Genomic DNA, 144,179 nt, shown 5'->3' on the forward strand with positions numbered 1-144,179 from the left:
GCATTCGTCCAAATAAGGAATTATTTGTGACAACAAGAGTTGTGCCTCAGTTACAATATATGCGGTGATTAGAAAATTATGGCTCAGTAGAATATTCATGGCTGGAGAAGTCTATCTTTAGGTGGTAGTCGTTCAGACACACTTAAATAGGTTAGAAAAGAAACCTGTCCCTATATCAAGAGGCAACACTTTCAAGCATGGCAGCAGGAGAATACTCGTGATTAGAAAATCGATAATATTGTTGCTCTCAATTGAGGGGATTGTTCATATTCAAAAACTCATCAAAAGATCGAGTCTCATAGAAGACTAACTTAGATAGGTTAGCCTAACGTTGAAATACTCAGCTTACTCCGCAAGCACCGATTTATAATGCAACCCGCGATGCACGCATTACTTGGGGATAATCTCATAATCGTCGCAAATATTAAAGCGTATCACTTGACTTCCCAGCTTGTCGGTGGTCTTTGTCTCTTTAAATTTGATTTAGTTTAGTCGCCTATTGATAACTAACGTTTTCATTTTCTTCGGAATCACTGCTCTAATGCATAGTATGGCCGCGAAAAAAGTAAACGTTACTTTAGGTGTAGGGACAGGCGGTTCTGTATTTCTTTTAATTGTTCTCAAATGTACTTGACTGTATAGTCAGGAAGCTATACTAGTAAAACAAACAGTGCCTATTAAGATAGTTTTCTGTAGGTTTTGGGCAGTAGGCACAAATGTATTGAAATTGTGCAGGATGTGTGTTCAAGCAGGAAATATTTAGTTATATGTTTTCACATCTTACATGCTTCAGGCTCTGCGCTTTCCAATCAACAGCAAGGGTGAGTAATTATATTTATTCCTTACGCAACTGGGACTCGAATAAAGTATTGTCGATATGCCTGTCTCAGTAAAACCATGTTTCTTGTTTAGAGTGCGGTCTTTCCGAACCTCTCGGTAGAGTAATCAACGGGAAGATTACATGGAGGGCTCAAGTACCATGGCTGGTAAGGAGGACGAAGACTAGCTTCCTGATAATTTTAAAGTCATTTCAATTATAATTGTGCACTGAAAGGAAGTAAAGCGACTCCTTCGCATTCGTAAACTTGTCGGTTAATGATAAAAAGTGATACAATAAGTAGCAATTGACATGTGTTAGTGATTCATAGAAAATTGGCTTTCGAAGATAAGCATTTCCGTATACGCGGAAATCAGTGAAAAAGGATGGCACACAATGTTTTTGCAGCAGTAACCGAAGTACCATATTGTATTCATGAACAGTTTTCTTTACACCAAGTAGCTCTTGTTCATGAACGTAAGAAATATGTTCGCGCGTTCTTATGTTGCAGTCAGCACACATTTTTATTAAATGCGTGTAGAAACATTATATTCGTGAGTTATATGTTTAGGTTTATAGCCGAAAGTAGTTGCAATGTATGAAATGATACTGTTATCATCATTAAATTGTTATTGATCCTTACTCAAAGATAAATTATTCACACTATTATTTAGTACTAACTGTTTCACTAGACTTTAGAATAAAGACCTTAACACGCACGCTTTCTAGGAAGATATTAAGGTGGTGGTCCCACTCCGGCGGCACGAGCCCCCCGTTTTCAGTACTTTTGGACTAAGCGTGGATGCTCTTCTACTTAGGATATAAAGTTGTGGTATATACCATAAAAGCTAATTCTTGTAGATTCCAACTATATATAATATAAGGAAATTGATTAATGTGATTTAGAAATAAATGTTCAAGAACAAGCATGAGATACATGGTTTGTGCGAACGGTGTCTCAGTTGTGACCTTATTTAGATTAAACTACCGCACTTACTGCATTGCGGCTTGCTCTGTAGCTTTAGGACATATTTATCTAGTTCCTAGACGTAGCAAAAAAATTTTGAATTTTAACTTTTCGGGTAATTTGCTTTTGAAAATTGCCAAATATCGCAATCTTCTGTTGTAAACAGCCCGGCAACTGCATGCTCAAGGAAGCAAAATTTTGGATAAAGTAGAGTTCAAGGAATTTCCATTTACGACACAAAATTTCATTCATGTACCTTTATTAGTTTTAAACCGCAGCTTCGTAGCTCTAGTACCTTCCCGCAAAAATGGGCAAAATAAAACCAGATTTCCAAATATTGCTTAATTTCGACCGCATTATTACCAAACTAATAAAGTTTCATGAATGAAATTTTGCGTCCTAATATAATTTTCCTAAACTCTACTTTATCCAAAATTTAGCTTCCTTGAGAATGTAGTTGTTGTGCTGTTTACAACAGAAGATTGCGATATTTGGCAATTTTCAAAAGAAAAATGTCCAAAAAGTAAAAATTCAAAATAATTTTGCTACGTCTAGGAACTAGATACATATGTCCTAAAGCTACAGAGAAAGCCGCAATGCAGTAGGTGCGGTAGTTTCTTCTAAATATGGTCACAACTAAGACACAGTTTGCAAAAACCATGTATCTCATGCTTGTTCTTGAACATTTATTGCTAAGTCACATCAATAAATTTCCTTATATTATATATAGTTGGAATTTACAATAATTTAGTTTTTTATGGTTTATACGACAACTTCATATCCTAAGCAGAAGAGCCGCCACGGTTGCTCCAAAAGTACTGAAAACGAGGGGCTCGTGCCGCCGGAGTGGGACCGCCACCTTAAGCATGTTTCGCACTCTAGCTCATAGTATACATCTTTTAGGAAACAATAGGTTATTGAATAAGGCTAAGATGTAGCGACAAGTCAGAAGATATAGTTTAACTACTATGGAGTGACGGTAACCTGATATTTCGTGTGATGTCTAGTTGAGTGAAAATAGATGTACTGTACGACAAATTTTAATAAGGAAGATATTACTTGTACCCACAGAGAGCATAGTTTTCCTGAAGTGTACCACAATCCACTACCTTTTAAAATTAATTACATAGTTCGCTGGGTTTAAAAATGAGGAGGTAGTGGTCGCAATTTCTGAACTTTGTATAGATATATTCTATACATTAGAAATATTCTAAAACAGAGTGCATTAAGCGTCCGCATATGACATAAAACTAACCTTTATGTATTCTTCATATGAAGTGTTACCTTTGGAGAATGCTAGATCGTGTACCTTTCCTGAAACACGTTTTTTATGCGAAAGTAATATTACGAGCAGCAACCTAATGAAACAGAACCCTGAGAACAACGATCTCAAATGTTCAGCTTGCATGTTTGGAGTGCAGTATTTTCACAAAATTCCCACGGCGCCTAAGCCGGTAGCACAGATACCCTGTACTCCGTAGAGATTATAGGTGACTCCTTATTTATGTAGTTCTATCGCTTCATAAAGGGCACATCAAGCAATCATTTAATCAATCAGTTAATCGTAAATTTGATTGTTCCCTGTAGATAATGCGTTGTTACTGCGAAAATAGAGTGCCACAGAAAAAAAGCTATATGTACGCAGCTTGACTAAGCTCTAGCAAGCCGTACAGCAGCATCGACACCACGATTTGTTATATGGTTTAGTTATACAAACATATCAGCAAAATTAGAAAGAATCATACAATACCACAACATATGCGCAGTTGCAGAAGCAATTGCACAGTGTGCATATTTTGATGTACAATTACACACGTGATCATTTCAAATACAGTTACACAAAAAGGTCAAATAAGCTTTTTGTTACTAATGTCAACATCTGTCCTGCCTATCTCATTTCAACCTGAAGACGAAATGCAAGAATCTTTCCTGCACCGTCATTCTACTAGCAAAGGCGTAGTCTAGCGCTGTGCGCATTGTACATGAAAATAAAAATATGTGGATTGCATGCACATATGAGCCATGTGGTGCGATTCTCGGCTTCGGCGGTACAATTTTATCTTAGGGTGAAACACAAAAGTGCTCCCGTATTTACATTTGTGTATGCACCAAAAAAACACACATGGTGAATATACATCCTGTGCTTTCCACTACAGCGTTTGTTCTAGGTGTGATGTTGCTTGGGACATTAACTAACAAGATGTGCAATGAGAATGGTGCTATCGGCAACGTTGAATTTATGTAAATAATGTGGGCTCTGCAGCATTTTGTGGCTCCCCTTGAAATATCTGGAATAACTAAAGCTTTGTAGTATATAGTTATTTAGCTCTACGAATTAAAAGTATCTTTATTGCCACAGTTCCACAACTATATTTTACCTGTCTGTATTGAGCGCACGTCAACATCATTATCATAGAGAGGACCGGCCCATAAACGAAAGATAGCTAAATATGACGGGATGTGGGTAACTTAACTGCATGAAATCATACGCAGTCGAGCACTCGTATTTCTATTTGAAGGGAATATGTATAGATATAATCATTTGTGGTGTGCATTTAAATACAGAGCTGCCGGTAACTAAACTCATTGCCATTTCTTTAGGTGCACATCTTCAGTGCGTTAGAAAGGGGAAAAGGAATCCCATGCGGTGGAAGCATCATAACTCAGAACGTGATTATGACAGCTGCTCACTGCATGTATGAGTATGTATAAAGTATTCGCCTTTTTTATGTTTGATAAAAAAGCATTCCTGAATGAATCTCCCTTTTTAGCACACACACACACACACACACACACACACCACACATATATATATATATATATATATGCTGATTATCTTCAAAAGGAATTTGTCATAACTGGGTATTTTTCGGACACATAAATGGCAACTGAGAAATTGCTTCCGGGGGAGCGAATAATACGTTTCTGTAGCATATCAAGCGAATGAAGGCAATATCGTTTAGCTAGCTTTTCTCATGGCGGCACTCCCTATGCCAACCAAAATGTATCCTACTGAAACTTGTTATAAACGCAACAGATGTGACACTCGATTTCCCATACAAGATGCAACCGCGCATGCCAGATAATTACTCAGAAAATGGGACAAACTAAATTATATATATATATATATATATATATATATATATATATGAAAAAAAGGGAAATTCATCTGCACTTCTTTTAAATGTGTTCAAGTTGTGAAGTGTACATTGTAGTGACCTAATGGAGAAGCACGCGTCAATGCACTTTCTGAACCCAATAGGCAGCATGAACCCTCCAGCTAATCGTCTCATCGTGGAATCAGAGCCAGAACTTACCAAAAATAGTGTTCTCTCCGAAACAAGGTTGAAATGCTTTCTACCTAAAATAAAGAATACCAGAGAACTTGGCGAACGCTGTACGACTATAAATAACACAGAGGTGTAAATGAGATACAGAGTAAAATTGACTCTAACCTGTACATTTTTCATCATTTCCAAAAATCATCTGGCTTTAAGTTTTCTTCTTGCACTCTTTCTAATAGCCGATGACACTTTGTTTCAACTGTGGATAATAAACATGGTATTTTATTCCAGTTTCTCCATTCCCTTTTAAGTAGAATATAGTCACGAAATAAGAACTCGAACCAAGAGAGAAAACGCTAAAATTTTCCTGACTTTGACAGCCTTGATAGAACCGACACGGCACGCTGTCATGCTGTGTTCTTTTCCAAATAGTTTTTTTACATTTGTTACTGATATATGCAGAAAATCTAAAGCGGGAAGAGTCGTCGTCTACTACAACACGACTAGTCTCCACGATGACCAATTCATCGACGTGGAGCAGGCAATGATCCACCCGAAGTACAGGAACTTGGACTCGGGATATAACATCGCGTTATTAAAAGTACGTTCGAATGTCCAACTCTTTCCGGATGTCGTACGTTTTATACAGCGGCCACACCATTGCACGAAGACTAAGGCAGTTGCTCCTACTGGAACTTTCTCTAGGCAGTGGAAGTATTTTATATGTTTTATTAGGATAATTATGAAAAATACACGAAAATAATTTCATGTAGATTTTGAAAGTGTGGTACGGAAATTACATGCAAAATATACAGTCATTTCATTCGCATATGGAACGTTTCAGAATCGTGTACAGAATAATTATTTGTTGAAAAGCCACGAAGACTATAATAAAAGTATATTTGGTGCGTTTATTATTATATTGCGCATGCCCAAGAGTATTGAAATGGGGCGACTTGGAGATGGAATTATAAATTAGCGGTAACACTTTAAAAAAGTCAGGGTGTTGTATTAACCCGGAACTGTAGGCGGAGAATTTCATGGCGGGCTAGATAAGTATGTAAATAATGCTTGCAATGTGAAAATCAAAGCGCTGAAATGGCCTTTTTTGTACAACAAAACAAATTGCCCCATATATCGTAACATAACCATATACGCAACTATAATAACCGTATTGCACTCTCATTATACACAGCGTGTACACAGCCACGTGGTCAGGAGTGGTGTGCGAATTTAATATTCAATATATATCAGGGGGAAATATTGTGCCTAATTACCACATAGCATTACAGCTATAATGAATGTGAGAAAACTTCTGAATGTTTCATCGATAAAACATTGTTCCGATGTGCCACGTGGTAGAGAATTCATATCCGTTATTACAACGTAAATGTTAATGTGTAATTGCTGATTACCATGAGCAGCCGATAAAATATTTGACAACTACCACGAGCAAATACTATGACATAATCATGAATGTTTCATAAAAAGACGCAGATAAATTATGTAGGTCGAACATTGAAGTGGATAAAGTAAAGCAAGCACTTAAGACTTGAGAGTCACATTTAAAAGTATGATACGTCCGTAGTGTTGTACATGAGCGTCGAAGCTCAGATATTGTGAATAATGAAATCACAGCACTTCCTTACTACCTCGCTCACGCTTTGAGGTGCTTGCTAATTATTATACTATTTGCTAAAAGCCCTCCCCAAAAAGATCACTGGCGTAATTCGGCACTTTTTTAAGATGCCACCATTTCTTAAGATCGCAAATATGCCGTCTTTTCCAGCTGTCCAGTCCTATCAAGCAATTTGACAGGTTTGTAAGGCCTGTTTGTCTCCCTAAACAAGGTGAACCTACCAAAGCGGGACAAATGATCATAGCAGGATTTGGTGACATCGATATGAGTAAGTTCGAACTGAACTCTATGATATGATGCGTATATAGGAGCTTCTGACATACACTGAAATTTTGCAGACAAACCCAGGACTCTTCTTCGTGTAACAATAATTGGCCTTCCCAGCCCAGCTCCTCGTTAGGACATGCAAATCTCTAAGCAGTTCACTTTGGCTTCTGATGGGCAACAATGAAAAGAAGATACACAGTGAAGATGCTGCAAGCGTTGCATTGATTTTAATATAATAATAAATTAATCATTTAGGCAATGAAAAGTTAATCAGTCCATTATGAACTTCAGGTATTCACAAACCTGGCAACGGTACATTTATGTAGGCAGGCGTCAGGAAAACTTTCACTGTTTTCGCGATTCTCTCGCTACGGTCGGCACAGCTTATGAAATACTACTTCCCACTCGTGGCAATATGGCGATTTCGAGGCCTGTGGAAACCGCCGTGGTGGCTTAGCGGCTATTGATTTGGGTTGCTAACAACGAGGTACCGTGATCAAATCCTTGCCGACGCGGTGGTTCTCCCATGGGGGCGACATGTAAAACCGAGCATGTACCGTGCATTGTGTGTACGGTACCCATCCTCAGGCTATCAAAATTATTGCGGAGTTTCACACTATGACGTGCTACTAATAATATTGTATGTTGGCTCGTAAGGCCTCAAAATTTAGTTTTCACTGTATGTATAACTACCACTTCGCAAAAATGTCACCCGTTAGCAAAAAGAAGGTTAACTACTATTGAAGTGTTTGCGGAACTTTCACTGTTTGAAAATAATTTTAAAGTCCTTCGGTCTACTCTACAATACCTGCAAATTACATCTCCCTAGCTCTGGGTTTTTGATCAAGTGTGCGCGGGACGCACTCTCCGAAGCACTTTTTGAGCTTTTCGAAAGTTCGTGCTTTTATTTAGTGTAATTAACTTAAGCATACACCAACGACATTTCATACCAGCAGGCATACTGAACTTTGTAAGCTTTACCCTTAAAACGGTAGGTTTGAAGAGAATTGTTTATTCCAAATTTGTTGACCTTCTGACAGTTATAAAAAGCCGGCATATCCCACGCCCTGTCGGAATCGATGTTATGCGAAGCAGCCTTGCGGATAGCCTACCAAGGTAACCAAACGACCATGACAGCACCAAGACGTAAGACTCCTCACAAATATCAGGAAGAGAGCGTAACGACTGCTGATAGCCTTCCTGCGAGTCACGGGGATCATCGACACCTGGTGATGCCCCTGACCTCAACTCAAAGGAGGATCAGGCGGAACAGTTGCCCGCGATGCATGTCAGGCTAACCCCGTCTACTTCAAAATAATCACCACCACCACCAAGATGTAGGTGGCTGTTTCATGACACGCATATCATGACATTCATGACATGAGCTTTCAGGAGTCCCTTTAGCTATGCTTTAGCTTAATGGGTTCTGTAGCAGCTATAGCGTTGGAGCGTCTTGGCTTAGACTGCTGTTATGATGGAGGTAGGAAAAAGTTAGGAGAGACATTACGTCACGCAGCCAGCCTTCGCAGGCAAACGCTCCGTGAAGCCAGCCCTTTGCTCAGTGGTGGCCCAGCACGGGACCTCTTGCGTCGAGATCACGGATCAGGAATCGAGATCTGCTGATACGTTTGGTTCCCAGTAGCTATGCTAGTAGTAGTTTTTACAGCGTAAGCTGTTACGGGCTCATTCCAATAGCCGTTTCGGGTCACGATGATGCCGCCACCGGCGGCCAAGTAACCGCTATCGCCGGAACGCGAAAAAAGTACCCGATTCCTCCCGGGATTAAACTAGCGCCCGCTGCGTATGAGCGGGATACTCTACCCCTGAGCCACGCAAGCGCTTGCTATTGGGGCGCGGAAAATACCCATGTATAAGGCAAGCACGCAGGGGGAGACGACTCGAGCCTCCGCCAGTATGGTGGCGCGCCTTCTAGGTAAGATGTGCTGCAAACGAATCGTCCGCAGGCGCAGACGACGATATGCGATTCAGACGATGCGCGCAGTCAACGCGCTTCGAGCTGCCGAGCCTCCGCCAGTATAGTGGCGCCATCTAGTCAAGGTGCCTGCCAAGGCGGTGCTCCCAACATGTAAGTTGCCGTTCTTAGGCTTGATCGGGGTCAGCAGAGTGCTGTGTAGAGACCATTACAAGCTGCAGCTCGCCGTCGACGCCGGGCGGACAATTCAGATCGTTCTCGTCAAAATGAGGCGAACGGACTGCCGCGAAGACCCTGTTGTGCGGGGTGCCTAAATTGGAGCTACTCTTGAGCCGCTCCACCAGCTTACGCTGGACTCTGCGGCGTGTGCCGCGCAGGCCTGTGACTTTTATTCGGTACGCGCTTGTTCGGTTGCTATGTCCTGGCTCTGCTTGCAGAGCGGGTACACTATAACCAACCGCGCACTTTTACGTGGGATCACGTGTTTGGCCGACAGGTTTGGTGTCAATCGCGTTCCGCGATGCTCCCTCCTAACGTTTTTCTTCCTCCATGGTTGTCATTGACGTTGGGCGCGCACACAGTGGCGTTCCTGCTGAGCAGCTGTAAGCATGCCGCAGCGAAATGAGCATAAAGCTAAATTTATCTAATCCTGTTTGGCGCTATAGGGGTGTGCGCCAGCGGCACGCTCTTCGTCACGCCGGCCTTTTGAAAGGCCTTCAGCGCAAGGCTAATCTTTGCTATCGCTTTCAAAGCCTGTCCGTCGTACGGAACTTGCGATTTTTTTTTGTAACGAGCGCGTAAATTTCGCTCACAGATTGGAAATTTATTGGGAAACGAGTAGTTTTGTATGTACTGTGAATGCTTTTCTTCAGCTATAAAAAAAGGTTGCATTAGAAAAAGTTGAAAAGGTTGTAAGGTACAGATAAGACATCTCTTTATGGTATTTTGTTACGATAGCAATTAATGGACACTCTAGGTGAATTAATGCCTTTGGCGTGGCCGTCATGGTCGTCGTCACCGTCAGGTTCCGATAAAGTCCACGGGCGATAAAATTGGCGCCGCGCGCCGTACGCTTATGTGCGAGTGAAAGCGTACGACGGTGAGCCAGCAATCGCGGCTCGCGCAGACAAGGGCGGGAAGCGGAAGGAAGAGCGCATTCTTCCAGTCACGCACAACGCTCCGGAGGGAGCGTAGAGAGGTGGAGGGGCGCGCTTCAATGCGGCCGCGCGCTCCCTCCGGACCGGAAGTCACCGGGGCGGGACAGGTGCAGAGGCCACGCTTTACTGCGGCCGCGCGGTCCCGCCAGTATGGAAGGCTCCGGGGGAAGGGGGGAGGCGGGCGCGTTCTGCGCTGCGAGCGCCCACCCGCGCGGCTGTATTTTGAAAGGCATCTGCGGTGGGGGCGGAGTCCGCCCTCCCTGTATTTTCGGGGCTCAGATCGCATTGCTGCGAGTGCCGGCACGAAGCTCAATTCGCTCGCTGCTGCGCTGACTCACTCCAACGTTTTCACAACGAGTTTCCGCGGTCACCGAGTGAGACTTGTTGATGTTTGCTTGTGCGCGCGTGACAACATGTATGTTAATTTAGTTAGTTAACTACGTTAACAATTATACACAAACGAAAAAAAACGCGATCCTTACTTTCTATAGCTGTCCGCTAATTTGCTATCGCAATCTATGCTTCGCCTTTCGGGCGAAACTGCGACTTTTTTTTTCAGACTGCATACCACAATCGACGAGAGTGTTTATTTCTAGGTCACGTTTCCTGTTTTATTTTCAGAAAAGAAACCAGCGGATCGAATATTCTACTATAGGGCGCATGTTTTATCCGACTCTAGTTGCGCCCATGCAATTTCATTGCAGTGGAAGCGTATTTCGTCAAGGGCTCGAAAGTTATTCATGTGCAGCAAGAACAGCCACGAAACGGCGTATGCGGTGGGTATGCAGACATATGCTGTTTGCAATATCTTTTACAGCGATAATGGTAAAGCTTCCCAACTTTTCTTAAGCTGTTTTTCTTAACATGAAGAGCGATCAACGCTTTTGCAGTCATTGTTAATATAACTGCACGTCAACTGCTTGTGTGCATACTAACGCGGATGGCCTTCTACAGATTTGTGAATTTCAGTAGGCAACAGCCGAATTGTCTTGAACCAACAAAACAAGCCACGAACTGCCCCGTAGATGGCGTGTCAATGCATGGTTACACCGTATACGCTTGGAACGAAAATGTCTTCTTCCTGCAACACCAGGAGTAACCCAATGCATCAGCCAACGCCAACCTGGTTGATCTCTCGATAAGACTCAAGGGGACATGCGTCCTTTGTAGCAAGTAGTACGATTTTTGGCTTAGCGGAATTCACTTTGCATAGGAGTGTGCATTATTGAAGAGCAAAATTATGACTGCTGGAAACCTGAAAGATGAAAGATGTAGAACATTGATGTGAAAAAAAGACCGAATGTTTCAAAAAAGAACACAGCTACATGAGCAGTTAACGGTTCTGTTAGGCTGATTAAGCTATGTGCAGAAGTGCTGCATTTTCAGTCAATTTATTAAGCGAAAGCATTATATGCCCCATTACGCGAAAATCTATCGGTGTGACCGAAAGATGTTATCAAAAATGGCCGACCGCAAAAAGAGTAAAAATGTCACAAAATGCTCGGATTGCCATCGAATTTTTCAGGGAGGTTCCTTTAAAGAAAGTAAATTAATCTTTTCGAAAAGAAAGTTGGGGAAATTTTGGTCTGGGTGGGAATCGAACCAGAGCCTGCGACGAGCTCTGCAAAACAGAGAGAGAGAAAAACAATTTATTTAAATAAAGATAGTGCTTGGTTACTGTGGGTGGAGCCCCTCTTCCAGGGCCCCACTGGCTATTGCGGCGCGCCGGGCCTGGTCGAGGGTCGCCAATTGGCTTCCCAAGTCCAGTTCGGAGAGTCGCGCCTCCCAAGACCAATTGCTAGAGCTTGTCGTATTCAGTGCCACGCAAGCGGCATCGATCGTACTTACTAAGCATGCAGTTCGCTTTTAACGCACATGGTGATCCTGATTGTTAATGAACTATATTTGTAGAGATAACGTTTAGTAAGGAATTCCGACTAGCTACATGTTATTATAACTTTAGCTGTTAGTAGTAGGTAGTAGCGAAGGTGTGAGATGTTGCCATGGTAAATCAAAAAAGAGAGCAGCTGGAGTCGAAGCCCAAGACACCATAAATGTTTATTAATTCACTCCATTAAAAAGAAGGCGAATGATACCAAGCCTAGAAAACTGCGTAAACCACAGTTTCTTCAACAACGTATCTTCTCGAGTGGTATTTTTTTTTTTGTTGTTGCGATTGGCCATCTCGGAAGTCCTAATATAACATGACGGTGGCTCAGTGATATTCACTTAAAGTGCCATTCTTGCTGGTAGTTCTACCTTCAAGGACGCCTTGAAGATTGAATATGTGACCGGCTGCTTTCGCAGCAGTAAAATTTATTTGAAATTGTGTTGGTGCTTACAGTATTATAGTTATTATAATACTGCATAAAATTTCAATTTATGTGGCGGAGTTTTACTGAGAGAACAAAATGCACATCCTCCGTAAAAGTCTTGGCATTCGAACGTTGGTGAGATCAGGATAACTTGAATATATTAAGTAGAACATACGATTTTTAATACAAGTTTCTACGCAACTTGCTGTTGGTGTCACAAGATAATGTAAATAGTAAAATAGGTTACATTTATTTTGAACATCAAGACGCGATAACTATTAACGTTACCAATTGTGAGGACGAAACGAAAGCATAATTTTTCAGCACCTTCATCTTTTCTTGTTGGGGGTCGCCAAATAAAGCCAATATAAGCGGGTTATCCCAAACACTATCATAATTCACGGTAAAATGTTCAGGCATAAAACAGTGTAATAGGAATATAACAAATGGCATGCGCCAAGGCGAAGAGAGCCAACTGCAAACGGTCCTTTTGCAAGACATGCTATAGTATTCAAATGGCACCAGATACAATTCTAAATACAGCACACTATCATTACAGGGGGAACTGGCGTCTTCCAAATGTCGTTTCACCCAGTAAGACAGAGTACTGCACATTTTGCTTACCCAAACGCATGAAAATGTTCACTTTTCGCTGTCATTGAGGAGGCCCTCTTGTTACTTAAAATACAGCTTTATTGGTTCTAATTAGCAGCTTATCAAATGTAAAAATGGTAATGAAGGTTTCCACTGCATTTTGTTTTGTTTTCGGAGACACTTACTTGCGCCAGCAACGCATTACCAGCCTAATATTCTGTGCGGTTGGTGTGTGAAGTGGTTGTATATAAATTGACAAGGCATTTTATGTATTTTTATGACATCCGCAACACCAAGCCATTAGGAGCAGTTGTTGGGGGTGGGTTTAAGTAGATTGAAGCTCCGCCATTATAGTAAACTTTTTTATTCCCTGTTGCCCACAATGTTTCTTCGCCACTTCAAAGAAGCGACACTAATTAAGAAATTGTAATCCGTTATGTGCCTTGAACACTATTATTGTACTCGTTGAGAGCTGCGTGCTCCACTGCATCGCATCTCCATGTTCCAACTGAAGGCCGACAGACTGCCCTGCTGTAATATGACGAAACCTCACCTAGTGTGATTACAAAATGGGCGTTGTGTAATGAATGCTCAACAGCCATTAATACAGTAAAAACTCGGCACCACCAATGTGACCATCATGGAAAGGTTTCTATTGTACCATCTTGTTCAAGTTCATTTCCGTGCTGTATACACTCTCAGTGCATATTATTATGCATTCACCTACTCTCAAACTGTTTTCCCCTTTTTAATTTTTATATATGAAGTACTAATTGGTGATAAATGATCTTTGTTTATGTAGGGTGACTCTGGGGACCCTGTGACGGCCTACGTTGGGACCAAGTCTGTTCAATATGGAATCGTGACATTCGGACACAAGCAAAATCGCGGCCCGGCGCCTGTAGTACACACGCGGGTTTCTATGTTTATTAAATGGATCTGTGAGATACTCCGGAGTATAGACGAATAGAAAAAGTCAAACTAAGCGTCACAATCATGGGACATCTCAATTTCTTTTTCAATCAGACACATGAATAAAGATGCAGAACTGAATAAGTTGCGTTTTTTGTATCGAGTAAGTAATGAAGTACCGTGAAAGAATTGATTGTTTGCGTCTCACTGATTCATTTTGAGTTACCTCATTTTTAGTGTACTAAAATGTAATGTTCAGGGTAATAGCTGTTAAATGTTTTCCAAAAGAAATAGGATGCGACAAATGTGGACTTTTCTGTGTGCATATTTGGCAGAATAACAGAATGTTTGGAAGTCCTGGCTCCCTGAACATTGCCTGTCCATCTCGTGCTCGAAAGAAAGAAGAGTTAATGCAAATTTATTGGCTGCAGCATACTATAAATAAATGAACCAAGTAACAATCACCTGTACTTCGCAAAGCCTACTTCAAAACAAGACATTTATAGTTGAGGATCAACAACTGCATTATAATTATTGGCATTGGCATCGCACTAAGCAACGCTTGATTTGTATTACACTTCCTGATAATGTGTGCTGTCTTCGTCAGCGTTGTGGTAGTCGGCGTCATCGTCAGTTGTCTGACTGAGTAGAAGCTATCGCTGTCCGGAATTCAACTGTTTTCCCAAGGATCTGCGTTACTCGGCTCCTTACGAATAGGCGTATACTGTTGACAGCATTGCCGGCACAGTGCCGAGTCTACTACTATTGCACTGCGCCAGGTGTGCTTTCGGCCATATTTCACGCATTTGATGTCGAGTAAGATGCAATTTCGCGAAGGTGATAGTATCATTGAATTTGATCGCTACAAAATATAGATACACAAATAGAAGCCTTGGTCTGCTCGGCAAGGTACGCCATCCTGGCCGGTGGCCTTTATGGAAAGTGGTCGTCATCGACATGGGAGGCGTATTTTAAGGTTTTAAGGCGAAAGCCATTTATGGCTCATACTCGCGGCGTCCGACCGTTCGTCTGGAAAGGTCGAACGCCGTTCCAGACAGACGGACACCGTTCCAGGGTGCCAGTGCAGCTGTGGCCTCTCCCCCTCACACTCTCTCAGTAATCACGTGATATCACAACGGCGCATAACAACAGTTGCGCCGCCACAGCTGTGGTCTCTCGCCCTTAAACTCTCTCAGCAATCAGGTGATGGCACAGTGGCACGCGCGGCAACGCTCCTTCGTCAGACGTTTCGTTGCAGCAGTCTAGTTGGTCGGATGGCTCCCAAGCGGCCCGGTGATGATTCCAGGGCAAGCGGTTCGGAGAAGCGCCCCAAGAATGTGGATTCCCCTGATACCGAACGCCAGAAGAAGAAAGAGCGAACGCGCATGCGCCGGTAGTCAGTCGAATGGGCACAGGCTTTCGCCGAGCACACTTTGGAATTTACAAAGTGTCCTTTTTATAATCGTGATGCGTATATTTTTTGCCAGGTCATTAAAACTTCGCTTACTTAGGATTTCACAGTGCATGGAGTGTGCGTATCTTAAAAATCGTAAGCCTAATATATCTAATGCGAGAATAACTTCTTCAGCAGTCGTCACCAATTATTAGTCTTTTTTTCTCGATCTTTATGCGAGGGATTTCACAAACCGTACCATAAAGAACACCCGAGACAACAAAATTATGCTACAAACAAAATGGTTTCGCTATCACGGCTACCTCTGTTAGTTTTTATTGCATATCCCGACACTAGACAGCAATCATCACTTAATGGGAATCCCAAACTCTAGTCCACATATTATCGACCCCGGGGGATGGTAACAGAGTTAAAAAAAGTGCTGAAATTCATTTTCAAACCATTTCAATTGTGCAAACAACAGCTACAGCACGGTTGTGTGCTAATTACCATGTTTATCTACATAACAGCGAACCACCGCAAGCAATCACAGGCGCCGGATACTCATCATGGACGCTATCTTGCTTTTTTAGATTGCCAGTTTCCAATGGGCACGGCCACATCGCGATGAACCTGACATGTGACGACGATTTGCGTACTATGAACAATGCGTGCGTTCCCTGTCAACGGTGGGCTTTGAAGTTAACATGCTGTGCGCAGTTAAAACAAAAGTACACGTTCAACCGACATGGACCTTCTTTATAGCACGTTAGGTGGTGGCCCCCGCATGAGCTACCATGCCTACGGCCATTATTAAGTAATGGGGCCGTATTGTGTCGCCAAACGTGATTGACCCAGGATACGGCCCCTGGATAAAACACGCTCGATCTAGTACGGACCACCAGGAATCGTGTAATATTCGGCGTCGCGAGAGAGACATTTCCCGAAAGACGCACGTATATTCAGTTGATCGGTTTCCCCACCCCGTTGCAGTGTAGCCAAACGCAAACTCGCACCTGATTGACCTCCCTGCCTTTGCTGCTCATATCCCTATATCTTCGGGAATACGATTGCCTTCACAAAAATTCGCGTTACTCGGCACCGGACGAGTTGGTGTCTATGGTTTTGCGCAGGCGGCCAACAGAGTTCTTGGGGCTAAAACAGAGTGCGTAGGAATGCAGGAACAGTTTCACTCGTAGGCTCTGATGTGCCTGGTCCTGAGTCACGTGAAACTCGTCAAGAATACCGCTTTATGTGAGTTTCGCCGTATATGACCGACCTATGGTGCGCACGTTTGCTGTCCGCAACGCAATTCTGAGAAGCCTCGAGCAAGTAGCTAAAGTAAGCTAACCGTATTTTCAGAATAAACTTTCATTTTCCCGAAAATTTGTTGTCTTTACTCTCCAATTTCGCAACAACGAAATTTTTCCGCAACCAATTTCTTTTTCGGTATTGGAGGTTTTCGCTGTGGAATTATCCCTTACTTTATTCATTTGTCACATCCCATTTTGTTTCCCAGCCCTCACTCCGTTATTTTATTTTACCATGGGTTACATACTTCCAGCACCCACATCCCAACTTCGCTTAACTTCCTTGCCACGCTGTTATCCCAAATTATCAGAGAAAATGAGCAAATTTTTTCAAACACCGCAGTTGCAAATACGTTTCACCTTCTCACGAAGAGTACATTCCCTTCTTTTTACGGCTGTCCCGTTGATTGTATTCTGCCATTCACCAAAAATACGACTATTAGCACAGATAAACTAGGCTTGCGAAGGACATTGCTAAAAAATGCGAAGCACCGCCGACGAGCTAAACTTATCCTTTGGCTGCTTCTGCTAGAAAGCGTAGGCGAATCAAGCTCCTCCAAGGACAGAAGGCGCCCATCTTAATAAAATGTTGGCCCAGCACCTGTGCGATCCAATTTCTAATGCTGTTGTGATGATGTAGCGGGAGGTTTGAGCGCACGAATTGCTGGCGCTATGGGCACCTTCAGCCATGCATGCTTGCCGCGCGCCTACCAGAGAAGAGCATCCCGGCTTCATTCGAGGAACTTGGTGCTGCATTGGCGACCTGTAGGTTTGCGTCGTGTACTGAACCAGAGGGCCTCGCGCGTACATCGCAAGTCGTGTGCTCTGCGTCGTGTGCTAAACAGCTTTGCTGATCAGCCACACTTGATTGGCTCATGATTCTTAAAATATGTTTAGGGGACATTTACAACTGCAAGTTTATGTGAGTTCGTTTTTCCTGGGAGGCAAATAAAATCCCAGAAATACAGGCTGAGAGGATTACAAATGAACGAAGAGCATTGGAGTAAACGTTTTCTTGATGTCTGCGTTAAAAGCACTATTTCTGCGTCTCCCAGGCATGCAATTAACGATACACTAAACAGAAAGTTAAATGGCGCTGTAGCAGTGAATAGATTTTCTAGAATGCCATAAAATCACAGACTACCGTGAGGAGAGGCGTTCTAAGCATAAAAAATGGAAGAAAAGATGGCTGGCGACGCTGCTTCAAGTTTGATTGCTTTTTGTTGGTCCCAGGTAAATTTTCACAGTTGGTATTGGACAACGTTGCATTATAAAGGATGAAAAGACTCATCTTAGCAAGTTAAGAGAAATTTTCTTGCCCTATGTCGGCCAAAATAAGAGAAAAAATAACATCTTTGACATCTTACTGACATGCCAGATATGACGTCCTGGTGCGACATTCCGAAATCAGACTTTTGACACCTATATACCATCCAGTAATCAACCGCTTATAGCAATAATATATATATATATATATATATATTTATATATATATATATACTGCATTTTATTCATCTTACGTAATTTAACATTTTCCTTCAGCGTCGCTTCAACCTTACTTGATGTACACACATTTTTAACCATGAAGTGATTCTCACACGTCGTCGACGGAAGACATCGCAGCGGAAGGCGACGAAGGGACTCCTTCGGTTTTTAAAAGAAACGGGCTTGGACAAGCGGCTGTGACAGTGATGTCGCGTACCACGCAAGAGTGACGGACTGTGACTGACGATGAGTGTGCTGTGCTGTGTACTCTCTCTCTCTCTCCTCCCCATCTTTCATTCCCCCTCATCCCGCTCCCATGTGTAGGGTAGCAAACCGGTTGTGCTGAACTGGTTAACCTCCCTGCCTTTCCTTCTCCACTCTTTCCTTCCTTCCTTCCTTCCTTTAACCATGAATAGGATGTGAACAACCTGGGCCGGTATTTTGTAGCGATGCCTTTCCTATGCTAATGCCTTCTCGCGGTTATCGCGCTTGGTGAGTCATCTGAGCGACGCTCCGCACACGCTATGAACGGGATCAGCCGACCGTGAGCGGTGGATGATAAGACTAATATAGAACACAGCATAACGCATCGCTACAAAATACCGGCGCTGTTGCCACCGCTCTAACTACACTACTTTCTCCTAAACGACCCACTATATGACATAATTTGCGATGTATCATCATGTGATACATCGTTCCGCGGGAAGTATTCAAATAAATGAACCCTACAGGGTTAATTTGGATGCTTTCCCACCTAAGTTCAATGTATACCGGATAAGGATTCCAAACAATACTAGCGTACTAGATAACTGACCGCAATAGTGTTTTATAGGCTATTAGCTTGAGAAGAGGAAGTGCCTCAACCAACGTGTTTCGATAAAATGTGAGCGTTCTGAATTCTTTTGGTGCATATATTATTAGTGTGGACTTTCTTCTTGAGCGTACGTGTAATGGTTCTCACTAAATATGTCACGGCGTCTGGTACTTTTGTATCGAATCCCACGAATTCTTAATCAAATGCAATCCCAAACTTATGGGTCATGCTGATGTTAATTTCCATACGTGACGGATTGCACCAGCTAGCGATTTTATTTAGTGATGAGTTAGTTGCTGCTGGTCATTTGTACCGCGCAAACATGTGCACATCACGAGATTGTCGGCGAATAATCGAACTTTCCATAATCCCGACCGCCAGTAGGAAGGTCAATACATATATATAGGAGAAACAATAGCGGCCCGAGCAACAATCCCTGCGCTACACCTCTGTACACGTCGAGCCAATTGATTTATTATTATGAATTGTGACAAATTGCGTACGATTTGACAGATCCAACTGTGGATCCGAGCCAACTGTGTCACATCAGAATCAACTGTGGACGAAGACGACGAGGGACGTGCGAGCTGCGGTTGGACTGGAGCCTGCTGGCGTGGGCTGCGGTATCGAGCCGTTACCCACAAGATATGAAGCTAAGTTGTGTATACTAATGTATAAAGCCCAACTCCTGCTATAGCAGGAGTTGGAATATTAGGCTGCAATATAGGTAAATAAATAAATAGAAAAGTTTCTCAATTAGTTCGGAATGTACGACGCGAATATGTACCTTCGGGAAATGAATAAACGCATCAGTCAGGAGTCAAGAATTATTAACTTACCGGAAATTCTTTGTTATATCTAAAAACTTATTAGCTGTTGATATTGATTTTCTAAAGCCGTGTTGTATTGAATATAATATTTTATTTTGCTGCAGATACACCATGAGTACTATGCGAATGATGAGTTCCCTTAATCTGAAACAATAACTTGTTAGTGTTTAGAGTCGTTATTTTTGTACTAGCATGTTCTTTTCTTTTTTACCTATGAATGGGGGTGAGTTTTGTGTATAATCAATGGGAAGCAAGTGTAGCTGTTCTGAGAAATATTGTGCAAAAAAGGAAACCAACTTTTGTGCATATCGTTTTATAAACGTATTAGGCATCTTATCCCTGCACCTTTTTGGTATTGATTTCTAGGTCAGTTCAACACAATTCTCTCCTATAACAACTTCTAGAATAACGACACCCGCGTCATCCAAAGGAACATATTTATAGGGGTGCTGACGGTGTGGGCTCTTGTTGAAAATAAGTGTTGAACATATTCGCTTAAGGCGTTATATTGTGACTACTCCGAGGCTTTGTAAATCTCGAATTTGCTAATTCTCCCTTGTGGCTCTGATAATTATTGATAAAACTTCTTCGGTGGAGTCTTCAAGACGCTCCTGAATTGGAAATATTCATTTGCAACGTAATTCTGTCTTCAGATATATCTTCGGTATTATTATCCTGCTGCCTTTATTTTCAGTTCTCATTTAGGGTGAATTATATGGTTCGTCATCCATGGGGAGCGTCGCCTAGTCCCCCTAAACTTGATGGTACAAAACAAAAGAAAGTTATAATAAACAATTTTTATTATGGCCAACAGTTTGCTTCGTCGGCTTTCTGATATGAAATACTGTAAGCTCTCTCTATTAGAACAACAATGTTTTTCCTTATAGTAGAAGGGAAACACTACATTACAATAATATATTCATACGAATACAATTTTACAATACTGAGAGCAAGTGTGGATTTCGCACGAAAAAAACTAATTTATAAAAAATGTACCGGCTTGAATGCGCTTGGGCCTTTATGTGCATGCATGAGCCATTAGGCTGCACTTAGGCTATTATTAGGCTGCATTAGGCTATTATTGGGTGTTGCTTTTTGTAACAATAATGCACGGCACTACAGAGTAAAACACTTTTTTATATCTTTAAGTGAAATTATGTATCAGTTATTCCATAAATTTAATTATTTCTCCATTACTGCTGCTTTATGAAAACCATATCTTGTCTCTTCGATTCTGTACTGCATTAAGGTTTCTCATTGAATTACCATGTTTTTTTGTGAAAAATGTGTGTTCGCTCTGCAGTGGAAGCGATCCGGCTTATATGGTAGTTTGTGTTTAACCGCCTACATATATACATTTTCTGTTCCATTTCTGTTCCATCAAATTCAATGACGTATTAAGCATGTAATGCGCCCGTTGCGTTAGCGCCTAAAAAAGCAGGTAAGTTACAACTTAGCAATACCGATTTCACTGACTCAATATTGCTACTTCTGAAACTTTACATAAATTATAAAAGAAATCCTATGATTTATCTACAGGCGCTGTCAATAAGACAACTCTGAATGATAAAGTGGCACATAGGTATGTTGGTGTTAGCCATCTCTCCCAGGTCGTCTAAATAAAAGTCTCAGCAAAGGCATAAACATAAGCAGTTGGTTTTGTGAATGGTTGTCATCACTCGGCTGAAAACCAATGACATCGCAAATGAAGCGAGCGTGCTCTACAAACTCCTTTTCTTTGACTTCCTATTCAGCAAACTTCTCCACGGTATCGATTAAAAGAGCTACAGAGGAACTTCACCAAGACACGTCAAAAGTACGATGTCAACTCGTCTTACTCACCGTTTTCAGCTCAACACATTTTCAAGCAAGATAGCTCATTGGTACTTGATAGATTATTTTTCTGTGCTCATCGCGAGTAGGGCTATAGACGTCAGAAAGACTGCTTTCATTTATGTCGAAGCACACGGGGGAGTTGTTTGATTGCTTGGAGAAATTTTCATTCTTTCTAAACCTTAGTCATTGCTTCTTAAAGGTGTTGGCGGTAAGAGCACGCAGAGAGCCTGCAAATAGGTCACAGTGCGCGCTGACAAATACGAACCTTCTCGCTACTAACGATATATGTACGTCGTGTTTTCTACGCTGGGACTACACAAGATGGAGTTACAGAGAAGTAGCTGATTGCCTGGTGCGGCGACAGCAAACATGTGTGTTCATAATAAAAGGGCAATACAAACTTCGGCATTACCCTTTTGCCAAGGGAGCAGCCGTATTACATCAACGGCACTTAGAATAAACGTAATGGCTTGGTATCCAAAGGCGCAAGTTGGAATTATCTTGCTGCTTTTCTCTCTTGCCTCGATATGGTCCGAAGCTCAGGTGAGAAGTTTAAAAAAACAGCATATTGCTCCTACTGAATTACCTGGCACAAAATTTCTCACTTTGCTTGTTTTAACATTTTTGCTGAGTATATTGAGATGCATGCGAATGTTAGGCTAGGCATCTGTTAATCTGCGCCGTGATATACCGCTGGAGAAATTGACTTTACAAGCTCCGTAGTACATATTACTGATACTAAGGTATTTCACAATGTTTCTCTTATTCAGCAAAATAATTTCTGTTCCTCATTATAGAATGTTGGCCCATTAGCTGAAAAGGGCCAGAAAGGTGAACTTTCGTATTACCTTTTGAGCAAGTCAAACCAACGTCATATTGAGTTCAATAATCTTTATAATTATTTTGCACATTCGTTGAACAAGATCTTAACGCAAAAAATGGATAGTCTGTATTTCACATACATCGTTGTGGCATAATAGGTATGGTGTCGTGCTACTGCGTCTAAGGACACGATTCTCATTTCCGGCCATGGCAACTGCATATGTCGATAGACGCAAAACCAAAAAAAAGTATGCGTGTGTATTGTCAGTAGGATGACTCCATTGTTTAACCTACCCGGAGTTCTGCATTACAGTGTTCCCTCATGACCCTCTGTGCAGTTTCGTGAGGTCAAAGGCTACACTTGTATTTTTTAGGCTTAAGTGGTCAGTGCTTCACCGCTGCTTGAAAATGGCAATGCTGCTGAAGACGGTGGCATTCACAAGACAATTTGTTTCGTGTAACAAATACATCTGTATAGATGAAATGTGTGTTTTCGATAATATGCAGCAGTGGTGAAATGGGGATAATATATAAAAATAGCAATGATCAGACTGAATTTCCGTTGTCATCACAGGCTAGGACAGCAATCAGTCATCTATATCCCAGAGCCCCACATATTTCTTGTTGTTCATAATACGTGTAATATAAACGTACACGTAATATGTTCATAATACATGTATGGGGCAGCTTCGAGATCTACAGTTCTACATTGAAATTCTCATTTTCGCCAGGCTAAATCAAGACGCTTTTCCAGTCGTTTTTGTTTTAAAAGAAGGTTAATCCGATTTAATTACGCCAAACTACAACCTCCAGCTTCTTCATGTGCCCAGTTTTGCCGAAAGCTTATTTTACTGAGGGACAGTGATAATGTACGAACATAAAACATAATGTCTAAGAGATGCGGATTCTTTACGGATACGAGCTTATTATTTCAACTTTGTATATACAGGTGGAAAATGACACGGTAGAGTTATCCTTATTTTCTGTTCTTTAGGTGCGGAAATTATTTAGTGCTATTTTTGGTTTGTGCACATAAAAAACAATTGCAGAGGAGAGAAAGAGCTAGCTGGCAACTTCCACCACACACAACTGGCATCACGGCCGCCGGCTCTTCAAGAGAAAATGTAACAGAAAGAGAATCGCTATATAATTATAAGGCACACAGTAGTGGGCCACTCAGCATGCACCTAAATGTAGGCAAACTAGCCTTTTTTTATTGCTCACACATCGAAGTGTGTTGGCCACCGGAGAAAATCGAATCCACGACGTCGTGCTTAGCAGCACAAGGCCATAGCCATTACGACAGTGCTGCTTGAGTTATAAACAAAGAGCTCGTCAAAAACAATACGTGCATAAATGCGTGCAAAAAATGCACTTTACATACTTGAAACGTAATGCCGATTGCTCATCCAATGCACTACGGCATTACATCTCGCTATTGGTACCACTGTATTCAATTTTAGTGATTGTAGCACTGGCGTCAACAATTTGTAGGAAACATTTGTAATACTTTTCTGCGGCTACACAAGGAAATGACTTATTACGTTTCGGTGTGTGTGTGTACGAATGGCACTGCTAAATTAGATGACCTACTATTTCGCGAAAATACATGAACACGATGTTTGACCAACGCTACACATTTGAACAATCACACTGGTAAGAACAAGCAAGAACGGTGAGTAGGCTTTGTCAATGATGTCTCCTGCACAGTGGTATCTCCCTTCGTACACAGCAGGTTTCTTTTCACTATTTTCCTCTTTCTATTCCCCCTTTCCTTTACCCCTTGTGTTGGGTAGCAAATCGGACGCTCGTCTGGTTGTCCTCCCTGACTTTCCTCTCCTCGCGCTCTCTCTCTATCCGTTCTTTTCACTATGCTTTACGTTCACATTAGACAATACTTAAGTAAGACATCGTACAACATAGAGCTTGAGGATAGAGCGTCCATCATTTGTTTAGCGTTTCGCGTTACGCTATCTAGCAAATGAACGTATATCTTGATGTATTTTCACAGCTCTGCCAAGATAAAGCTTTCGACATAAACGCGGACAGACATACAAGCACCATTGAAAACAGACTTTATTTCCTGATGCTGTGTTACACACAAGTTTATGAAGTGGGTAATATAGCCAAACATGGGTGACAACAACGCAGATAGAAATTACAGAAGAAAGACAATGTAGTGAACAAAGACCACGCCTGGAGGTAGCACATCAACATATGCCTCTCAGTCATCTAGTCCACACATAGTCACTATGAGCCAAGTGAAACTCTATTCAAGTCCACTTTCGTGCAGCTTAGGGCCACCGAAGTTGCGCTGGCGCCTTGGATTTCTTGGCAAGAAGTGGTAAACACATGCCTGGAATAATTCGCCCTTGGTATGTCCAAGTTTCGGATGAGGACAAAGGTAAAAATACATCACTTGGGTTCCTACAAGGCCATATTCAGCCCATGCTGAATGTGCTACACACGTTATTAGATTGGGTAGTAAGGCTTACTCCTGCTCAACTCATGAAAGTGGGCAAATATCATTCCCAACCCGCATCCTTCCAATTTGTGCATGATATACTACAACCAATCGATGATTCAGATCTTAGTTACAGCAACGAAACTCCTGCAAGCGTTTCTGCAGACAAAAAGTCACTGAAAGGCGAAAACATAAGGTGTTACATGCACTGAGGTGAGCTGCTGGACAACTATCACAACGTTTTCACAGCCTTCGTGTATACTCTGCTGTTTCAGTGATCCTTGAAAATTGCATGGTAATTAGACTACATCCATTGCTGTGTTATTATGAAAACTAAGTTTTCTTTTATATAACTAATACAATGAAGAGAGGCAGAGTCTATTATTATGGAAAGGAGTACAACAAACGAACAAATGGACGATACAATGTGCGTACTTATCTCGTTTTCTTAACTCACTTGGAATTCGGTACAGGCGAGAAAATTCCGGAACTACAAGCGTGAGTAGTTTTTCAAGTTATATCAGACTCGCTGGAAGAAGCAACAAGGCTAGTCCATTATCTCACCAAACTCGCTTGAAATATTTCAGATTGCGGCCTATCGGAACCAATTCCAAAGATTATCAACGGGACCTTCGTAGCAAGGCCGCAAGTTCCATGGCTGGTAAGATATATTTTTGAAAATAGAATTTAGTTAAATTACCTGCTGTCTCTCTGTACGAAAATGCCTCTGCCAAATATAAAAAATGATTCTTTCTAGACAAATCGCTACTAATTATACAGTCTTTTCACAAAATTAATATGGTTTTGCATGAAAGCTTCTACCCTCATTTTGCAAGTAACTTGAATTTACCAAGAACATATGCGAACTTGCGAAGAGCAATTTCATTACCATGTCATGAAAAAGCTTACTTTCATATCTTGTGGACAGTCAGGTATATTTTCTGGTGTATAGGACTACTTTCAATCTCCTGATTCCTGCATTGGCTGACCAAGTGATTCTATAAAACATGTTCGAGTGATTATGACGCCCTTGGTACCGAGTGGGTATCGCTATACTTCGAAACTATGGGGCCTACTTCAGTATCGAATTTTTGTATAACAAGTTATTTTCAAATTAGGCTCTCCTTCAGAACGCGAGGATTATCTTGTGAATATCCTCTAGTTTTTGGTTGGGAACGATAAATCGTGCATTCCTATAAAATTATAGGGAGCTGAAAATTTTGCAGCCGTCTGTTTTTAATATTATGGGCACCGGGTGTACGGTGTACACGCTTTCCATATTGACAGCAGCGCCAGGTCACAAAACCTAGTGAGGGGGCGGGTCACATTCTATAGGAAGTGTTGCGGATTCACGATGTCCTCTAGCCCGCCGCATTTATCTCGATGCAATCGTGTCCTCGTTGCATATATATATATATATATATATATATATATATATATATTGTAAAGAAGGACAGCTTGGCCTCGGGCGCTGAGAAGGTGGGCGCTAGGAGGAAAGACGACGAGGCAGAGCACAGACCAGCCGGTGCTGGAACAGGTGCTGTCTCTGTGTCTCCCTGATTTCATTACAATGGCGCAGTCAACAATGAACCTGCTTTAAGGCGTTCCAGCCTTAAGCGTTCCTCGCGCGGTTCTTCGGCGTGCGGGGTCCCTCCTGCCCAGGAACGCGGTACACGCTTCCTCAGGTATGGAACCCACCACCCTACCACCGTCACAAGTACCCACTGCACCGTCCGGGGACTGCATCCAAGCCTCCTCGGTGGCTATAGGGCAGGAATCTACTTGTGATCTCGTCCAAACCATCACCAAGCTGACACAACAGCTCGAGGTTAAGACGAACGCCTTCGCATCCGTCAGCGGTTGCGCTGTTCCACCTCACACTGGGACAGCGCTTCGGCCCTTCCATCTCGGGTCCGTCCTGCCTGGGAACGTCGTCCACGTTTCCCTTGGCGAAAATATCATACCCAACACTTCTTCGACTCCTCAGCTACCAAGGTATGCCGTCGATCTTCCTGGGTGGTAGAACCGGCTGCGGCGACAACCACAACGACCGCACTGTCCTTGGAAACCAGCCCTGGTTCCTCGGGCAGCTGGACAGGCCGCCTGGCGGAGATGAGGCGCTGCGACTTCCCGCAGCCGGCTTGCGTAAAAATACCGCCATTTCGCGGCTTTCAAGATGACGCCATGTTTGGGTTCGCACTATCAATGCCTGGGGTGATTGTCATGCTTGGCCAGACCAAAAAAGATGGCTGGTTGCAGCACAACGAATGTTCGGTGCCGCCAAGGCATGGGACAACTACGAAGACATCAAGCAGAGGTCCTGGTCTGAATAAAGTGCAGCTCTGATAGCTGCTTTTGGCCGGCTTCCTTATGCCTGCGATGCGTCCGAACAGCGCGATCCTTCACACTGCGCTCCGGAGTGCTACAGCTTTGATGCTGTGGCAGGTATGCCCTGCAGCCTTCTGACACGAGAGGTCCACCACAGACCCCCTGCGAAGCCTGTAGTTACCGCTACATGTCTCGTTGTGTCAGTAACTGGCATCACACATTGTTTACCAGAGGCCAAGACCACTTGCCATCCACAGCAGTCGGTGACGCGGCCTCCAAGGTCGCCATCGGGTGTGCACATGAAGGCGCCGTCTCTCCGGGTGACGCCGTCGGCTCCATCCGAATTAGTGGGAAACGCCGGGCGCACCAGCGCTGCCGCTAGTATCCCGCTTCCGCTAGATCCACCTATTATTCTGGTCTCGAACTTGGACAGCTCAACTGCACGCAACGTGGCATCGAGCACCGATGAGGAAGAGCTAGCACTTCAGGATGATGCCGGTATCTCCACGGATCCTAGGAACGGCACACGTCTGGACCAGTCCGACCCACACCTCCGGACTTCACAGCAGTCATTGGCCGAATGCGGAGACGTTCATGCCTCGCCTAGCAACTTCTCACTGGAAGGAGCCAGGCAGACCAATACGGCTGCGATCACCATTACTGAAGACCGGAAAGGGTCCGAGGTAATCATCATTGATGACCTTCCTATGCGGCCCAGATCTTCCTATACTATGCATTCCGCAATGCAAGTCGAGGGCCAGTTATCTCCTGCAGATGGCATGAACAATGATCAGGAAGGCAGGGTAGCACCCAACGTTTTAGGGGCGAAGCTCCTTATAGCGGCACCCGTTCGTCCCCGTCGTAGTAGGTAACCACTACGCCACGAAGCACACATAGACACACGCACCACAATGGCAATAAATACCCAACATTAACGAAAGGCCGCGTTTCTAGCGCGTTTCTAACGCGTTTGTGCTAGCGCGTTACGGCCCGTGTAAGAAGCTGGTGTAAGACGCTGTGGCCTCTCCGCCTTACCTTCAACGCGTTTCGAACGCGCTGCCCAAGGCGGTGGCAAGTCAAGTTCAAGTCGAGGAGCGCTTATGAATACAGGGGGTATACTTTCTCAGCAGTCATGTGATGGCGTCGGCAAACGCGGTGCACGTTCCGGCATGTGTAAATGGCTGCGTAAGACGCTGTGGACGCTCCCCCTTACTAGAGAGTACTGCACGTTTCTAACGCGTTTGTGCTAGCGTCCCCTTAAGCGGGAGATCCGATGATTCCCTCCGGAGCTTCGCCCACTCATCATCATTCACCCCGTGGATATGCTGTGATTTTTTTACAAAATCTCCAGGTTCGAGCACCTTGAGAAGCCTTGTTCCGGCAGTGCCAACTGAAAAAGCGCAAGTTGCGTCCCATACGAGCACGGATGCTCAACTCCTCATTGAAGAAGCCACGTCGTAGAGCACACCGATGCATTGCGACCGAACGCGATCAATGGGACTAACCACGTTCAGTGCTACAAACGGTGGTTTGGTGTCAAGAATTTCCTGCCGTATTTTTGTCAAGAGCTACGAGATGATCGTCGGCGGGACCTGTGACCACAGCGCAACAGTCAGTGCCGACCTCCAGAGAAGCTTGTTGCGCGCTGGACGGCTCCCAAATGACGACTTGAATACCTGGAAAAGTTGCGTGGACAAGCGGGTGGAGAAGTAGCTTGGACAAGCGTGCCGGAAACTTGCAGCGTGGCCGAGTGTCTAGAAGTGAGCTTGGCCTCGGGCGCTCGGAAAGCGGGCGCTAGGAGGAAAGACGACGAGGCAGAGAATAGAACAGCCGGCCCAGGAACGGGTGCTGTCTCTGTGTCACCTGATTCCATTACTATATATATTGTGAGCGCTAACTGTGCAGTTCATCATCGTCTTCATGTGTATATACACATCCTCATGATCATCATCATTTTGTCGGGTTGGTGTTCGTGGGCTGTCTCGCGCTGTGTGACAATATAAGAGCTCTGCCTTCGTCCCGGGCGTCGTCTCACAAGTAGTGGAGCGTGCGTTGATCTCCCCTTCCTCTTGCTCTACCGGTCACCCCTGGAGCTCCGCTCTGGTCGACGGTTGTGCTCGCCAACACCAGTCATGGCACAAACCACCGCATCCACTGCTGCTACTACGTCAGCTCCGCCAGCTGGGCCTATTTGTTCCGTCACCGCACCGCAACGCGACCCTCAGGTTTTTTCTGGCCTTCGCGGCGAAGACGTGGAAGACTGGCTTGACCAGTACGACAGGCTGAGCGGTTGAAACCATTGGGACGAGTTAAACAAGCTCCGCAACGTTGCCTTCTACCTGAGGCAGGTCGCCCAAACTTGGTTTTTCAACCATGAGCGCGACTTCCCTGATTGGCCAGCATTTACTGCGCAGCTGCGACAGATATTTGGCACATCTGCTGGGCGCTCCGAAGTAGCGAAACAGAAGCTCGCTACCCGCATCCAGGGAGCCGAGGAATCCTAAACCTGTTACATTGAAGACGTTCTGGCTCTCTGCCGTCGCGCTCAGAGTGACATGCCCGAAGGGGAACGTATCCGCCATATCCTGAAGCGCAACAACTCCATTGCCTTTAACGCTCTTGTAGTCCAGAGCCCCACTTCAGTTACTGTCATCATCACGACATGCCAACGCCTTGCCACGATCGTCTTCAGGCTTTCGTCTTCGACGCGCCTCCTGCGACGCTCACCTTACCGACAACGACGAGTTGCGAGCGCTCATCCGCATCATTGTGTGAGAGGAGCTTCACGGCCATGGTCCACCCAACACCGCCATTGCGTCTCTGCGAACTCCTCCTCCCAATTTGCGCGAGATCATCAAAGAAGAACTGGCATCCATGCCAAGTGTCACACATGCCCGGTCCCCTGCGCCTGTTTGTACTCCTTCGTACGCCGAGATTGCTTCGCGGCCTGCGGTGCCAGTTCCATCTGCACCTGCCACCGTTGTCTGTGACCACCTGGCCTCGATGGCAGCGAAGGCCCCCGTGCAACCATACGACTCTACCTGGCGCCTTTCCCGCCCAGTATGTTTCTACTGTGGCATACGTGGTCATATCTCTCGTTTCTGCCGCCCGCGCCAGCATGATGAACGACGTGGCTATTCCGCCTATGAGAGAGACGATGTGCCCAGATCGGACGCTTACGTTCCAGGACCATATATATCCTCGTCACGTCGCTCGCCCTCACCTCCGTTGCCGCAACACATGTCCCGGTCTTCTCGCTCAACCCGTCGTCGTTCCCCGTCTCTGTTCCACCGTGCTTCATCGCCCCTGCGTCCTGCCTCCACTTCTTTCGACAACAATCCGGAAAACTAGACGCTGCAGTTTTTGGAGGAGAAACTGCTTGTTTGCGAACTGTCCGAATTCCTCCTGCTCGCCCGACTAATTTACTCGCTGTTTCTGTGGAAGGTGTTTCTGTCGACGCTCTTATTGACACTAGCACCGCCATTTCTGTTATTCATCGCGCACTATGCTTCCGTCTAAGAAAAGTGCAAACTCCGTATGTTGGTCCGGTCTTATGTAGCGCCAATGACATTCCGATTTACCCTACATGACAGTGTACTGCTCGTGTCCTCATCGACGGCATTTGCTATACAGTTTACTCTGCTTCCGTAGTGCGCTCATCCGATCATCTTAGGCTAGGATTTCTTGTCAGCTGCATCTGCTGTCATTTCGTGCGGACAGCCACTTATACATATTACGGACACCGAGCTCTGTGACGCTGCCGATTCCTCGCCGCCCCACCTTGTCATAGCGGCAGATTTTGTTCTTCCACCCGGCCAAGTCCGCATTCTCACCATTAGATCTGGCGAAATTATCGACGGCGACGCAGTGGTTTCCCCTTCTCAGCGCTCCATTTTTCGGGGAATCGCTATCGCTTCTTGTCTAGTGCGTTTCTCACGCGGCTGCGCCAGTCTGACCGCCTACAACACGACGTCAGAGCCACTTCTGTTGCCGGAGGGGTCCACTGTTGCCATGCTTATCGACGCAGCACCAGTATGTGTCGCCACTGCTTCGCCTGTTTCCTACTTCGCCGAGTGTACGCCCACGGACGGTTCACCCAGTGCTCTCAGGGCCATTGTGAGTTCAGATCTGAGCCCAACTCAGACTGATGCCTTGCTGACCATCTTAAGGAAACACCAGCCTTGTTTTGACGTGTGTTCGGATGGCTTGGGTAAAACAACCGTGGCCGCTCATGACATCGAAACCGACGGATCCCGCGTCGTTCGTCGCCGCCCTTACCGTGTATCGTCTGCTGAACGGAAAGTTATAGAAGACCAAGTCAACGACATGCTCGCACGGAACGTTATAAGGCCTTCAGCAAGCCCTTGGTCGTCTCCTGTTGTCCTAGTTAAAAAAAGGATGGTTTGGTACGCTTTTGCGTCGATTAGAGGGCACAACAAAATTACCCGTAAGGACGTATATCCTATGCGCCGTATTGACGATGCTTTGGATACCTTACAAGCTGCCGAATACTTTTCGAGCCGCGACTTGCGTTATGAATATTGTAAGATCGCAATGCATGAGCCCGACAAACAGAAGACAGCGTTTGCAACACCCGATGGCCTTTTTGAATTCAACGTAAGGCCTTTTGGTCTGTGCAATGCGCCAGCTACATTTGAACGAATGATCGACACCGTACTACGCGGCCTCAAATGGAAAACCTGCCTATGTTACCTGGACGACATTGTCATCTTTTCGTCCAGCTTCTCCCAGCACCTAGAACGTTTAGACGACGTTCTCACGTGTCTAGCCAAGGCCGGTCTCCAGCTCAATATTAAAAAGTGTCGATTTGCGAGCCGCATCATCAAAGTATAAGGTCACGTGGTCAGCAAGCACGGCATTGAGCCAGATCCCGACAAGGTCGCTGCTGTACAGCATTTCCCAACACCAACCACATCTAAAGACCTTCTTAGCTTTCTCGGATTAGCGTCGTACTTCCGCCGCTTTGTCCATGGCTTCGCGACTATCGCAGCTCCTCTTCATAAACTCCTGACCACGACCATACCCTTTACCTGGACGGATGAATGTTAAGCCGCCTTGCAGACCGTCAAGCGATGCCTCACATCAGGACCAGTGCTTCGTCACTTTGATCCCACAGCCTCTACTATTCTTCACACTGGAATAGGCGATGTCCTGCTGCAGCGGAACCACGCGTCTGAAGACCAAGTCGTGGCCTACGCGAGTCGTACTCTTTCTCCTGCGGAGCGAAACTATACTATCACCGAACAAGAATGCCTCGCCATCGTATGGTCCATACAAAAGTTTCGCCCCTATTTATATGGCCACCAATTCACAATTGCGACTAACCACCATGCTCTGTGTTGGTTGTCCTCCCTGAAGAATCTGTCCGGACGCCTCAGCCGTTGGGTTCTGCGTTTGCAGGAGTACGACTACACTGTCACATATAGGTCTGGCAGGGAACATCAAGATGCTGACGCTTTATCTCGTTGCCCGCTGTCGCCAAATGCCCCTGTCTCACCTTCCCTCCGTTCGGCACCGCCCAGCCAACCGACCACCACCATGGCCCCGGTACGGTTCGTGACCTCGGTCGACATTCTGTCCTCAGAAGACCTCGCCTCCCTCCAACGTGCAGATACGTACTGCCGCACAATTATCGACCGGCTCACTGGCTTATCCCGTCCTCCCAACAGCCGCTTAAGACGACAACTGGCACGGTTTAAACTTCATGATGGCTCATTATTGCGGCAAGTTTACCACCCTACCGGTCACCGATGGGTCCCAGTCGTCCCTCGCTGACTTCGACTGCAAATTTTAGAAGCTTTGCACGACGACGCAACGGCTGGCCACTTAGGATTTCATGAAACCTATGACCGCATTAAGACTCGCTGTTTCTGGCCTGGCCCGTCTACTAGTGTTGCCAAGTACGTCAGTTCGTGTGCGTCATGCCAACATCGAAAATTTCGACCTGTCCCCCCGCCGGCCCTTTACAACAATTGCCGTGCCCGTCCGTTCCCTTTGAATTCGTGGGCATCGACTTATACGGACCCCTTCCGCTTACACCCGCGGGTCACCGCTGGATATATATATATATTCATTCATTTCATTCATTCAATATACTCATTCAATGAATGAATAAGTATATATATATATATATATATATATATATATATATATATAGTACAGCTTTGGCACGCCTTAGCATGACCAGACTGGGAAGGCGTGCGCTCCAGCTAAGCCGTGGTCGTATGTGTTCGAACGCTTGCGTGAATTGGCCAATGCTTTGCTTATTAGGTGCGAGCAAGCGCAAAAATCAAGACAGTCATTACACAAGCGCGCGTCTATTGCTGTTCAGAAAATCATAACATTTCCGTTCTTGCCCTAGCGCCCGGCGTCAGCAGATCTCGTAGGAAGCTCAAACAGCGACAACGCCATCTGGCCAGGACCCGGTAACCCGACCTCAAAAATTCAGGATTCACGTACAAGTATCAGTACCTGCGCACATACCACCGTCAGTAATTATTTCTCTAGTGGTCGCATACCAGCGAATGACATTGCCTAGTTACAATCAACGTAATATTCCAAAAGTTACAGACTATTGTACACCTTGTTAGAAGCATAGTGACACGTATACATGTTTATCTTTCACCGGTGGCCGCTTTCCACCGGCTAACAAACGTTAAACGTTATCGCTCGGCGCAGGACGCGCCTGTATCGGAAGTTTCTAGAACGTTATCGATGCTTCTTTCCGTTGCCTGTTTTCACCGACGCTTATGTTATCTGATTGTATGACCGACGCGAATTGTCTAGAACTTTCTGGAAGACACGCGGGCATCAGGGATTAATCTGGAACCTTCGATGACTCAGGTATAAAAGCCGACGCGTTTCGCCGCTGATCAGATTTTCGACGACCGCTGACTGCGTTCGCCGCTTTCGTTGTGCTTTGAGTGTAGCTTGCTTTTGTGGGCGCAGGTTCGCCCATTAAAGAATCAGTTTCGTCATACACAGTTTTACGACTGTTTACTTCAGCGTCACTACTACGTGACAATAGTATCTCGTTATCCAAACGTGTATCAAGCATATATCGCAGAAAACAAAGAAATGATAAAAATATAAACATTACGTAATGCGCCTCATATTTCTTATTCAGAAAAAAAGTTATGTTTAATGTATTAGGTTAGGCATACGTCGGTAAATGATGCGACCTTCGTAAACACAATTTCCTTGTGCATGAAAGGAGCTTCATGATTAATTCATTCATGTATGATTCGATAGGCCGCCTCAAAAGCAGCAGTCAGGTCTTAACAACATTTTTTTTTACTTTTGCTGCAGTGCAAGTTTACTCGCATAGGTATAGTAATAGTGCATTTCGTAATTTATTATATACAGCAAGCATTCTTGTCCTGTCATTCTCAAAAACGCAGAATGTCGCCTGATTTCACACTTACAAACAGTACTGATCTACGGTATAATCCAAGGTGCTTGTGTGGCACAATAATTTTCCTCGCCGAAGAAACAGTGTGAAGGCTGGAAAACTGCTTACATGTACAGATATTTTGCTTTCAGCGTATTTTCGGAGGTGATATCTTTAATCGTAGACCATTGCATATGCTGTGGTGGCCGCTAAAAAAACTATCCATTTGCACTAAATCCTGTCTTCAAAAGAGGTGACTGCAACGAGCTGCACATGGCAGGGGCTATACCTTAAGATGTCTTGCGACCCTGTTGTTACATATTTCCAATTAATTGAATAACTATTCATTTGATGTTACTTGTGACCGATATTCAAGGATATCGTTATTACCATTGTCGTTTATAATATTTCGCGTGGCTTTGTTGATCCTTCTTTCTCGCGGACTGCTTAACACCGACTGCATACACTTTATGATGCTCTAGAAAAATCACCTCCTAAGATAAACTTGTTTATGAAACGTTAGTTTGAATCTTCGCATTGGAGAGGAAATATATAGTCTTAGTTGATAGCTTGCCTTTGCACAAGGGAAGTCAATATTATTATCCATTAGCATTTCTATATCACAGGCTATTATAGTTACGCACAAAGTTATATGTGTTGGTTAACTTCAAAATGCTCTAGGTGCATTTTATTCACCATTTTAAGGCGACAAACGCATATTATTGGGCCCATTAGGCCAGAATCCTGATTGCGCTTGTGTCCTTTTCGGCGTCGCTTAGCATGAGTATTGCCGCTGAAGATCATGAGCCACACGCTTCTATAGCTAATAATCTAATGGTACGGATGCTGTACTCATTGGTACGTAGACGGAACCCACGCAGAACGGCCAGTGTCAAATTTTTAAACAGTGCCTGTATTGTAGCGATAGCTACATTACGCCAGATTTTCGCCTCTTCGCCGTCGCCGCACTTTGAGCCGTGACCGCACTGTGACGTCAAAGCACGGCCGTCGATTCTCCAGCAACTCGGCTCTTCGCGGTCGCCGCGCGGCCACCGCTCGTGCTGTTGGGCGCTCGCCGCGCCCTTTGTGTGACGTCGCACCACGGTCCTCGATTCTCCGCGACTCGACTCGTCGCGGCCGCCGCGCGGCCACCGCTCCTATAGGCGCCCGTCCGAATTAGCCTGGCAACCGCCACAGCTGGCGCGCTTACCGCGCCCTTTGTGTGACGTCAAACCACGGGCCTCGATTCTCCGGCAACTCGCCTCGTTGCGGTCGCCGCGCGGCCACCGCTCCTGCCGTTGGGCGCTCGCCATTGACGATGTCGCCACAAAAGCCCATTACTTTACGGATCATAGAAGCGTATTCATTGGTGTGAAAAATCCAGTTTTACCCGCTGGTTGACCACAACGTCTCTCCTTTCTTAGTGTAGTGGGAAACCACTAAGTTTAATAACATGTCTAACTACAAGCGAAGCCTTAGAGCAGCCGGGGGTCTGTAACTATCGCTACTTGACTAGGTTTAACCAGAGCTAAGCCACAGCCAATTTTTATTATTTCCCATCTGCTTAGGTGTTCGAGGTAGATCTTACAGTGCCGAAGGCAGCGTTCGAGATTTTGTCATGTACACACCCAATAAATAGTGTATATATGCATCTAAAGCGATAATGATCCTTAAAGCTCGGCGCGACACCTACTGAAACTGGCTTTATTGATGTTGACTGCCCAGGTTGACGGTCTGAACTCAAAGTTTTTGTTGTTCTCCAAGGGTATATCAATGCATACAAAAGAAAACAATGTTGGACACAATCGAGACCACCTAGAGCACCCTTAAGAATTATGGACGCAAACACAAAATCTAGTTAGCTCTTTTAACACAAAGCAGCATTTTTTCCCAGGTTGATAGATATTCAGGCATAAAGCAGAATGATGTACTGGAAAAAGTTTCCAGCTTTAGAAACGTATATTTTCCGATTGAGTTGGTAGAATGTAAGGGCAATGATTTTTTTCTGTATAAAACTTAAATAAAAATGTATAACTACAGCGCGAGAATCGTGACTCCCTAAAGAAAAGCTGTTCATAAAAATACGGGATCCAATGTCTACGGAAGCGATGCTACTGCATCTTTGTGAAAACAAATACCTGACATTCCCTCCAAATTAGTTGTCGCTCGTGTATTTCCCGTTGCAACAATGGTTTTCCCCCCAAGCAAAAATATATGATGCTTTTAGCAATGCTTAGAAGTATTTCAAGAGCTGAATAACGTTGTTTTAGTAGTTATGCGCCTCTTCGTCACTCTGAACAAGAAAATAATGTAACAGGTGTTCATTTCTGTTGTAGGTTCACCTCAAGATGATACCTAGGAAAGGAAAAGCAAAAAGCTGTGGTGGAAGCCTGATTGCAAGGGACGTGGTTCTGACTGCTGCAAACTGCGTAAAAGACGGGTAATGCAAATGAACCAAGTACTGCATGAAGCACTGATAATCATTGCAAGGTGGCATTTATTACAGACATTCTAATTGTAAATGTTGCACATTATTGGAAAATTTAGCAATTGGCTAATGCGACCAAACACATCGCTCATTTTCTTTTATTCTAAACTTTATGTGGCTTGTCTCTCGTGTTTTTTTTTATCGACAACTCCTTGACCTGGGCAGTTCACTTGTGTTGTTCACGCGGGACAAATACGAAAACGAACACATAAGACTGCAGCGTCAGTCCAGTAGTGCTTTCCTTTCCATTTCGATAGAACACGAACAGATCAAATATTAGCGCCCATCTTGTCATATGTTCTGCTTAGTGTCTCTGATTTGCGGCTTTAGAAGGTTGTTTCCAGTGTTCTCATATTTAAGAGTCCAATGTCAGGTTTGGGAAAACGCGTGCAGGTAAATGAAGTTTCACAGCAATAGCACTTGTTGACGCATATGTTCATTTGAAAAAAAATTATTCATGCCTTTGTGCTAGGTGTTAGTGAATGCTTTAGGAAGACCAGCTCTGTTTACCATCTTGGGTGAAGGTAAGATTATCCCCATATGTATATATTGTACAGGGCTACAGGCTGTCATATGTCCCGGATAAGTTTATAACAAAATGCGTGAGAATACAAAGTGACACGATAGTATGGCGGTGTTATCAAAGTGAAGGAGCTGCACGTTCAGGATCTTGATTGCTCTTTCGCTTAGTGTCTCTGTTCTTATACCTTAACCCATACCATACCTTATCATTTATGTGTGTGTGTGAGTGTAAGATGTCTTCTGGATTGCACATTTTAGTGTGCATAACATCATTTTCATGTGCTGTAATTTTTGTGCAACTTCGTTACACAAATGTTACAGGAGCATGTGGTAAGTCCTCAGAGAAAATGACAATGTTGCTTTCGTTGACGCCATGTGAGAGGCAAAGCGGAAGGAAAATGGCCGAGCTGCAAGCGTAAAGATGCGGTAGTGTTGTCTGGGTCATTTAAGCCCATACCTTATTTTCACATTTTAGCACCACACCCAGAGACACGAGTTTCTCTGTCAAACTAGCATGTTGCTCTTTTCTTCATGTACGCGCCAGTTAAATCCGGCTTCGCGCATAAGAGCGTAACAATACACCCTACAAAAGCCCTCATACCACACGTTAAACTCTCTTTTGAAACAGCGAAGTCTTATGGTCCATAAAATGTAAAAATTTTGCAGATATTCTTTTATAATATTTTCGATATGCGTTCAATAGTTTTCGTCCTAAGTAGCGTTCTCTCCATATACGGATAACATTCTTTTTCACATGTACGTTCTTCCAGGCACAGATTATACCGCAAGATCATGGCATACTACAACAGCACCGCGCCATTCAGTGGTCGTTCTATTAAGGTTACTAAAGGTATAGTTCATGAAAAGTACAGACATCCTTCTAAGGGTTACGACATCGCTTTGCTAAAGGTGAGTGAACTCTTCAACTCAATGTGAGACGCTCTATATGCCTATTATTTCACATATATGAGAAGAAATGGAACCGTTAGGCCGATTTTTATTAATCATATAATTGTTTGCTTGTTATGATATAATTACGATAAGTTTACATGTTGTTTCTAACAACACGTTTCAAAAGCTTATTTTGGATGGCTCGGCGGCAACGACGCTTATCTCGTGGCAACAAAGTGCCTCTCATATGACTTCATTTTCGTATCCTCAGAAGATGCTTCAACATTATACAGCCATCGCGTATACAGTCCCAAAGAATAATGGCGGAAGCCATTAACAGAATGGCTGACTACGGTAATGCGATTAGCGTTCAAACAATGTAGTGACACACTGTATTGCTGAAGTTACGTTAATCTAAAACCTCTAGTTGTCTCTCTGATACTTTCCTTGCTTTTGTTACGTCGCTAATGCACTGTTCCGGCATCGTCCCACTTTTCTGCGGGACACGCTTGCCAATGTCACCCTTAAGTATGACGGCATGAAGACGGCTGTAGAATGGTGCTGTGAGGACGATGGGCTGACGATGAATGAATGACGTTGATGGATCGTCAAAATCGGCATCACAGCGACGGCGTGATGACATTGAGATTACGCCTCTGAAGTGATCGCGGTGGTGAAACGATAACGAAGATGACAACCACATGATGACAATGGTATGCGCAATTTGCGATGGCATGGTGATGATGATGATGACATGGGACGAGTGGGATGACGAAGTCAGAACGATGATATTGGAATGACCATAATGGCATGGCAAGAGTTTGAGGACAATAGGATGATGGCGATGGCGCGACGAAGACTGTATAACGAAGTCTGTATGACGGCATGGTGAAAGTCAAATGACCAAGCTGAAGTGATGACAATAAATGACTAGGACGGCCTCACGACGAGGGTATGGCAGCTCATGCCAGTGACGACAACGATATTAAGTTTAGGAGTAGAAGCCAGCGATAAAACGATACCATGACGACGATGGCATGGCGGCAATGATATCATGACAATTGTGTGATGACGATAGGGTTAGGATGACGGCATGACTAGAGGCAAATGACGAAACTGGAGCGATTACGATGAACGACCTTGATGACCCATTTTTCACTTTGTATATTAACGCGTTTTCCAACAAACATAAAGAGTTCGTAATTTGTACTTCGTCCGCCTGCGTCCTTGTTCCTTTATTTGAGATATGTTTTCGCCAATGTAAAACTCACGCAACGTAATCATGAACAGTATAACAGCGAATGCATAATAATGACGTTTATTGTTTCATTCATGAGGACAAAATGAGCCACAGTTACTCATTCTCCATGTACCACTTTCTGGGGCTCATCTTGCATCGTCCTAAGGATTGTGGCGGCACGCACTTGGAGGCATCTTGGCGCGCAGCATTTTCATGGATGTTGCGCAAATCAATAGAACTGGTGCCGACGGTTTCTCTTTGCAGTTTAAGATAATACACTTTCTAGAATTTTGCTCAGATTGAAGCAACCGAAAGCAAATATAGGTTATGAACCCGAATAACGAGTGTTTCCTTCACACCGCTATTTCCATATTCATTTGTAAATGTTTGGCGCAGCTTTCACAACCAGTACCGGAAACTGATAGGTTCGTGAGGCCTGTATGCCTTCCGAAACCTGAAGCGAGAACGAGGCCAGGAAGGATGCTTCTTGCTGGATTCGGCGTTGCCATTTTTCGTAAGTACGCACCAATGGTACTCACCAGGATAAATAAGAATGAGTGTTGCACACAATTATTTTAACCACACCTAGACATCTGTCAAGGTGGCACTGAGAAAAGCTCACATAATAACGCAACCCCCCCCCCCCCCCCCGTTTCGGCACTGTGCAATGTACCACAGGCCGCACTTGCTGTGGGCAATGTGACATCTACAGCGCTATCTACGTTCACATCTGAATTCTTCTAAATATGGTCACAACTGAGACACAGTTCGCACAAACCATGTATCCCATGCTTGTTCTTGAACATTTATTTCTAAATCACAATAATTTTTTTATATTGTATAAAGTTGGAATATACAAGAATTAAGTTTTTTATGGTATATACAACTTTATATCCTAAGTAGAAGAGCCACCGCGGTTGCTCCAAAAGTGCTGAAAACGGGGGGCTCGTGCCGCCGGAGTGGGACCGCCACCTTAAGTACGCGATGATGAACATAAGAAGCAAACGAATCAAATAAAATTATGGGGAGTATGTTATGGTTATTTATACAGTATTAACGGCACTCCTTTACAAAATCAAACATGTTCTTGCAATAGCAATTCCACACGAGAAAATGTTATTTAAATTTAGGCAAAGTTTTTCCATATATATCGCCAGCTTCTACTGAAACGCAGAATGTGAGGTGAAAATTGATGCAAATGCCGTTTTGTTTTATCTAATGCTAACAAGAAACAATAAAAATGTCCCGGCTATCTATTCCTTCTCTGTAAGAATATGCATTATAATAATTTAGTCCATATTTCTGATCTTTGTGCAACCGCCAACCCAAGCGTAAATCTGGGCAATCACAAAATCAAGGTCTAGGGATACTACGCGAACGACGAAGGAAATTATAATTGCATATTGAATACGCAATTTTTGCTATAGGCGCTGCCTTATTCCCTTGATTAAGCTGCCTTAACAACTATAAAGACAAAGTCAGTGCAATGATGCAAAACGTAGGCTTCATAATTTTTGGTCTTCTCTAGAATTTGTTATCGCAGGTAAGAAATGATCATTGATAGGACCAATAAATTTCCAAGGGCAATGAATGTTAGAGCTCTGTGAATATTTTGTAGGAGTGATGAGGACCCAAAACAGATAATTAAGAAAAGGAAGTGTCTGTACTTGGCCCACCACTTTAAAATAAATTGTGAAGATTTACGTGCCGAAACCATTATGAGAGTATGGAGCACACCATTGGGGGGGGGGGGGGGGGGCTCCGTAAAAAAATTTGACCACCCGGCATTCTTTGACGCTCACCCAATGCATGGTACACGGGCTTTCTTACATTTCGCCCCCATAGAACGGCGGCTGCCGCAGCTGGGATTCGATCCCGCAACCTTGGGCATAGCAGCGCAAAGTCAAAGCCACTATGCCACAACGGCGGGTGGCAAACCACTCTCGTAAAAGTCGGTACAGTGCTAGTTGTGGCGATGTGCTCCACTTTTTCTATGAGTGTAGAACTTTCTTTACGCAAAAATAATTATGGCTGGAACCAGCATATAAAGATAAAAGAATGCTATAAACGTGTCAGTTAATCAAGCTAGGTACTGCATGTGCAGTCTTCTATCACACTACATATAAACAGAAGTTAGGATGAATAATTGGGAGTGTTGGTTAAGCATGATCTGAAGTGAAGGCGCGAAAACGACGACGGACGAAGAGAGAACACACACACACAGGGCGCCAGTCCTAACAATGTTTAATCAGAAAAAAACGCCACTATTTTATACTGGGAGTGCAATCACAGCTTCTCAGTGCTCATTCGCCTTCAGGTAAAGCAATTCTTTGCGTGATAGTGATATTGATGCTACACTTACCCACTTATCACCTGCCTCAATGACGTGTTTGGCCTCAATTATTAATCGAACCCATTTGTCACGGCTTCTAGCAACCTTCTAGTGTGTGTGTTCTATCTTCGTCCGTCTTAGTTTTCGCGCCTTCACTTCAGATCATTTAAACAGCGTTCTGCTTACCCCCACATGACGTTGTCCGTGTCGGATTCGCATAAGCACGCGAAACATGTTACTTCTTGCCTTCTGGCTGCATACATTCGTGGGTTCCCAGTTTGTACTTTTCCCTAATGGTTAATCACTGCTGATGTCATAAGTGTTGGGTCGTTCGACTCGGTCAGAACCACTTTGCTCTGGTTATTACACATAATGAAACGGACATTGAGACGAGCTGTACACGTGTCAGAGGGGATGGTCTTAGCTATGTAGACAATTTTTTTTTTACCTAACCTAGAATAGTTGTATTACCAGAGGCATGTGCGAAGGCAGTAGTCTTCTAGCACTCACCCTGAACAAATAGGAGGTCAAGGCGAAAAAGTAAACGGGCAAGTAAAGATGTTTGCTACGTTACTCCATTGTCTAGTGTTGTTATATTCCTGCAAGCCGGCGTCGAGATGCGTACGGGGATTCTTCTAGTTATATTCCTGCAAGCCGGCGTCGAGATGCGTACGGGGATTCTTCTAATTAGCCTTTTTGCCTGATGGACACAGGACACACTCATAAAGTGAAGGCATAAATGAAATAAAGTAGTTTATACTTCATGTCTGGCATTTGTTTTGTGAATTGCATTAGAACTGCCTAAAAATAGGTATTAAAAGAATTAATTCATCAGGATGTCGGAATAAAAATAACCAATATATTGCATTTATTCTTCTCCGGAACATGTAAAATGACACATTTGACTTTGGTTTGCTGATGCGTTGTTGTTTTTTATTACAATTATGGATTCGCTTTTTTGCATGAAGATGGGAAGAAAGCTGATCGAGTCCTTTATTACCTGACGAGGGCCTTATCAGACGAAGATTGTCGCGTGGCACTGACTCAGCAATGGCACCGTTGTGTTCACGTGAAAAAGGAACTGCTCATGTGCTCCAAACATCGCACTCAGCGGATGTATAAGGTGCGTAAATTTAGTTTGTCATGATTCTCGAATGTACTCCATTTTCAGTGATGTATTCCACATTGTCGCTCACAAGGCTGCTCGAATAATATATGGCACAGACATATTCATGTCTAAGTGCAAAGGTAGCATCTGAAAATGCCTGACCTAATCATAAACTACCAACCAGTTGTCCATAAAATAAAGTGTAATTTTGAACGCACTTTTCCTAAACGTCAACTTGCAGAGGGCATTCGCGCGGGTTTCAAAAAGAAAATGACTGGCAGATGAAAATTCCAGGCCTCAGTTGTGGGGTGCGTTTTATATGTAAACTCGCAAACTGTCTTTGAAATGAATGCACAACTGAACCCACAGAAGCTTACCCATGAACTGGACGGAGTTGTAGTTACGTTTATGTTGGAGTAGTGCCTACCGTGAACTAAAATTTACCCATTTTAAAACACAAGAGTGTTAACGACGTAGGGAGAAGAAAGGCACTAGTTGCGTCTTCAAGTTTTCTTTTTGGTGACATCCTTAGCGTCAGTTTGTTTTGAGAGTAATATACATATAAGCTCGAGTCTAGCACGCAATAAAACATGTGATTATCTCGATCCCCCTATCTTATATCTGCGCCACCAAGAAGGCCATTTACTAATCTTGAATTACTTTTCCGTTGCGTCATCCAATTTCATCCTATGCCCGCATATTTCTCAAATGTTTTCAAGCTAATACATTTCCTGCTTTTCTTGTTTGCAATACCTTCTAGCATAGCTGGTTGTGGCTTACTTTTTCTGCGCATTATATTATTTACTCAAGTACGTTTTATTTTATTTTCTGCAGTAGAAATACAGTGACACCTTTGATACAAAAGTTTTTGTAGTTTTCATGTGTTATTGTTAGAACTATTATGTCGAGATCAATCACACGTTGATAAGTTATTAGTTACTTTCAATATTCATTCCTATCCTGCAACTTTTAACAAAATATGTAAGAGGTTTTAGAATACACTGCTCTATACATTATTTCATCAATGGACTTCCTTTGTCTTGCCTTGGTTCCTCGGGTGTACATGGTCGTTATAAACGTAGCTGGGTACATCCGTAAGAGTCTCAGAGAACATTATAAATACTTCCCACACCAGGCTTCTGAACTTTGCCGCAGCGTTTTGTCTAATATCCTTCAAGAGCATCGTGATGCACTGGCACTCGCAGCCGTCAATATTTGTTGAAAGTTCTTCATTTTTATGGCCCTAAATCTACATATGGTCGTCTGTGTGCATTCGCAACGACTCAACAGAACGGATTTTGGAGCATTCACTAATGTCCGGAGAGCTGGCGACATCAGTGGTTACCACGATCCACTAGATTTAGTAATGATCGCCTTACCACAAAGCATTTCCGACAATGTTAGACTTTTCTTAAAATGGAGGCTCTAGTTAGCTGCCAGATGATGATCGGAACTTCTACGTCAGCATAACATAGTGTAACTATAATGAGCCAGCGACATTGCCTATGAACATCTAGCCTGGCAAAAATTGGTGTTTGTGGCATAACAAACTTTTGCGTCTAACCTGAAAGCGTTGCAGGGTCATTGTGCATTTACTTATATTTCGTGATTATATTTTTCACTTCTGCATTCTGCACCACTTCGCGATTGGTCTTCTCAGATATAGTGTCCCAAGCTTTCTATTGGGCGAGACAGCGACCGAAATACGTGTACGAGCCCAGTGGCCCATTTTCACTGCTCGGCAATACAAGAGACAGCACATATCTAGTGCCCGAAACTACTAGGCAACTTGGAACACTGCACACAGTGCTGTAATCAGGTTACATAGCCAGAAACATAGATGCACAAAATTTTGCCGAAGTAGGTTAAGAATGGGAACCTCATTAAAATAAAGGGCGCGTGCATACATATTCCTATAAGTTTCCATATCAATCTGTAAAAATGTGATTAGAAAAGACATGAAATTGCGCGTAAGTAAACTGTATCGTAAGAAGAAAACTACAATAATTAAGACATAATATTAAAGGTAAAAATAACAAATTGCTAAGATGTATAAAATTCAGCATAGATTTCTGTAGTATAAAAAAGTTACGTATGCAAAAAGACTCACTGGAAAAAATAACATTTGTGGGTCAAATATTTTACGTTATCGGATACATTTTCTATCAATTATAAAAATAAAGGTAATTTGTGGTATTCTTAATAAAGGAATGGAGGTTTTTTCCCAGTAATGCGTCAATAAAAGGAAACAAGAGTACTTATAATTTATATATATTAGTATGAAAAGAGAGCGATTAAATGTTACAGAACACATATGCCTGGTGGATCACGTCTGTGCTGTAGATATGTATTTCGGTTTAGCTATTTAATATGTGTATTTTTGCTATACGTGTAAATTTCGCAACATTGACAGATGCATGCATGTTTGGGGAATGTTCTTAACCGGACGTATTTTCTACGCAGGAAGATACTGGCAGCCCGGTTACGGCGTACACTCGTAAAGGGAGAAAGATAAAATCATTCCAGTATGGGATTGTGTCCTTCTTCGACAAGACCAACCGCGGACCAGCGCCCACTATACAAACAAGAGTCTCGAAGTACATGAATTGGATCATCTATTCCATCGACAATATTAGCAGATGGAAAAATATTGTTAAATCGAGGTGACATGACTGATGTCAAGGATTCAAATATGTGGCACAGACCTGTGAGAAACACATAGTAAGAAATAATAAACTCACATTAGACATTGTCGCTATGGCATTTTTTATGTATTTTAGTTCTCCTATTTTCTCTTGTCATAAAAGCCGTTTTGGGTATTGCTACGTTTGAGATATTTTATATTTAAAGAGCAAATTTTAAAACAAGCGTGCTAGAGTGCGGGAATTCTATGAATTGAAAGCACGTGAGAAGTAATTACTCAATTGGCGACCTGCATCTGTTTATAGTAAATGATCAATGATTAAAGAGAGAGAGGAAACCATCGCATAATCGTTCACGGACCAGATAATAAGATCAGACACTTAATTCAGTTATATGAGTTTCTGACCTCACACCAAAAATGAAAATTATTTATGCCGATGTATGGAATGTGTAACAATCGCTATTTTGAACCTGTGCCGGTCACACGCGCTACTCCAAATAAATGTAAAAAGGAGTGTCCAGAATAATCATTTTGCCACAGGTAAGTAATAATTGATATTAACGCCCAAGATCACCCCATGGTCTGTGAGAGAGAACATAACGTGGGATAATGTAGACTTTATTTCGCTCACCTGGTAATACTTATTATGTGCCAAATGAATAGCGCGCATGCGTTTAAACATTTTATCTTCAATAGAAGGCGGCCGCTGACACTGATAATCCAACCAGTGATCTTGTACTCTCCCCTGTATGTCACATTATGCAGGCAATACTTCGGCTCGGATTGCTGAAGTTCTAGCGCGGCCATGTCACATAGATGGCGAGTGTAGTGGAGTTCATTTCAAAGATAAATGCAGAAAAATTCAGATGGTCTCTTAAGCTATCCCTAAGATGACTTGAAACCGAAAGCCCAAGTGCCGATGGAATAATTAGCCAGTTTAATTAGCCACTTTAATTCGCCGAATCATCCCTCCTATTGCTCTGAGTCATCCAGTTCAATCGCTGAGTAATCCACTTTATTCACTGAGCTATCCACCTAAGATCGCCGAGTCATCCCTCTTAATTTGCTCTGATTCCTCTTCATTACCTTCAGATTCTTCTTAATTCGCTTTGATTCCTCTTATTTGTTTCGTCCCCCTTTTTAATTCACTTTGATTCCTCTTAACTCGCTTTGATATCACTTACATCGCATTGATTCATCTTAATTCAGTTTGATTCCTCTTAAATCGCTTTGTCCTCCTTCCTAATTCGCTTTGATTAGAGCACTGCCCGGGCTCGGGCTTACCCGAAAGCCCGGGCCGGGCCGGGTAGGGCAGTTTTTTCACGGGCTCGGGCCGGGCTCGGGCACGGCGTGTGCTTTCTGACCCGGGCCCGGGCCGCGCTTGGACTTCCTGGTGGTGTGCATGTAACCTGCAGCGAGTTATCCTCGCGCATCTCGACTCTGAAAAACGTGTTTTTCGGTCTCGGGCCGGGTTTAGGCCGGTTTAGAGCCGGGCTCAGGCTGGGCTCGGGCTTAAGGTAAAGGGGTGGTGGGCCGGGCCGGGCGGGTAACGTAGATTATTTCCGGGACCATGCCGGGCCCGGGTCTGACCATAAAGCTTTTGGTCGGGCTCGGGCGGGCAGCCCAACGTAAAAACGGGCCTGGGTGGGGCCCAGGCGGAAAAAATCGGCCCGTGCAGTGCTCTAGCTTTTAGTACTCTTAGGACAGTTTTACTCCTCCTAATTCGCATTGACATCCTCCTTAATTCGCTTTGTCAACCACTCATGTTCATTCATGCTTTCGCCTGATTTGACTGTTCACGCCACCAAATGCGAGCGAGCTCTCGAGCTTAAAACACAAACGCAAACACATTGGAGAGCTCACTTGTCTTTTTTATACGATACATGCTGACGGCCTGTTTTCGCTCAATGAAGTTGAAGTTGGACTGAACGATGAGACATATAAGTCTTTCGCCTTAATAATGGTGATGGCCTGATTGCAGGTGTGGGTAGAATGTCTCTGTATCTAATGTACATAAACAGTGTGCAAAAATGGCGACCAAGATATATGCATGTCACAAACTGCTTTAGCAAGAATGTGCAAAAAATGCCAGCTTTTTGTCATCATGCGTTAAAAGAGTTTGAAAGTTCAGCGGCGATATTTTGTGACGTGCGCGGTGTCACGGAAAACATTCCACCTAAAGACGGACTGACGCCTATGGCATAAAACGTTCTACGGTGAAATATTGCCGATCAGATCAAGTGTGAAATGGAGTTTAGCTCAATCATCCTTTGAAAAAGCCATATATGCTTTTGTTTGCAACATATGCCTGCAGTTTGTTCTAAGGAAGAGTGAAGCACGGTCATCAAAGATAAAAAAGCATAATTCCCAAATTTATGTCCTTCTATAAATCAGATGTTAGCATAAAATTGCAATATAATATCGCCAAACCTATCAAATGCCCTAAAATGTGTATTAAGCAAATACAAATATAATAAAAGATGCGCGTAATTCCGCAATTGCACCTGCAAGGAAATTACTTAGGGTAGCAAGAAAGAAACCGAACAATAAATAGTGGGCTCTTAGGTACAGCCAAAATTCATGTGGATCTACAGACTGCTGCGTGAAAGAAAAGTGAAAAAATATGACCATGGCTTGCCGTAACGTTTAAAAGGAAGACAGCTATGAAGTGCACGATAAATTGTACGTTCATTCAAAGTGCTTTTCATTTTATTCGGCGTATGCGCTCATCTTACGCTCCGGCGCACAAAAGCTACTCAGAAAAAAAGGTCATAAAATGCTTAAGGCCCTCATCGGCAAACACCCTATTTTTACTGGACTGGTAATGGTTGGTATTGAAGATATTTTTATATAGTGTGGATACGCTCTGCACAATTTACTTCTGTATTTAAAGGAGTGATGTACATGCGAGACGCTTATAGAGTGACTGCTGTAATTCATAAACGCAGACCAGATTTCGAGATGCTCTTAGTACCATTGGGTTACTAGAACGGTAACTACAGACCACGCAAAGGCATCAACATTCTTTTGGAATTACTTATCTTTGCTCCACCGTGTTTGAAAACCGTTTACGCAGCCAACTTCAGAATGGCTGCGTTAAAACTGTGCCTCTATTTTATGTTCATCAGCTCACTTAAGCCTTCGTCGATCAGCGCTGAGGTAAGACTGCATAAACATTTTCACTTGAATTTGAAATATAGAAATCAGTCAATTTAGTAATCTTAATCCTCGTGAAGTGCCTTCATAGTCAAAAGTATGTCCTTGATTTTCGCCAGATTTTCTGCCGCATTATTATGGCGACTCATGATGGAGCTTTCATTTGTTTCATATGATACATATGCCTTCTACTCAGTCACAATAAATGCTCCTGCTCTGAATTATACGTTCAACTGTATGACCTGCCGTTATTATGAGTGCAATATACATTGTATTATGACCGTTTATGGAAACATACGAGCTGTTTTTGAATGCTATAGATTTAAACAGGTTGTGGCAATATACCCCCCCCCCTATTTTGGAACGAACATGTTTAATAAAAAAAACGTTTAATCATGTTGTATTATTTCTGCAAAATATTCCAATACAACACGCATTAATTTTACATTTAATTGGTTCCGCTATTTTAAGATTATTATATCCATATTCATACACTTTCGCAACTTTTACGCAATCATTATTATTGCTTAAGTGGAGATATGCCCCAGCGTGCGGTAGTGATTTGTGTATAGAAAAGAGGATTCCTGATGTACAGCTGAGTGTCACCTCATATAAGTATTTTACGCTGAATTTCTGTCACGTTTACTGCAGCCAGCATAATATGCATTTTTTTTGTACACGGCAGCAATCTGAACTGGCATTCGGTGACCATGAGAGTGTCGGTGGTAAATGGGGCATTGGCAAGCAAAAGTCTTTGTTCCCCATTCAGAACATGTCCTCTATTCTCATCCTGTGCCATAACTTGCTGCATAAAATAGTTTTAAAATATTGTGCGATTAACGAAATAGAAAATGCCCGTCGCGTTCTGTGCGAATTCGATAAATGTTCCCATCGATAAAAAGTACCTTATTCAAAGGAGAACAGTTGTGTTTTGTGAATTTTGCATCGCATGCTGCATCACATTAAAAAAGACATCATTCAGCTCCATCATAGGCCATGTAATTTATGTGATGAAAATATCGGTCGTTATAATGATTGCAGAATTAACACACAGAAAGTTTCACTGCACTCCCACAAGTCTGCGATATGTCTCGGCTCTTCTGTGGCTGACGAACACCCCGCAATCTTTTGTCCTGTAATAGTAAAGGAACATTTATTTTCATGCTTTAAATCAACACGAATAACTCACATTTGAAATGTACCACTTGTCATTGATAGAAATAATGCATCGGAATACAAAAGCTACGGTTCTTGAAGGGGCGTCTTTTTCTCCAAATGTGAAATTTTTACGTAGCTGTAAAATGTGAGAAAACTCAGTACAGCTAATGTGTATTGCATCGACAGACACTGCTCGTGATTGGATCCTTACAGAGAGTGGGTCACTACGCGTCTTACGCGAAGTATGTGAAGTGCAATATTGGTAACGTGTGTAGCGTACAACTGACGAGGATCTTTATTTAAAACTTATAATGCCGAACAGCTTATTTGAATGGTCGCGCCATGCATTAGAAATGGCAGCAAAACTTACGACGTTCTGCATAAAACGAAGATACTACTGATGGCAAACCGAAATGGAAACAAAAAGTGCACAACCTTTGGTTGTAAATGTTTTTCCTTGATACGCAACTAGCTTTTAACGACCATGCCCCTACAATAGCACATTTATTTTTTCTATAGTTGGGAGAATTACTTCAAATGTTTTGTTGCTTTTTGTTATTACGTTTATTTCGCTGGCCACTCTCCTGACACTGGTGTATCACCAGTTACTGTGTAAGACTATGTAATGTTTCTCAAATTAATCTAACTTTCGCTATTTTTTGAATTACCAGATCAGGCCTATTCACTTTGGCTATATGTGATCCTATGTAACTATCTACTGATCGCTTGATTTTCCAGATGCATATCGCTCACCATAGAATTGGAGTGCCAGTTGGTCACCGTATGATAAATTTGTTGTAATTTCTATAGTAAGACCGCCGCAGTGTTACAATATATTTTTCCGAAACTGAAACATTTTTTTATTTACGGCAACTACTTTTAGACCTTTAAGGGTGCTGGTTTGTCTGTTGGTCACACCTTTGCTCTTAGGTCGTTACTAGAGCACTTGACGGGCCGATTGTTTCAGCCCGGGCCTGGCCGGGCCCGTTTTTACATTGGGCTACCCACCAGAGCCCGACCAAAAGTTTTATGGCGAGACCCGGGCCCAGCCCGGGCCCGGAAATAATCTACGTTATCCGCCCGGCCCGGTCCGCCACCTCTTTACCTTAGGCCCGAGCCCAGCTTCTCGGTCTCGGGCCGCCCGAACCCGGCCCGAGACCGAGAAAGATCGCCGAGCGGCATTACAAAAATTAAAGAAGAGAATGAAAGGAATTTATTCTTAAGGCATAAATACATGTCATATGCAATTATGAACACCATTTGAGCGGTCTGAACGCAAACACCAGCGCGAAAAGTAGTACGAATGACCCTGCCGAGCACATCTCCAGCAGTTTCAAACGGCGCGACCTTAATGCGGCCCAATCCACTTCTATCGCAGCACCGCCACAGTATTTTTCCATGTCGGGCGCCTCACTGCAAAGTATGCGCCGCCCCAGCCACTCGTCCCGCTCAACCGTATTCTAGTACACTATAGCCCAAGCGAAGCCACGACCGGTCGTGAGCGCAGCGCATGGATGGAGTAAATGGAGAAAGAAAGCTTCTAGTTCCTCCATGGTGTAGTGTAATGTGCTGCTGCTAGGCGGCCGGTTGAGAACATGCGTGCAATCATGGATGGACGCAGTGCCATATTTCAGCAGCGTGACGAATTATCTTACCAGTCATTGTTTTACCAATTTGCCTTTGAAGAATCAGCAAGTCGCGAATGCACTTGCACCGCGCTGAAAGCATTAATTACACTGTTTAGGTAAGGAATACAATGACATCCTTTGGTTTGAGGCGACTTTGGTCTTTCTGGACTTTATATTCCGTGCAAACAGTGCAAAATACGACGGAAGAATAAAAGGGAAGTACACAGGAGTAGCACTGCTAGCTTCCAGCTGCGCCGAGGCAACAGGTGTTTCAGAGTCGAGATGCGCGAGGATAACTCGATGGACGTTAGGTGCACAGCACGAGAAAGTCCCTGGGCCCGCATCAAAATACGCGAGCCCGGACCGGGCCCGGGTCAAAAAGCACATGCCGTGCCCGAGCCCGGCCCGAGCCCGTGAAAAAACTGCCCTACACTGTAAAAAGTATTCTTTGGTTTACGGTGAAAGTTGAAGGTAAAACGTTGCCGAACAATTTTCCGTAAATTAAAAACTGGAGTTTCCGTAAAACGGACAGTCTGTAAAAATTTTTCCCTAGAATGGAAAACGGAGAGTTCCGTCAAATGGAAAACGGTGTGTTCCGTAGAATGGAAAACGGTGATTTTCGTAGAATAGAAAATTGTGATTTTGTCCGTAGTTGTGAGCACGGAATTGTCTGTATTTTCCAAACACAAAACGGTGAGATCCGTAGAACGGAAATTCTGTAAATTGAGCCCCGTACTTTCCTACTTAAAAACGGACGGACCGTGGTGAGGAAAGGTATGCACAAAAAACACACAAAAAGAACAAAAGGCCAGACAGAAACATCTTTTTTTTGTTCTTCTTGTGTCCATGTTTTCTAAGCTTGCGTTCCTGTACCATGAATCCGTACCAACTTGTTCAGCTTTACCTTGCTTCGTATCAACGGGTGCAAAATTTGTTTTGTAAATGATGATGCGGGTGTATATCTCTAGCCAATGAGAAAATTGTTTGTTTCATTGAAATAAGTTATACCAAGTTGTACATTACAACATGGCTAACTCACTATAGATGTAGCTTGAAACGGGGCAGAAATCAATGCACATAAGCGGACATACACCACACTGAACATGCTGTGTGTGCACGTTTCCTCCTTGTGTAACTGTCTTCGACACCGCTTCATCTTCGCGTCAGTGTTGCCATGTTGCATTTGAGTACTGCACATGACGTGTACAAAGCATACATACAAATTCGTGCCCAAAAAGCAACAAGCCACCTGAATCTGAACGAAACTGCGTGTTTATTATGCTTTACTGAAAAAAACAACTTGCATGATAAGACACTAGAAGTGGGCTGACTATAAGAAGGATTGGTTGAGAATCGGAATGACTGGTTGCTTGCAGATGCCTCCTGCTTTGCTGAAAAGGGAAAAAAAACACCAGTCAATTAAGACCCTTTATTATCAGTAAAATCTCGGTACTAGAGACACTCGGTTATGAGAGACATTTGAAAATGGTTTGGTTGGTTTTCCTATGTTCACCATGCAAACAACATTGCATACAAGAGACATGGTTACAAGAGACACTCGGTTACTAAGAACAACCTTTTTAGGTCCCTAAGCAAGTTCTTCACTATTTATAAGAGACACAACCAGACACACTCACGTAACGCGGCTGACGTCGTACTAACCGGTATGCGCTGCAATTTTCATTCCCTTGGCTCGATTTTGTTCCGTTCCGCAGCCGGCTGCCATTCCTCACATGGTTGAGACTACTAATTTCACTGAATTTTCTGCCATTATGCTTCTATAATCGCTGTCGTGCTCCAACACCGACTCTGCGACAGAGTACCATAGAGTTGGATTTCCGTCACAGTGTCTGCGGTGCTGGTCAATTTGTATGCCGGTAATCAGACTCGGGAGCCATTGCCATGTTTCCATGAGACAGCTCAGTTCACACAATGATGTGTTTAAACACACTTTGGTGCTGATGTATAATAAAGTGGTCTAGTCCGACTCCTCAGTGTTTTTAGAATTTTTGGTTACAAGAGACCTTGGTTACAAGAGACATGTTTCCCGGGTCCCCTGAGTGTCTCTTGTAACAAGGTTTACTGTACCACTATCATCACCATTTTTACTCATATGCATCAACAATAAATGATTTCCAATTCACAAATGTAATTACCAGTGGTCTGGTCAAAACAAATGCTTCATAAAAAAATCTCATACTCTGCCTTGTTGGTATACATATGTCCCTAGCCTTATAACATGAAAAGCTTCAGATGAAACCTACCCAAGTCAATTGATGGCTCGCTTGGAACAGGCAAAGCTGTCACGTGCACACTGACATTCGGAGATTACATTTTTTGCATGTAGGTATAGCTACCACGACCACATACTGCGGACTATGGCTTTCAACTTTCACTGCTCTAACAGAAAACCTTGCAGATTTTACTGTTTTCCCAAAACAATGAAGCACTCTTGAAATGCGTTCAAACCGCTCATGTTGTACAATTAGGATGCAGAACAACCAAGCCAGAGGTACTGTCCAGATCACAAGCTTATAAATTAGTAACAATATGAAGAAAGCATGCCTGGCACCACAACATGTGCGCCTTTCAGCCCCTTTCAGATTTGATTTGTTTTGTCATGAAAGAAGTATCAATGTGCAATATACTTTTTACTTAAACAATGATAATTGAAAGTTATGGTCGTCAGTGCGTCAGCATACCATCTCGATCTCATTAAAAAGTTATAATTATGCGCTGTGTTCACCCAAAAATTTGCCGTTTTGTCAGTCGGCTTTTCGAAGCAACCTGTAGCACTTTCGCGACGCAAAGGCACCTGAAACAAGTACACATGGACCCCGTATGTGGCAGCTACAGGCAGTACCGTTTATTCGGTCCACTCCTTGACTTGCCACCCCAAAACCAAACAAACAATGCAACATGTCGTTCCAGACAGCGTGACTTCCGTGACGTGCTTAATTTGTGATTTTTTTAAGAATCCCGCCTCTCCTAAAGAAATTTTAAAGTAAAGCTCAAACTAAAGCAATGCCCAAACATGAGCGCTTCTCGTGTATTTTGAGAGTCAACTAGGGCCGAGCTATTTGCCCCAAATGCCTGCGACTTCAATGGCAACAGGACGGCCAAATTCCATGCTGTTAATAGATGCAGAGAAAAACACACTGAACTTGAAATATGTGCAACGTTCTGTTTTCAAAGTTTTACTTCTTCATACCGTAGCGTCGATAGTCCGTGGTAATTAGTTAGAATTCATGCTATTTGCCTGCAGTCTGTGACAAAATATTCTTAGAGCCATAGCCTCAACACTTTTTCTTTGGGTTTAACCAAAATGCGGATTCGACAAAATCCAGACAAAAATGCTTCCAATTAAACAGGTGCTTCTATATTTTATTTTCAAAGACAATTCTTTTTCTTGCGAAACTAACGACGAGGGTAGCTACAGGGGCTTGTTTGTACGGCATCTTTTATTTTGTTGTAGCGCAGGGCTGAACAACAGGTATAACAAAAAGGCACATTTGACGTGCACACAGTGTTAACTTCGAAGAACAGATTTATTTCCCGTTATCGTCACTATATATACCGTCAAAACGTCATACAACACGTGTAAAGGCTCGGTAAACATGAACTAAAGAAAACCCGGAACCACACGCATGCAGTTGTTTTAGCCACACAGATTGAGACATGTACACATTTAACGCGAACAAAGACAATCGAGCTCTTTCGAGGATAATGAAATTCAAGACTTACTGATGCATGCATCACCAAATGTTGATATGTTTGTAGTCTCGATTGCTAAGCGCATTATCTAGCACCTGCTTCTATTCATGATAACTGCTTTTTTGAATCTAGGTTTGCACTTGCATCTTTGGCAATGAAGGGCAAGAAAACCGTCAGCAGCCAGAGTATTTAATTTGTTATTGTGTTCTCATAGCCCGTAATTTACACATCTACCAGTTTGACCAATGTAGGACGGTCCACACCCAAGAGGAATGCGGTAAACAAGACACGCGATATAATCAATGAATTTGTTTTATGTTCCTTCTCGCATGCAGTATCAGAAATTCTTTATGGCCTTGACTTCCTACACAGGCTCATGAATTTATTAGGCTTCGAAAAAAAAACATTGCTGGCACTCCTTCCAGCAATCTTCTTTAATCTGTGGGGGAATCATAGTATGTAGGGGATGACAGCAATCTTTTTCTTTATGTCGGTACTGTACCTTTTATTGCGTTAGCAATTATATGGACACTCCAAAGCAGATTTCTGCCGTCGGCGTCGCCGTCGCCGTGAGGTTCCGTATGACGTCAATGGAGATGAAATCGTCGCCGCGCGCCGAACGCTGTATGTGCGCGTGAAAGGGCGCGAGGGACGCGCGCTTTCACGGGGAGTGAACCCTTGGCGGAGAACAAACGCGCGTTCTGCGCCGTGCTCTCTTAAGGGCTGCAGAAGTAGGCGTCTCTTTCCTCCTTTACAATCACCATATATGTAGAGCAAACTCGCCTTCTTCCGACGCGCGAAAGGCCGTGGGGGGGGGGGAGGGGGTGAGGGAAGGGAGGCGACGCTTAGCTGCGGCACCAAGTGCCTATTTATATCAGAGGCTCTGGCAACAGTCACCAACGCCGCACGCATTTTGTGCGAACGCGGGCAAAACGCTGACGGCGTCGACAACAGTTCTGCGCGTTGCTGGTGCTGATGCATGTCCAAATTTATACAGCTGATAAAACTACTAACCTTACTCCGTATAGCTCTCTACAAATTTGCTATCGCAATTGATGCTTCGCCTTTCACGTGAAACTGCGACAACTTTTTTTGCTGTGCCTTTTAAGCAGTCCTGCTGCGACTGACACGAGCACGTGGCTCGGGTAACCAAGCCACGTGCTCACAGAATAGCGAGCACGTTTAACTCGCAGAATAGCCCTCACATATGCTAGTGTGTAATCACCTAGTCTTCTAGACAAATTGAGGTATTCAGATGTAGTGCGAGAGCGTTCTGAACTGGGCTGGTTAGTGCATGTTTAGGAAGGAAGTGAATGGGGCCACAGACAGGATAAAGGGAATATGTTGCTGTGCCCGTTGCCTTCACTTTGTTCTGGCAGTAGTACTGTTCAATCCCTTCAAAATATTCATATATTTTGGTCACCTGACCATGTGACACAGCTGCGTGCTCAGGCTATATTTTACCTTGTTATGATACCTTCCAATGTCACACGCAAATCTGTCGGGGCATCTTCACCTATTATAGTAAGCTGAACAGTGGCTAACAGTGAGCTTAACTGTGGCTACACTTAGTTACCATGGAGCCCATGCATGACTGTGTTAGAGGTCAGGATGCAGGTGTTTTTGCATACTCATAGTGGCAAACTAGACAAAGAATTATTTTATTGGTGCATGTTTTATCTGCTGCCTGAAATCCCGAATTCCGGCACTTTATTAATTTTTTGAACACCACTCATGTGCAACCTAGACAAGTGTGAAACAATACCACTTTCAAGTCGACGTCCTCATGCTGAACCAATTGGTTGCCACAGGAAAAACATAACATCATTTATCTTTTGGATGCATCTGCAACAATTATTATACTTGTATAGGCATTGTCACTCCACCACCATTTGCAGTCATTGTCCATTAGGACTGCATATGCAAGACTGATATACAATAGAGTGGCACAGCTTACCAGAACAAATAGCACAACGCAAGACTGCTTTGCCACTTGTGTTGCAAGCAGGCCCTCATGGCTCAGAAACTGAATGCAAGGCGGCACACAGACATCCTTCACTGGTGCAACAGCTGCAAATGAAATGCTGATATCAGTTACTTTCTGACCGGTCATGCAAAGCAAAGCACAAACATTTTTATATACAATTACACTATTTTATATGAGCTCGTCACTGAGTTACTGTATTGCTGTGAGATAGCTCACAGTATTTTATAAAGTGCTAATGACCTCGTTGAACTTATTTGCAAAAAACTTTATGCAGCACCTTCTATTCGAAAAATGAGCTCACAAAATATTTTGCCCGGAATAACTTACGACACATGCACGCATTTTAGAATAATTATTGCAGTGATGCGTGTAAGATGAAAATTAGTCTATGCAACTCGAGACAGTAAGTGTGAACCTCCCTTCAACATCCGTGTTGACATATATTTTGGTTTGTTTTTATACTTATTAGGAATATATATAACTTTGGAATGTTCATAATGCACGTTTGGCCACCGCTATTCTATGTCAAGGTTACGTTAAAAATTACTTTTCGCATGCATTTGTTTACAATTACGGCCGCATATGGGCAGAATTTACGCGGCAATCCTCCCTCCCAGAATACGTGATATGCTCACGTACTGGGTCAGAACATTAATCGTCAGCTTGGTAGTTGTCGAAAAAAAATCAAATACAGATTGCCAGGTAGAAAATAGACCGTTTCTTTGCAACAACCCTTAACGGGTATCACGCGGACAACTTTCAATTGCGATCGTGCACGATTGCTCGGGCTCTACCACAAACGAAAAGGGCACCGTGTGACAGCCGTGTTGCCTAACGCTGCAGATGACACAAGGTTACGGCAGTAAGCACGCTCCACCGTCATTTCGTTATAATGAAGGGGCATGCACATCGAACATGCTCTATGAGGTCTTCATACATGAGCAATCTTCCAATCCCGAGTGTGAACACTGCGATTATGCACGCCCAGCCAGGGCACTGCGTCCGAAGCTTATAATAATGGCAAAAAATTTCACTGTGATGCAATGCGTCCCCCAATATTGGTAACACAGCGCTGCACCGCGTCAGGAGAGATTACTAAGGGGTACAACGCCTTCACTTAACTTTGGAACGCCGAGCACACAGCACAACACAGTACTAACTGGAATGCTGACGTCAGTAAACCAGCGGCCACATACAGACAACAAAGGAGCTGCTAGAGGCGTCAACGCCGCTAATATTGTCTACGCGCCTCAGTTGTAGTGAGTATGCATTCAACACAACAAATGCAACACCCCTTTATCACAGACTCGCAACGTCACTTTGTCAATCCTCATGGCCAAGGAATGTCGTTACAAAGCGCGCTCACACAACACAATTGAGCCCATCATCGGCCATCGCGGAGCATTTCGCACGCGCGAAGTGCACCAACAACGAAAAAAGGACACTTAAATCACTTACTTGTGTAACAATCCAGCGCCGATGTCTTCCTATTTAGAGTGAAATCACAAATGCGATAGGAATACCACCTCCACCGTCCACCATTAGTACCCACTCGTACGGTTGTTTGTGCCGGAGAAATGCAACCCAGCGTGTAGGCGCGATGAAGGAGTGGTAAGCAACACCACCGCTCAAACCTATCCTGCTTCTTTTTGTGTGTTTACTATGCTCGCATGCGAATAATGTTCAAACAGCCTTATCTATGGTGATATTAAGTAACTGGCAGTGACAGTAGACAATGTCTTTTCGTTATATTCTTTGCGTGTTCATTTTTCACTCGTAACATGTTCAGTTGCCCTCCACATGAAATTTCGGACGGGTCTCCGTATTTCAAAAACGGAGCGCGCGTCCGTGCTTTTTACGTAGAATCCCGCCGTTCTTCATAAAACAGAATGGTGTACGTAAATTTTACGTAGGGTTTTGCTGTAAAATTACGAAAATTTTTCACAGTGTACCCAGACCGCGGGCCGTGCCGGGCCCGGGCTTTCGGGTAAGCCCGAGCCCGTGCAGTGCTCTAGTCGTTACTACATAATATCTAGCTCATGCTGCACCTGATATAAAAAATTACTCGCTATTCCACTGCTCATGAACGTAGATTACCAGCGAAACAGTTTAGCACAAGAGATAGAGGTGACAAATAATTTAAATCAAAGGTATCAGCAAATTCTATTTCGCTTGAGCGGTGACGGTGGGTATCCCGAAGAAAGACACAGGCGCACACACTTTATTTTTATTTGTGATCTTGATCAGCGGCATACATTCGCGTGGAAGACTACCGTCACCTCGGGGTGCCGGAGGAAACCAAACACGCGCGAAGAGACCGCCACGCCGGGAGAGCGGAAGGAAACCAGACATGCAAGCACTTGGAACAACGACAAAGAGAGGGCGGTGCGAGCGTAAACACGGCCGACGGGGATCGCACAGCGGCAAATGTTTGAGAAACCCTTATTATTTACCTGAGAGTCTAGTGATATCGAAAATGGTGCCTAATAATAACTAATGTACTGAAAATGCATATCCAAGTGATAAGATTTATAAGCATTTGTATAGAATGAAGCAATTTTGTATCAAATTCAGGAGCTGAGTTTTTGCAGACGCAGATTTGAGGACGGACACGAAAAATCACGGAACCTTAGCAACAGACAGCTTCACTGTATAAACGTAGTGAGAAATGGTATATTAAATTGGACTACCTGGCATGCCTATAAAATCAAAATCGAATGACTGACGGCGTCCGCTAGTGATGTTTAGTTCTTACACTTCGCGTGGTCTTTCGCAACTATCGTAGCATTTACCTTCCAGAGGAAGTCGTTAAACAATGAAATGATAGCCAGCCATTCTTCTACGACTCATTCAAGTTTTTGTCCTGCATCATGGCTTGTTTGTGGGCCGATGTCAATGATTCCGAACTCATCCCCTCCCCAAAAAATAAGAGCCAGGAGAAACAAGTCAACCTATTCATCTGCAGCTTCGTAATGCTGATGGGAGAATATCGGGTTCAACCAGTATCTTTTAGCGATCAGTGTCTCGTAGCATTGTGTGCTGGAAAAAGAAAAGATAAAAGTTGTTCAGATTTGTTTGTGAAAATTGGTCACTAATAGATAGGATTTTAAAAGACGACGTTTTTACAAGCTCTGTCATAGACGCCATCGCAAAAGTTGACATATTGTATTACAAAAATGTTGGAGAACACTGGGAGCGTTACGGCAAGAAGTGAAAATGAAGGTCATTGAAATTGTAGAAAGAGTGCTTCGAGCCAACCTAAGCACTTTCGCTTCAAAAGTGAGAAGAGAACCTGGAACGTTTGAAGAAGAAATAAGTACCATAAAGCAGAAATTGGAAATTATAGATAAGGAGAAGTACGAAAGCTCAATTGTCAGAGCTCGGCCCGAGCGTTTGATAAGTGCAGTGCTTCCTACCAAGCGTGCACTAGGATTGGAAAAAAGTGCGCACGTGAACGAAATGGAAAAAGTAGAGTGCAAAAGCCCTTTTTTGACGCAGCGGACAGGCATCTAAAGAGAGTTTTATGAACATTAAAGTGCATTTATTCGTGTACTGAGGTCGACTTAGATGCCTTCATATATAACTTTATCTCTCTAATGCCGCGAGGAACCGCAGAAACGAAAGAAAATTTGGAAAGGCTTATGTCGCTGGAAGAAGTTCAGAAAGGTATTAATGATCTTGATTCCGGGAAGTCTCTGGGCCCAGGTGGGCTTACCGCTTCATTCTATAAAGTTGTAAAAGATAACGTGGCTGTAGCCTTAGTGCCACTCTCTAACGAAGATTTGGATAGGCGGGTAATTCCGCCATTATTTATTACGTCACACACACCTAAGCTAAAGAATGATTTCATGCAAGTTACCTTGTAATGGAAGATATCTCTCAGAAAGATAGATTACAAAATATTTGATGAAAATTAATATGAGGCTTCAAACTATAGTACAAAGATTACCCGGCGAACTACAAACTCATGGCCTAAAAGGTGAATCAATAGATACAAAAAAACTTAAAATCCGGTTCGTTTAAGGATGTTGTGATGCTAATTCTCACAGCTTCGCAATGCTGCAGTTAGATGTCGAACAAGTGTTTGATAGAGTACCTTACGATCTAGTGTTGGCTATATCACAACACGTGAAGCGCGCATCAAAGTGGAATGTTTACCACGTCAGGGTTGCCTTCTGTTGCCATTGCTTTTTTCCATGTATATTACATCTTTTTGCTTGAGTATAATCAATAGCGCCACCGTACGAGGATTTCTTCTCCATATATCGGAAATACTTCTCCCTGCATATGCAGACCACATTCCACTATTTTGTGCTTATCATGAAAGCGTCATTATTGCTGTAAATGTTGTCAAAGATAGGTGTGGGGTTAGTGGCAGCGTAATCAAATGGGGAAAGCGCTTGTGAATTTGGCATGGATATTGGCCAGCGATCCCCAAGCATTTTCTGTAATATCAAGTGGCATAGGACTCTCGATTATCTGGCCAAATCCAACGACAGTGGAAGAAGCCGCCACGTACAAAAAGCAAATAGCTGAACACAACAAGAACATTAGGGAAAACCGCACTATTTTACCCCACCCTCACTCTTCACTAAACACGGAACAAGCACATGTCCTTCGCAAAGTTCAAACTAACACTTTCGCCCCCTCCCCCCCCCCCCCCCACCCCCACTCATACTCTGCAACTTCGAATGGCGTAGCACAGCTCACTGTCCCAACTGTTCGGAGATAACGGCAGATACAGAACACATCGTGTACTCATGTAACACTGCCATTACCTCTCCTTATTTCCCTTACCCTCCCCCTCCTTCCTGGATTGCTTGGCTTCAATCCGACTTGGCTAATCATCAGTGGGCCTTAGCGGAGCACGCGGTCTTCTTTACTGGGCTTTAGTGATGGCCTTAAATAAAGTTTCTTCCTCCTCCTCCAGCATCCTATTTCGGAGTGTCGTTGGAAAATTATAAAGAGAGTGAGCCTTTGTGGCGGCGGAAAGTCGTCGCAGGACGCGAAAAGGCTGATAAACTAAAGTGCTTTGATCGGTCAATTTTTACGACCGCAACAACGCGTAATGCTATTAATAGGCAAACTATGGTATATAATGCAAGGAATTCATTATTGTCGTGTGAATTTGCAAAAGTTGCGCAGAGATTTTGCAGTTTTTTTCTTTCGGGATCCCGACGTAGAAGCACACACGCCGAACCAACCTATTTCGTCGTGTGTGCTACCGAGGTTTCAGATTGTCGCGCTTGTACGCATGACAGCCAGTTAGCAGAGTCAAGTTTTTCCGAAATGTATCAGACCCGTTTCTGCGGACTGTTTGTCAGGTTATACTGTGATGACGATCATCCAATTTAGTACTCACATTGGAACGTATGGCCTCGATAGATACCTAAAAGATGTCTACCTGTGGTGTATTTTTATGCGGGCTCATTTTTGTTGGAATACGTTTGAACTGTGCCGCGGAAAAATATACAGATTTATGTGATAATGTCCTACCTCTCTATAGATCACACTATTGTGCCGACCATGGACAATTAAATTTTCTTAAGAGAGTTAAAAGCATGAATGTATCAAGAGGCCTTTTTTTTCTTCAAATTGCGTCTAAGTACGTTAGTTGTAAAGACTTATGAAGAGGAAAAGGCATATTTCCTACATTGGGGGACTCACTGTTTCATTTGCCGGAAGCCAGGAGCGATCGATCATGTATTTCAAGGTTGTTAAGCATTTTTCAACGGGCAACAAGAAAGACATACCTGTGGACGCTTTCGGCTTAAGAGTTTTGCCAGTTGAAAAGAGGATGGCATTCCATTTGACATCATTATGCTCCCGGGCCTCCTCATCGGCAATCAAGAATGGCAGTTTGGAACGCTCTCATTGACGCAAAGCTGATACAGCTATATTTCAAAAGAAAGTATTAGTAGAATTACAGCATTGTACCAGTTTCAAGCCCCAGAGCTTGAATGGCTCCAAAGAGTTGAAGCATTGCTAAAGATGCGCGAATATTAATGGGGTCGCGAAAATCAAGTTCCTGAGACTGTTCCCGCGAATGCATCTTTTTCGGTGCTTGTGCTGTGCCATTTGGCAAGCGAAAAAAAAAAGAAAAGCATTGTTTAAATATCTGGCTTCTGTACTAGACGTCGTGTGTTCGAAACACGTCCTCGCACAATTTTAATTGTGTTTATTTAATAATTTATGAAAAAGTTCTTTGTTTTAAAGGATGAGTTTGCAAAGTCATGAGGCCGTTTTAAGCCAGGTAGACGAAGTTTAGGCAAATATGTGTATTGACTACGACTCCAATTGTCGGTGACAAAATATCACGTCGGAGGTTCGTGAGCCCACAAGTAGGTGGCGGCAAGCGTGTAGAAGGTTGTGTATTCACAGAAGTTCACCTATTGATCCCTATATGGCACTACATGTTTAGGAGACACGAAATGGAAAAACAAACGTAATGGAACAGAAAATTACACCAGGCACCTAGCCAAAGAATGCTACGCTTTAAAATTTTTGCGTGTGCTAAAACGAACACGTAATCCGTTGTTGTGCGTCACTTTTACAATGCATATTTTCGTCCTAATTGCATGTATAGTTTAAAGCGCTACCATCACTCAAGTTTTATAAAACTGACCAATATTTTGTTTTGGATTATTCTTGTGCACTCTTTTGCAGGCAAAAAGCGGTATCAACAGTAAACGTGCGTAATGTTTATGGAGTCAAGAATTAAGAAGAAAGTGCTCAGGCCGGATGCCCCGAAAGGTCGACACATGTTTTTAAATTTTCTTTTACAGAATGTGGAATATCCGAGCCTGTCGGAAGAGTTATCAATGGGAGTGCGATATCGAAACTTCAGGTTCCTTGGATGGTAAAGGAGTATTTCGCTCATGTGTCCTTTGTCGAAGCTTGTGAATAGTGTAGAACTTGTGAACACAGTTATGGTGTATTTAATTTCGATGCAGGTTCTTTTTCTTTAATGGTTGTGGGAAGACGTCATGGCGTTTGGTTGCCCACACTTATTTGTGCACTATCACAGATGCTGTTGCTCTTGCCGCCGTTCTTTCCGTCTTGTCGCCGTTCTACTCTCGCGCTCAGCAGTCGAGGCGCAACATCGTCGTCGTCGTCGAGTCGCTAACGGCTCGCCGTAGGTTCATACGGTTCTCGGAGGCGGACCCTCCGAGAACCAAATTGAGGTCAAAGCCATTTGTTGTAATACGCACACAAAGCGTTTAATCAAACAATGAAAAAATCACAAGAAACACACTCGGAGCTAGGACGTATTCAACGACACGCGAGTTCGGGCAGGCCGCGAGTGTGAGTGCATACAACAGTTCTACGTCGAGAAGCGCAGAGGAGGCGGCGAGAGAAGCGGCATTGGTCTCACCAAAAGGTGGATGTGGTTGACCGTCGAACAAGAGACCAGAGCGCAGCAGCTCTGGCTTGGAGAGGGGACGCAGGCGGCCTGGAGGCACGCGCATTTGGAGGTGGTGTTCTGGCTAGGCAGCTGGGCGCAAACTCAGGCCCGTAGCCCGACTGCTTGTGCTCTGCCTACGGGCGCAGGGGTTCGCCGGCCTCGGGCAGCAGTCCGTGATCGGGTGGAGTGGCGACGCCCGAGAACAGCATGGCAGGAGGCCCCGGTCGGGGGAAGTCCTGGAGGCTCCGGGACCCGACAGCCCGTCTTCAGCTCCCGGTCTGATGGGCGACCTTCTCCTGGCGTCTCTTCTTGAAACCACCCTTTTTAGTGCGAAGCACTTCAGGAGCGCGGGCCGTCGGCGGCGTCCGTCGTCATCGCACTCACAAATAAGTGCTCAAAACAGGGTCAAAACAAGTTCACAATTGATCAAAACCGCTTAAAAAACTAATATGATTCCGAACAACCTAAAAGAAAGGAATACTCGTTAAATAATCGAATTAATTAACACTAATTCGTTAGAAACGCTTCTCACCTGGTTTCCCACCAGTTGTGCCTTAGCACAGGCGTCAAAACGGATGATAAATTTCTAAACACAAGATAAACGCAAGGGACACAAAGGGAAACACCGGCGAATCACTGCTTAGCCCATCCCCAGCTTTCACCTTGAATGGAACTGCATTACCGCCGAGTTTACCATGGCCACTGTCCCGGACCGGTACCCAATTTTTCTCTGCTAGTGAGCCTCGCATTTCCTCCACTCTGGTCGATTTGTGCTTTCCTGATTGGCCGCTGGAAGCTCCGTGTTTTCTTCTGATTGGTTTCTTTTTTTTTTATTTTGTCTTGCGCTGCGCGGTATCGTGCCTGCCGCTCGTCGACGTCATTGTGTTCCATTCATCACGGAATTCGTCTCTGCTCCCGTACTCTTTATCGGCCTGTTTTTCGTTTCCAACCACGGCACTGTCTCGCGCACTACAGTCATTACATTAATCAAGCTAGTGTAGGGCAAAAAATGAAAAAAAAAACTTTTATGGTGTAGTTCAAAGGTAGGCCAGCCATTATGTCTCATTAAGCTTCTACAACGTATCCGCATAAATCGAAAAAAAATAACTACTCCATATCCCTCTAGTTCTTTTTTTTTCAGGGTACATGTATGACTTACATATTCAACTAAATACGGCCAAAGACGAACACTAGACAACACAAATAAAAAATGGGTTACAGTGGTGACTTACCTTATCTTTGAGTACTAGGGTTAGTGGCCGACGTTCTTGCAACAAAACGTTACGGCTAGCACAGAAAAAAACGCCTCAGGCTTCAAGTATACTTTTGGAAGGTTATATTAGGCTGCCTTTTTATATTGAATTCGGCGTTAACTAGCATGTCACACAGCCAGCTTGGCATATACAGTGCGAATGCAAGACACCCATCTTGTCGAGGAAGTGTTGTGCCGTCAACCGATTAGGATGTTATTTTATAGTGAAGCTGTCAAGCGCAGGTTCAAGGCGATCGCGTCAGTGTAGTAGACCGACGAGCGTGTACAACAATTCTGGAGCCATCCCATGATGATGATGATGATGATGATGATGATTTATTGGCATCCCCTTTGAAACAGGGTGGCGACAAATAGTCACCTAGCCTGCTTGATTTAATCAGGTATACTACACATGTTCTTTATCTAGCATTTTTGTATACCTCTCATTAATCTTTCTTTTTCAAAAATTTAGCTTGTACCGCTGCCTATGATTTTAAGAGATCAGGTCGTATCCATCTTTTCCCTGCTTTTTTCCACCAGTACTCTAATCGTCTCTTGCTGATCTCTACGGCTGATCTGTTTATGTTTCCTTCCACTTTAAACCCAAGCGCTTCTGGAAGTTGTACGTTACCTACGGTTCTCGGTGGGTGAATCCCTTCGCAATCCATTAGGGTGTGATGAGTGGTCTCCGGATCTTTACTGCAGCATACACATGCCTCATATAGTACCGAATATTTGCTCCGGTATGTTTTGGTCCTTAGGCAACCGGCTCGAGCCTCAAATATCAAGACACTGCCCTTTGTGTTATCCTACAGATTTTCCTTTCTAATTTCGTTCTTGTCATCCTTGCAAATCGCCATGGTCCTTTTTATTTCTATTCTTTGCATCGCCTATTCTTTACTTCGCTCCAAAGCGTAGCGCCACCTTGCGGCCCCCAGTGAAATCTCCACATCTCGTGGAGCCAAAATGACGACGTGTGGTTACAAATCTTCAACAATTTGTTGAAAACATGGTGAATGTCTGCGAAATGAAGAGGTAGGCACGGCTCCTCATGTAGACCCGATGTATCAATAGATACACTCAGGTGACCTTGGGTAATTTAAGGTCTTCGCAAAAACAGGCTTGGTTTTTTTCTGTTCGTGGCATCCGCGACTGTCTTTGGATTGGCCTTCAAGGCACTGGACCAAGTCTACGCCTTTTCTTGCGAGCATGTCGTCCCCTTGCCAAAGGTGTGTAGAAACTTTCCTTCTCAGATGCGATGACTTCAGGCGGAGTTGCATTGGAACGCCTAATAAAAGCGATTGATATCAGGAGCATTTCATGAGGCCGTTGCATTCCACGGTGCTTCAAGATGGGGCTCGCTTTTCCCGTCTTCTGGAGACCAATGCCTTGGTATTCTTTGTTGGCGGAAAGGCGCAATTGCCGACTAAAATTATCCAGCCTGAAGGTAACTTGTCGACAGGAAGGGATTTCTTCCCTCCTACACAATCTCAATAGCTCTGTCACAGATGGGCGAGGCATTGACATCAGCGTTCAACAAAGCCCTACGCTACAGAAACACAATGGTCAGACCTTGTAGAAATCCTTGGCAGCCACCTTGGCAAGCCAGCAAGCGCCATGCCACGTGTAGTTATGCAAGGCATGATATAAACATGACGCTTATTGGCGTTTGTACAAAGCTAGTCGTAACGCTACCCTACTGAAAACCGCCACTATCATCTGCAACCGCGTTCAGGAATGCCTCGCTGAGAATCTGAAAGCTCATGCCTCGGCTTCAGTGCACATAAACCGAACTTCTGGGTGACAGAATTCTGACAAGGGGAGATTAGAACCGAACTCAAACAATTTCCTGCTATCTTCCAATACTTCAGACTATTAAGACATTTCACCCGCCCCACGCATTACTCAAACGCGACGAAGTGGTGTCCTGGAGGTAATTGCGGGCAAAGACAATCGTCCATCACACGCTGTACCACGGGATGTATCCCACTCAATATTGAAACGCTTCTTCCAATTATGACGCAGCGGTTACGCTTCACCACCTCACATGAGCATTCAGATTTCAAACCATTACCGCGGAACCTGCACACGAAGGCAGAACAGTTGGAATATTGGCTGTCCGGCGTCGACTCCCAGGACCAGCACAATAAGGTCACAAGAGCGCACCAGGCGGCTACACTTCGTGGGGTCCTGGACTTCGGGCTCCACCTACTGCCGAGGGTACCCGGCGACTAGTTCCCCGGTGCGATTTTGCACGCAATAATTCTTTCTTTCGCTCTTCCTGATCGGTCGACATTTTAGGGGCGAAGCTCCTTATAGCGGCACCCGTTCCGTCCCCGTCGTAGTAGTAGTAGTAGTGTGTAACCAGTCTGAGAAAAATGAGAAAAAAATTCCGAAGTTGTGTCCGTAGCGCGCAATCGAACCAGGGACCCCTCGCTTCCGAGCGCGCGGCGTTAGCCCACTACGCCACGAAGCGGACATGGACAAACGCACCACGATGGCTATAAATACCCAACATTAACGAAAGGCCGCGTTTCTAGCGCGTTCCTAACGCGTTTGTGCTAGCGCGTTACGGCCCGTGTAAGAAGCTGGTGTAAGACGCTGTGGCATCTCCACCTTACCTTCAACGCGTTTCGAACGCGCTGCCCAAAGCGGTGGCAAGTCAAGTTCAAGTCGAGGGGTGTTTATGAATACGGGGGGTATACTCTCTCAGCAGTCATGTGATGGCGTCGGCAAACGCGGTGCACGTTCCGGCATGTGTAAATGGCTGCGTAAGACGCTGTGGCCGCTCCCCCTTACTAGAGAGTACTGCACGTTTCTAACGCGTTTGTGCTAGCGCCCCCTTAAGCGGGAGATCCGATGATTCCCTCCGGAGCTTCGCCCACTCATCATCATTCACCCCGTGGATATGCTGTGATTTCTTTTTAATAGGAGAATTGCATAGCTAGATATCTGCTTAGAAAACTAGTCTAATATTTCCAAGAATACTCTTCACAATAAAAGTCTGTATCACCTGGAATTGTGTTGATGGCTAACATTACCTAGGCTGTGTAAACCACTTAAGTACTAACAAATAATGTCAATTGAAAAATGGCACTGTTTTAGCCTAAATGCAATAGCAGCGCCGGTGTAATTCAAAGGCATAGGTTTGGATACCTCTGGCGTAAGTTGATGTTTCTTGTGCGCTTTCATTGCCTTTTACTCTACAATATTTACATTTCAATTTAAACAGTTATTTCACCCGACGCTTTCCTTGGTTTTATTATCTGCTGACTTTGTATGGTTATGACCAAAGCAATCGGGCTCCTCTGTTCCCTTTCTTTTCGTTCAATATTGATTACGTTCTTTTGACAGATATGAAAAAGTTTAATTTAGAGTATTGAGACCTCTGTCCCTTTGTAGATATGGTTTTGTGTGGTCATCACTGAGTTCGTTCTTGCTTTCACAATTTTATTCTAACATGGTGTCTACAAGGGCTCAGTCTTGGTGGGCAATGCCCGAATTTTCATTATGCACGGTGCAACACGTAAAACACATAGTAATGCGATAGCATTTATACGGACACTCCAGGTGAACTTTCGCCATTGCTGTAAGCGCACACATCGCCATGCTATGCCATGCGAACTTCAAGGGTGATAAGGTTCTTTCTTGCGTGCCTACTTAATGTTCAAGCCAATGGAAGCATGAAGGGAAATTATCTCCCCCCTTTTTCCGCTCTATCATTTCAATGTTCTGACAGCGCGTGTCTGTAGTGATCGAGATAAGGTCTTCACGTTCGCTTCTGCGCGGGTGACACCATGATCGTTAACTTTGTACAATAATAAGGTAATGTTTACACTAGTTCATACGACCAGTAAAGACTACTAACCTTATTTTGTATAGCTGTATAATAACTGGATATTACAATCAATGACTCGGACATCGGGCTGAACTGCGACTTTTTCTAATCCTATATCTTGCAATATAGTTGCACAAGACATAGATATTTTGATAGCATATAGAAAAAAATGTTATAGTGGCTGTGGCTGAAAATAATATTACCTTTAGGTGGGAAGGGATGTCCCAATAAAGAACTCCTTGTTATTGATTATTACGATATCCTCATAGTTTTTCATATGCGTTGTTCCGTGATATGTTTTATTAGAGCGAATTTTTAGTTCTAAGAAACTGCGATTTGTTTCGGGTTTAGAGCTCAACCACTTCTTTGCCGATAGAATGTAACCCCCGTGCTAAGAAATGCAACTTACCTTGAAGCTCATGGTTGATTTGAACTAAGTGATGCATATCAGGAACGTGGTTGCGTCGTTCATTGCGTTTCATACGGCGCGGTCACCCCAGCCGTCATTCATATTATGTCAAGCATGGGCTTGAAGATGTATTTCTGAATAGGGAGGGATGTGTCCTGGAAGGCATTTCATTTGAAGTGCAGTTGCAAAGTGGTCACGCCGCCTGTGTACTGCAATTCAATATTCTTTGTTGAACTTACATCTCTGTGAATAAATTTTCCTGCTTACTGTTAGGTTCATGTATAGGGCATGCATACTAGAAATCAAACTATAGCTATTTTTAACTGATATTGTGAGTTCCTGGTTGGTAATAAAGCCTATTTTTATTCACTCCTATAAATAAGAACTTTCTTTTCAAGCCATCACCCGTGTTGTCTGTCCCGTGATCTAAGGTATAGTATTGCGCTGTTTGCGATACCATGCCGTAGAACCAAGAAGCTCGGCTAACCCTCATTTTGGAGTGCTTATTGGCGTTTCAAATTAACCTGAGAAAAAAAAGCCTTGTCAACAAACTACCAATTTTATCAAGGTTCCCTCGTTATTGCAGGTTACGGCCATAATGTACAAGAAAGGTGGAGAGGCATTCCTTTGTGGTGGCAGCATCATAACTCGCAATGTCATCCTCACAGCCGCTCATTGTATTGAACACGATGAGGCTTTGTAAGTACTCGTACACGTAATGCATGCAATATGTTGCAACGTTTACGTTTTGCTTGTTTCAAGTTTCGACACTCAAAACTGGTACAGTAGGTGTGCTTTATTTACCTTACCAAAACATACCTGCTGAGGCTTGTGTAGATGCTGCAAAACGAACGGCCAAAATAGGCTTAGGGATCGGCCCAACATCCCTATCCCGGCCCGCCATCTTTGATGTGTTGGTGCTGCTCGCTGTCACTTGTAAATACTGTATATAATTCCTTTTTGACATCTCCCCATAACAATATGTTACATTGTGGCCATGTACTGTGTGTACATTGTGGCCCTTCGCTCGAAATGCCAACTATATCCGCCGCATTAGCCACACAACACAAACCCGCCCTTCATACTGTGTGGATATCGCGGCGCTCTTCGTGGCCGTCATACTGGTGTTGGTTTATTGGCTCTTTTGGGTTCACAAACAAAATAACATGCAAACTACAGCAGTACAAACGATGAAATCTCGAATCACCCTGCAGACAATCCTGGTTTTTCCTTGCTATTGGTCCAGTTCTCGCGAAAGTTAAACCTTGGTCTTTTCCTAGAAAAGCGTCTCGGTGGGAGCTTGCTTGGGAGCTCGCAATAAGCGTATTTATTACAACCCATTGTAGGTCACGAGGGCGGTGTCTTTGGGATCGTTTCCAGACACATCAGAATGTAATTACATTTCTCACGGAAACATAAAAAACCTTCTTAAAAAGCTCTCACATTTACCGCTTCACATTCTGTCTTTTCTTCCAAGGAAACCATCTGAAGTATACCGAATTGATGTACACTACAACACGACCAGACTTCAGCAAGGCCCATTTATTCCGGTGAAGTATGGGGTTTCCCACAAGAAATACGAACCCTTCGCTACAAAACTTGGATATGACATCGGCCTAATGAAAGTAAGTGATATAGTGTGCCATTTTTCTTACGCTTGGTTAAGAAGAATCAAAATCCGTCTTTCCGGAGCGCAAGATTGCGCTGGGCGAAGTGTTATTAAGGCGAAAGCCTTGTATGTCTCTTTAATCTGTCGACATTGACCGAAAACGCGTTGGCGACACGAAAGGTAGAAAAAACGCTACGAACCCTCGTCCTTTGGTTGGAGTTGAACCCACCACTTTTGGTGTGAAGTAAGGCTACGAACCCTCAAACTTTGCATTGTGGGAGTCGAACCACGACCATTTGTGGGGGTCGCAGCCATGGCCTTTGGTGTTAATGAAGGCGAAATAATTCAGGCACAGTTAATTAAGAGAGAGTTGAGGCACTCCCCAAATTTTGGTCGGAGTCGAACCGTTGACGACTCCCACCACCTCTGGTAGTAATTAAGGCAAAGTTAATTTAGGCGCAGCTAATTAGGATACAGTTATGCGCTCAAAGCAACGACCTATGGTGGGAGTCAAATCAACGACCTTTGGTCGGAGTCGATCTATCGCCCTTTTGTGGGAGTCGAACCCCCACCTCTCGTGGTAATTCAGGCGAAGAGAATTAGGGCACAGATAACTAAGATATAGTTAATTAGGGCACTTGAAACCTCAGCCCCTTGTGAGAGTAGAACCCAATACCTTTGGTGGGAGTCGAACCTATCATATCTGTAGGTAATTGAGGCGAGATATATTTAAGACACAATTAATTTAGATACAGCTATTTAGCCACTCGAACAGACGACCTTGGGTGGGAGTTGAACCCTCGACCTTTGCAGCTGAGAGGGACGAGTAAGCGAAGTACACTAAGCGAATTAAGGGGGATAACTAGGCGAATTAGGAGGAAGAGTAAGCGAATTAAGAGCGAGGAGTAAGTGACGTAGACTACGAGAATAAAGGGGACGTGTACGTCATGTGCCCATCTTTATTGCATCAACACTAGGGCTTTCGCCTTGAAGTCGTCTTAGAGATAACATAAGAGACCTTGTGAATTTTGTTTTAGGCTTTGATTACTGCGATATGTAAGCATGGTGCACATACCTATAAGGAGGTTTTGCCTTAAGGCTCTCATCTCTGCGATAAACTTATTGTAGGGTTTGAACATGGTACGGTTTAAACAATGCAATACTTACTTATTTCTGCCAAAGCCCTCCTTCGATCAACTTTCGTGTTTGCAGAAATGACTTTTATATATACCAATATATACCACACTATACCAACTTTTTACATTGCCTGCTGCAGATCGCACAACTGCAATTCGGTCTTAAAGAGGCGGAGACTATCTGCACAATAAATAGGGAAGCCTAATTTTGTAATTTAACAAAATTATATTATTTTCCTTTCATCCAATTACTTCACGGCTGGTAATTCTCTAAGGCATTGTCATTTTGGAACAAATTCTGAGAATGGTGCCGGTTCTCAGATATTCACCGTCAAACTTGCAATAATATGCCTTTGCCACCACGTTTCACTCTCTCTCTCTCTCTTGCAATAAATAAGCCGTTTAATTACGCCTGTTTATTTATAAAAATATCCAGCAAAGAATGGCCACGCAGACTGTGCTATACGAGATCGGAAAGAGTGCATCTGGATGTATGATAGTAATCCTGGTGGATATACATGATCTTCGGAAGCAGCTGTAAATTATCACAATAGCTCCTATACCAGTGGCTTGCTATGCCAGTCCAGAGTTCACTTCTTCAGTAGAAACCCCTATTTCGCAGGCATTCCGTCAGTTGGGGCTCCTCGTAAAGCTCAAGATCCTCGACGAGAGGAAATAAAAACGCCGGGAGGAGAGGTGCCGTAAACGAATGAACAGAAATTTTGGCTACATAAACCGCTCAGACATCCCAGTTATTCAAGTAACAGACCTCGTTCTAGCTAGGAAAGGAGTAAGAGATTCCAGTGAAACACTATATGCTTCTGACAAAGATAACCACCGTGAAAGGAACATTGAAGATTGTTTGGCACATCGGTGAACGTGGGTCAGTTGCATGAGCTTCAATGGGAAACAGTTTCAAGCATTACGCCAGAAGGGGTTAGTGAAAGATACATGGAAGGGACAATTGGTATGAGCGTTCGGAATGAACATGATAGAGCGTAAGAGCCTGAGGAGGAGAGAAAAGGATGCGGAAGTTGGAATAAAAGGCAAGATGGACGACCGTAACACAACAAAGATTCAGTTGTATTGTGTTCTTTTAACTATGAACGCTACATAATTTTATACCATTAACCATAAGAATACCATACCAAGCAATTTTGTCAAATCCTTTGCGAGTGAAGGTCTCAGTACTTGTGACATCCTCAGAACGTGTGCCGAGTGCCTATATCATAAGAATTCGCCGAATACAATTTGTAATTCGCAATGTGTGCCGTTTACTATTTAGCTGAACCTGAATCAAAGTAATTCTGTCAAGTAGCTGAATACGATTTCATTTCTCGTGCAAGTAATGGGTTCTTTTTAGAGTAATTCAAAGCGTGTACTAAAATTGTGCTATTTGCCACAGGAAATTTTTCTTAACGTTCTGTAGCGAAAAACAACACCCTATGCTTATTACAGAACATCACGTTGCCTTATCCTTCAACTGGCTGCTCAACAATACTGTTGCCCCAACAAAAACTACTACGAAAACAAATGAAATATTAGTCTCTGACTTTAAATATACTTTTTTCTAGTTTCCAGCGCAACAGTGGTATTCACAAAACGTTCCACCGTGAACATCACCATATGTTTTGGTGACTAAATCTGCCATCTTTGCAGTTTTTTTCTCAGTGCATGTATTGGTCATATATTTTCTACTGCAAAAATTGCTTCCCTTGTTTCAAGAAGCTCTTAATTTTTGTATGCATAGAGGAGACTTTTTTTTCAAATTTGTTTTGCATTTATGTATCGGGTAGGCGTTGCATGATGACAGTCAACAAAATTGTTGATTTCACACTTAAGGGTTGAAGCAGACTTTTCGGGCTGTGCACCAGCGTAATGCCTTTCGTGGCTTTATAAATTTCGGGCGAACATTATTTAATGAATATTGTGTACAGGCAATGGAGAATGTCATTGTAATGTTTCAAATGATGTTCTGTGCGAAATAAAAAAAACTCTAATGAGCAGCTAACACACAGGCTTCCATAAATATATCAATTTGTGAGCTTCCAGCGACTCTAATAATGTTCCCTCTATCTAGCAGTGAAGAAAATGTTATTCTGTGGTATTTAAAGACTCACTGAGCTACTTAAAGCTTCATTGAAGAGTCGATATTGCACCTGATCAAAATGCAGATCCTAAAACGCCAAAGCAATCAGTTGACAGCCAAAATGTCCCTTGATTCACTTTGTTTGTGGATCTACTCCACCGCAGAATAATCATTCAAACTGGCATTTCTTCAACAACAACGAATAGCTAAAGTTTCGCGCTGATTTCCGTTACTGGCGACAAGACACAGAGTCCGACAAAGGAGATAGGATCCTTCATATGGCAAAGTCTAGAATATGGAAGAAAGAGAACATTTCTAAACACAAATGCCTTAAAATTTCTAAATAAAATGCCTGATAATGTTGCCGCAGGCTGCCTAGCTGCTGGTGGGAAAGTACTCCTCTAGGCGGTATTTACCGGAAAGACGACTCCTGTTTTTGTCACACAGGACCTGTGTTCTTGGCTTCAAACGTTCACAATGTAATGTTTCTCAGCGTTTCAACAGTACAAGCAATTTATCTCGCTCCTTTACATGATTAGTACAACTCGAAAAAAAAACCGTCTGCTGCTTTCTTCTATAAGCTTGTACAAAACACCAGTTTTTTTTTAACAAAAATTTTACCTTTAACTGGCAACTCAGAAATATTGTTGTCCTACTCTATCTGGCTAAATTTTTGGAAAAACGTTTTATATTTCATTTTCGGTATATGTGTGTGATATCAAGAATAAATAAATCAAGAAATAATTCTCGGCAAAAACTTATGTATCCTAAAAGTTAACAGGTTAATACCGTATATTACTGGCGGTACAAATCACCAGTCCTCAACCTTGTAGCACTCTTTTGATATATTCTTCTTTTATCACGCATGCATCTTTCACGACTTTGCGTTTCGCAAAGCAATAGATGACAGTCATAATGAGCTAACTATCTGCTTGGAAAAGCAAGTGACACTTGAAGAACAACGAATGACAGCAGCGAGCACATTCGGCTGTCGTCGAAATCTGATTTGCGGGTCAAATGAGTCGGCTTTCGTACACGACTCGTCGAAAGTTGCAGCGTAATCGCTTGGCGTTCCCGGAAATGCAACGCTATTCGCGTCGCGCCTATACTATGATTATACGAGGTTTAGCGACAACATAGTCAACGATATTCTCACTGTTAGCCATGAGGCGCCTCCTACAGCAAGACTCTGGTACTTTGGCGAGCACCTGCCTGATAATTGCCAACATGCCATACCGGAGACTTGGCTTTCTGACGCCGACAACAATATGAGCGATTTTCCACCTTATGAAGCGGAGTACGTTCATCGTCGAACTGACAGTCGTGGCGGTGCCACTATTTTTATTTCACACGCTCAGATTTGATCTGGCAGTTAACGTGAATCATTGTGAGTCAATGTGGATAGAGGTCGACTGGTCATTCCTTAATCACAATAATATAACTTGATTCTTGCTTGCATTTATCGCTCACCGTCATCTTCCCTTAACGATTTCTTGCTGTGTCTTGACGTCGTATTGTAACAGCTAACTTTTGAAAATGAGCACGTACTGATTGTAAGTGATGTTAAGATTATTTACTTGACATTGATGCCACTTCGCACACAACTTACGCTGATTATTTTACAGGATTTGGTTTTATATCGCTCATTGACTGTCCAACTAGATTAGCCTGTCGTGGGAGCGGTACGCCCATTTATCACGTGTTGTGAGTGAGTGAGTTAAATAACTTTTATTAGAGTTCCGGCGAGGACGCGAACTCGTCGCGCACCCGGCTAGTCCCACGTCGGGACAGGCAGGTCTAGCCCATCGGCCCGGTCGCTGGCACGCCGGACAGCCAGGATTTGCTTGTCTAGAGCGGGGCTACGCAGAAGCGAGTCCCACTCATCCTTGCTGAACTTGGGGTATCTCGACCCGCACTCCCAGAGCATGTGTGCTAGAGTGGAGGTCTGCCCTCAGGACGGGCAGGCGTCGTCGCGATATACGTCAGGGTAAACTTCGTGCAGAACGGCCAGACACGGATATGTGCCGGTCTGTAAAAGTTTAAGCGAAACAGCTTTCGCCCTATTCAATTTGGGGTGAGGGGGTGGAAAGACCCTTGTAGACATGTAGACGAATTTTGTAACCTTGTTGTGAGTAGCGGGAGCATCCCTGTGGCCGTAGGGGGGAGGGGTGTCGGCTCTCCTTACAGAGGAAGCGCGGTCGGTGAGGTCGCGCGCCGCCTCGTGAGCAGACTCATTGAGATTCGGGGGAGCACCCTCGACCGACCCTACGTGAGCGGGAAACCAGTGAATCGAATGATGCGTGAGAGCATCCGGATTGGAGACGCTAAGAAGACGAGCAGCTTGCTCGGCGGTGCGAACCTTCTGAAAAGCCCTAACTGCCGTTTTGTAATCGCTATAGATCTCATCACCATTGCCTTTTTTCGGGGATGTTGATACTGATATAACCGATCAGTTTCCATTTTTTCTTACATTTGACAATAAAATACATGAGAACGATACTAGCTACTTTACTTCTGTATATATTGCAGATACCTTTTTTGAAGCCATCAGTAAAACTGATTGGTCGCCAATTAATTCTACGTTCGATATCCCGAAGCAGCACTAAATAAATTTTGCTCTTTATTTTCGTTGGCCGTCTCGACTAACACACGCACTGTAAAATGTGGGAAAAGATATAAATATCCGCACAACCAATGAAAGGCGGATGGTCTTTTAGAAAGTATGAGGAAGGAAAACATGTACAAAAATCTAAATGTGAGCCCTTTAATACTGGGCTGGCTAAACGATGTAAGAGGTACTGTCAATTATTGAACGTTTCACTTAAACAGGCGAAAAGAAGGTACTAGGAAAATAAATTTGGCCACAATAAGAATAACCCCAAAAAGCAGTGGCAGCTACTCAACTCTTTTCTTAACAAGTCATCTGTTGATGCCTCTATAACAACAATAAGTTAGGATAGTCTCACTCTTTCTGAGCCCAACGAAACTGTTAATGGTTTCTCGGACTATTGTTCTTCTGTTCATACTAATAACGACATACATGCGCAGTCAGTTGTTTAATATTTTAAGCAGTACGACACAATCATTCTTTGTGTTACCAGCTACACCAAATGAAGTGTTTTCTACGATTGCTAATCTTAAAAATGCAGCACCTGGCTTAGATAAAATTTGTCTAAATCATTTAAAACTGGCTTCACATTTAGTTTCCGACACGCTCTGTAATATTATCAACCTAACCCTTAAACACGGCTTATTCCCTTCATATAAAAAAAACGCTAAGATTATTCCTGTTTTTGAAAAAGGCCGACAAACAAATAGTTACTAATTACCAACCAATTGCACTTCTTTCCTGCCTTAGTAAACTGATTGAGAAATGATTTCTTAAACGTCCAAATAACTACTCAACGAAGTTAAAGTTGCTAAAAAACCACCAATTTGGTTTCTGCCCTGGAAGTTCCACCAATCTAGCTGTGCTGTCCTTAACTGTTCATTCGGGAAACTTAGTCGGATCATTTTTTTTAGACTTAACTAAAGCTTTTGACACGGTTAACCATCAAGTCTTGTTTAATAAACTTGAGTCTTATGGTATAACCGGTCCTGCGCTAATATTCTTACAAAGTTACTTACTTGACCGTCAGTACACAGTGCATGTAGGAAATATTTCCTCTGTATGAAAATGTATTATCCAGGGTGTACCACCGTGCTCAGTTCTGGGTCCTTTGCTTTTCGTTCTATATAATAATGATCTTCCGGATTCTCTTAGCTACTCCAACTACGATCATTGCGTTTCATACGCAGATGACGCAACCATATCTTCATCTTATAATCTATTACTGCATGCTCTTACTTCAAAGATAAATATTGCATTGAGTAATATTATCAAATGGTGTAGCAACAACTATTAGTTGCTAATCCTCACAACAATTACGACAAAAAAACATGTGAATTCGCAGCAGTTTCACTTTGGAATGAAATACCGTCAGCTATTAAACCCTGCTATTCTCTTGAAATCTTAAAAAAATTTCTTTAGTGTCATTTCCTGCGATAACCTCACTACGATCCAAACGGTGTATCTTAGACGTCTTTCTGACATGTCACTACTTGTGTTTCATCCGTGTTGTTTTCGGCTGTCTTTCTTGCCGTGGTTTTTCATGTTTGCTTGATTTGAAATGAATTGTCTGATAATGTATTTAATCTGTTGATGGCTGTTTGGTCATAGCATTAATATGCTGCGTGTAGATATCACCATCACTGTTGTGTTATTAATCGAGGATCCCGCTGCAGTTCTTTCAATTTGGGACCCTCGTCTGTATATTTGTTATGCTGTAACTAGTTTTTTAGAACTAATAAATGTGAATCTGATTGCTAGCAGCACATCATTCCAGGCAAACGTCCTATATCTTCACGGAGCCCACAATATGCGCGCACGCCCTTGTCTGCAACAACACTATCCTTAATATTTTTCTAGCTGCCTTAGACGGGACCCTAAAATATTATCCATCGCGATGTCAAAACTTTGACCCTGCGCATCAAAATGAAGGACGATCGCCTTTGGGCAAACTTGCAAAATGTATTAGCGATTGCAAAGGCAATACCCTAGAAGTATTCTTCACAGTAATGACACATAAGCCTTAGAGGCGTTCTGGTCTATCGTGATTGAGAAGGGCACTTAGCAGCTACAGGTTAGTCACCTCTTGCTCAAGCACCTAAATAAGCTCAACTCTGATGACCCGTTTGCCTCAAAACATTCAGGTGTGGTGACCGAATTCTTGAGTTGTGAAAGTGGGTTTAGTTATGCTTTTATAATCGATGTTGAGCACTTATTTTACTCTATCCCTCACAATGAACTTCTTCCCTGCGTCAGAGATTGTATTGAGCATAATATAAGCACTGGCTTTATGAATTCTTGTGATTCATCTATTGATAATTTTTTGACGCTGCTTGAATTTTACCTAAGTAGCACTTTTGTTTCTTTTAACGAGATGCTATATGTGCAGCGCGAGGGTATTTGCATTGGGTCGTGTGTAGCTCCTGTTCTATGTAATATATTTCTATCATGCATTGACCAAGTACTTGCTAGCAATCTTGACTCAGACTTATGTCCTAGGGTATTTAGTTATGTGGATGATTTTCTTGTACTTCTAAAGACATCTAACCTGCTGACTGTTTGTGACGATGTGAATTACGTATTATCTGTTTTCAGACAGCACGGGAAAGGCTTAATGTTTACGCATGAGCTTCCGCTTGACAATCGGTTGCAGTTTTTAGACATTAACTTGCTATTAAACACTACTCATACGTGTTGGAGCTACAGCCCCCGCGCCCGTAAGGACCTTCTGCCTTACGATTCCGCGCACTCAAAGACAGTGAAAAGAGCTATCACGACACAGTGTCTAAGGTATGCCTTAAAGAAGTCTTGCGAGCACACAATGGACGACAGTTTTCAGCTACAGGTTTCGAGGTTGGTTGCAGCTGGGTTTCCTTCGGTGGTCATAAACAGTGTGGCTGAATCTTTGCTCCTGAAAGAGAAAGGGTGCCGCAGACAGCCTCGGGCCTTGCAGAAAAAGAGACCACTGGTTTTGCTTTACATGCGAAAAATCGCCCACAATTTGAAAAATGTTGCTAACAGGCATGACGTTCCGATGGTTTTCTCGGCCCTTAATGAGTTGTCTAAGCTTTGCGCCCGCATTTCTTCTCAAAAGGCCAAGCTTTCGTGCGGAAAGAAGCACGCCAGTATGCAGGTACTGCGTTGCATGGTGGGCGTCGTATACAAAATTCCGTTGAGCTGTGGCAACTCGTTTATAAGCCAAACAGGTCGCTGTGTTAATGACCGCTTAAGGGAGCATGTTTAATAGATTAAAAATGGTTTGGGTTCACACCTGGGCCGGTATTTTGTAGCGACGACTTATGACTTATTCTATACTAGTCTTATCATCCACCGCTCACGGCCGGCTGACCCCATCGATAAGGAGAGCGGACCATCGCTCTGACCACTGACAAAGCGCGATACGCGCGAAAAGGCATTAGCGCCGGAAATGCATCGCTACAAATTACCGGCCATGCCGTTCCATTGTGCCTCGCATGGTTGTGCTCCACGGTTTGATGACACGTGCGTGATAGGAAGAAGCAGAGAAGTGTTAGCGCGCGAACTGCTCGAGGCGTATTACATAAGGAGGAAGGGTGATGGTTGTATCACCGTGCCTTCTGTTTCCCTCTACAAAAGTGAATGGTCGTTTTTAGATAGCGCAGTGAGGTAGCTTGTGACACGTGCTGCGCCTTGTCTTTGTGCGCCTTTTTTGGAATATATATATATATATATATATAAATACTTGGGGGATGTGCTGGAAATAACACTTGTTGAAAGTTTGGCGCCCTATCCTGCCCCCTCCCCGCTTGGTTTTCCTTCTTTTCCATGCGCCACCATTCATGTGGTTAGTTCGCTGTTGCATTGACCGACTTTAGGTTGGCATACACTCTCTCCGACTAGCCGGAAACCGCTAGCGCCCCCCTTGCGTTTCAATAACCTTTAAGGACGTCAGGTGACATTCACCAGACAGGTGTTCACCTGTTGTATTCGTACTCCACAGGGTGGTGATGTGGTTACATACTATTACCACAACTGCACCCGTAGTTCTGCCGAAACCTTCGCAGCGTCATCGCTTCGTCCAGGAGGTGCCACTTCTGGGCCGGCGCACATCAACGGCCTCAATAGAAAAGTTACTGCTCGCAATACGAACCGCTCGACCGGACTTTCTGCGTGGCTCACGGATCACGGGATTGCACTGAGGCTGCTGCTTCTCTAAAACGTTACTGTGATTCATTTCGTGTTCATTATTTTCGCATTTAATAAACCTGCATATGTTGGTATTTTGCGTTGGGATACGTCACTTCGCAATCGCAAACCCTCTCAGCTGGTTTAAGCAAAATTCGTGTAGGTAACCATCTTTTTTTGCTGCACAATGCTTTGAGTTACATCTCAGATGTGCTCTACGAAGAAAAATATTTCTAAGCAAAGCCAAGGTGCGATATGGCTCCTCACAACTAGACTACACCCCCCTTCCTGCGCGTTCTATTACATTTTTCAAAAATATCTCTAACTCTCTCTCGAACTACACAACATATTTGTGAGTGCGAATAGAGTTCGAGTTCTTAAACATATTGTGTAAATTCGGTAGTTCTCCTTAACAAAAGAATGACAACCTTGTGCCTCAAGTGTTTGTACCCTCCATTTTTCTCCGTACAGCTTGAGAAACCGCTGCCAAAATATGACAGGTTTGTTCGCCCAGTGTGCCTACCAAAGCAAGGCCAGAAGACCAAGCCGGGATCAATGCTGTTCGCTGGACATGGTCGTACCGGCTACAGTAAGTACTAGTCAGGGTATACGCAGTGCATATACATAAATTGCGCTTTATAATGGCTGACGTGTTAGGAATACTATTTAGCCTCACAGCGCAAGCAGCGCCTAACCAGATGCCTCAACCTCAGCACGCTGCTCGAGCACGTAGGCATTAGCACGAGTGTGGCAGTAGGGGCGTTGATCGAGTCTTCCGTGAATTACTTCTCCCAAGGCCCGCACAAAAGAATAATTTAGGAAAAGTAAAATGTATAAGTACGCCATTCAGGACGTCATCATTTAGAATAAAAAGAGTCAGATTGTTGAAGACGAGCCCCGCAGAAAGACGGAATCAGCTCCCACAAATTTGCAAGTGAACTTTCGTTTTACACTAATTTCGCCTTATCAGCATATGTCTTGTTCAATCCCTCATTGGTTATGAATTCAGAGGAGAACAGCAACAACAATCGGACGGAAGCCGCCGGTTGGCCCGCCGTGGTGGTGTAGTGGCCATGACGATCCTCTGCTAAGCTCGAATGCGCGGCATCAAATCCTGGCAGCGGCGACCGGATTTCGGTGGGGGCGAAATACAAAAACGCCCGTGTACCTTGCATTGGGTACATGTACACTCCTATGGGTCGGAATGAATCCGGAGTACTCCACAACAGCGTGCCTCAGAATCATGTCCTGTTTTTCGCCCGTAAAACCCCAGGTTTAATTTTTGTTAGGCCCGCCGTTTGTAAGCCGGCCAGTGCACAAGCCGCAATAGCCCACCGACGCCAACGACACAACGTTCTCTAATGAGTCTGGTGAATATATACCGTCAATCAGGGGTTACGTTCACTTCATTTTGAAGCTTTACCAAGCGCGGGGACACCTTCTTCCATAATTACAAGTGTACTACGGAAACACCGCCCACGTCATTAAAGAAGGAGGACTCGTACCAGACTAGATTCTCCGGGTCAATAACAGTGTAAGCACTCATGGAAAAGTGAAAACACAAAGCGATGGTAGCCGAGAGTTCTGAACTGCTTCATACTGGCGTGTTCTTGTGACACGCCAATGGCAACTGCTGGCATTGCCTATCAAGCGCGTTAAGCCAATGCTAATGACAATTACGTCACAACGTACTTTATATATTGCTATAATAGTTCGTGCTGGGCTACGCGGCAAGTTGCAGCGCATCAGCTTCAACCAGATACAACAGGAACTGAAAGGTTAGTCATGTGCTCGCTCAGTCCAACGTAGCCAACAAATGATGCTATGTCTATACGTAAATACTGGTCAAATAAAGTAGCATTTGTTTATTTGTTTGTTTGTTTGTTTGTTAAAGTGAACGTAGCCCCTGATTGACGGTATTCACCAGACTCATTAGTGAATGTTGTGTCGGTGGAGTCGTCGGGCTATCGTGGTATCACAAATTTTGACAAAATCATTTTCTGATGGCTTCATATCCTTATTGCAAGCACTCTAGCAAATATACTTCGTTAGGAAAACCGCTCGGCACTCTAAATTTTAAGCGGATATAGCTTTGCCGCATGTACTTCTTTGCTAGAAGGATTCGGTTAGTTTTGTTTTAATGAGCAGCACATTTTAGCATTTTCTCGTGCGTACACGGTTGCGTAGCTATAGTTTCACTTTGTCACTGACGCCTCGAACTTGGGCCGAAAGCTTTTCCAGTTATCATATTAACGCTTTCCTTTAGTGTGTAGCTATTTGTCGCACATTTCAGTGCCCGGACAACCTCCAGCACTTCGATAGTAACCGGTTGCGGTTAAGTTCTTCATGAGTGTTGTTCTCTACTAGTGTTTCTTCCATATTTTTTTTCGCCTTTGCGTCTAGCATGAGAAAACGCGTCCACAGCATTATTCCAGCTATTACGATACCTAACGCAGGTAACGTTATTTTATAATGTTGTTAACTACGCACTAGGAGACGATAACATTTCTAACATCGAGCCGACAGTAACACTGACATGTAACCATGCACAGCCGTGAAATAATATGTTTGAAGTGCGCAGTATCATTTTGTTACACTGGCTGGACGACCACAAAAGGTTATTCTCCACGTCAAACCAACCTCACAAAAATATTTTTAAGACAGTGCACAGAGACACATTTTGCATATGTTCCGCGGGCCCTATGGCACCTTCAATGGTGATAGCTGTGATAGCTGTGATAGCTGTGCGTGATACAGTACCCGGAACGGCTGAAAACACTGAAGCAGTCTCAACAGTGCAGCGCCAATAGTTCAAGTACAACTATCTGAAAGCAGACCTTTTCGACAGACGTGAAAAGCGCCGCATAAAGCTCGTCCTTCTATCGCACAAGACAAGCATGCTAACGACCGCAATTCCTAAAAATAGTAGATTATTTATTGGCTACAATGGACACTTACGTGGTAACTGTATTGATTTATTCTGCGGCGTGTTCGAGCAGCAGTCTGGCCCGTAGCCACAGAATGGGTCAGCTTTTACTGATGTCCTAGTGCATGTGATAGCGTGTGATCATAATCCTATACTTATAGAGAGCAGATTTCAGAAAGGGTAGGAAGCTGTTTGCGAGCTGCAATCGACCAGAGGCGACTAAGCCGTGTCACGAAAGTGCAGATTTACAATAATGTGCCGAATCTCTTTGCGATAAAGTCGCGCGGTTTGAGAAGAAGAAGAACAACAACAAGAAGAAAACATTCACTTGTGGTGATGCTTTGTGCGAATTGTCGCTGTTTAAGAGGCTACACGAACCATCGCAGGCGCTCCAAGTAAGGCGCGGTCTTTTAGCACACTGAATGCAGTGCGCAATATGGGAACCAGATAATGTATTTCTGTAGTACCCATATTACCTCCAGCAGATACCTTGTTGGCAGCAATTTTATGCAAACGCAGCTTGCGTACTGTGTTCACAATGACTCATGTGTGACCATCACTCACATTAACACCGGTGGTCGCATCGAAGTGATGATGGCAGACACAAACCTACCTTGTAAACGAATCCGACCGAGACATAGTATAGACAGCACCGGAGACTATATCCACAAAACAAGTTTCATAACGACATACTATGCTCTCACCACTAACACTTTTTTTTTGCGCTGGAGCATGGAGGTAAACGTATCAGACGCAGTTTGTACAGTTACGCTGTTCTGGGAACCGAGCAGATTGTAACCTCGGCTAGTCAGGTTTAAGTGTCGGAAATGTCTTTCAATATTCTTGGCGTATAGTGAGAAGCATTTGCATTTGCATAAAATTTATGCCAACGAGGAATAAGCTGGAGGTAATATGGGTAAAAACTTGTTTTGCGGGTATAGTATGCGGTGCTTTCTATACTATATCTGGGTCGGATTGGGTGCAAGGTAGGTTTGTGTCTGCCACCATCGCTACGCTGGGACCAGCAAATCCGAGTAAATTTTGCCAGTTCCCTGGCAAGATGAACAAGCTAAACTTTAATACACGTGCTTAAGAAGTTTTTCGTCTGGTGCTATCTATACCTAAAACTATTAAAAATGTAAAAAAAATGTATCTCGCTTTTTTCCCTTTACTACAGAAAAGCCGCCATCGCAAATTGTTGTCAGCTATACGCCAAGAGTATTGAAATGCAAGGATTGCCGACACTTAACACTTACTAGCTGAGGTTACAATCTGCTCGGCTCCCAGAACAGCAGCAATAAGCTCGGCTCCCAGAATCGCATATCGGTGCAAACTGTGTGTTATACGTTTACCTCCATCCTGCATCGCAGAAATAAAAACAACATCATCTTGTACGTTTCCTGGCATGGTGGACAGGCTAAAACTGAATGCACGTGCTTAAGAAGTTTGTCGCCTGGTTTTATCTCTACTGAAAACTATTAAAATGTTAAAAAATCTAACTTTTTTCCCGGTACTACAGAAAAGCGGCAATCAAAGATTCTTCTGAGCTATACCCCAAGAGTATTGAAAGACAAGGATTGCCGAACTGCTATGGCACAGCAATGGCGAGTAAAGCACGGGAAAAATATACCTGTGATATGCACCAGACACCCGAACAGCATGGCATATGAAGTAAGTATACGCACATAAAAATATATTGTCATAATATATTCAGTGACATCAGTTCGCATAACATTCAATACCGCATATTTAGATTCATTTCGAGGATTTTCTTATTGTTTCTAGGTATAATATTTTTATTTTTAAGATGTTTGTTCAAAGCAGCACAAGTGGAAGAAAACGAGAGCAGACACTGCCTTCCAGCGGTGGTACAGGAATGTTTTTATCGATTCACCTCTGGAGAAAAAATAGTAATATAGTTCAATATAGATACCGCCACAGTGTACCCTAAATGGTAGATACAGAAGAAGCACGAACGTCATATTAGAGAAGTAGTTACTGTTTTGTTTATTGCAGCTAGTTTTACTAGGTTTAAAAGTTACATTTGCTCCAGTAACCTACATTCTTTCGTTATTGGTACATAACGGAAAAATAATTTTCCAGTGTAAAAGGGATGCGGACTGAGCAGTCTCCTGTCCTTCCTATGCTTTGTACTCGCCGATTATGCGCTTGACATGACTTATTTTATCTATATTCCTTATGTTTATTTCCCTAAATGCGAAACTTACTAATTAATGTCTCACCCAAACATGACTAAAAAGCACTCATCACGACTTGAGCACTCATCAACGCCTAAAATATATGCCAATTAGGAGTAAGAAAGAATATCCCCATTAATTTAGACAATTTTTAATATAGTGCCATCATATAGTCATGGGTGATAATAATTAGACAACATAATGCGGAACAAGGGTGCAGTGGGTAAATATTTCTCGTAGGAATTAGTGCTGTACCAAAGCGTACGAGCAGACAAGATAAGTGCTACATTGTAGGCCTTTAGCAAAATGTGTTTGGTGAACGATTATTTCGAAAGGAACACGCTGAAAACTAGCTTCAACAGACGTTCCCGTAGATTCGTGGTGTGTAGGTGTAATTGATATATATATATATATGTGTGTGTGTGTGTGTGTGTGTGTGTGTGTGACGAAACGCACAAGGATGGTGCGCTGCAGTATTGGGGAAAGGGGAAGGCGAAGAATAAAAGGAGTGTTCGGGCGACCATGTTTGCTTCCGACCGCCACCTCCTGCTCGCGTCACATATATATCGATTGTCAGGTCGTAGTGACAATAAAGAACACAGACGCCTACTGTGAACCCAAAACTAACTCATTATTGGGCGAACCTGCGCCCAGTAATCAGGTTACACTCGAAGCACAAAGCCGCGTGTACAGTCGGCGATTGTCGAAATCTGATCTGCGGGCCAAGCGTGTCGGCTTTTATACAGGACTCGTCTAAGGTTCCAGCATAGTGAATTCCTTTATCTATGGTTCCAGCGTTGTTGCTAGTGCTCGCATACCGTCCAGAAAATGCTAGGCTAGTCGCATCGCGTATACAATCTGGGGCGCGATCTTGTACGCGTTCCAAAATGGAACGGAGGCGTTCCGTTCCATCGAGCCACACACGATTGGTCAATTGGAACGTCGCGGTTGAAATTGGCCAATCGTGTGCGGCTCGATGGAACGGAACGCCTCCGTTCCATTTTGGAACGCGTACAAGATCGCGCCCCTGATTACACAAGGTTCAACGAGAACACGTCCACAGATGGCAACAACGATAACATTCGCGGTAAGTTCAAGGTCATGGCTACGCGTTTGCGCTGAGCGACAGCATTAAGGTGCGAGTGGGTGAAATGCAGTCCCCGCAGAAAAAGGATGAATAAGAACACGTGTCAATGTATATATATATATATATATATATATATATATATATATATACAGGGTGTGCAGCGAACACTTTCACAAATTCTTAAAGGTTGCCTCTGTCAGATAGCACAATTCGAGTTCATGCGCTGGTCTACTCGAAGAGGCGGACATTACTTGCACAAGAAATTGAAATGCATAATCGACTAAATAACAAAACTTCACTAATTAGGTTTTTAACTAAGTACCTGATGGCCCATATTGCAATTTACAAATTGTAGCCGCGGAGTTCGCAAGGCGGATACACTCGGAATTAATTCTCAGGATGACACCAGTGTCCAGATATTAATTCCCGAACATTGCGGAGAAATGCATTGGCGTTCCAGAGATCACCTACCTCGAATCGCATTGGCGATGCAGAGATCACCTGCCTCGAATCTTCTAGATTCTCTTCGTGTGAATGACGAACATCATTACGTAGCGCTGAGTTTTACACTGGCGAAAAAACTACAGAGAAGGGAATAGGGAAGCATACGGACTAAGCGCAAAATGCCAACGCTTTAATTTTGTTGGACTACACGGTAATTTGCTGAGCGGTAAAGGGGAGCGATGACATTGACATGTCGTGTGACAACGCCATAGCCAGAACCAGGGAGTTAGGCTTGTAGTGTTTAGGTGAATGGATACGCCAGGAGTTTCGTTTAATGTCTAAAACAGTTCTTCTCCTGTATTTGCCTCTTTTAATAACTATTGTTCAACTCAAGAAGAAAACAGACAGCAGTGTTTCGTATTGCTTTGCGTAACCGATATGATATATGTTTCGTTCTAATATGCTTGTAATCTGCGATCTTCTGCCTTCTTGAAAACTTTGATGATGTAGATACAAAATGTGCCTTTCTTTAGGGTTGCAACCATAGTTGACCTGCAGCTTAGTGCACGTGGAAGCACCAATTGCTTAAGTTTGTCAGTAAATTCAGTTTTGCAGGGCCGTAAACTGCATTTGATTTGTTGTATAAAATCTTTCTCAATTCCATTATTTGTATTTTGTTTTGTTTTTATTTTTTTAATTTGTTCTGTCCGTGTCTCCGTCATTTCTTTATTTCCTCTTTTCTTTTCTCATATTTTCATTTCCTCTATTCCCTCCTCCTATAGGAGTAGGCAGGCGTTGTGCCCCTCTCGGTGGCAGTTGTCAGCTTGCTCCCTCCTTAATCCATTTGTGTCCTTGTGTGTATATGTGTACAAATCAAATAATAATAATAATAATAATTCTCAATTCCAGTGTTTCCAACCGTTCGCCTAAGTCTTTTCTAACCATGCTGAGTGGATGTGGCCCATATATATATATATACAGGGTGTTTCAGCAAACAATTTCAAAATTTATTTAAGGTTGCCTTTGGCAGATAGCACAATTCTAGTTCATGAGCTGGCCTACTCTAAGAGGCGGACATTACTTGCACAAGAAATTGAAATGCATAATTGAATAATTAACAGAAATTCACTAATTAAGTTTTTGTCTAATTCCTTGATGACCCATATTGCAATTTACAAATTGTAGCCGTGGAGTTCGCAAGGCGGATTCACTTGGAACGAATTCTGGGGATGACACCAGTTTCGAGATATTAATTCCCGAACTTTGCGGAGAAATGCACTGGCGTTCCAGTTAGTTTCTTAACAAAACGTCGCTTTCTGCATTGAAGCACAAACTTAACTGGAACGTCAATGCATTTGTCCGCGAAGTTTGAGAATTAATATCTCGAAACTGGTGCCATCCCGAGAATTCGTTCCAAGTGGATCTGCCTTGCTAACTCCACGGCTACAATTTGTAAATTGAAATATGGGCCATCAGGTAATTAGTTAAAAACTTCATTAGTGAATTTTTGTTAATTAGTCGATTATGCACTTCAATTTTTGGTGCAAGTAAGGTTCGCCTCTTCGAGTAGGCCAGGTCATTAACTAGAATTGGGCTATCTGCCACAGGCAACCTTAAATAAATTTTGAAAGTGTTAGCTGAAACACCCTGTATATATATATATATATATATATATATATATATATATATATATTGATAGTTTTTAAAGAGATATGTTTCGTATTGCAACGCTTAAACCCGGTGCCTACAATTTGATGCAGGGTGATTCCGGAGGCCCTCTCACTGCTTCCATGAAGAATGGAAGGTCAACTCAGTTTGGAATTGCGTCAGTAGGTACACGAAATTCGAATGCTGGACCTGCACCTGTATTATTCACAAGAGTAGCATATTTTAGAAAATGGATTGAAAGAGCATTAAAGAACATTAAGCACTGGAAAAAGCTATATAATTAGGTCTGCATTGCCTTCGTAGAAATAAAGAAGAGGTGAAATCATGTATTCTTGTTGTTGATAATGATTTGCCTGCAGCCTAACCGTCTGCTGTCTTTACGTTCTTCAGAAATTACTCTTTGTAAAATAAAAACAGAAATTATTGTTTTTCAAAGCTTCCAAACAGATTACACTATCGGTTTAACAACTGTGCAAATTAAGGAATCACCCTAACCGCATCTTCATTTTCAGCGACCTGAAAAGCTTCTTAACTAACTAGATACAATGCCTGCGAAAAAATTAAATGCTTCGCTTCGAAGTGACGGTTTATATATAAAAATATCACGAAATTCGGAGAATCAGGAAATGTTAGGTAAAAAAAATACTTACCGCGCGAAAATAGATGCAATAAGCTATTGCCTCCGAAAAAGCTGAAATTCCCGCCGGATTATCTTTTCTCGTTGCTTATCTGTATCACGCGAAAATATGTTCCAAAAATGGCAATTAACTTTAACTATAATCTTGACTATAATACGCCAGTCTCATTCTTGCTCCTCAAACCTGATGCAAACTAGCGCGTGCTCTAGCTCACCCACGTGACGTGAAGCACGCGCTGATTCGGCAAGAGAGCCAATGGAGCAGCAGCCACGGTCTAGTAACACCCAGAAGGTTTCCACAGACAGTTTTGCTTTAAAATGCGCAAGTGGAATTCAAGGCCAAATAGGGCAGTGAGATGGTACGGCTGTGAATGGACTGGTTTAGCACAGTGCACGATGTCTTCGCATTATATTTCAATATAACGTGTGTGTGTGTGTGTGTGTGTGTGAGGGTGGTGGGGAGGGGGCCTGTTAAACAAACGTAGTCCTGACAGCTAACACGTTCACACAATGCTGGCGTCTGTAGTCCCTTTGAAAGTGTTGTCATTGTGCTTCTAAGTAGGCACCCTACATATTGTTCGGAGCATTCTTACGCCCACTCTCCCACTCAAGCAGTGGCAGTGTGGGAGTGCAAGTTTAGGGGGGCGGCATTTCGAAACATTCTGCCGCTATTTGATCCAGAATCTTCGAGAAAGTAATTTTATTTTCTCCATTCTTAGAGAGGTCGCTACGTGTAGGTATTTTCATATCATAGCATGCAAGGCATTTAAATATTTTCATTCCAATGTCTGGATGAAACCAACACATGTCATCAACAGAGATAGTGATATTTTCATTCTGCGAACACACCCGTGTACTTTGATTTAGGAGCACGTTAAGGAACCCCAGGTGGTCCAAATCATTCCGGAGTCCCCCACTACGGCGTGCCTCATAATCAGATCGTGGTTCTCGCACAAAAAAATCCCAGAAATATTTTTTTATTTAAAACATTTTGTTAATTGTAGCGGATCCAAGCGTTCCATCGCAAATGAATTTCTCGTGAAATATGAACATGGAGCATGATAGGGCGGCGCTTGGTGGCATCCTCTCACCTCTAGAATGGGAGGTGCATTCAGCTGGCGTTTTTTTTTTTTTCAATAATAGTTACATGGGAACTCCAGGCGTGTTTGCGTGGTGGTAGCCGTCTACGTGACCTTGATATTTCGCATGAAGTGCAACTGCCGTATGCGGTATGTGCCAAGGTGAGCCGAGAAGGATGGTGGCTTAATGCGGCGGCGTCTTCTCGCGAGCGCGAGGGAGGAAGGCGGGGAGGTTACGCACCTTCCCTTCACCCACGCAAGTGGAGGGAGGGGCGTGGGGAGTGGGGAGACGTCCACGCGCTAGGCGGCTGGAAGGGGGCAGGTAAGTGTGCATGTCTTGTACTTCGGCAGTGGCGGCTAAGCGCGGCCGCGCGTGCGCCTAATCTTGGAGGTAATCTGCTTTGGGTTTTAAGGCTAGGAGGTTCGAGACAAGTGATACGGTTTCGCGTGCGCTGTGTTCTCACGCTCCTAGTTCACAACAAACTGAGAGGCAGCTCGAAGGAGAACTTACTCGCCGCTGCTGCCACTCCTAACCACGCCAGCGTTCTCACCTCGGGTATGCTAGGTCATCGCGTGCGATGTGTTAGTGCTTGCGTGGTGCGCGTGACAACGTGCCTAATAATTTAGTGAGTTTATACACCTGATAAAAGAACCAGCTTTACTTCGCGTAACTGTCTAATCATTTGCTATCGCAATCAATGCTTTGCCTTTCCGGCGTAACTGTGACGTTCTTACTCTTGCATTTGTGCATAACATGTATTTTCGCAGTGCTCGATCGCAATAAAAATCTGACTCCATTCCACCCTGTTAAAGCCAGGCTGTTTCCGACGTTAGACGATGTTAGACAAGCGCCACCACCACAAGCGACGTATGTCACGCGCGCCCGCATGTGTGCGGAAGTGCAGCACACATCTACATTCTTGTAGGCCTTCCGCCAATCGCAATTGCCTTTTTTATTTATTTGAATGTTTCAAGGCAAATTGCGTCAGAAAATTTATTTAGTAGGGCTTACACACAAGCGGGAGACATGATAGCTTGGAATTGTAAAACGAATATACGAGAAAACACGGAAACTCAAAAACAAAGCCACTTACCAGCTGCCGTTTGAGGTCTTTCTGAGTGGCCGCGGTTGCAAGATGGCCGTGCTGTTTTTGGGTGAGCATAGAAAGGGCCCACGAAAAATCATCGCGAGCAACTAGAGGCTAAGAGCTTCGCTGTAATGTCGTAATTAGTGCGTTTAATGAAACAGCAAATGTGTCATGTGCGAAGACTGCGAAAATATTTGGGATCGATCCGCGACTTTTTCTGTGTGGTTGGTCTGGTATTATGTTTTCATATTCACCTATATAACAGTTACTGCGGCCGGATCTTTAGTCTGCGTCATAAAATGTTGTATGACACAGTGAAGCCTTTATATTTATAGTTGTCACAATGCTATTTCTGAAGCATACAATCCACATATTAGAATGGTCAGTGTTTATTTAGTTTGCATATATTTTGACTGATTTACTCTTGTGCCATTGGGCAAAAGTAGATACCACGTCTTCAGCCACACATAAATAGGATCATTGTATTGTTGTTTTAGATCTTCATGTCCCGAGCAGATGTGCAAATAGAGAACACGTTCATATAAAAAATTCCCGCGTATCTGCGTGCTTCGCTGCAAATGTCGTCGAAAGACGATAGTCATCTGCCGGCCGTACTACATGAGTGCTGGTCTGATCCGCGGCCACCCGTGATGCTGTTCTCGTACCATTTCCGTCCTGGCATGATAAATGCAATGGAGGTTTGTTTGAACAGATTTCATTTTACCGCATTATTTCATCAAGCGGCCATTTATGTTTTACCCTGCCTCAGACAGCGCTTCCTTTATGTTGAATCGGCCGCATCTGGCTGGCATTGATAAAATTGAGGAGGCGCTGCGTGAGACATGGACGCCATCTGGCAATACATCGGGAAACATGAGCTTGTGCAGAGGGTTTCCTTCCTCCATGGCAGAGGGCGCTCGTCGGCGCGCAGTCGGGGAACGTCGTTCGTCGGCGCGCATAGCATGGCATTTTCAGCGCAGCTTAAGAAACTAGGGTCTTTAGAGTTACGTATCTATGTATTTTCTATTAAAGGAACACACCTCCTAATACTTACCTACTGATGTTGCGCCTCAGATATGCGTAATATTTGCTTTGTGATCGATAACGTTCACAAGTATGAACAGCCGTACCAGTTTAAGTAGTGTGGGCGGTAAGCAAGTGGTCCAACTTTGGCCGGGTGGCTGAATCGGGTGACAGACAGACAAACAGACAGACAGACAGACAGACCAAATTTTCAGCGTTTAAGTTCCCCAAGAAAGACTATCGTCTTTAACACTTCACTAGCCCTCTTGACAACTCACCCCAGTACTCCTCCCTCCGTCCTCCATTTCCTACAACACACTAGTCAATGGCATACAGCCGACGGCGGCGAAGGTAAAGCTGTGCCAAAAGTCAGAAAACAGAAATGAACAAAGACATAAAAATAGTCCCAAGCACAGCATTAAAGGAACACTTTTGTTTATATTGACAGGCATGTCGCACAGGTACAAAATATATTGATGACAAAACGTATGATGACATCGACAATTTCGACGATTGCTCCAAGCTAGGTGCAGTCAATTGAAAAAGGTAAACAATATAAACATTATGGAACGCTTTTCACCCGAACGAATTGGGGTATCCTATTGCAGTGTGTCTTAAACAGTCCCGTTGGGATATGCATCAACGCAAACATATATTGCTCTTTGAGGTTAGGATTACGTTTATTTTGAAGCAAGAGTCGAATGTAATCCAGGCCATTCTTTCAACACCTGATTCTGCGCGCCGGATATCAGCACATGTGTATCAATTTTAGATATATGTGATATTCCAACTCTCAGCAATGTTGCGCCGACAAGTTTTCATTAGATACGTAGAGGTTAGCATAATAACTTCACTCGCCCAAATATGTGGCGCATTACGAAATATGAGGATTGCGAAATACGTTGCTAATTGATCACCAGAACAAGACGACACCGAAATAAATTTTCCTCAGAACCGTGACTTTAAGCTGGACCTGTGGTGTGCCAAACACCATCCAGTCCTGCGGATTGTCCTCGAGGCCTCCTTGTAAGTGTTTGTGGCGGCCCCTGCCATGGCCCGAGCAAATGACAGCAAAGCATATTTAGATACTCGTATGTACCATTATTTTAATGATCATATCAAAGAGCTAGTTGGTGGCACGATGTACACCGCCTGCTTCTCGGCCAATTCACAGTGCACCTATGTGCCATAGTATACAAATCATCATAATAATGAACACATGCCTACCAACTCAAACAGCTAGCTGATGCTGACACGAGGGCAGCAAAGGTGGCCGTACTTCTTTCAGATGGCTATGCACCTAAAACATCTTGATGACGAATGCAATACCAGACTGGACTACAGTACTCGATTTTGCTGAGGCGCTTATCGTTCATACTTCACCTAAAGAACAGAAACCTAGTACACAAGAGGGAAAACCAGGGAAGACGACGCTTGCCCTGTCGCTTGTTACCGCTCGTCCTGTACGGTTTGCTTTCTTGTGTCCTCGTTGCTTGCGCTTTAATTCAAGTAGGACTTCCCTCAAACTCCCCCTAATTACAGTTCTGGCATGCTTATCCTTACAGCCCTTATAAAGCAGAAGCTACAAAACCGATCTTGTTATTTTGCGTCTTCTCTTTGTGAGTGTGATTATGCCCGCCATTTTGTGATGATGCACAATTAGGTAATGTTTGATTGTGTTGCACGTTACTGTAATAAATACCATGAAAGAAAACATTTCAATCCTAAAGGTTAGAGCAACGTCCTGCTGTGCAGGTGGCAGATGTTCGAATTCCACCATCCGACACGCCTCTTTTTTTTAGAGAGGTTGAACCTATTCGGCGAAAATCTGACCAGCGACCGAGCAACCGACCAATCGACCTCGGCGAAACCACGGGATGGCAGGCAAAAAACAACTTCCCTTTAAAAACCAAACAACAACAAAAACTTCATTTTTCGGCCATCACCAAGCCACCTCTTAAAAATAACAGCTGAATCACGCGCTTCAATGCGGCACTAGCAACACTGGCAGTGTCGTTTTTCTTCCCATTTTTGTGCCCAGTTATTAGCGGCAAGAAGTCGGAGTGGCGCCCTCTACGAGTGACGTCACGGCCAGGACGGCGCTCGCTCGGCTGCTGCGCGCGCTCCTTCCCTTCGTGCATGCTTGGGGTATAGGTGGCTCGAGCAGTACTTATTGAAGGATATGTCGGCTTCTTTTTACTGCCATGCCTGAACGGCAGCTTCTTCAAAACCGCCAGTCGTAAAAATTTTCGCCGTGGATATCGCAAGCTATGTAGCATTGAAGTGTTCTACTGGTTTTGCAATGCGTATATGCGCAGTGTCTGTCCATAAACTTTGCGTCAAACAATGTCTGCAATTTCAACACACGAAGTTGTCTATGATGCTCCGCAACACACTTAACATACCCTTAGTGCTTAGCTATGACAGACATTGCATTTTACAAGGAAGAAAAATCTTGGTATTGGTATGTGATGTCAATATTATAAATGCGTGTTAAAAGGAAACTGCCCAGCGAATATTTTATTATGATTCTTATTACTGTGGTGAGTTGTTCTAGTCAGATAGGCTACTTTATTCATGCGTAAAAGGAAGAGTTAGGCACGCATTTTGCATGAAAACGTTTGCTAATATTTTCACCATTCTCTGAAACAGGCACCCAGAAAACGTATCGCTCATGGCTGTTAACGCGACGGCGTGTCACGTATAGTATGTATATAGTTACGAATAACGTAACAGCAATCACCTGAAAGAACAGTTTCGTGGTTAAGATCGAGAGCCTATCAATTGAACGCGAGGAAATGTTTTATAGTGACCCTAAGTTGCCTTTATCACTCAGGACCACCCCTTCCACCCCCGGTGCGCCCTATGCCAGGGGTCCCATCCTACGGCTTCCAAGGAGGGCCCTGGTCGATAAAGAAGACAACCCTAGCATCACAAAGGACCACCCGCTATGACCACTCACGATCGAGGTCTCGGTCACGCCCAGGCCAGCGACGGAAGCGTTCCTGCTCTAGGTTTTGCTACACCGCACCCACCCCACACGTTTCTTTCCCCAAAGACAATACTGATATTCAACAGCAAATTCTAGCTGAGCTAAAGGATATCAGAGAGGAGAAAAAACGCCTCCACGAAGAAAACAACAAACTTCGCACGCACATTGCAGAATTATACGCCAGTCGTACGGCCAGTCAGGAGTCCGCACCAATAAGCACACCCTCATCACTATCATCTTCGGAGAGTTCTGAACCCATGCTTCTCGCGGAATCAGCAAAACCGACTAAAATCGCGCAAGTCGAGGAGAAAGTCGATGCACTGCAACAGAAGATGATAGCCATGCAACAAAGTATCCAGAAACTTGCAAATGCAATCCAAGAATCATGGCTCGCAAAAGACCAGCGACGTAAGACGGTGAAAACAATGGCATAAGAGGAAGCAGAGCAGGGACACCCTGCCGATCCATCCGTAAGCCAAGATGAATAGCAAAACCAACCACAGCAACGAAAACCCACTCTTAATAATTGCCGCAGCTACAAACGCAAGCACGAATCATTGAGACAGTACATAATTAACGCCAACACGGCACCGAGCGTAATCGCACTGCAGGAAACAGGCACACACCCAACTCAAACCGGCTACAACACACATACTACCACGCCTGAAAGCCGCGTGGCCGCACTTACAGCTAAAATGCTCACTACAATACAACACGCAGTAGACGGCAGTGACGTAGACCACAACCTAACTGAGATCCTACCCCTCCAAAGAGGCCGAAAGAGCCTTTTCATACTGAACATCTACAGCCCACCCAAGCAGAAGCAGGCCAAGTTCGACTACTTGATCACCAAATCGATTACCATAGCCAAAACCAACAGCCTACTTATAGTAGGCGACCTCAACGCGGCTTACCAGGCATGGGGCTACACGACAGCCACATCAAAAGGCACTTCACTCCAGTATATGATACAGCAGCACTGTCTCACCATCCTCACAGGACCCAGCATACCTCATACGTATAGGAAACAGCGTCTCCAGAGATACGTGCCCTGACCTCACCCTCACTAAAGGGATACAACAAGCCACCTGGCACAACACGGAGGAAACCCTGGACACAACTTAGCACTCGACACCGGTGGCTTGTAAAGCCCAGGTTGGTCTCCGGGGCAATCATCACTGCATCCTCGCCACCACATGGTACGTTACGCATGCACGCCGCCCGATAAAAAAGATAACACACAGATTGGGCAGCTTTTCGCAAAGTGCGAGCGGATGACTCCTCGAGGGCTATTGCGGATCTCGAACAGTGGGTACGAGAACTCTAGCAAGACGTAAACAGACAGTCAAAACACTCACACTCACCACAGATATTACGGCAGTAGACCCGCACCTTCTTCCCGTGTGGGAGGCCCGTCGAGGCCTTGTTAGGAGATGGAAGGCACCAAAAACATAATACGGAAACTGAGACTACGTATAGTGAAACTCACGGCAACCGCAGAATGTTATGCTGGGGAGCTCACCCGTCACAACTGGCGACAAAACTATGCAACAAGTTGCAGGGCACTCTTTGCACGGCCAGAACATGGTCGCTACTACGCCATCTTCTTGACCCCACGCAAAGCAAAGCAGTCAGCCAGCAAAGAATTCAACGTCTCTTCCACAACCACCCGGGTTCTGACGACGACATCCTGGAAGAGTTGAGGGTGTGGTACATAGGAGATTTCAAACCCACACAGGGACAACGTCCCACGTACAGCGGAGGCGACAACCACGACCTGGACAAGCCGATCACCATCTCTGAGGTGCAACAAGCAATCGATGCACTCACACAGAACACCACTCCAGGCAAAGGCAAAATAAATAACAAGCTTCTGCGCAATCTGGATGACGGCACCATTCAATCTCTAACTGACCTATTTAATCATCATTGGGAGGTGGGTACGCTACCAGCGGATTGGAAGCACGCGGACATCATCCTCATTCCAAAGCCAGGCAAACCCTCCAGCTTAGAAAATCTTAGACCAATATGACTGACTTCATGCCTAGGTAAGCTTCTGGAGCACGTCATTCTGAACCGACTTCAACCTTACCTAGAATCCAGTGACTTGCTTCCCGAAACGATTTACGGATTCCGGCCCCACCTTTCTACCCATGACGTTCTCCTTCAACTGAAGGAACAAGTCCTTGAACACATTTCACCACACAACACCGGAGTGATCTTAGCACAAGACCTTAAAGGCGCTTTCGACAATGTGGCTCAATATTCCATCCTTACAAACCTAAGTCTTACCAACTGTGGTCGTAATACATACAACTACGTACGCGCCTTTCTAACCAACCGCACGGCCACAGTAGGCATTGGCTCACTCAGAACCCCGACGCTACCTACTCGCAACAAAGGAACCCCACAAGGTGCCGTTCTATCACCCACCCTTTTCAACATTGCTATGATGAAGCTACCTGATAAACTCAATGCAATACCAGATGAGGCACGCAATATACGCCGATGATATCACCAGTCTGGACCACCAAGGGTTCTGAAGGAGAAAAACAAGACGCACTCCAACAAGCGATTGACGTCGTCCAGCATTATGCAAGAAGCAGCCGTCTCCGATGCTCCCCCGACAAGTCGGAACTATTAGTCGCTCGACAAAAATCCTGTAGAAAACTCAATGAAATACCCCATATTACACTCACCTTCGACGGCAAAGAAATACCCACAGTCCATCGCGTCCGCATCCTCGGCCTCCACATACAAGAGGATGGCGGAGGCGCCTACACCATCCAACGTCTGAAGCAGACCACTTTATAAGTCATGCGAATGGTTAGCCGCATCACCACCAAACAACAGGGCCTTAAAGAAGACGACATGACCCAGCTCGTCCAGGCCCTGATAATCAGCCGCATCGCCTACGCTGCCCCGTACCTTCCCCTCACTCCCAAGGAGAAAGATCAACTAGACATACCTCTGCAGAAGGCATACGAGCAAGCGCTCGGCCTACCACCGGGAACAGCCACACTCAAGCTCGAAGCCCTAGGAGTCCATAACACAGTAAGAGAAATCATAGACGCCCACCTCACAAGCCAACGAGAACGCTTAGCCCTCACACCAACTGGCAAGAAGCTCCTAGCGCGCCTAGGCTACCCAACACAGGGCTGAGGCCACGAAAAATCAATCTATCTGGCCCCCAACATCCGGGAGCTTATCAAGGTAGCCGCCATCCCCAGAAGCATGCACCCGGAACATCATGCCGGTCGTCGCAAAGCTCGCGCAAAGACTCATCAAACAAGATACGGTAACCTCCCCAATATACTATACACAGATGCCGCTCAGTACCCCAAAAAAGCAGCCATGACAGTCAGTGTTGTCGACCATAACCTTCAAGAGGTGGTCGCGATGACGGTCCGCACTACCAACGCCCTCGAAGCGGAGGAGAGAGCCATCGCCTTAGCCATCACCTCTAGTCAAACCAAAGAACACGTTACAATTATTACCGACTCCCAAGCAGCTTGCGGTAGCTATGCCAGAGGCAGAATATCTTCCATCGCCGCCCGACTCCTCCAACAAGCCTCTCAATTACCTGACGTTGAAGTAGTATGGACTCCAGGACACGAGTCCCTCCGTGGAAATCAGCGTGCGCACGCTGTAGCCCGAGATCATGCCACCCGGACGCCACAAAAGAGGGATACGGCCGCATCTATGGAGCCTGTACCTTTACAATACAACGCCATATTAGAACACCACAGATTGAACAGACAATACCCACCCCCGCACAAGACCCTCTCACGCGAAGACGCAGTAGCATGGCGACAATTACAAACCAACACATACCCCCATTTAAGCAGATTACACGCAATACACCCTGCACTGTACGCGTACAAATGTCCCCTTTGTAACAACTACGCTTCTCTATATCACCCCACATGGGCAAGCTCCAAAATACAGGTAGCCCCACATATACCCAACCCCACAACCGAGCAGTGGGAAGCCGTGCTGACTAGCTCGGACCCTCGTGACAGCAACAACTGGTGCGGCGGGCCCGGGCGACAGCAGAGCCGCAGGAGCCCTGGACTGAGGGCACCTCCCAAATGAAGCAGGAAGACGCCTGCTTGTTTTTTTTTCTCTTAATAAATGTTTTTCCTCCTCCTCCTCCTCCTCCTCCTCCTGCCTTTATCGACACCATGGAACAGCCCTTACGCCACTAAGTCTATCGACTGTGGTTATGACGAGGCATGCATTATTTGCGAAACCCATCAGTTCACTACAACTTCGAATTGAGACCATAAAGCACTTCTTTAGGCGCCAATTGCAATGCCTAAGGTATACTGGAGGCTATAGAGCGCAGCTTAGGCTGAGCTGAAGATGAAAATTCAAACGCCTTCTGCCTCACCGTGTCTCGATCCTGCGTTGTTTAACTACACGAACTGAGAACTATTCGCTTCGTGAGTACATAAAAGACAACCTCACAATACCCGCCTCATAGAGAAGACACCACAAGCCTCAAATAAATTCACTTGATTTTTGAGCTCCACAAGAGAATAATGATATGTTCAATAAGCCTCATACTGCTAATGAATGAGGCTTCGGTTTCTTTCTAGCTGCAGCCATACGGTCCAAAAGCCATATTTCACTAAAACATTTGGGTCGAGCAGCCTGTGTCAGTTTGCCAAACAGATTCGTGATGTTTGTTCCTCTAGAACCAAGCAGCAGTAAATTGCCCAAGTGATTTGAACGTGTAGCATGGGACAGTGAATAAATATTGGTACATTCCTTTGCGTGTTCTGTAAAATCGCTGTAAGCCTCAATTAGCTTTACTTCAAATTACCGCCACTTCAAATTACCGATGAAGAACGGCCTAATTTTGAGAAGCAGTTAAAGGAACAAGTGGTGCCGGTTGAATCTAAACTGCAGTATCAGGCCCTCGTGTTACTGCCGAGCGTTTCTGTGAAGAAATAAGAAAATTAGTTATTATACCATGACCTACTCGTCATAAGAAAACACGTTCTAATGGGTTAAAATCAAGGTAAATGTAGCAGTCATATGCAGCAGACATAGTGACATGCTTGTTGCACCACTGCAGGTATGGTATCCTAACTGGATTCTTATGTGCTATGTTTATGCGTTTATGCTTTTATTAGTCACATGCTATTTATGCTTTTTTATTAGTCCTTCAGTCTGCAAAGTCTAGATGCGCGCATGAAAAACACGCAATGGGTTGGTCTGAGCTCCTTCGGCTGGCACTGCAGCGTTGCCCTTGAGAAATAAATTGTTGTCTAGAAATTAAGCTCTTTGAATAAGTTTGCGCGAATGAAGACGTCGTAAAAATGTATTTGAGATGACCGTCGTAAGTATACAAGCACAGGGAACGACAGCGAACAAACGGAAACACTGCAGAAGGCGCCCGGACAGCGCCTGCACGGAAGCAGACGACAGGCGCGGGTCCGTGCCCTGACGTCACGCGAGTGGCGCTGGCAGCGCCCCTGTAGGTCGTTCTCGGGGCTAATACACTACTGGAGACCGAGGTATACTAATGATATCGCTCGCGAAAACTGTCACTGCAGTTGCGAAATGTCATCTTTTAGAAACTCGTATTGACCTATTGATTGTAAGCAAACTCTGCTTGCACAGATGGTTTGTGCATTTTGGTGGACACAATTTTTGTGCACCATAACTCATCAACCCATATATAACAAAAACTTCTTAAATAACTTTCTCGACAGCAAGATAAAGGTAAATGTTTGTATTTTTGCCAACCAATAGCAAACAGCATATTTGTTATCAGCTTCGTTCATCTTGCAAACGATATGCCACACGCAGTAAGCTACGTCACAATGGTGTGTTGGTTGACGTTGTGCCATGATCCATGGCCTTGAGTGCGAAATTAGCTGAAGGAGTTTCAAATTTGATTATGAATATGGACAGAAGTGCTCCGCGAGAATAAAACAAAATGAAGTTGTCTTGTAATACTAATGTTTTAATAGTTAAAAGGAAGGGATCGAGACACCGACCAAAAATGGTTGAAATATATTTAAAAATAATTGTTTTAATAAATTTTTAAATAAATGTTTTAATGTGACAAATATAAAAGGCATACCACAATAGAGCACTGCACGGGCCTGATTTATCGGCCCGAGCCCGGCCCCGGCCCGGACACCGACGTACATGACCGAGACCAGCCCGGGCCCGGTCTGGGCCCGTGGTTCCAAGCCCGGGCCCGACCCGGGCCCGTGTTACTGAGCCCGGGCCCGGCCCGGGTCCGGGCCTTCATTACTAAGTTTAGCTAGGGTCCACGTGTGCATGACCAGGCCCAGTCTGTAAGAAAAAAAATATTTTTTTATTTACAGATTGTAGCGTATCTGTCAGCCTCACCGGGCCGGGCTCGGGCTTGAAGCCAGAGCCCGCACCGAGCCCGCCGACAAACGCTTCGGCCCGGGCGTTCAAATATTTTTTTTATTTACAGATTGTAGCGTATCTGTCAGCCTCACCGGGCCGGGCTCGGGCTTGAAGCCAGAGCCCGCACCGAGCCCGCCGACAAACGCTTCGGCCCGGGCGTTCAGGTCAGCCCGGGCCCGTGCAGTGCTCTATACCACAATCCCGTTGACAAATAAATTGAGGATTTTTTGGTAAATATGTGTTTGGTGTCTCCAATTTTTTCTCAAAAGTTAGGACTGCCAAAGTGCATAAACCACCTATTCAATCCCGTTGACAAATAAATGAAGGATTTTTTGGTAAATATGTGTTTGGTATCTCCAATTTTTTCTCGAAAGTTAGGACTGCCAAAGTGCATAAACCACCTATTCAAGTACATTTTCTCCCCATTCTAGCGTCCTTTTTATAAAATTACTGTTAGTTTACCTTTGAAGACCCTGAATGTATAATTCAATGCATTTGTTCGTTGTTCAGGTGCGTATATGCCCCGTAAAACAGAATTGTCTAAAATAACTGCTCGCAGTCAGTGGGCTAGTCTGTCTGAATGCGGGCACCTCTAAACACTTCCTTTGCTGTGGTATTTGGCCCTGTAGACTGCCATAGTAGATGACAAGCATTCATAGCAGATGCTGGTCATTACACAATGGGCACTTCACAGGTTCTTCAAACTCTAGGCCCTATGCTCAAATGAAGGAAGAGCTACGAACCTTTCCAGCTTGTTAACTTTTTCTATTTATTTGGAGTGTGCTCCGGCCGAAATTGATTCAGTCTCCCGGAATTATATCGCATAAATAGTACCGGTGAGCGCATTTCTGTTCTGTGTAAACAAAGGAATCGTCACAAGAAAAAAGAAATATCAGCAATACATACCTCGATGGCACAGACACTACACAGCCATCGCAATCTTTAATTTTTCTAAATTGCTTGAACTTGTGCTACTCCACATTTGGGCCATTTCGGAGTGTGCCCATTCTTTGTCCAATAGGGCAGGATGCTTATGTCGCTGTGTGACACAATAAATATAGAAATTATAAATCTAACTTTGTGCCGTTTTTGTGTTTGCAAATAGCTGTAATCGCATTCTCTCTGCGCGTATCATACAAATAATCCGTCCTCATAACACAGCTACGTCGGCGTCTCAGAAATTGCAGCATATTCCTTTTGTGCTTCAAGTGAGATATAGCTTGTTGAGCGTGTAATGCATAGCCACACACGTAGCTTGAATTTTCAGTTGTTACGTTGAGCAGGTGCACATGAATAAACATCGCAAGATATTACAACTTTCATAGCACGAAACGAAACACAATTGTATGGGAGGGCATTTACTGGTATATGATTCAAATAACAGCTGCACTAAATGTTCGCTTCACGTTGACTTGCACAGGTGAGTTGCGTGTGCATTGCATAAGAATTTCTCTTTGTTAACTACTTCGGGCAGTCGTGATGGTTTGTTGCCTGCTGAATAGGCAAAGAAAATGCAGACGACACAGACAAATCGGCTTGCATAGCTACCTGTATGGTCCCTACAAATGTGCCGGTGGCGGTCTGTACGAAAGTAACCGATGAAAGCCCTAAGATATAATCGTCCTTCAAGTGGAGTATAATCGACATTCAAGTTGAGTTGAATGGTATTTTACGAACACATACACCCATCGTCCCTTAGGTATGCCGATTAGATCACAAATTGTACCATTACGACTTACGTCTCAAAAGTAACCGTCTCAGCATATTTGTTATTATAAGAATGCAATCTCTCGCGTAATCGAGAGTACATGTAAGCATGAAAATGCTACCGGCAAAGCAGATTGCCTGGAGCTGATACTAGCCACAATATTAAAATGGTTATAGTGCATGCTCTCAAGGACACACCCCACCACACCACACCACACCTCACAACCGTCCGCGGCGCTCCGGACGCGGCTGTCCTGGCCGCTTAGCGTGGCGCCATCTCTTGAAGGAGGCGGCGCAAAAGCGGCCCCACGGAACTCGCGGACCACTGGCGTTGAAAAGAACGCTGGCAACCCTGTCTCAGAACCAAAAGATGGAAATCAAGTGGATGGAGCGCTGTATCTGCTTTTTCAAATGACAGATAAGACTTCAGCGTACGAGATGTTACAGCTTGAGTGACACTGTAAAGAAGATTAGGAAGAACTCGGAAGCAATATTTCTGCAACTTGTTTGGGCATTCAGTAGCGTATGTAATGCGGTCCTGTACAAAGGCTTCGGAGCCAAAGACCGCATTTTCCTAACTTTTGAGTGGTTGCCCGGATGATCTAGTTTTGTTCTCGCAACGATGCCCGGATGTTCTCGTTTGAATGCCCGAATAACGACTCTGGCTTTTGGTCAAGGTCACTGGAAGGTCGCCGATAACGGGAGCTAAAAGCATTTCATGCTTAAAAACTGCTTTTTATCACTTAGCCACAGAGTTCAAAGAACAACATCGTGTTTCTTTAGCTTGTTGCTGTCACTTCAGGGATATTCATGTCATCTCGTGGTATTTGAAACGCTCTTTATGGATGCTTTTTGCCGTCGGTGAAGATTCAACGGTCTACATAAAAGTATTGTCCATTTTCACATAACATGACGGTAGGAAAATGAGTAAACGACTTCTATAAAGGTACGCATGGGGGCATTTGCCTTTATATGAATATATCACGTAATCACTTAACAGACGGTTATCCAAAGGATTGAAGGCTATGTACTAATACGTGTAGACGGTCTCCACGAAAGAGGAAACGCAATAAAACAACCTATTGTACGTAAATATTCCGAGTGAGATAAATAATATTGTTTGAGTAAATTTAGCCTTCTCCGCAGAATTTGGCGTGTGTGCTCAATTTGTTTCACGCCGGTTAGGCTGAACCGACCCTGACGGCAGAGTTATATAGTAAAGTAGGCCGATCCCGGTAATTCTGTACATCAATCTGTACGAATCCTGGAAACAGTGCAATTGTAAAAATGTCCCGCGGAGATTGTGTATTTTTATACTGAGTACGTCCCAGAAATGACATTATCGAAGCTTGGCCTTATCATTGGAATCAATGGTCGCCCTCTTTAAGTACTGAGGGTGGTGGTGGCCTCCACGGTCGTGCGGTCACGCTGGCACTTTTTTGCAGTCATTTCCAATAGAGGAGAGAGCCCCTCCTACCTGGACTATTAGGAGACAATACAAGGACACGTGTAGTAGCCTCTAGAATTCCTTTAGGCTGCTTACCTGTGTTGTAACACTCCAGAAGGCATACCGGCGACGCCTTGAAAAATTCTCGTTGAAAAGGGCTTTAATGACGCATTTTGTATGCATGTGACATTTGGACACATATTATGGGACCGGAGCGTATTCTCAAATATATGAAGAAGCGTTATACCGGACAAGCGTACGTTCCCGTTATAGCAAAATATGACGCAGAACACGCAGGTTACCAGAAAGCTGAAAAACGAAAAATATTTGCGATGGAAGAAGGAAGTGACCATTCCTTTGCGCGTAGCTGAAATTGGAATTAAATTGCTCCCTTCATGTCTTTCTTTGAGTAACTTGTGGAGAAACATTTTTACAAACCTTCGCTTTGTAACTTCTATCGGCCGTCTTTTTTATGCAAAGAATGTGCAATATATTTTTTGTGAGTATGTTAATAATTTCTTTGTGATTGTGGTTTTTCTCTTTTCATTTCTCTTTGTTGTCCGTAGTTTATTTCATTCTGTCTCTGTGAATCTTCCTCATAGGCAAAGTTGATATTTGAGACCATAACAGCAACAAATTCCTGTTGTAACCCCCTGTGGTGCAACATTTGTCTTCTAAGCAGAAATAGGAACCGATAATACAAACTTGAAATTGTCAATGTTGCCTCGCGTTTATTAAACAATTTTTAGTGAATGAAGACGAGAAGAAAAAAGATAAGGTCTGGCTTAGAATGAGTGCCTTAACTGGGCCCCGAAACACATTTTATCTAAGCGTAGAAATGCATTGCAATCTAAATTGGGTTATTTCAGAAATGCTTCGCCGCAAAACGTACTTCAATACGTTCGGCAGAAGCGGAGTTTATCACGTTTTAGTTATGCGTGTAGCGTAGCGGAGTGGACCTTTCGTTGTTGCAGCGCCCTCTGGCCAAATTCAGCGTAGTGAAACAAAATAAAAAAACTGTTTTGTCACTTTTACAAAGTAAGGCGAATATATATATATATATATATATATATATATTATTTGTTCATGCAGTATCAGACAGGTGCTTGTAATGCGTTGCCGCTCCATTTTATCGAGTTGGAAAGGAAGCGTCGACTGAGTGAACACCACGTGATAACCAGCGAGGTTGCATTTCCAATCCAATCCAATCCTTTCTAACGCCAATGCGCTGGCGACGTTTTTGTTAGCTGTGCTGTTCACTTTATTTCCTTAGACAACCAGTTGGAGGTGTATTACACAAGTTATTCGCGCTCGCGCGACTAGTACCTCCATGCAAGGTGCTTCGATGCACGCGCGAGAGAGGGCGCGTGCATCGACCGCACTCGCTAGCGGAAGACGGCAGCAACGCTCCGCGCTCCGCTTAGGCAGCTTGTAAGCGGACCGTGTTTCTCGCTCCGCTAGCCCGCTTACGGCTAAGCGGAGGACGCATGCGCATTCGTGCTTCCGCTCCGCTCAGCGGCTAAGCGGAGCGTAAAAACGCTAAACTAAAACTGTCTAATGACTAGCACTGCAAAGGCTACGGCTGAGCGGGACGTGCCCACAACTCTCCGCCTGGCCCGCAGTTCAACGTTCTTTTTGGGTGTTGATTTGGACGCAGCTATTTCAGATTTTGGTGCCTTCGACACGCCCTGCGCGATTGTCCCCAGCAAGCCGCAGTGTACTCAGCCAGCGGACTCGTCGCCACAACCCGCGGCGGCCGCGGTATCTACGCTACGTAGCAGACCGGGGCCTACGTGCAACTGTACTACGCATGCGCAGCGTTTGCGTTGTGCTACGACAAGGCTTTAATGCGTGCCCGCGCTTATGTGCTCCAGTCTGTTAGTACTACGTGGTGCGGACCGGCTTTGTCCTGCACCAGCTTCACCGACGGATAGTAGCCACATCCAACTTGCGCATATTGAAGCGCCATCAATAGCTCAGTACCTTGCGAGGCCCGACGGCTACGCCACCGATAAGCACGGTGGCCAAAGTTTAATTCCTAAGCGGGAGGCGGCGGCCGAGCCTTCGCGGACGATAGTCGGCTTCTCCCGAAAGTGCGTAATTCTTATCAAAATTTCAAAGCAGATTTCCGCTTACTTCAGCCTGTTATTGAGGTGGTGGTCCCACTCCGGCGGCACGAGCCCCCGTTTTCAGTACTTTTGGAGTAACCGTGGCGGCTCTTCTACTTAGGGTATAAAGCTGTGGTATATACCATGAATGTCTTAATTCTTGTAGATTCCAACTATATATAATATAAGAAAAGTGATTAATGTGATGAAGAAATAAATGTTCAAGAACAAGCATGAGATACATGGTTTTTGCGAACGGTGTCTTAGTTGTGACCATATTTAGAAGAAACTACCTCAATTACTGCATTGCGGCTTGCTCTGTAGCTTTAAGACATATTTATCTAGTTCCTAGACGTAGCAAAATAATCTTGAATTTTTACTTTTTGGATAAATTGCTTTTGAAAATTGCCAAATATCACGATCTTCTGTTGTAAACATCCTAGCAACTACGTGCTCAAGGCAGCTAAATTTTGGATAAAGTAGAGTTCAAGGAATTTACATTTAGTACGCAAAATTTCATTCATGTACCTTTATTAGTTTTAAACCACAGCTTCGTAGCTTTAGTACCTTCCCGCAAAAATGGGCAAAAATAAAACCAGAATTCTAAATATTGCTTAATTTCGACCGCATTATTAGGAAAACTAATAAAGTTACATAAATGAAATTTTGCGTCCTAAATGTAAATTCCTTCATCTCTACTTATCCAAATTTAGATTCCTTGAGCACGTAGTTGCCAGGCTGTTTACAACAGAAGATTGCGATATTTGGCAATATTCAAAAGCAAATTATCCAAAAAGTAAAAATTCAAAATTATTTTGCGACGTCTAGGAACTAGATAAATATGTCCTAAAACTACAGAGCAAGCCGCAATGCAGTAAGTGCGATAGTTTCTTCTAGATATGGTCACAACTGAGACGCAGTTCGCAAAAATCATGTATCTCATGCTTGTTCTTGAACATTTATTTCTAAATCACATCAATCAATTTCTTTATAATAAACATAGTTGGAATCTACAAGAATTAAGCTTTTTATGGTTTATACGACAACTTCATATCCTAAGTAGAAGTGTCGCCACGGTTGCTCCAAAATTACTGAAAACGGAGGGCTCGTGCCGCCGGAGTGGGACCGCCACCTTAAACTGTGTCGATAATATTACAGAGCAATTGCAGGAAAAACCTCATTCACATAAACACCCTTCTTTATGGATGCCAGCTCTCGGCCAATAGCAGCGTATGGGAATCTGCTATATTACCAAATAAACCGTCCAGAAAAAAAAGTTAGTAACAGGCTTTTGTTCAGAAGGGAGCGCTTGAGGAAAATATAACTTTGCGCTTCGCTTGCTAGATCCACGCGCCGCGCACGTATGCAAAACTTGGCTGAGATGTTCACACCAGCATAAGTTATCCACGGACTATGGTTTTTCACCAAACCCACAAGGTGGTTCAGGACCACATTATTATTTCTTTCGTCATTAACTTGTGCGCGTCATCTTTATTTGTTGAAGCTGCAATACTCATCCTTCAATAAAGGCATATCAAAAATGTGCAGGAGAATGCACGGTGAAGGTTATGGATGAGTTGAATTTTCAGTCCTTTCCAGGATGGTGAAGCAGAATCCGTCCTAATATGTTGCAGAGACATCCGTCAAGTACGCCGTTATATCGGTTGATACTTTACATTTCCTGTGGGGGCGTCTTGAAACGTGAAATTTCAATTGCGCTTCGTATTACAGATCAAAAAGGAGCACCACTTAACGAGAACCTGATACGTTCAGCGCAACAAAAAGCAAGCCAAACCATAGCTCCATTCAAGCGTAGAGTGTCACTAGGTTCAATATATTATCTAGGCGACTTCACGGCGCCAAGTGTTAGTCGATGAAAGAAACACTTGTGCACGGTAAAATTACTTTTCACGCCGGCTGTAGAGACTGTATGCCTTGTTGTCATACCACGTCACCTACGTGGTTTTTCTTCTAGACAGATGACCATGAGGACGCACACAAAATTATACTTCCTTGTTTATGTGACCAGCTCTATTCTTCACTACTCGTGTCCTGCTCAGGTAAGGTAAAACTTTTTACATGGGTCATCACGCGTTCTCTTGGAAAAGCACGCAGTAACTAAGGAAAATCCCCCCTACGGTGCCATATCTATGTGCGATATGTACTTGAGATTTCCTAGTGCCAATGTTACTGCGACAGCAGCTAATAGCTGGAAGCTTCTTTTCCTATGTTGATCCATCCTTTTAGTAACGTTGATGGGAATGAAGATGACCGTTGCCGTCGTTGTGTCCTTGTCCCGCAGCATGATTACGCAAATTCGGCACATACTACTCGGCAAGAATGAGATTGAGCATTCGGTGCTCAATATCACCCTTCCCATAAGGCAAAAAAGTCAAAAAATTTGGCGCCACCTATACTGTAATAAAGGTGATGCAGTCAATTCAAGACCGAAATAGCTGGTTGGTACACCAAGACTGCTTTAACCACGAATTAGCATCGGTCAGCGCACCTCCACTCTCCATTATTAACCACTAAATCGCGACATGATACTTTCTTTCATAAAATACTTGTCGCTTGGCTATACGCAAGCAATTATCTGCGCATCTTAGCGAATGATTACAATGGTTTAGGTTATATTGTGCAGCATGCATGTTTCGCCAACACAATAGGCGGTACACAAATTTGGAAAAACGCAGTGTGGATGGATATGTGAGGTACGAGTAAACCGACAAACACCCTATTTGGGAATAAAAATTGATTACTGTCTAGAATCTGCACTTGGGAGTTGGACGCGATCGCTTTTTGTGAATCGTAAACATTTGCGCTTGGTAATTTGTGCGTAGTTTCGGTCACCACGTAGACTCTTAGAATGATGATTTCAGCGGTGCACGTATTTCAGAAGTTGCAACGGGCAATACCGTGCACAAGGAATGCCTTGCCACCATCGAAAAAAAAAGCTCGGGAGAAACTATTCAGTGGTAGTAATTTGGGTCAGCGCCAATGAAACCACCGAAGCTTACGGATCGTTATGAAGCGTTCATCATTCAGTGCTATACTTGCGCTTCTTCGACATCCTTCAGATATTTCTTCCTGGTGATTAAGGATGTCCTTTAAGATTTTTCAAGTGTATAATCTGAGAAAGTGATATTTGCATGTGGTATATGCCTAATGTGCTCCCAAAATTGCGATAATATAAACCTCCATAAGAGTTGGTTGCTTTGCAATCATGCTACGTATGCTATCTTCTACCTTCAACAGTCTATCTTTTTATTCCGCTACACCTCTTTCTTAGACCTCTTTTTTCACTGCCTCCTTGCGAGAAGACAGGAGTGTGTAATCTTTGAGAATGTCACAAATTATATTTTTGTAGCCATTACGGACAATTTGGAGGCATTTGTCCCTTGTTGCTGCGTTCTTACCAATAACTCTAACAACTCTCGTCAGATTATCTATGACAATGAATGAATTGTCATTGTGGCCTTGCGGCTACATAATAAAAAAATAATGCTGGTCGATATTTATAAAGAAAACATATATTATCGCATGGTTTGAAATTATAGAATGTCAAGCCGTATTTTCAAATTTAGGTTGTGAAGCACTAGCTATGCTCAGATTTGCCATTGCTGAACTGAAGCCAATGAATGTGCCCCAATGCCACAATGTAAATATGTATTATAAATATAATCGTGATTGCACGGCGTGATTAGCTGCGCCTGCAGTGTTTAAAGGAGGCTGAACAACAAATTTTCTGTCAATTTACGAAATTGAATTGCTTGCTACTTAAGATTTCACACATATAAAGAAAATCACGTTGCCGGAGAGCCATGTTTCTGAGGCAGTGTTCGTTCAATGAATTTGTTCTGATCTATCACAAAGCAACAGAATATTTTGAGAATGCACAATGTAATCTAGGCAGTTTTTATGACAAGAATAAACGAAACGGGATAACTGAAAGTGTAGCTACATGATGCACATCGAATGTGTAGCAACTTTTTCTTTCTTGATTCAAAGATTACCCCGCTTAGCCCGAAGGCGTTAGAGCAGGGGGGGGGGGGTGCAATGCCGAAAACAAGCACATCTTCATTGACACAGCCCACTTGCTGACTTGATAGGCGATTCCATTCGCTAAAGAAATAAACAATAATTGAATTAGCAGACATATTAGTTCTGGTGCGGTATTATAAAATCATAAAGCAATGTTTAGTACGCGCAGATATATAATCAGGCCTCTGTAAGTATATTACCTTTCGAATGGCGGTCCCAAACGGCACAACCATATTCGAGAATTAGTACAACGTATGTTAGGTAAGCAGTTGATTTAAAACACAGTGGCGCGAGTCTCAGATTTAACTTTATAAAACTTAAGGCATTGATGGCCTTAGCAAGCACAGCATCAACGTGAGCATTTCATGAACAATCGGCTGAGAATGTCCCGCCTAAGTTTTTGTACTGTAATGTTTGCTTCAATGCATTATTGCTGACGACATACTCAGAGGCACCTATTTTTTTGAAGTGTAAAAGTAACATGAAGTCACTTTTTAGTATTTAAGTTCATTCTACATCTTGAGCACCATTCGAGAACACATGATAAGTCACTTTGCAACAGGGCAACGTCAACTTCACTTCTATTTTAATGTACAAAACGCAGTCATCAGCAAACAACCGTATACTAGAACCAATTGCTGAGCAAATGTCATTTATATACGTTAAAAATAACAGTTGCCCAAAACTGAACCCTGTGGGACATCCGATGGGATTTCCACGAAACTGGATTTCTTGCCATTTATTACTGCGCATTGTCGGCGGAATGATTTTTGATCCAAGCTAGAACTATATGGTTCATATTTAGTGCTGTAAGTTTACCTAAAAGCAGATCGTGTGAAACAGTATCAAACGCCTTTTGAAAGTCTAGGAAAAGGCAAATAATTTTTTTTTCGCCAGTGTCCATATCATACACAAGGGCATGAGAAAATTTAATCAGTTATGTTGTGCAAGATACATCCTTAAGGAACCCATGTTGTTGTGAAGCCAGTAAGTTCTTGGTAAATGTGGCATCATCTCTTTATATAAAATGTATTAGAATAATTTACATGGTACGGATTTAAGTGAATTGGGCCTATAGTTATTTACATCTTTTTAGAATACCATTTCTAAGTGGGGTGACGTGTGCAATTTTCCAGTCATCCGGGAGGGCACCGGAAGAGATGGACTTGGTGTAGATTATGTCGAAAAAAGGGAAAATCGGTTCAGTACGTTGCGTTATAATTCGAGGAGAAATGCCATCTGGTCTATTTGCGTTACTATTGTTAATCTTGTTTAATAATGCCCTGACTCCATCCACACTTAACTCTACTGATATCGTAGTCGGAACAGAACTTGTGCATGGCGAAGGACTACAGCCGTGTTTTGAGAAATATGCTGAACGAACGTAACTATTTAGACAAGTAGCTTTCTGAGTGTCACGTTATAACACCTCATTATTAAAGACAATTTCGCAGATACTTACCCCTCTTGTAAATGACTTTTCTTAGCAACTTTCGGAGAATAAAGTCATTCCAGCATAACGGTGCCGTGAATACAGAGCGGTGACAAATTGATTGATTGCGAATATCGCCAGATTATATATTAAGAATGTGTACTACACGGACGTTTTATTAATAAGGAATTTAGGCTTTAAATTATGCATATCTGTAAGCTTCTTCAGTAAAGAACACGTTGCAAATGACAGCAGTTGGAGACAAGCTGGAAGTTGAGGGCGTTTGATTCGGTTCCTCTTCTATGCTGTAGGCAAACGTGCTCTAAAGAAAGAATAATGCATTAACTTAATTAGACCACATCTTCAGCTGTGTATCTTATCGATAGACACTTTTCAGGCTGCCTCCTGGCTGCTATTTGTTGTGTAACTCTGCTTTTATCGCGCAGGCGAAGAACTTTCCAGTGAATACAAAGGGTAAGTGTAACAGCAGCTGATTCATTGTACTTATATGTTCGTCTTAAAACAGAAATATTTGCATTGAAGTGTAAACTGAAAATACTTTTCTTATTTTAGAATGTGGATTGTCCGATCCAGTAGGCAGAGTTATAAATGGGAAGTATATAACGAAATCCCAAGTTCCATGGGTGGTAAGAAGTGGCTTTTCATACTTCGTTCATTGTATTCCCGTATGTTGAACAACTCAATATTCGATGGTGCGATGAATAATTTTCGTAATTTCTATAAAGTATTATATCGGATGGAGAGCAAGCAAAGACTCGCTACGAGAACTATACTGGGGCTCTTTCATATCCCTGGCGATAGCAATATTTAATTATTGCTTTAATCCTCCTCAATAGCATGCCCTGCAGGTATGAAGAGAATGCTGTTGATTGATACACTATTTGCTGTTCGTGTTAGGTGGTACAATATATTAGAAAGGACATATTTAAAACTCTGAAACTCAAAGGTTTGGTGTTTCTGCCACTAAAGTTTGCCACTTATAGTGAAGAACTACAGCGCTTCAATAATTCAGACTAGGTTCTTTCTAATTCAGCAACGTATAAGTATGTTACATTTGAGAACTTCACTGTGTCGCCTAATATTTTCGGATCTCATGAAAATAACATGTGATCCGCTATCACGCTGAACTATAACTATTGATATGACTATAATATGGCTAACACACTTTGCTATCAACTGAAAAAGATTAATAATAAGTTGAGAATTTTGAATTCTATGAATGACGAACCATCCTGAATTTGTTGTTTTCCAGCCTGGGTGCCTACACTAAAGGCGCATAACAAATGAGCGACGCTGCACGAACGCTTCTGAATGTTAAAATTCGTATGGAAAGCTTCACAGATTTAAAGGTTGCTCTTTCAGTCATAATTGCTTACTGACTTTGTTCATATTTTTCGTGAATACACAGAATCTTATTGTGCATGTTACTGCGCAAAGCATGTTAGTGTTGTAGGAGGGTCTAAAGTACCAGAAAAGAACAAATTTTCGTCCACAGCAACTGATTGCAACCGTTTTGTAAAGCTTGAGTAGTCCCCTTATTCGAACTATACAGTGCTGGAAGTTAACCAATCACATTTGTTTGCACAAGCACAAACCAGAATTTCCAGCACGGGACATGCTTGAAACTAAAGGACATGACAAGAAATATAGAAGAACTTGCAGGAAGACATTCGAAAACGTTTTCTTGCATGTGGTACCATGCTGAGGCTGCCATTTGCACGACAATACATATTTGAGCATACAATACATATATCAACAGGTACACGTGTGAAGAAAAGTTGTGAATAAACCGTTTTTTGTATGTTCAGGAGAGGTTGCTTGGAGCATATTTATTAGAAGGGATTGTGTGTAATTTGACTAACGCCTAATAGCTATGACAGTCACATGACACCAGCATTAGCAACGCAAGTTAAAGAAAATGAACAGCATCGCTAGCCACTGCCTTGTGATTTCGCCTCCATAAAATGTTATTTGATGCACTGCAATGCAGTACCATAGTAAAGAAATACAGCATTGCGACAGTGCAACGTATTACATGACGCAGAGCCATGGAATGATTCTTCAAATTTTAGTGAATGTGCTGCAGTAAATCAATTCAATAAATTTACGTAATTGGCAGTTAATGCATCCGATAGAGAGCATCATTCCATCTCGAAAGATGTTGGGCAGTGTTTTCGCGCATATTTATGCCCCCAAAGCCAACAAGAGAATAATGCTGCATTTCATTTGAAATAATCCACAGCTGTATACTCTTTACACCATCGTGTTATTCTTGCTTGATTTTTGCGTATTTGTGGTTGGTGATACACGATACTTGAAAATATGATCCACTTCTGAAATGCACTTTTTTATTCTTTCAAGATCTTCCTTAGTAGGGTATACCATGGATATCTCCGATACTGCACTGGAACCATTATAACAAATAACGTCATTGCAACAGCAGCTCACTGTGTTGAATCAAGGTAATAGCCATTCACTTTCGTCGACGTAAAAGTCAAAGAAAAGTCCAAGTGCATTTATTCTCGAAAGAACGAACAATCTTCTATTTTATACAATTTGACTGCGGAAAGCTGTAACTCAATATCTATTGTAGTGAAGCTCGTATTCGTGATGCTCCATATCGTATGTTGTTGTACTGTATTCCTGTGCATAATAATTACGGGTCATTCCCAGACACAGAGGAAGGCGATCATTAAGACGAATAAAAATAGGCTCATCAATTCGGCATGGTCGTTGTTGATATACTGTCTCGGCTGTAGCTCCTACCTAATATCTTGTGTAAATACATTTGTTAAAAGTAGAACGAAGTAACTAAAGCTACGTCGGATGTACGCGCGAACAATTCAGTTGGTCGCCTAAAAATACGGCGGAAAGGCGCGTTCATAAAGCGACATTTATTCGGCGGCTTAAACGTCGAAAGCACAGCGCATACAAAGCTACCGGCACTAGCACGTCTTCCACGTCGCAGACTGCCTTCAAGATACGGCGCCCGCTCGGCCGTGCCTTAAGGTGCATTCGCACGACCAGACGGAGGAGGAATTTTCGCAGCGGATGGCGTATCACGTGATGCGCGCGTCATCAAAATGTGCCGCCCTCGCCTAGTCCGGGATCCTCCGCTCGCGGTCCGGATTGAAAATGCTCGCCGGGATTTCCATCCGTCCGTTTGGCGGTCATCTGACCTCAATTTAGCGTAGTCCGCGTCAAATCAACATTGCACGGATTGGTATGGCTACGATGGCGTGTTGCTGGCTTGAAGCCACGTCTGTTTTTGTTGTGCAGTAGTGACTGCATGTACTTTCGTTGTGGTGCATCGGGAAAGGCGAGTTGTAGGCTGCGCGCGCATTTCTATTTACTCAGACCGCGCAGCCTGCATGACCTCAACATGAGTGAGGTGCACAAGAAAACGCTAAGTGAAGAGGCAACCGTCACTTTTTTGGCTCTAGTTGAGGGATTCACAGCACTATAAAATATGAAACGCGCAGCTGCTAAGCGTTGCAGTCGAGAGTAAGCACGCGGATCCGCGAACGGCGCTCCGGCTGTGAGAATGCGACCTGACTCATCTGCGCCGGATTCAAGTGATCACGTGACTGTTTGGCCCGCGGAGCAGGCGGGATTTTGACCTCGCGTGTGTATCCACCTCAAGCAGCCGTCACCGGAGTAGAGCGCCACACCCTCTCCCTCGCCTCCGGTGGGGAGAAGGGGCGGAAGCGGGCTTCCGCCCCGCCTTTCCCCTTTGCGCGCGTGATATTGAGCACCGATCGTCGGCTCACCCTCGCAAGCTTTCATTCGCACATACTGCGTACGGCGCGCGGCGACGACGTTACCGTGTTTGGATTTATACGGAGCCTCACAGCGACGTCCAGGACCACGGCGACGGCAAAAATGCGCTTGGAGTGTCCATATAATTGCTATCGCAATAAAAGCAAACAGTAGGACAAGGGTCCGTCGCGCCTACTCGTTGATGAAAATTGAGGAGGACTTCAAGGCCGCTCAGTAGAACTAACTGCATGGAGAAGAGTTGGGCTTCTCTGCTTTCTATTCTATTCTATTTATATGTAGACTATAGTTTCGACTTCGACGTTTTCGTAACTGTGAAATTCTGCAACACGAACAGATTTCTACCAGTCGCTTAGTGGATCGGTGGCGAAGTGTGATTGCAGCAATACTGTATTTTCGATAAGCACGCGTGGTCACGGTATAACGTCAACGGGCACCGAACGGAATGCGTTTTTCTTGCTGAAAAAGTAAGCATCAGCGCTCTAGAAGCAGAGATGGAAGTTCTTGCTGCAATGATGAGCATGCTGATCTGCACGAGCTGTGCCGAAACAGGGACACCGCATGCTGCACGACAACACACACTGAATAATCACTGAAGAGAGCGAAACCGGTATTTAGCAGTTCAACGTGCTTAGGCTGGACGTATCCAAGCGTGAAAAATGGCCAGAACAACCAGAAATGTCGGACGTATCCTGTAAAAACAGTGACGAATCCGTCTGACTGCAAAGAAAGTTGCAGGGAGATGTCGGACGTACCTTTCGCCAAAGCCAAAATAGAAGATTCGATTAGCAACTTCAAATACAACAATTAGTTGAGGGTGGGTAATCTGATAACCCCCAGAGGTAGCTTCATGTGCTTTGGTAGCCTATGCTTATAGCGACACTAAAGGCAAACGCTTAGTCAGCTTAAACCGCGAAAGTAGTTATTGAAAGCGACATTTTCGTTAATTTTGTGCTAAGATGTTCATTACTGCAAACTGAAATTAAGGCCAAGCTATCATTTCTTTGTTTCTATTTTGCGCAGCAAACATAGCACTGCAACGTTAAGTGAGACATCATATGTTTCGATGTTTTTCTCAAGTGGGCTGCTGCAGCGCAGTAAAGGTTTCCAAACTTGCTAAGTTCACTCCTTCACATTTTTCAAATACAATGTAGACTGCTTATTCTGCAAAATATTTTCTAGGCCCAAGCAGACAGCTTGTAAATGTAAACGTGAAGACGAGCTGGTGCGGGAAATTCTGAGGCCCCTGGATCTTGTAAAAGTAGCTGCAACTGCTGGCAGCATGTCGTAATTTTCGCCCAAAAACTTATTTATTCGCTTAGACTCTACATCACAGGTTACATTAAGTGACTGTGTGCCATTAGGCAGCTGATCCGGGAGTTCGGCGTCTCTTTTAAAGCCGTCTGTCTTTCTCTATCTCTCGGCGTTAACAAACGGGGAAAAACCCGGCAACTGCGATAGGAGTGATCGTCATATCAAGGCCATCTCCAACAGAAGGGCACGTGCGGGCTAACTTGCGCGTTACTTGAAAACGCAGAACGATGTACGCGAGGTGCGTTTTGTCTACCAGCTGATCCTAGCTTAACCCAGGGGGCGTGTAGAAGTGATCTTTCAATCGCGTAGCTCGGCTGCGAGATCAAAGCCTGTCGCTACTTTTCGAAGATCCAGGGGCTTTAAGAGGTTTAAGACAAAGGCGTCATACCTCTTTCTTTATCGCCTCCTTTTTGGCACTCATCGAACGTCGTAAAGGAAGGTTACAGTGGATATTTGTTACAGTAGACGTGTACTTTACTAACAAAGTTCAAGTCATTTTTCTGCTTGTTGTCCTGTTTAGATGATACAGCATATGAAGACCAGCGTATGGGTTTAGAGAAATGGTTTTAGCAAAAACTTTACTTGGATTTTGTTTTCTTTCAGAGGCGAAACAATTCTGAAGATGCACGTTTACTACAATACCTCGATTCCCAAAGGAGGTACATGCGTGACTGTGGAACGAGGGATTATTCACGAAAAGTATGTAAGACCAGAACACGGATACGACATTGCCCTCATACAGGTAGACCTGATGAATATTAAAAACTTCATGTCAAAATTCAGTCATACATTGGGTTCGTGCTAATTAACCAAGTTGATAAAGCGAAGCGATGGATGCAGCGGCTATATACAATGCGGCACTCCGAAATATAGCCGAAATGATTCACCGAAACAATTTACAAATTTATAAATACAAATATGGTAAAGAATTGTAACTCAAACGTTTTAATGAAGGACCATGTGTTAAAGCAAAAACAAACATCCCTAGTTTATTATATTCCATAAAATGTGCATAACGATTGATTGTGTGTAATTAACTGTTGCAACTAACGGTAAACACTGCGCGGCCACAATGTGTGGAGGCTCTATTCTGAATATATCTGCTTGTTACTTTATTTGCGGGGATACTTTAGCTAGTATAGAGCCAAAGCTCAATTTTACTAAACGGCCGCGTAGGCAAAAATATGGGACAATATCTGGCAGGCTCTGGTAAATTGAAAATGAATTACCAGAGAGAAGTATCCTAATTTCTGTATTCTCTGGTAACATAAAATTTTAGCGTGTTGAACATTAACAAACCAAAACGCACTATAACGTTTTTATCCCAATTCGCGCTCTGTAATGGAACACTGAGAGCCACAATTGAGTGCTGCTGCACCCATGTCGGCATAAAAGACGTTCGTTGAAGAGCGGCAAGTATATACAGATTGTCATATTCTCGGTGACCGAAGTGGTTCCGACGGTTGGTTTTGAACCTTGTCTCCTCAACATAGAAGCCCCATGTGCTTCCCATTAGACCACGAACTACCCAGTACCCAGGCTAGGCGCGAAAGTTGTTTGATACAAGCATACATATATAAAACACGCATATAAATATGCATAGATAAATACGTAGCCCAATGAAAGTGCATGAAATTCCCTAAAAGTGCTAACGCATTTTTAGACGCATATTAAAGGGCCCCTAAACCACCTCGGATATTTTTTGAACATTTCAAGTAAACACGCGCATCGAGTTCAGAATGCCGTCACGATCAACGATGCCAAACGCTGCAGCGCTACGGGCCGCGGGCGCGCCACAAAACCAAAAAAACAATGCCGTCCTCCTCTCCTGGCCTTCCCGGTATCCATAGCGGTCGTCACGATGTCAGAAGGGTGCATCTGGTGATGTAAACAGCGGTTGCGAAGCCCATTGGTCGAACAAGGACCTAAGACTTCCGGTTTGTCTGTTAGCAGGTACGCGCGCTCCCTGCGCTTCCTCGTTGTGTTGCTCGCTTGTGCGCCCTAGCGAAGCCCACAACGCAAGTGCCAAATCGCTCGCGTTCCATCCAACACACTCGTGCATACCGGTCTGATTAGCTGCGCTAGCAGAGGGCGACAGTGTTGACCTGTCTAGACGTGAGCGCAACACAGGGTCCATAGCGGCACGCTTCGCATGAGCTAACACCACCTAGAAGACTTCTAGGTGGTGTTGCATGAGCATGGGATGGCACGGCAGCCACAGCGGGTAGCATGTACGTGTTACCGGCACGGTAACTCGCCGCGCGCCGTTTGCCATTCGAGGGACGCCGTTCGACAGCGGTTTTGCTCGCGAACACGAGATCTCATAGCCGCACGTAGAGAGGATGAGACCGGGACTCATTTGTGCGGCAGCCTCACCGCCGCTGATCGCTCGACGGCGCCGATATCGTCGCTAGGCCTTTTCCGGTTCCCTTCAAAGCTAAAGCGGACGGCGCTTCGAAATGAATTACCGACGCTCACAAGCCGCAATATCTTATTATCGTTGTTATCGCTCTTCACAATAATTGTACACAAAGAAGAAAAATACGCTGATATTAGCGGCGCCGTCGGCTACGATGCGAGCACAGCCGACCCGGTCGTCTCCCGTCGGTAGCCGTGCACTGTAGCTGAGCTGCAGCCGATGTTTTCATCGCCGGTGGCGGAGGCGCGCAGCTTCGCGTTCGTCGATAGGCCCGTTGATCGTGCTGCGGGCGGTGCGCCGGGGGCGAACTGCTCTCTACTTTGGACACACCTCTCGCGCGGCAGACGTTCTACGGCACTGGAGGCCGGCTTGCCATCGGTAAATTTGCCGCTAACGTGGACGTGCCTTAACAGGAAACGGACAGCGCGTTGGCGATGACGTATGTCACGTGACATTTGGAGGAGCACTCGGCCAGGAGGAGAGAGTAGCCGACGAGGAGAGCAGCGAAGAGCGAAACGAGGGAGGGCCATGTTTCGATCATTAAACGCGTGTAACTCCGCTATTACGGCACAATTTTGAAAAATTCTCGCGGCTACGTGGTCGTTGTAGACTCGTGCACATCTGCTACACCACAACTAAATTTCTAGCTGTCGGTGGTTTAGGGGCCCTTAAAGGTGTTGCTTGAGGTAATATCGGAGGCTTTGTGGCTTCAATATTAACATAAATGAAGCGTTGTTGCTACAACTATTTATATTATATTTAAATGTATTAGCATAGTTGAATGTTTAACAATAATACCCTTCATATGACGTTCTGAAGCCCTCAACTTGTCTTGCTTTATCAATACAAATGCACTGATACATCACCCGTGATATATAATAAATTATATACCCATGACACATATACACATTTTTATAGCAACAAACGGAACCTACAATGTAAAACTATTCCAAGCTCGTTTTATTCTAATCTCCTGACGTCAAATTTACGTAAGCGCCGACGCAAGCATCGGGCGGTGACCCGCAGCGTTGTCTGAAAAGCCCAATCAAACGCTCTTCTCGTTTATAGGCGGTCACCTTTGTTCGCTTTCACAACGAATAACATTGTCTACACTGAGCGGCTTTTCTTATCTAATCGGCTGACCAGAGGTGAGGAGCACGCTCAAGTGGTGAGGGTTCCTATGGGGCAGAGCCAGCCCAGTGAAAAGAGATAACCGGATGATGAGGGTGGTGCGGGTGTCTCCGATTGGTCCGCATCCTTTACTTTGCTTGTGGTGGCTGGAAGAAAAGCGCGACGGCGTGCAACGGAAGGTTAAGAATGACGCTAAAACGGATCCTCAGCAAGAAAGAGTGGGCAGAGTGATGTCATATAGGTGCCAAAAGAGCTCGTTAACGTTGCAATGCCATGCGAAAAAGGTTTATTATACACAAATGAATCCATGCTCTCAGGCAGGTGCGAATGGCAAGTGCCTGAGCGATCGGCGGGCAGCCATCTTCTATTCCTTTCAGAACGGGGCACTCTCTGGGTATTAAAAAAGTTCAGTTTTCTTCGGCATATTATTGCATCTTTAACGCGTACACGACACTTTGACGCTAATGAGTTTTCGCGGTTTTGTGACATCGCGTGACGTTACAAGCGAAGTTGTGCAGCCCGAAAACTTTTGACCAATAGCAGAGGGCTAATGGCGAAAAGGCGCTGAATCAGGAATAAATATGTTTCTTTTCTTTCATTTATTCATTCATAATCAGTGTGTACACGTCATATCAGATGAGGAGCTATCGCGGCTTTCGTGATGTCGTGTGCAAGACAACAGAAGTTGTGGGTGGCCCTAAAATGTTTCACCATCGTGGAGGGCTGATTACAGAATTGGAATAGAAAAGTTTGGAATAGCTTTACCTTATAGTGCCCCTCAACTCTGTTCTTTTTTTCTTCTCGGAAGCTTGTCAAACCGATTCCGGGCTTCAGCAGATTCGTGAGACCTGTTTGTCTCCCTCGTGAAAGCTCGAAGACCCCTGCTCGTTCCTTGCTTGTGGTTGGATTTGGTGCTATTGATTTCAGTAAGTGCTCGCTTTCTATAAAGTTCTTGTAAATAAATGCGATAATTACACTCTTTTCAATATTTTGTTATTTAGTGTTTAGTAGCCGCCATAAGGTATAAAGAGAATATGAGGCTAAACCCTAATTTGATAACATGCAACATTTTAAAGTCATCAGTGTCACTTCACCCGAAAGAAGAACTGATAAAACGTTTAAGACATGGTTACCCGAAGACCGCTGTAATTTATAGCAGGTGAGGCGTGGAAAAACCTCCACTGTAGCTAATCGCTGAATCAAGTTATGAGTAAATTAATGGCAGGGTTTTTCTTTATGTGCGTAAACTCGAATACTCTAGATTTATCTTGGCCTTCACTCGAGGTGGGCAAAAACTGTGCCAGTTATTGCCGGATATCTCTCCTACATCGGCAGACTATCATGGATAGTTTGCTACTATGTTTAAAACCTTTCAAGGCCTATTGATACCATAAGGAAACTAACTTGCTGGGTGGGTTGCGGTCTTTTATGGTACTTAAGTTAGAAATTAGCACCTTTGAAAAGTAAGCATGCTAAAAGTGAGGCCGTCAACACAAGCAGCTCTTTTTTAGTGGATATGGATTTATTCTTTGGACTGTGATGAACCTGGGTTGGAATGGCGGGACAGGTAAGCCTTGGTTATTCCGCAAATCAAAAGTGTCTCTAAAACGCGAATGTCTGGAAGCTGCCTTTGCCACCTTCACACTGTAGATCTGCTGGTTAAGAAATGCTTATCATCAACCTTTTAGTTACTTGCGGGATCATGAACATGGTTTCACTGCTTCAAGTAAGTGTGGCTACTTGACAAACACAGGGTGGCGGCTGTACGTTTTCCTGTCCGACGTGGCGGAAGCCTAGTAAGTGTACATGGGTCGTGGTTACTGGGCTGGCCGCACTTATTGCACTGCCAGAGAGGAAATAGGCTTTGCTAGAGATCCTGTTTACTATACACATTAGATACACATAATCACACGAATTATCTGGTAGTACGGTTCACACTATTACATTGTTATGCAGGAGCTTCCCCGAAAAGTGCAAGTTTGATAGACACACACATACCAACATGCACCATTTTATAGCAGAGAGAAGAATACTGTTGTACCAGGAGCGTTAACAACAGAACTTCGGCGCATTACTATTCAGTTGAAAAAATAAAATAAATTAGTTTATTTTTATGGTGCTGGCACCTAGCGACATTATGTTTCTCATTGAGCACACCGGAAGTCGGCCTCCGGCAACGGGAAGTAGAGGTGTCTCCAAAACCATGAGATTAACAAAAATCCATCTAAAAGGTGGGAATGGTTTAAGTTAAGTGTTGTATAGGATAGATGTGATACAGGAGCGTAAGTTTAGTTAAACAAAAGGGCCAATTAACCATCAGATCTTTCTCATCAGTATGATGATAAACTATCACCCTCAGGAATGGCTCGTGCCTCATCGTCTTCTTCGACAGCTGACTCGTTAGCGCTCCTCGGCGCAACCGCGCGAAAGCGCTCGTGCCACTACTGACGCCTTCGTCGTCGTCGTCGTCCACAGCTGGCTCCGTTGCCGATAATAATTCCAGCGTGGAATATCACTTCTCTTCTGTCGTCGTTAAGGCGAGGCCGCGTTTACGGGAGAATCAGCCATTGCTTAAGGGTGTATGAGCCATCCATTGTTCCTGTCCTAATGCGCGCTCCGTCGGAGCATTAGGACACGTCGTCGGTTGCTCCTCTGGATGTGGTAGAAGTTCGTGCGTTAACTTAAGGTCAAGGGGTCAGCGCCATTAAAGACACTTCACGGGAACGTTATGGTCGCCTAAAATGTTTTGCTTAATATCCTAACGAAGACCAGTAGGAGCGGAAGCCGCGGTAGTATTGTGCAATAGGGAGCAGTAACAAAAAACAAATGAGTTTGAAAGCATAAGACATTGCTAGTACAAGAAGAATACATTTATTTGCGTCTCGCAAAAAACAAGTAGAGCATTCATTTCGGTAGTAAACGTGGACCTGAAGCGTCAGCCGAGGTTTCCGAGAAACGCGCCCTGTTGCTAGCACCAACCATAGTATATAAATCTTGAGACGCCACAAAGCTCTTGCGCAACAACACGTCTGTCCCGAAAAGCACATAGGCGATCGATGTTGAACGCGCTCGGCAACTCTGTGGCACGAAAGCAAGTGCCCTTCGATGGTACAAAAACGGGCCAGAATATCTCTACGCGGGCCCAATTCACAAAGCCTCTCGATGGTAAATTCTCTTTGCAATTGGCTGGTTACCTTTGATATTGATATGTTCAGCTTAGAATGGGCTAGAATTTGTTTTTACGAAAAATTGTAGCGCAAGAACTTCTTGTGAGTACAGGCGCAATTTATTTAATATTTATGCACCTTAACACGTCTCATTCTTGCATTGGCAATATTTAGTGAGTCTTTGTTGTTTCATAGCAAATTTTGATAGTGATCAGAGCTGGTCTTTGTCGCACCTCTACTGGCAGTACTCAAAAGCAATAAAGTGCCTCTGACATAGCAGTGTTGGTACCCATCTATGTTATACGTTCGTAAATATATACCGATAACCCTGCTGTACATAGTCACGATACGTATACGGCAACTCGCGATGTGCTCTGTCCTACGCTGTGTCATGTCGGGGGTGATAACTTATTTTCCGCGAAGGGAAAGTACGCGAGAAAAATAAAAAAAGTTGTCGCAGTTTCACCTGAAAGTCGAAGCATCAATTGCGATAGCAAACTTGTAGAGAGCTATACAGAGTAATGTTATTAGCTTTATCAGCTGTATAAACTTGGACATGCAGCAGCACCGGCAACACGCAGAACTGTTGTCGACGCCATCGGCGTTTTGCCCGCGTTCGTTCAAAATGCGTGCGGCGTTGGTGACTGTTGCCGGAGCCTCTGATATAAATAGGCACTGCGTGCCGCAGCTAAACGTCGCCTCCCTTCAATCCCTCTCCCCCACGGCCTCTCGCTCGTCGGAAGAAGGCGCGTTTGCTCTACATACATGGTGATTGTGAAGGAGAACAGAGACGCCTACTTCTGCAGCCCTTAAGCGAGCACGGCGCAGAACGCGCGTTTGTTCTCCGCCGTGCGTTCACTCCCCGTGAAAGACGCGCCCCTCGCGCCCTTTCACTCGCACATACAGCGTTCGGCGCGCCCTTTCCCTCAAGAACCACTTATCGGCGACGATTTCTTCTCCAAATGACGTCATACGGAACCTCACGGCGACGGCGACGGCGACGCCGACGGCAGAAATCTGCTTTTGAGTGTCCATATAATTGCTATCGCAATAAAAACACTTCCACATATACGCAAGTATTCATGTTTAAGGCTGTGTTCAACAACAATGTCATAATTTTATAATGCCGACGGGCGATCGTTTCCTCAGTTCCAACATTTGTATTGGGCCAGCGCACTTTTAGCCACATTGATGTGTATGTTAAACTGAAATGTCTGATTTATCACTAGGCTTCTATTATAACCAATAACTAATAAAGTTCACCAGTGAGAGAACCGTCCGCTGAATTTTCACTCGGCGCAGTGAGCTGTGTCCCTCAGCACGGAAACCTTTGCAGGTGCCTTTAAATTGTACCGTAATGTCATCCGATGGCGTATGTTTATCTGTATATTTTTCTTCCTGCTTTTTAGATCATACCGACTCGAAGCACCTGCAGTACTACGTAACAAAGCCTCTGTCAGACGAAAATTGTGATGTTGCTTTGAAGCATCGAAGAATACACGCGACTAGTGACCGTGTAATCTGTGGTACAAGTAGCCACCAGAGAGCATGGAAGGTACGTTTGTACTTTTCATCTATTATTGGCCTTTTTATTGCGTTGAGAGAGATACATAATTATGGAAATTACCGTGTTACAACTCTACAAGGAACATGTACATGCCAATGAGTTGGCGAATTGGCGAATCCATGCGAAGACAAGAGCTTAAGTATAGAGGACACAGCCGTGTCCTCTAGGGACATGGAAGGATTTTGTACGCAGCAGTATCCTTAATCTTCTGTGTTGTCTTTCCGCTCATTCTTCGACCTGATCGTACTTCCATCTGGTTATACCAGTTTTTAATGCGACTGCTATATTATATCCCATGAGGCAAAAAAGCCGGCGTTGTCTGCTATGAGCGATACCAAAAATCAATGCAACGTCATCAGCGTCTTGTGTGACCTCAGTAGTAACACATAAAATAGTAAATGGTATAACAACCGTAATTAGTTGTAATTGTAGGTAATTCATGTGAATTTATGTTAGTTAAGTTAATTAAGGTGAATTACAGTGAAATAAAATAAAAACAAGTTCTAGCCAGGTGACTTAAGGTGAAGTAAACTGAATTATGTGAAATATTGTTGATTAAGGTTTAATGAAGGGATTCAATTGGATTAATATGGAATACGGTGAATTGAAGTCGGTACAAATTATAGCAACGCAGATTAAAGTGGATTAAGGTGACGTTTTATTTGAAGGTGATATCTTAGGGAAGTCATGAAGATTTAGCATTCACATAACGTAAAGATACTTAAGTTACTGTCAATTATTTTTTCTTTGACACTCCTGGGAATTCACTTTTTCCACTCTTATCTCGAGTGCTTTCGAATACCCTGACCGTCAGTCAGGGTATTTAAACACACCTTCAGCTCGGAAGTTCACACCTAAATACTTCAGAATGTTGAAATCGTATTTATAACCTGCCTTGGCACCTATCTAATGAGGTATGGGGCACTTAGGAGAAAAAAATTTAATGGGGTGACTTTAAGAAAAGCAGATCTTTTTTTTCCTTAATGCCAAAATTCCTTTAAAACTTCCTTGAAAATTATATTATCTCAGGATACTCAGTTATAAAGATTACCAATCCATAGCTAAGCAATATAAAATGATATCACAATTCTGTAAGCTGAACATATTACATCTATAGCGGTAAAAATTATTATACGGGGCTCGGGAATACATTACGAATTCATGAGTTGGTTGTTTACAAAATACTCGTATTCATTGTTGCAATTTCACGAAAGCTGCAAATTTATGCATCAAGTCTGTCAGCTTGAGATGCTCTTGCAGTTACTGTCTACAAAGCTGTGGTATTAGATTTTGATGCAGGGTTGCGGATTCGTAAACACTGCGCTTCTGTTTTTTGAAATTCATCAACATTACGCAGATGTTTATAAAACTTCAATATCCTAAGTTAAAAGATTTCTTTTGATGACATTATAATTTTAATTTTTCTCTCAAGTGCAGCAAGTTTCATTGAAATTGATCCAACCTATTACAAATAGAAGCATTTCCATTTTTCACCTGCATTTGATGCGGTAATCGGAGCTAAAGATTTCTCTTTGGAAACAAACTTTTCTTCAAATTATTCCACACACTTTTTCATGTCACTTCTTGCATTTATTACGAACGTGAAAATCAAGTACTTTTCGACACTCACTACGGACACGTTTATTCAGTGAAAGTGGACGCTGTGTGCTACCACTGCGTCTTGCTCGTGCAGGGTGACTCCGGTGGACCGCTAACGGCTGTATCCAAGAGCGGGAAGTCGACTCTGTACGGAATGGTGTCCTTTGGCTCAAGGAGAAGAAAAGCGCATGCCCCGACGGTGCATACACGGATTTCGGCATTTGTTCCCTGGATACGGAAGTCACTGAGAAATATACAAAGCTGGAAACCCGTCGTTGCTCAGCTCGCTGCAAATGCAAAAGAAGACCATTCCTGCACGTGGTAAGATGTTCACCATCCATGACATGACACTTATTAAAACGTTGCTCATCGACTTCGTACAGGTTGTCGTTGCCTGTTGACCGCTTTCGTTTGTACTCAATATTACGTTTTACACGCACATTTCTTTTTCTTGCGACACTTTAGCATCACAAAGTGAAATGTTACAACGAAAATTGATGCTATTTTGGAGATATCCCATTTAAAAATAGAGGTTAATTTTGTAGATAACGACCAGTTTGGTCTTTTCAATTGACTTTCTATCGGATTATTTAGCTTGATGTACATTATTGCGCTCGTTATATCAAGTACAGCCAGCGCGGTGTAACCACACTATGAATGTCGCAAATTTCCACTCTGCATTTTTGATAATGATACAAAAATGCTTTAATTTCGCGCGTGATGATAATTTTATTATCTGGCAATTGCATTTAGCCGCTTTCTGAACCTTCCATTAGGAATCCGCTAATATAACCCATACATCTTTGTGATGTTTTGAACTCAAGAAAATGTTTTCATTACGTATTAATGACTTTACGCGCCCAAAACCTGACATGAACTTGGCTTTAGAGAAGTATGCCGAGCACTACGCAGTAGTACAGAAGCGTCAACCAAACCCAGCAGGACGAGATGAATCAAGCTCATGAAAAGCCAGTGTAAAGAAAAGGTACAAAAACCCGCGACAAACATAGCCGAGTATCTGAAGTGACACGAGATGAAAACACGTTAGAAAACCTAGATCGGAAGAATGCAGCAGATCCAACGAGTAGAAATCTATATACAGCGAAGCTTTGTGTGAGTGCACAAAGAGTCCAAACATGAGTTTGTGTTTATGGTATGTGCGCCCAAAGTTGCACGGAAGGCTTCATTCAGCCATAGTAGAGAGGCTACTGCAATATCGCCGTCATTATCGTGCAACCGCGTAGTCGAGCTTTCTGGTTCTTTTTTTGCTTTCCGCCGCACTGCTTCCGGCGCCCCCGCTGCCATAGATGCGTGGAGGAGAGCGTCATCTGGTGCTTGTACAAGGAACCCATTGGCGCGCGCGTCCTCTGCTGTGATTGGTTGGCCTCTCCGGCAAGGAACAGCCAGGGCACCACTCTCACGGTCACGAAAGCCGGCGAGATGTGTCAAGAACAGCTTGGCCTTAAAAACGTTTCCCAGAAATGGTAGTCAAGAGTTGAGAGCAGTGTATGAGCAGGAAACAAAACTTCTCAGAAAGAGCTGCTGAGAGCTTTCTGGTTCATGATGCACGTAAGCTTGCAAATTGTTGAGCCACGTTTATCCTGCACGTCTGGACGAATGTATCTTTTTTCAGTGACACTGCCATTACGCTGCACAAACCCTTGTGTTCTTGCTAGTGAATTGTAGGAAAATATTGCGGAATATGTTTGTTTAGTCTACTGCTGTGTTCTCTCAACTTATTAGGCGCCCTGCTATTAGGCATCACAGTAAGATTTGGCACGAGGTAATGGAATGTGCCAGACCGTCCAACTGCTGCATTCTACGAACTAGCTTCTTAGTTGTGAATTACAGACGCTAAAGAAGTCAAACATGTCTGGTCTCATCGTTCATTCAAGGACATCAAGCTAGTTACACGGAGAAGAAACAACGTCAGTGTTGACCCGGTGCACATTTTTCTTGAAATTGTTTGACAAAGAATGAGTGCAATGAATGCAGCGAGTTTCTTCGAGTCATAAGCGGCACACCCATGTGTAGAGTTCGTGCACCCAGTTTGTTTGTTTTTGCTCACTAACCTTTTCACAAGAGACACCAAGACTTGACCAGGGAAACGGGCATAACGTGGGTGCCCAATGTGTGTTATTGTCCGAACTCTCAGCCAATGTACCGCAGGAACGAATATTTAGGTGGCTTGGTGAAGCAGATTTTTGTAAGCCCTTTTTTACTATCTTTTAATCATATGAAGTATTGCGAGTAACATCCTGATTGTTTTAGAGTTAGAGAACCAGCACATTTTGGCGTCACGGCGAAAATATTTGACGTAAAGAATCTGATGACTCCTATGACTCCTTGAATTGATACTTCAAAGCCTATGCCTCCAAAAACACGACTCACTTTAACTCATTCACAAAATATAACTTTCTAACTTTCTTCTCACTTACGAACTAGGACCCTTAAGAATTCTCGTCAGCCGTCCTCACTCAAACCTACACATGCCAAAATTATACACAGCTGGCCTCGCTCAGACTTACACCCCTAATACCCAATTCAACTCTCTCAGACTCGCACTCACGGGCCAGTCTGTGTCTGAATTAAACGAATCATGAATGGGTTTGCCAACCAATGCTTCCAAAGGAAGTTGATGCGAATTAGTGTTTTGCGTCTAAAAGTCCCAAGGCGTCCGGCACTATCAAGGACTCATAATCGAAGAAGCTCAGTATTCGAGTCACGCACATTATCTGCTGATAACTGAGCACCATATAGAACCAGCGATAACATTTGGGAAACTTGCGATACATAATGGCGCGTCTTGCGCGGAGCGATAACCTTTAACATGTCTAACTATGATTACAGCGCAAGCCTTCACGTGGAGTAGAGTAGGGCTCAGACAGCGCTGACCTCCGACTGAATATTTAATCACCGAGAAAACACCTATATGCTTATTTTACAAAGAAATGCAAGCACAGGCGCACTGCTGTCTTAAAATATTCAGTTCGGAAGCAGCGCTGTCTGTGTTCTAGATTCTTCTTTCGTGCACGTGAACCCTTGCGCCGTAAGCATAGTTAAAGATTACCCACCAACTAGCCCAACTTTTACAATACCAAGCTACTTTACCATTTGTTAGCGGATGAAAGGTGGTCACCGGAAAATAAGAATAAGTACACATCGCAGTATTCACATTCCCAAAAAGTGCAGCTATTCCAGCGCAATCACGCCACCGAGCAATTGTACAGCATCTACTTTTGCTGGTGTTCCACAATGCAAGTCCACATTTTCGCGGGTGTTACAGTAGACATCCCTCATAGCTGAAAGCGTGTAGGCCAATCTTTTCTTTCATATAATCTTTGAATATTTGATCCCCTGAACAATTCATGTTACTTTGAAGGCCTGGGTCCATCTGTTTAAACCGCGTACCTATATATTTTGTTACATTCATCTCTAAGACACGTTTATGTTTTTCATAATACGCGGAAAATGTTACTGTTCTCACCCAAACAACCTTTACTAGAGTGCCGCATCATTGCCTCCAACGAAAGATAAAAAAAAAACAAGCTGGATTTGCGCCAAGGTTATCTGCAAAAATGCATTGTACAATACAATACAGAAAACAATACCTTCCCCCAAATAAACCAAGCACATACACCACATTTTGTTTTCTTCATCTGGGACAATGAAACAAACTATATCGTTCCTATCTCTACCCGCGATGAATACCTCAATTCGAATATGTCGTGGCTGAAGCTTGAAGACGAAAAGACGGCATCATTGTCGTCTGTTCGGCAAAGGGTAAAGGAATAATAAATATTTTTCTTCGAACCCAAGAGCCTATCTTACCGCCTTACAAATTGCGCATTTGATTGAAGCCAGCGTCCGCTCCACTAACTCTGTGTAGAAATGTCGAGCACAACATACGGTCTATAAATTTACCATGCTATGTCTGTGACAGGTCATCCCAGCGCCATTTTTCTTGCAGGAAGAGAACTGTACGAGCAGTAGTCAAAACAGTTCGTGCTCTACTTCGTCTTTTCTTTTGCATCCGTGGTAGCTGGAAAAGCTGTACTATATATGTATGGCGTTACAAAGGCTAGATCGACAAACAGATGCTCGTGATCAATAGACGAATTCAACATATGCGGCGCAGGTTCTTATAAATTGTCTTTTGTTATAGAAGTATGTAGCATACCACCTCTTCCAGACACCGTGTAGATTGCTTCAACAAGTGTCTGTACAAAATGTGTGTGGAATTTACAAGTTACATATTACATAGATCTCCTGAGTTAGGTTCTAGCAATTCTGCAATATACATAATTTGGAATGTGCTTTTAAACTTTTTTTCGCACTGAAATAATAATTGACTGATAGAATACCCCAACTGTTCTAAACACGATAATATGTATTTTGCAGAAGAGAAAGCACTCAGTCTGTTTGTATTAAACGTACACCTATTGGGAAATTTTAGGCTATACCATACCGTATAAAGATAGCTTTGGTAGCGTAGTACTTTTTTTAAACCACAATTTGCGAAAGGAAATTGACAATACAGTTTTATTATTATTTAAAATTTGCACATCGAAAGTTGCCACTAGCGCGTTCTCACGACCGTACTTCGTAAAGAGCACGTTATGGTAGTCGGCACAACGGCATATTGAACGTCTCTGTGCAATAATTTTGCAAACAATGTCTACATCCTCATAATAATTTACGAAGAGCGTTTTGGGAAGCCATATTTACACTGATAGTGCATTTAGGTTCAGCGGCAATTATTCTGCATGAGGATTTAGAATCACCTACCTAGACTGCTTGCATATTTATAAATGGGGCATCACGAAGGCACATACGACTGTTTCATTCTCCCCCAACTTACTCCCTAGTGTAGGGCAGCAAACCGGTTGTGCTAAACTGGTTAACCTCCCTGCATTTCCTTCTTCACTCTTTCCTTTCTTCCTTCCTTATAAATTGGCATATTTTTGCGCCAATTAAGTGTCCATCTTTTTAGAGCAACGGACACATGAGTTCCAGGTTCAAAAGTATTCGTTGTGTGTGTGTCTGCAACGAAATTCTGAACACTGACAATCTCCCTGAAAGTAAAATGAGATGGTAAAATAAATATGGGCTCTGATCGTTCAGCGGAACTAGAATCTAGGCAAACCAGGTGGACAATAGAAGGTATGGTGAGGTATTCAAATTAGTTACATATCTGCCCTTGAAGATTTTTACAAGCTTTCATGGATAGGTGAAAAACAATAAATTTGCCTGAAAATATTTGTTCTATCTTAGGCCGCCACTACATGCAGTGTGAAATAGCGAAAGTATACATCAGCATATTCTCACTTTTAATACATATCTGAACAAAATACACAAGTCGTAAGATTAGCCTACGACCGCCTGAAACGAATAGACATAAGAAGTGACATCGCTACACACTTGTCGCGACTTTTTATTCTGGTGTACCTATGTCATCAAACAAACGAATAAAGTAGAAAAGAAATCATTCAACTACGTTTTATGAGAACCCGTAAGTTGAATGTATCAAGTAAAACATTATTTCATGTTATAATGTTGAAAGCCTAAACAAAACATCCCTATTTTGATACGTGCCGCAAGACAGTACTCAAACGTCACTGTTACTATAAAACGCATGGCAACCGCTGCGAAATGTATCAATTATACCGCTGCTGTATCCAGTGGGTCGCACAGCGGCTCATCATTCCCTGGACTTTCGGTGACGACCATCGGCCATTCGTCAACTCGCGCTAGTGATTTTCGGATCCACCTAACAAAGGTGGCCACTCTCGTGTGCATGGTCGGCACAGGAAGATCCATGTTCTTGCCTCCAATAGAATGGATACCGTATTGCGTTGATTTTCCATTTGGCATGACGGTTGTTACTGGGCTGCCAGAGTCACCCTGGAGTAATGAGTTACAAAAAAGGAGGTTAATTTCCGAAATCACTTACATTTACTCTCTTACGACCAGGGCACAAAATAAAACAAAATGCTGCGAGCACTAAAATAGTTTATTCTGAAACTTTCTAGGCAGTTAACCAAGGTTGTCCGGTACTAATGCAGCATTTGGCATAGCCGACATTTGAAAGCATGACAATAGATGGCTATTTCCCGCGAGACGGAGCGGAATCGCCACCTGGCGGACATTGCTTTAAGCTCGCTCAGTGTGGATGGCACCACGCGTCTTCTGCTAGCCACGACGACTTTGATTGTGTGCATACGAAGTGCATATACTCTAAAGGCAGTTCGGTGTGTTGTATTTGTCGCATGTATTTGTCGACGATGTAGACATACTTTGGGCCTTGCTCTGCAATAAGATGAGCTAGCGCATGTGTCCAGCGTGTGATGTGTGATAATCGTGCATTTTGCTCGCCACAGTTATATCAATTTTCTTGCCACCTAATATGTCAAATACATCACAAACAACATTTCGCCTGAATTTTAAGTAAATGGAGTGGTGGCTGCAAACTATGAGTGCTGCGATTTAGCGACTTATTGTCGCGATAGGCCTATGATTCCGCAATCTGTTTTACCGGGGGACATAAGTGCAGCGGCGTAAAAATAAATCACCAAGAGAAAAGAAGACAAAAAAGCTGAAGTATTCACAATCAGCGGTATACAAATATTCCTATAGAGGTGCGAATGTAGATGGTCACTTGGAGTTTCAAATAAACAATTTTGTGGTTTTACATGCCAAAATTACGACATGATTGCGAGGCACGCCGTAGTGCGGGAGCTCAGACTCAATTTGACTTCCTGGGTTTTCTAAACGTGCACCCGAAGTACAGCACAAGGGCGTTTCTACATTTTAGTCCCATCGGAATACGGCAGCTGAGGGTGGCATTCGATGCTGAAAACTCGTGCTTAGTAGCCGTAATGCAGTAGCCACTAAGCAACCACGGTGTTGCGCTACTAAGCCCGAGGTTGCGGGATCGAACCCCGGCCGCGGTAGCCCAATTGTGATGGGGACGAAACGTAAGAACACCCGTGTACCGCGCATTGGGTGCACGTTAAAGAACCCCAGGTGGTGAAAATTAACACGTAGTCCAACAGTACGGCCTGCCTCATAATCGCGTCGTCGTTCTGGCAAATAAAACCTTAGAATTTAATTTTTAAGTTTAAGCAGCCATAGCGGGTATTTTTATGTGGTTCTGATGCCTTACGGAGGAGCCATTTGACCTCGCCGTTGAATTGAGGCGCTTTGAAATTATGCTAGAAAACAAAAGCAAGAATGGAATAAAACATGACGGAGCATGTGTGACATGACAGTCGTTTAACTCAGTGACAAGTAGTCGCAAGTGGCTATCGTCAATCGCTCCTTCTTGGAATTTTGTTCGACTAACGCAATGTAGCAGCTATTGTTTCGGTAAATGAAACAAATATTATAACTATACCCTAATAATAACGCTTTTTTGCAACACTGTCGTGCGCGTACCATGGAAAGGCCAAATTGTTCTTTCAGGGTACGTTTCTACTGCGATGAATTTAATTATGTGTGAAGAGACATGGCATCAAGCTAACCCGTTGTCAAACATAGATACGTAGCTTTCCAAACTAGACTTACTGATTGTAATTAGGGAACAAAACACAAACGAAAACGCACATACACATACGTGTGTAGAGGTGAAGTACAGCACACAATAACTATAGAATTTAGCTTCATAACAGGAAGACAGACTTCATTATAAGATCTGCGAGATCACTACCCAGTTCTAGTCTCCCCTGAAATAACACTATGCGTTTCCTTCGCTTATAATAGTGACGTTCGGGGCGTTGCGTGAATAAATTGAGGTATTAGAGTGTAATACATCCCTACAGCGGTTTGAATGAGCAACCAATAGGGCTAACTCGCTGAGTGACGTCGAGCCATACACATTTCAATACGTGGCGCCTACTCTTTTTATCCGCACAGACATGGTAATGATGCTACCACATACAGCTATAGTCACGCTGCAAATACAAGTCAAACAGAATTTCAACCCTTTTTGTGTGTCCACCACAACTCTTTTATGTGTCCTGTGTCAGTAACGCTGTTTTTTAGTAGCATAGAAAACCACCACCTCGCCCAATCTGCCGACCTTCTACAATAAATCACTTTCGCTAATCAATTTCATGTCGTCACCAAAACTCTCAAGCCCTTTTAAAAGTGCATCCAGGCCTATTCAGGTTTTCGCGGTCTTCTACGTCCCTTAAGTTTGCTCGTAGTGAGTAGGATGGGCGCAGCTCATGCGCATGCTAATATGGGATGGTCTCGAGCATGACCAATCATGACATATACAATTAAAACACGCTAAAGCATCTTGGTTAGCTCATCTTTAAGTATAGTAAAGTGGGAATCGGGCTTTCTGGCACGATTTTTAAACACTATTTTTAAGATCATATTGCCGAATTCTAACGGATGCCACTCACATCGCAGTGTTCGAAAATGCTTCCAATGCACTGACGCGTGAGGCCAACAGCAAAGGTTTCACCCCGCTTTTCGCGACAAGATATCGATCTAAAATTACCGCAACGGCGACAGCAATCTATTACCAATAGTGACATTTGGTCACATTAGAAATACTAAACTGTGTTTTTAATGAGTGAACATACATTCCAGGTCATCTGGAAGCGGCTACGACTGCAAATGACCAGGCGGCTGGTCAGAGTGCGTCGGCCTTGTAAATGTAGCCCGTTTTCACAATCGACATCGGACAAAACTTGCGCCGTGTAGAACCGAAGCCGATCCGTTGATGCGTTTTCTGGAAAACCAGACAATGGAAAAAAATTACGAAATTTTGGATGTGTATTTAACTGGCGTTCACACATTCGTGTTAACATGCCCTTGCGAAATTTCGGAACTCTTTTACATCGCATTTGCTTTTGTATGTCTTCATCATGCCTCCAGTTGAATTTATTTTTGTATGTATGTTGTTACAATCAGGCGGAAATGCTTGTTTTTGCTTCCTGGTCAACTGAAATAATCTATTTAGCGCACAGCAGCTGCTAAACTTTATTCATTAGTTTTACGTACATTTAAGGATACTCTAGTGTCCAAGCTTAAGTAGAACTACTCAAAGTGCAAGATGGATAAGCCTGATACCATATAAAAAGCACGAGAGGATATCTTGTGCCAAATAGAATAGTTCGCGAACTATTTTGATTACATTCCAGTAAAAATGCTACTAATTAAAAAAAGCTCTACGCACCTTTCATAAACGCTTAATCATAAGTTATATTTCAAAGCATCATTTAAATAGAGCATAAATATAGGTAGCGGTTATAAGGGCATTCTATTTTTCAATGACCGTAGACCAATTTATCGCACAGTAGCAGCATAGTCTATCTCTATTTACACCTGCAGTTTATTAGGGTCATTACGCGGTCAGCCTGCTTATTATAAGTGAACTAAAGTAATGTATATTTCATATCAGCGTGGTACTGTCGCTTTCAATGCTATGCTCCTATTCAATTTTGCTGCCACTGGATTTTATCTGCCAGTAGATATCAGATATTATGCAAACCTGATAATCATCTGTTAGGTTCAGTCACACCGATGAAAGTCAACAAATGGTTATCGCTCTAATATAAAAAGTTGTCGCAGTTTCACCTGAAAGGCGAAGCATCAATTGCGATAGAAAATTTGTAGAGAGCTATACGGAGTAATGATAGTACCTTTATCAGCTGTATAAACTTGGACATGCAGCAGCACCGGCAACACGCAGAACTGTTGTCGACGCCGTCGGCGTTTTGCCCGCGTTCGCTCAAAATGCGTGCGGCGTTGGTGACTGTTGCCGGAGCCTCTGATATAAATAGGCACTTGGTGCCGCAGCTAAACGTCGCCTCCCTTCCCTCTCCCCCCCCTCCCCTCTCGCGCCTCTCGCGCGTCGGAAGAAGGCGCGTTTGCTCTACATATATGGTGATTGTAAAGGAGGAAAGAGACGCCTACTTCTGCAGCCCTTAAGCGAGCACGGCGCAGAAGGCGCGTTTGTTCTCCGCCGTGCGTTCACTCCCCGTGCGAGTGAAAGCGCGAGTGAAAGCGCGCGCCCCTCGTGCCCTTTCACTCGCACATACAGCGTTCGGCGCGCGGCGACGATTTCATCTCCATTGACGTCCTATGGAACCGCACGGCGACGGCGACGGCGACGGCAGATATCTGCTTTTGAGTGTCCATATAATTGCTATCGCAATAAAATAATGTCTAGCAGTGGTTTGCAACGAGTCTAAGGCATGCAATGCAGGCACGTACCTAGATTTGTGGCACCATAACCTGGCAGAAGCATAGGACCTGCCTTTGTAGGTGCTCCACTTCTCGGTAGGCAAACTGCTCCGACGAATCGGTCGAACATTGGTAAGGGTCTTGAAAGCTGCGCATAGTTGAAGTTTAGTTATATTGGGCTTGCTTTTTTTCAGATTCATTTATATAAACTTTGTGTAGCACAGTTCACAAAGCATCTTCATATACAAGAATTTTAATTGCTGAAGTAGTAATTAACTTGTAGTATCCTTTTGGAAGGTAACTATTATGATGGCACATTGTTTTAGGTGACTCTGAATAGGAAGCAAGATATTTTTGAACTAAATTAACCTGGTCAAAGTCTTCAAAAGCGTCACATAGAAGGGCGCTTCATCTCTATGCCATATAGCATAACAAACTGAAATGTGTATATGTGCAAGAATTGTTCAAGCATCGCTTGATTGCGATGCTTGAACATCGAACATCGATGCTTGAAATTTGCGAATTTTTATTGTACATAGTAAAAAACAACACATTACTGCCTAATGTACATTCAAAAGTAATCTGACATACGTCGCACAACCTTCTTCTCAAGAGTTATAAAAATGGGGTGTACTTTCAGTCGCAACTATACTAAACCAATTCCGCACCTCAGTCAGTCATTAACAAATAATAACCTACCCGAGAGTTTACAATCGAAAATACAACGATCTAAATATTTATTGACAAATTAAAAACTGAAAGTAGGTACGCTTGTTCCGAATAGAGTTTAAAACATTACGGCCTTGTGAGCATGGCCACGAGTAAACAGCATTCTCTGCCTGCCATGCGTAATAATTGTGTTCGCCTTCTCATTACCGATCGCGAAATATACTGATAAAACAGCCTTAAAAGAAATTGCGATTCTGTGTACATCAAACACAGCCCGTGATGTGGCCATGTCGTTATGCAGTGAAGATCTTTATCATGCGAGTTCATACAGTCATGATGCAAGAATAAAGTTGCTGCAGTACACGTGTATACGTCTCGTCTAGTCGGCAGATGCCCGCACCATGCACCATCGTGCGCCGTGTGTATGCGCCGCCTGTATTTTACAATATTGTTATAGACTGTGCAAATGACTCCACATAGCTTTTAATTGAAAGCAACATTTCATTACCTTTAATAGAGCGATGTCATAGCCTTGGAATGCATCGATGTACTTGTTGTGTATAACTCCTTGTTTCACCTCAATACAGGGGCCTGAATAGAAGTCACTGGTGTTGTAGTAAACAACCAATTGTTTCACTGGTCGCCCCTTCTCTCTTTAAAAAAAAGAAAATTCGCAATAAGGAAATATTGGATCTGCTTACGGTCACAATATAGAAAAAATGTCGAATGTTGAAATATTCAAATTCTAGCGTATTTATAAACTTCGTGCACAATTTTGCATAGCGTGCCTCGAAATAAAACAGCCCTTAAGGGAGCACGGCGCAGAACGCGGGTTTGTTCTCCGCCGTGCGTTCACTCCCCGTGAAAGCGCGCGTCCCTCGCGCCCTTTCACTCGCACATACAGCGTTCGGCGCGAGGCGACGATTTCATCGCCTTTGACGTCATACGGAACCTCACGGCGACGGCGACGGCGACGACGACGGCGACGCCGACGGCAGAAATCTGCTTAGGAGTGTCCATATAATTGCTATCGCAATAAAACTGAGAAAATGTAGACAACGAATACACTATTTATCTCATTTCTCGCATTTTGTTAACCTCCTGTATTGAGGCCATATTTGCCAGCCGGCTGCTAGGACATGGGGAATTTCCTGGGCTAAGAAAGTTACTTTGCTTTTACGCAGGGAGCAGCGACACTATAGCCGCCTCAACACCACGGTTCGTGTATGATTACGTAAGTTTTATATGCGACAAATCATTCCATAGTGGAATGCGAGAAGATGACCTGACGTGTTAGATGGTGCCCTCTAAAGCTCTTAGCGAGCCGTGCCAGAACACCTACGTACACTAAAACTGAGCATGTAGTGCGTCTAGTGAATGATATACGGCTCCTGAGTAATTTTGACCACCTGGTGTTTTTTTAACGTCCACAGAAAGAAGTGTACAGTACACGAATCCTCTTGCATTTCAACCGCCGCTAGAGGAAACCGAACCCGGAACTTCGGGTGAATATATCGCTTTGAAATAAGTTTCCCGCTGTGGTAAACTATCTCAAGCTCAGGTCTAACCTCTGGTTGAACAATGGATTCCTACCCAGCCGGTAGGTTGAGGCTACAACAAGATAATCGCACTTGTCATACCATCATTCGTTTATTTTTTCTTTGATTTCCCCGAAGATTGTATAGGAGAGGGAGGGCATCGCTGTGCTTGTCGGAGACCATACAAGGCTGTAATTTAGCGGCGTTCCACTTATATGGGGGAAGCATAGCTATACGCAAGATATTACACATCGTGAAACTAAAGAGGAGCCACTTAAACATGTCGAAAAACTAAATATTTACAAAATAACAATGAGATTCACCACGAACATGTGCGTGAACATTACAAAGAAGGGTAGAAAACAGAGAGAACACAATAAAAAACTCTAAACATCTCATACAACTTCTGAAAGCGTGGTTTGGTTACGTTGTTTTTTTCTTCTGGGTTTCCATAATTTCTTACGTGGATCATCAAAATTTGCACTCCCTAAATATGGCTTTATCAATATATCCCTTCAAAACAAAAGCGGCAAATCATCAGCAACATCTTCATCATCATCATTATCATCATCAGCCGATATTTATGTCCACTGCTGGACGATTGCCCCTCCCTGAGATCTCCAATTACCCCTGTCTTGCGCTAGCTGATTCCAACTTGTTAAAGCCAGAACTGCATACAACTAAATCGGGCGGTAAATATGCAATGTTAAATAGAACAGCTCTAAACTGCAACGTATATATGCTATCGCTGCAATGTTAATGGGACCAAACCCCCCAAAATATAGGGAACGTAACGCGGCCAATTGTATTAGCTTAAACCACCGCTCATTCTATTGAGCTTGAACAAGCTTTCTCAACTTACTCGCTCAGGACACAGTGAGCAGCGGTAAGAATGACGTTCCTAGTTATGATACTGCCACCACAACTTCGCACGTCGTAGTTGTCGAGTATCCGCAAGACAAGCACCTGGACAAAATGAAAATTCATGAGCAAATATTTTGCAGCAGTGCCGCATTTTTGTGACATAAACAACGTAACTTTCAAATTGGAATCAAAAAGCAGTCCTCTACGTAACTTTCTTTTCGGGGCTTCTGATCCTATTTTCTTCAATGGCGTCTCAAACGAGGGGCGCTACATAAATATGTGAAATGACTTCTGGGTTACCTGGATAGAGTGGACCGGACATCCCGGTTTTAACTTGCTAAATGTGTATTTGCTTAACAACTGCGTTTCAAGCATGCACTCGCTTTCATATACAGCAATACTCTCAAAATAAAAGCAACGATGTTCTGCAAGACTGCTGCCGATTTTTTATAAAATGAAATACGCTCATTCATTTTATGTGCCCTTATCACAAGCTCCAACGAGTGAACACTCGCACTCCACGAAACTGCAGGCATTGAACAGTGTTCAGAATTTGCCGGCAATTACTTATCATCTCACTCCGTAAACAAATAGTGTTATTATTGCTGTGCTTAGTAAAAAGCTGGTTTTATCTCACAGAGGCAATTGACATTAGGAACCAAATTCACCATAATATAGTTATCGAACTCAACACAGAATTTTGGGGCGCGAAAACAAAAAGCGAGGGAGAGGAGGCCAGGCTGGTGCCATCAAGGACGCTATCCTTTCGCACGCCCAGTGTCACAAGCTACAGGATCTGCGTAGTTTATGAGGCATGATTAGGCGGAATGGTGACAGAGGCGGGAGCACGGAACACTCACTTTCGAGCTAGTATGTGTGCCCAGTGCTACAAGCGCTTCTCATCATACCAGCCTAGTGAGCGTTAGTGCTCACAGTCATTAAGTAATCACTGTGATATTGTGTCCTTGGGCTCATTACATTAGGCGTATTTATTTATGAAGCAATAGTTTATCGACAACGATTAAGACAGGAGATGCCGACAGCCCAAGCGCATAAGGTGCTTGGCACCTGAAAACTCGTAACTAGAAAACTGAAAGAGATAAACTAGAAAGAAAAGTTGCGTTCTCCATTTTGAATTTCACTTGTCTTCTGTAGTCGTAGTAGAGAGGACGCGTATAGTCCAGACTCCCGAGGGGCAGCGCACCTAGGAAGAGCACTTGCGCTCTGCGTAGGCGATTGGCCGCGTAGACAGTTCGCCTGCGCTCATCGTAGACAATTCGCAGCGAAGCTGTTTAGCACACGAAGCAGCTTTGCTGGTCATCCACCTTCACAGAGTGAAATGGCTCATCATTTCATTTCGTGACACTCGACCAGACGCCGCGTTTAGGTATGCTGTATGCGTTATTGTATGCATGCATGTGTGAACTGTTCGCTTCATTTTGCTGACTGTTTGTAGGCTCTCCATTACGATGGGGATGAGCCATCGCACGTTTGCTTGCTTAGGGGGGTATGAGCAATTGCTGATGATAATTTTTATACCACTAGACTGGACGCCACGTTTTTTTTTTTTTTCAAGGCTGTCGGTAGTATAAGCCACTTAAGGCTTTCGCATTAAAACACGATCGTCTGGCAGTTTGAGGACAGCAGTTATGAAACAAATTCTTTACCATCCATGGCACAT

General features: G+C 43.6%; 5 protein-coding genes across 5 annotated transcripts in view; 4 read left to right on the forward strand and 1 right to left on the reverse strand.

Moving 5' to 3' along the window:
• Positions 1 to 14,014, forward strand: part of LOC119464775 (mast cell protease 4-like) — a 15,809-nt gene extending 1,795 nt beyond the window's left edge. Inside the window, exons 2-8 of the mRNA XM_049656125.1 lie at positions 794 to 821; positions 913 to 986; positions 4,386 to 4,486; positions 5,531 to 5,669; positions 6,858 to 6,975; positions 10,686 to 10,840; positions 13,776 to 14,014. Of these exons, the coding sequence (XP_049512082.1) occupies positions 794 to 821; positions 913 to 986; positions 4,386 to 4,486; positions 5,531 to 5,669; positions 6,858 to 6,975; positions 10,686 to 10,840; positions 13,776 to 13,943 (783 nt within the window). The 3' untranslated portion in view covers positions 13,944 to 14,014. The remainder of the gene's footprint in view (positions 1 to 793; positions 822 to 912; positions 987 to 4,385; positions 4,487 to 5,530; positions 5,670 to 6,857; positions 6,976 to 10,685; positions 10,841 to 13,775) is intronic.
• Positions 14,015 to 21,980: 7,966 nt separating this feature from the next.
• Positions 21,981 to 45,907, forward strand: LOC119464777 (mast cell protease 4-like). The gene is made up of 8 exons (XM_049655664.1): positions 21,981 to 22,096; positions 25,313 to 25,337; positions 25,427 to 25,500; positions 36,915 to 37,018; positions 38,359 to 38,497; positions 40,116 to 40,233; positions 43,020 to 43,174; positions 45,623 to 45,907. The coding sequence occupies exons 1-8, from the start codon at positions 22,019 to 22,021 to the stop codon at positions 45,824 to 45,826; spliced, it is 897 nt and encodes a 298-aa protein (XP_049511621.1). The 5' UTR covers positions 21,981 to 22,018; the 3' UTR covers positions 45,827 to 45,907.
• Positions 45,908 to 48,827: 2,920 nt separating this feature from the next.
• Positions 48,828 to 90,591, forward strand: LOC125940005 (granzyme F-like). Its single transcript, XM_049655665.1, has 8 exons — positions 48,828 to 48,962; positions 64,113 to 64,137; positions 64,232 to 64,305; positions 70,937 to 71,049; positions 71,828 to 71,975; positions 82,428 to 82,545; positions 86,402 to 86,553; positions 90,372 to 90,591. The coding sequence occupies exons 1-8, from the start codon at positions 48,891 to 48,893 to the stop codon at positions 90,561 to 90,563; spliced, it is 894 nt and encodes a 297-aa protein (XP_049511622.1). The 5' UTR covers positions 48,828 to 48,890; the 3' UTR covers positions 90,564 to 90,591.
• A 20,100-nt stretch (positions 90,592 to 110,691) lies between these two features.
• LOC119464780 (chymotrypsin-like elastase family member 2A) lies at positions 110,692 to 129,582 on the forward strand. The gene is made up of 8 exons (XM_037725715.2): positions 110,692 to 110,816; positions 114,679 to 114,706; positions 114,806 to 114,879; positions 116,615 to 116,715; positions 119,948 to 120,086; positions 123,703 to 123,820; positions 127,471 to 127,616; positions 129,322 to 129,582. Exons 1-8 carry the CDS (start codon positions 110,736 to 110,738, stop codon positions 129,550 to 129,552), a joined length of 918 nt encoding a protein of 305 aa, XP_037581643.2. The 5' UTR covers positions 110,692 to 110,735; the 3' UTR covers positions 129,553 to 129,582.
• Positions 129,583 to 134,868: 5,286 nt separating this feature from the next.
• Positions 134,869 to 142,595, reverse strand: LOC119464781 (duodenase-1-like). Its single transcript, XM_049656494.1, has 5 exons — positions 142,497 to 142,595; positions 140,605 to 140,749; positions 139,458 to 139,575; positions 137,822 to 137,970; positions 134,869 to 135,131 (listed from the first exon to the last, which is right to left on the reverse strand). The coding sequence occupies exons 3-5, from the start codon at positions 139,555 to 139,557 to the stop codon at positions 134,889 to 134,891; spliced, it is 492 nt and encodes a 163-aa protein (XP_049512451.1). The 5' UTR covers positions 139,558 to 139,575; positions 140,605 to 140,749; positions 142,497 to 142,595; the 3' UTR covers positions 134,869 to 134,888.
• Positions 142,596 to 144,179: the final 1,584 nt, after the last annotated feature.

The sequence above is a fragment of the Dermacentor silvarum genome, chromosome 9, assembly GCF_013339745.2.
Source record: "Dermacentor silvarum isolate Dsil-2018 chromosome 9, BIME_Dsil_1.4, whole genome shotgun sequence".
In the NCBI taxonomy this organism is placed as follows: Eukaryota; Metazoa; Arthropoda; class Arachnida; order Ixodida; family Ixodidae; genus Dermacentor; species Dermacentor silvarum.

What these genes read in the sequence shown, in the direction of transcription:
- LOC119464780 (XM_037725715.2), top strand. Translation starts at nt 110,736, where the DNA reads ATGACCATGAGGACGCACACAAAATTATACTTCCTTGTTTATGTGACC. An exon ending in ACTACTCGTGTCCTGCTCAG is followed by an intron (nt 110,817 to 114,678) that starts GTAAGGTAAAAC and finishes TTTATCGCGCAG; the next exon opens with GCGAAGAACTTTCCAGTGAA. An exon ending in GCCACCAGAGAGCATGGAAG is followed by an intron (nt 127,617 to 129,321) that starts GTACGTTTGTAC and finishes TTGCTCGTGCAG; the next exon opens with GGTGACTCCGGTGGACCGCT.
- LOC119464781 (XM_049656494.1), bottom strand. Translation starts at nt 139,557, where the DNA reads ATGTTCGACCGATTCGTCGGAGCAGTTTGCCTACCGAGAAGTGGAGCA. An exon ending in TTATGGTGCCACAAATCTAG is followed by an intron (nt 137,971 to 139,457) that starts GTACGTGCCTGC and finishes CTGGTTTTCCAG; the next exon opens with AAAACGCATCAACGGATCGG. An exon ending in GCTTCCAGATGACCTGGAAT is followed by an intron (nt 135,132 to 137,821) that starts GTATGTTCACTC and finishes TCATTACTCCAG; the next exon opens with GGTGACTCTGGCAGCCCAGT.
- LOC125940005 (XM_049655665.1), top strand. Translation starts at nt 48,891, where the DNA reads ATGGCTGCGTTAAAACTGTGCCTCTATTTTATGTTCATCAGCTCACTT. An exon ending in ATTGAACACGATGAGGCTTT is followed by an intron (nt 71,050 to 71,827) that starts GTAAGTACTCGT and finishes TTTTCTTCCAAG; the next exon opens with GAAACCATCTGAAGTATACC. An exon ending in ACATGGTCGTACCGGCTACA is followed by an intron (nt 82,546 to 86,401) that starts GTAAGTACTAGT and finishes CCGGTACTACAG; the next exon opens with AAAAGCGGCAATCAAAGATT.
- LOC119464777 (XM_049655664.1), top strand. Translation starts at nt 22,019, where the DNA reads ATGGCTTGGTATCCAAAGGCGCAAGTTGGAATTATCTTGCTGCTTTTC. An exon ending in CGATATGGTCCGAAGCTCAG is followed by an intron (nt 22,097 to 25,312) that starts GTGAGAAGTTTA and finishes AATTCGGTACAG; the next exon opens with GCGAGAAAATTCCGGAACTA. An exon ending in GCAAACTGCGTAAAAGACGG is followed by an intron (nt 37,019 to 38,358) that starts GTAATGCAAATG and finishes ACGTTCTTCCAG; the next exon opens with GCACAGATTATACCGCAAGA.